The sequence below is a fragment of the Pinus tabuliformis genome, chromosome 5_2 (genome assembly GCF_031772625.1).
Source record: "Pinus tabuliformis cultivar Carrire ecotype Pingquan chromosome 5_2, CPIR1, whole genome shotgun sequence".
Lineage (NCBI taxonomy): Eukaryota > Viridiplantae > Streptophyta > Pinopsida > Pinales > Pinaceae > Pinus > Pinus tabuliformis.
The window spans coordinates 480526540-480670718 of record NC_142306.1 but is presented as its reverse complement, the minus strand read 5'-3'; positions in this window follow the sequence as shown (position 1 = coordinate 480670718).

The window sequence follows — 144179 nt, the reverse complement described above, 5'->3', positions numbered from 1 at the left end:
CAATTAACAAAATGAACATTAAATCCTACCTGAGTTAGTAACAAATGAATAAAGGACCAGTCCAGTCAGTCATAGGCTTTTTAAAGGTAAAGTTGTAATACCGCCCCCTTAAGGTTGTAAGACCGCCCCCTTAAGGCCTTGATACTATGAAGGCCCTCTCGAGCAATGCCAATGGCCTCATGTATTGTTCGAATTTCCAAGAAACCAAATTGCTCCTTAAAAATCAACTGAGATAGCTTCAAATGACCTGCCACAACCTTTGAAATCACTTTATATACACATTTTCATAATGATATTGGCCACAACTCCTCAAATGAAGAAGGTTGATCCACTTCGGAAATCAATTCTATGAATGTAGAGTTAAAACATGGTAAGATCAAACCATCCCGTCTCGCTTCATTGATCCCCTGTGCCATATCTGAGCCCATACAATCATAAAAAGCCAACAAAATTTCCACAGCCAACCCATCAAGGCCTGGGATTTTATCTCTATGGAAACTAGAGAGAATTGATTTTAATTCCTCTTTAATAACATTTTCCACCAAAGCCACATTCTCCTCCTCCTCTATAAAACGTGGAAAGAGCTAAGCCACCATGACAATCTCTGCAATATTTACCCTAGGAGCCTTTATAAAAATTCTCTGAAAATTTTGAACACCAAAAGTAGCCAAACCTTCAAAGGTCGTTACCGCCCTTCCCCCTCCCTTGCATCTCAAAAATAGTATTATGTTTCCTTATACCTTTTACATATGCATGGAAGAATTTTGTGTTTTCATCCCCACTGTCTAGCGAAATGGCCCTAATTTTGAGTCTCCATTGCTCCTCCTAAATACCAAGGATCTCTTTACGTCTAGATATGAGAGATTGAAAATGATCCTGTTGTTCCTGTGTGAGAAAACCTTTCTTCTTGAGATTGGAGAAAGACCCAATTTCGTTTTCAATCCCTAATAAATCCTTAGAGTAATTGAGTCATTTTATCCTGGCCCGTTTCTTACTGTATTTCTTTAAGAGTTTTAAATTTTGTGCAAAGTGACCTACAACAGAGATGCCCAAATTGCTCCCATAAGGCTGCGAATTTTTTCTCACCAAATTGTGAAAAGAAGAGTTGTATAACTAGTGAGCATTCATCTTGAAAGGACTAGTAGGTTTTATGCCCGCCCCTTTAATCTCCAGAAAGATCAAACAATGATCCAATAGGTCCCCCAGCCAATTCAATGATGGATGAGGGGGGGAACTTGAATGGAATGATCATGTATCAGGAAACGGTCCAAATATTTTGCCACATAGTCCAAACCCACTCTCCTATTGGACTTGCAAGGAGGCTTCAATATAACAGGGGCGAGATCCACCATATCCGATGAGGACAATTTGTAAGAGAAATAATTCGATAGGCCACCCTGCTATGCACGAGCACCCAAAGATTATGAATCGCCCAAAAAGAAGTTTGAATCACCTCCCAGCAGAAGATGTTTTATAGAAAGAAGAAAGCCTCCAATTAACGAGTCCCAAATAGGGACCCGATTCTCAATTGGCCCATATAAATTTACAAAGGTAATGGAATTGTTTGATTCTGCAGAAAAAAACCCTCCATACTGAAACCCGAATGTATACTCCACACATTTCGGGAACATATTTTCTGCCTATCCCAACCTAAAGAAAGGCCCCTAGAATGTCCACGAGCATCACAAGCAACAAATTGCCAACATGGAAATATTTCTTCTAAAGAGTGTACCACATCCAGTCCAAAGGCTAAGGCCTCCCATAGAAATATGACATACGGGTGTTCAATCGTAAACAAACATTTTAGTGACTATTTTTTGGGAAAACTAGCCAAACCCCGATAATTCAAGGATAAAATTTTCATTGTGTAACCACCGAGAGGGCTTTCAATTCTCTAAGTGCCCCATCCAAAGATAGTTGATGCCCCAACATAACTTCAAAACAAGCCTTCTCCTTAGCCCATGAAAAATAGGATTTCCTCCCTCGACCCTTCCCATAAGAAGCATGTATGGGCACAAAACGCAGATCCCTAAGAGACTATCCCACCCCCACAACCACTAACCTAGACCTTAAATTATGAATTATTTCACCCCCCCGACCCATTCAAACCCCCCAAGCAAGATGAAATACAAGGAGATGAATAACTCAGGGATCCCAATGGAATAAAGCAAGCACCTGAGGCTTAGAGGCAACAACAGGAAAAGGACCCGATGACAAACCCACACAAGAAAGAGAACCAAAAACCAAATGATTAATAAATATTTTTTGGATCAAATGATTAAAAGAAAGGGATTCTGGGTTACCACTTCCAGATGAGACCGAGAGTGATTGCGCCTCCGACACATCCACCATAGGAAGAGTGGAATCTAGAATAGGACCAATGCTAGACACTAACACAAAAAAAAATGGATAAAACATTTGTGACCACATCCTATGCCCAACCACTGTCCCCCTGAGATACATTCAGACCCACATCGGCACTCGCTGCTCCCATACGTAATTTGTTTGTTGTTCGGTCTTCAAGAGTAACGCCCCTGAATGAAAGGCTACACGAATCCACCAGGTGACCAATCCTATGACAACATTGACACCGAAATGGTAAAGCCTCATAGTCAAGGTCTTGAATATGACACTCCCCCTTCCCAATGTCCATAGTAGCATGAAGATGCTTCCGAAGGGCCAAACAGACCAAAATCCTAGAGACTGACTTATCTCGGGTCGTCAAGAAGGAGTAATTGGCATCCAAAAAGCGCCCCAAAGAATTCCCCAAATCTGTAAAACTCTTAGAATTCCATATGTTTGATGGAAGATTTGGAAAGCGAACCCACAAAGGAACCTTATTTGATCACTATTTTCAAGCATCGAACATGGGAGTCAAGATGTAACAACCCTGGTGAAAATTCCATGTAAAAATATATAAGGCTATGGTGATGGGACATGTATTCCAAGCTGAATGGTGGGGGAAACATCCTAATGGGTGTTGATTTAGTTTATTATGGCTAAGGGAACTGGCAAAGGCAATGGATAAGGTTTTTGAAAGGCATGATGAATTAATTTGCATTTTATTTATGAAAATAATGGAAATTAGGAGAAAAAGGAGGTGAAAGGTCACAGGTTTCATGTGAGGAGGAAAATGAAGGAAAAATATGGAAAATGAAGAAAATAGAGGCCTCATTAATAAAAAGGCTTTTGAGGATCAGTGCGGAAGACTTGGTCAGTTCATTGTCGTAGCTCTCTCATTATTTTCTCTCTCTCTCTCTCATACTCTTGGAGACTTAGAGTTTTCTTGGAGCACTCTTGGAGGGTGTGGCATATTTTTATTCTTGGAGCAAGAAGGCATCAAGATCAACAACTACATCATATTTTCTTGCATGGTCTGAGTTGCATGTATGTTTCCTTCACTAGTTTTGGCATGCATGGCACATGCATGTGGTTTCTTGGTTGTGATTTGTCATTGGCATGGAGGATTGCCTAGATCGACAGTGAATTGCCTAGCCTTTCCATTTACTAGATAGCCATGGTGATTGTGGGTTACTTTCATTGCTTTTTCTTTGGCTGGTTCTCATGTTTCCTTAACTTGGGTTGAGTTACTAGTCCTGGAAGCCCTGGTTGGATAAATGCTCTAGAAGCCCTGTAATAGCTTGGGTTGAGTTACTAGTCCTGGAAACCTTGGTTGGAAAAATTCTCTATAAGCCCTAGGTGGGTTGAGTTACTAGTCCTTGAAGCCCTGGTTGGACAAACACTCTAAAATCCCTGTGTAAGTTGTGGGTTGACTTACTAGTCCTGGAAGCCTTGGTTGGAAAAATGCTCTCGAAGCCTTGGAAGGCTTGGATGGAGACCAATCTGATGATGGTTTTGTGATGTTTGATCGTGAGGTGGAATCACTGTTTGATGGGTTGAGATGGATGACCTTTGGAAGCACTGTATGAGTTTTGATTGATGTGTTCTATGAGATCCCACATTCATGCTTGGAATATGGTACGAGGGTGAATGGCTAAAGAGGGATTTGGCTCAGCGATTCTATGGTCGGGTGGAACGTGGAAGTCACATCCCAGATTTGGATTTTGCATCAGTAATGAAAGGTTATTTCTCCTTGTATCTCTATGAGCATTATGATGGATTATATGTTGTTTATATGGCTGTGATTTCATTGGTATTTCTATCCCTACTATGCTGGTTATGTATGTATTTTATGACAACAGTTATGTATGGCTCTCATCATGTTATTACTTGTTATTGAATGATAAATGTATCTATGACCAACTAGATGAAATGGAAGCTAATGTGATCAGGAGACAATGCTTCATAGCGAATCCTAGATAAGTATGAGACCCCTATGCTCAAATCTATTATTTACACTTGTAGGTTGCATATTTACTAAGTGTTTGACAAAATGTATGTCATGGTTAGGCTTGGTTAGGTCAAGCCCTTAACCAATTTTTGTGTTATAGGATTTGCCTTAGTGTCATTTAATGAGTTGGAGAGTCTCATCAAGTTCTAGGCATTGGTTTGGAGACTAGCCCTAAAAAAGTGGCTTAAATCTCATAGTCTCTGGCATAGAACTAGCTGATAGAGACTGTAGTCTCTCCCTTACAGGCACTGTGGGAGTGACTATTGGTTTACAGTCACACTCATGCCTTGTCATGGGAGCCAATTTGGGTCTAATTCATTGAAATTCTAGGTTAACTCAAGGGCTGGGCACCTGGAGTGGTGGATTAGCTCATAGGGGTCCTGAAGCACCTGAGGGATGTTTGTATGGTGTGTTTTTGTCGATTCCAATTCCTTAAGGTTACTTAGGAGGTTGAATAATATCATAGTGGCCTCTCGTTGCATGTTTATCCCAGTTGGACGGTTGCTTGGGTAGATGTGGGAGGAGGGTGTTACAGAGTGGCTTCAGAGCTAGTTTTCGCTCTCCTTGGGCTGTGTGTTGGTCATGCATTCATGTTTGTTGCATATGAATTCCTTATGCATGTAGTCCATGTGCTTGTTTCATTTTCATGGTGTTGATCATGGTTGTAGTGATTTTGCCATGTGAAGGTTGAAGGTGTTGTCGTGGAGTATGTCTTCATGTGTGTATGGTTGAGCATGCAGTGCTAGGCACATCAATGTTCACCTGTTATCAAGTGCACGTGAAGTGGTTGTTGTTGCCACGCATGAGGTCATGGTTGTGTAGTTGATATGGTCATGCATTGATGAATGGACTCTAGCTAGAATGATGTTTATATGGTTTTGTACTCATGTGTTATATGTCTATATGCAGTTGTTATGCATGTATGGCCTTGGTTATTGTTATGGATGAAATGTAGGTCAAACATGCCTTGTGAAGTCATTATATGCAATTTAGGTCATGATGGTGCTATTGGTTGTTATGATGCTAATGTGTTGGCTGAGATAGAGAAGGAGATGCAGATCATAATGAGGTTGCAACATTAGACTTTGGGATAAGAGAAGATTGTCATATAGGTTTGCATATTGGGCATGCAGGTATGTAAGTTAAGGATTGTTATATGCATTAGGTTTATATACATTAGGTTTATGTACATGTTTTTGATGTTATGGTTACATACATGACAAATGATAGTTGATTAGTATAGTCAAATGCACATGTGTCAGATAGTCATGAATGATGGTAACCCTTGGTTGTATGCATTGCTATTTTTGTTTTACGTTAGATAACCTATGATCATTTATATGTTGTTGATTAGTATGATATAGGATAACTTGTTGTTGTTATATGATAGTTAGCTTGATAATTAGATCATATGTTGTTGATGAGCATGTTATATGTTAATTGATTGTTGTTATATGTTAGTTAACTTGACGATTAGGGTTATAACATTAATATCTTGATGTTATATGTATCATGCTAAATTGGATTGGACTATGCAAATGGTTATGGTTACGATATTAGGGTTTGGGCCGACATATTTGTGATGACTTTTCACACGTGGTTTTTATGCATGAATGATAAATGCTTATGAGTTTATGACGTGAACATGTTAGTTAGTTAGTGTTATGGATATCATGATCTTATTTATGTTTGAGTTGACATGTAAAGTTATATCGTGCTAACTAGATTGATTGTGCAGACAAGATTGCCTCCCCTGAGATACATTAAGGTATGAGTTCGCTTATGTCGTATATTTGGTGCTTGATTTTTTTATTATGTCATTTATTTGGTGTTCGAGTGTTTGGTGTTTATTACATCGTCTAGTTGACTTATGTAACATGGTATGTTTGCAAGTTGGTTGAATGTTTGGTGAATTGCATAATATGAGTATGTGTTCAAATGATCTTGTTTCAAGATGATTGTACCAACACATATGTGTTGAGACAATTGATATGTGCTTGAGTATAGTAGGTGACAGTTATAGCATTATGTCTAATGACTATGAATTATGACATGAATGTTAGTCTTGGTAAAGGTTGATTTCAAAATGATAGATATGATTGTCTTGATGTTTGGAACATGTGGTTGACATTTGTCAGCAGTTGCAGGGTAACATATTAGGTATTATCGTGACAAGGTAACACTTGATGTGTTTACATAACTAATAGTTGGGTGATGTGATAGTACGTAGTAAACCTTGATTGCAGCAAGGTAAAAAGGTAAAGGAAAGGAATTGGGAAATAATTCCTTTGGCTATGTTTAGAAACCCTAATTCCAAACGAATGAGTGCCTCATACACATGAAGTATTCTTAACCTTGATTTTGTCTGACATTATGTGGATATATGCTATAGTCATGAACATGTACTTGACAGGTATATTAGCCAGTCTCTAGTTGTAGGTGGATCTGTTAAGGGAATTGGAGTCCCTTGAGAGATGGCGTGGATGTGTTCAGTTGCAAGGAACGTGTTTGGCACAACAAGGTAAGGTAACTAGTATGTCGTTATGTTGATTTATGCACTCACAGTTATGTGTCTATGGAAATATGATGCAGGGGGTTGCATGGCAAGAGAGATTGCCATGAAATCTTAAAGAAGTCTCAAGTTGAGATTTCCTTGGGAACCATGGGATTGAGTCATAGTGTTTGTTGCTAGTCTTATGATTTTGGCATTTTATGATTTGTTGAGCTTGATCTGTTCTTTTGTTTATGTTTGGTGCAAGGCCTTGCCACTTTGGTTGTGGTGTTGTATTGTTGTCATTGGTTTCTTCTTGTTTGTTTCTTGACTTGCCTTTTGTGTTTTGAGCCTTGGGGATTGGTTGGGAAAGAGGAAAGTTGATGGAGCTCGGGGAGAGTTGTGTCATAACCAACAGGTAGTGTAAGATTCAGATGAAGCTATGTGCATGTGTAAGCGCAAAGAAAGGTAATACTATGACAGTTGGTTGGACTGGTTGGGTCCATTGTGGTAAATGGACAGTGGTAACGATCAAGAGGAATGTAACCAGAAAAGTTAAAAGTAAATGGATCTGAGATGTCAGATTCCTTGGCTATGTTGGGAACCATCGTTTTCAATGTCATGCATGAATAAAGGAAGTTCTCTTAACCTTGACCTTGATATCTAGTATTTATGTTGTGATCATGATTGCTTTATGTTAATGATTATATGCATATATGTATGTATGTACATTGTTATCTGACGGGGTCATCATGAATCATGATTGTTGTATGCTAATATTTATGTATATGTATGTATGTGTCTATGTATCTATGTCACTGTTTGACAGGGTCATCAGATATCATTGTGGAGGAATGATTGCTTACGCAGGAAAATGGCATGAAGAGGTTCCTAGTCTTACGAGGAATCAATTGGGAAGAGTAGTCATGACAAATATATGAGGCCAATATCATGTGGCTATGAGTTGATATTATGTGATTATATTATGTCTATGTTATGGACAGGTTATACAAAGGGATACATCAGCGAAATGAAAGTAGTGTTGTCTGCGACATGCTAAGACAAGCATGTATAAGATGCTGGAAACAAGGTTACTTGGTAGATGTAGTGTAGTTTTGGATGTGTGGTATTATTGTTGTGCATATGTCATACATGTTGTACTTGTTGCATATGTGATGATTGTGTGCATGCAGTATTGCATATTTAGTGTGTGTACATGTTGTTAGTACAGATAGTGTTGTATGAATGTTGCATATTCAGTGTTGGGTATATATGGTACTATGTACATTTTGGATATACGGTATTGTGTACATATTGTATTGTGTGCATGATGGATATGCAGTGTTGTATGCATATGGTGCTCTATGCATGTTGGATATGTGGTGTTGTGTACAGATGATGCTATGTACATGTTGGATATGCAGTGCTATGTATAATTGGTGTTGTGTGCATGTTGTACATGTGGTGCTATGTACATATGGTGTGGTGTGCATGATTGTACAAGTGGTGTTATGTACATGTTGTACAAGTGGCATTGTGTGCAGGTGGTGTTGTGTACATGTCTTACATGTGGTGTTGTGTACATATGGTGTCGCGTACATGTCGTGCGTATGGTACTGTGTAGATGTGGTATTGTGTACATGTTGTACAATGGTGCAATGTACATATGGCATTGTGTACATGTTGTGCAGGTGGTGCCTTGTACATGTGATATTGTGCACACGTTGTGCAAGTGGTGCTTGGTACATGTGGTACTGGTGTATGTGTGGGATTGAGTGCATGTCGTACATACTGTGTTGCGGGCATGCTGTATTATGTATGTGCACTATGTAGTCATGGTATTATGACATATGCATTCATTGTGTTGCACTCTAGAAACGTATTTGTGTTATGTTGTACATAAGGTGTAGGAGTATGTATTGTGTTATGCTTTGGATGTAGGCGTATGTATTGTATTGTATACAATGGGTGTAGGTGTATGTGTTGTATGACAGGTGTAGGTGCGTGTATTGCATGGAGTTGTATGTCATGTGTGGTTGTATGTGTGTGATGCACACTATGTATATGCGCACCTGGTTGAGGAGAAGGCAATGGGTGTTTGTTGGGTGTGGCAATCAATCTGGTGTGCGTATGAAATAAGAACAAAAGGAAAAAGTAAGATCGATTAAAGGATAAGTATCGGTATATTATTTCAGTTTTATTATGCATGTGATTTATGATTTTGGTATATGATGATTACATGTGAATTATGATTCTGGTTTATGATGGTTACATGTGATTTATGATTTTGATCTATGATGGTTATGTTTTGAGATAACCTGTGAAATATTTTTATACATGTTGATTTAGTCAAATATGCTAGTTTGACTTGTTGTGACAGGAAGCGAATATGATTGCAAATGTACCTTATTAATGAACTACCAATGAGGTATGATGTGAATTTATTTCAATTTATTTTAAATCTAATGGAAGTTATGTGATTGGTACAGGAATGCATGAAATGCCTGGTTGGGTGATTGAAATTGACTGTAAGAATTTGCAACAACAAAAGGAATTGGAACATGCAGTAGTATGCTGGTAGAACACTTTAGGAGCAGGGCCATTGTGGGACACTGGTACCCAATAGTGTCCATTGATTTCCATGAGCATGCTATGGTTGGTATGATGGTTTTAAGGCAGGGACATGCCTTAGTTTTTGTATCTTTCGATGCGAGGAAGCCTTACCAAGGGATGGACTTCCCGGAATGGGGTGCAAGCGAAACTTGGAAGGTGATTGACCGCACGAAAAGGCTGACCAAATTTCCCGAGGGACTGTGTAGTAGAGAAGGGAAGATCTGGGATGGATTTGTTTTGGTCATGAGCATTTCCAGATGGAATCAGATGCACATTGGGAGTGCGCCCTGGAATAATGAGTCGATAACTGTTCACTGAGAGGACAAGTGGCGCGGGATTATAACGATAGACATTGGATGTAGTTTGACTATGGTTGTGGATTATGGAATTCCTAGGAAAGAGGTGAATCCTGGTATTACTTGAGGGTGGAGGTGTGAGCCTTTGGATTCCCTTGTTGTAGATGCAAACATCATATCTTTTTATTTGCTAGTTTATAAAATGTGCATATGTGTATATGTGTGTATTATTGTAAACAATGTATCAAGATGGATTTATAAAGCTCCATATACATTATGGTTATTTTTTGGTTGAAGCAAACGTGTATGTGTATATGTGGTTATTGTAAATACCGTAATGAGCTATGTTATAAAGCTCCAGTAAATGATATGATTGTCATGTTTCAGCAGTGGTCATTGTAGCTATGTTATAAAGCTCCATGGGCAGTATGTTTTATTTTTAGTGGTCTTGTTGGTTATAGGTGTCATTGAACACTAAGGACGGTTTTCCCCCAAGGGGGAGGGTTCTATAACAACCCTAGTGAAAAATCCATGTAAAAATATATAAGGCCACGGTGATGGGACACATATTCCAAGCTGAATGGTGGGGGAAACATCCTAATGGGTGTTGGTTTGGTTTATTATGGTGAAGGGAATTGGGAAAGACAATGGCTAAGGTTTTGGAAAGGCATGAGGAATTAATTGGCATTTTATTTATGAAAATAATTGAAATTAGGAGAAAAAGGAGGTGAAAGGTCACAAGTTGCATGTGAGCAGGAAAATGTAGGAAAATAAGGGAAAATGAAGAAAATAGAGGCCTCGTTAATAAAAAGGCTTCCGAGGATCAGCGAGGAAGACTTGGTCAGTTCAGTGTTGGAGCTCTCTCAATATTCTCTCTCTCTCATACTCTTGGAGACTTAGAGTTTTCTTGGAGCACTCTTGGAGGGTGTGCATATTTGGATTCTTGGAGCAAGAAGGCAAAGGTAGAGTAGGGGAGCACAAGAAGGCATCGAGATTAGCAACTACGTCATAGTTTCTTGCAGGTACTGAGTTGCATGTATGTTTCCTTCACTAGTTTTTGCACGCATGGCACATGAATGTGGTTTCTTGGTTATGATTTGTCATTGGCATGGAGGATTGCCTAGATCGATAGTGGATTGCCTAGCCTTGCCATTTCCTAGATAGACATGGTGATTGTGGGTTACCTTCATTCCTTTTTCTTTGATTGGTTCTCATGTTTCCTTAGCTTTGGTTGAGTTACTAGTCACGAAAGCCTTGGTTGGACAAACACTCTGGAAGCCCTATAATAGCTTGGGTTGAGTTACAAGTCCTGGAAGCCTTGTTTGGACAAATGCTCTGGAAGCCCTAGGTGGGTTGAGTTACTAGTCTTGGAAGCCTGCTTGGACAAACACTCTATTAGCCTTGTATAAGTTGTGGGTTGAGTTACTAGTCCTAGAAGCCTTGGTTGGACAAACTCTCTGGAAGCCCTAGAAGGCTTGGATGGAGACCAATCTGATGATGGTTTTGTGATGTCCGACCGTGAGGTGGAATCACTGTTTGATGGGTTGAGGTGGATGGACTTTGGAAGCCCTAGACGAGTTTTGATTGATGTTTTCTATGAGATCCCACATTCATGTTTGGAATATGGCACGAGGGTGAATGGCTGAAGAGAGATTTGGCTCAGCCATTCTACGGTAGAGTGGAACGTGGAAGACCCATTCGGGTTTGGATTTTACATCAGTAATGAAAGGTTATTTATCCTTGTATCTCTATGAACATTATTATGGATTATATGTGGTTTTATATAGCTGTGATTTCATTGGTATTTTTGTCCCTACTACGTTGGTTATGTGTGTATTTTATGACAACAATTATGTATGCATCTCATCATGTTATTACTTTTTATTGAATTATCAATGTATCTATGACCTAATGGATGAAATGGCAACTAATGTGATAAGGATACAATGCTTCATAACAAATCCCAGATAAGTATGAGACCCCTATGCTCAAATATGTTATTTACACCTATAGGTTGCATATTTACTATGTGTTTGACAAAATTTCTGTCATGGTTAGGCTTGGTTAGGTTAAGCCCTTGATCGAGTTTTGTGTTATAGGATTTTCCTTGGTGTCATTTAATGTCTTGGAGAGTCTCATCAATTTTTAGGCATTGGTTTGGGGACTAGCCCTGAAAAAGTGCCTTAAATATCGCAGTCTCTAGCACAAAACTGGCTGATAGAGACCACAGTCTCTCCCTTGTAGGCACTGTGGGAGCTACTATAGGTTTACAATCACACTCGTGCCTTTTCATGGGAGCGAATCTAGGTCTAATTCATTGAAATGATAGGTTAACTCAGGGGTTGGGCACCTGGAGTGGTGGATTAGCTCCTGGGGGTCCTGAAGCACTTGAGGGATGTCTGTATGGTGTGTTTCCATCGATTCCATTTTCTTAAGGTTTCTTAGGAGGTCAATTCATATCATAGTGGCCTCTTGTCTCATGTTTACCCAGGCTGGCCGGTTGCTTGGGTAGATGTGGGAGGAGGGTGTTACATAGTGGTATCAGAGCTCACTGAGAAGTCTACCTCCCCCAGATATTCCATAGATTCCAAAATAGGTTTGACAACATCACGACAAACTGAGATAGGCCCGAATAACATATCGGACAGGGTAAACTTGCCAAGAAAATGCTGATACCAAACAGAAAAACCAACAAACAAGCTAAGAAAACTAGTCAAGAACCACATGTAAAAACCTCATCTCCCATCAAGGTAAAAATAGGAAAGGCTCCCCAAAACTAACATGTAGAAATAAACACCACCGCAACTCACAAATGAGGCAACAACCATCGTAAACCGAGAAATTCACAAAATCTAAACCATGTGGAAAAGCCTGAACCATATGAAACCCTGAAACACGTACTCCAACCCTAGAGCTCCATCTTCCTAATACCGTAAAAATTGTATGTTATATAGATAGTTAACATATTATATTTAGACTCATTTTCATATTATTTTTTAATATATTTTTTTTAAATTATTGTGTCAAAAGGTGCTCTCTAGCCCAATATAAAAGAGATGTTATCCTGTCCTATTCTATTATGTAACCATTTTAACTTGGTTAAATTACACAAAAATAAAAAATTAAATAAAATTAACATAATAATAATAATAATAATATAATTATTAACTAAAACATTTTTACTCACTCAAAATACATAATAAAATAAAATAAATAATTATAATTATAATTATAATTAATAATTAAACCAACCTAGATCCACATTAGCTCTGAATCTACTAGTGCCGAGAGGGATCAAATCTCTTGAAGTGCAAACATCTTTTAGAGTGACAAGAGATTTTATCCCTCTCTACACTTGGTTGATCCAGAGTTAAGATAAATCTACGTTGATTGTACAAGAGATGTTGTAGTGTCATGTCCTTTAGTGTTATATAAACATTTTGATTTGGTGAAATTACATAAAAATAAAAATAAAATAAAAAATAAACTTAATAATTATAATTATAAATTAAACATCTTAACATTGTCAAATTACATAAAAAATAAAATAAAATAAATAATTTTAATTATTAATTATTAATAATTAAACCAACCTAGATCCATCTTAATTCCATATCTATCAAGTATCGAGAGAGATCAAATTTGTTGAGGTGTAAACCTCTTTTAGAGTGAAAAGAGATTTGATCCCTCTAAACTTGGTAAATACATAGTCTAAACCTCTTTTAGAGTGAAAAGAGATTTGATCCCTCTAAACTTGGTAAATACATAGTCTAAACCTCTTTTAGAATGAAAAGAGATTTGATCCCTCTCAGCTTGGTAGATACATAGTCAAGATGGATCTAGTTTGGTAAATATTACTGTGTTGGTCACCTTCATAGATTTAGTCCCTCTTAACACTCAACAGATTGAAAACTAAAATAAATCTAAATTAGTTAAATAAAAATAATGTTAATAAACATTTTAATTTAATTTAATTTTTAAATAATAATAAAAAATATTAATTATTATTTTATAATTTTTATAATTATATATATATATATAGATATATCATTTTCACAATTATTTCAAAGAAAGGGAATTGCTTTAAAAAAAATCTAATAAAGAGAATAACATCTTTTTAATTATCATAATTACAAACAATATTAATTAAAAAATAAGTAATTTGAATTTATTTAAATTTGATCTAATCACCGTTTATTCAAAGTGCTATGGGTATTTAGACACAAATTATTCATAAAAATATATTTAGTAAACCTTTTGTCTATTTTATTTAAAAGAAACAAAACCAAATAACAAAACAAGACATCTTTTGTCTATTCATTTAAGAGTCTTTTCAAATGCTATATTAAAACTATGAAGGCTCAATATCATTTCCTAAGATTGAACTTTTTTCAAATGCTATATTAAAACTATGAAGGCTAAAAATCTTATTTCCTAAGATTGAACTTAGATCACAAAGATATGTTCAATTTTTCCATTTCGTCAAAATAAATCCAATTAACTAGATCAATTTAAGTTACATTTAAACTCTACATATTTTTATTATATTATATTTTATAAATGAATTATAATTATAATTCTTTTGTCTAATAATTATTAATTAAATAAAATTTAGCTTTTCACCTACTCTTACATGCTATTATAATTCTCAATTTTTATAATTACATGCTATTATAATTCCCATTTTTATAAATACAAATAATTAATTGAAAATTTTGAAATGAAATAAGTCGTAATCACATTTAATTTTTCGAAGTGGATAGCATGTTTATTTAAGAATAGAATTTTTGAAATTTTTGTTTTTTAAATAAAAAAATATTCTATCGATCGTTGAGATTTAACAAAGAGGTCGTTTTCACATATAAAAGAATCATATTAAACTTTAACTTTAATTTTGGTAGTTAATTAATTTTTTTATTATTATTTTATTTTAATTATTTCGACATAACACATATTTGCTTCAAACCATTGTTATAAAAAAAAAACCAAGATTAAAGAAAATAAAATAAAAAAGTAGAATTAAAAAAATATGATTAAAAAGTAAGATAAATGAGTGAGATTAAAGTGTAAAAACAACATTTTTTTTTATTACAGTGGAATCAGCAACAAGGGCAGCCTCGCGACTTGCGTTACACGGGGTTGATTCTGACCGCTACCTTTATAACCATTGGGAGTTGCGCCCGCCCTTCTATACAGCTCCAGGGTAAGTCCGGGGGATTTGAACTCGTGACCTTCAGTACGGAGTCCGCCTTTCTAACGAACTTCACCGCATTGTGATTACCAACTCGTCTACCCCGTGGAGCTAAGTTTAAAAACAACATTACTATAAAATACTAAAATTAAAAAAAATTCCTTGAATTTAAAAAAATATAATTAACTTAAGTAACACTAAATCTATCTACATAAATTAACCATTTTATTTATTTAAATATACTAGTTAAATATTATATTTTATAAACCAGTTTTAATTATTACTTAAAAAATTTAATCACTTTTTTTTCTTATCCCTTCTCTTTTTAGCTTACCCAATGATAAACTAAACCTCTCTTTACCAAGGTCCTTGTTGCATTCAAAATTGAATGATAGATATAGTGTTTTTGATGTGTTACATTTAAAATTGAATGATAAATATCGTGTTTTGGATACTTTAAATGACAGATATCATATTTTGGATGTGACTTATTATTTAGATAAGAGAATTTGGTATCCACAAATTTTATGATCCAATCTTAAACAAAACTATATATTTTTTAATAAAAAATAAAATTATGGTGATAGGAATATCAGAAGGCAAAATTTCTATGAAGGTTAGTCTTTCAAAATTAGTGCGAAAAAGGAGCGGTAGAAATGTGTCTCATTTGATAATGACAATGAGGGTTTTATAAAACTGACAACGATTTGAAAAGGCCAGGAAAATTATCACAAGTTGTGAGATTAATTTTAGGAAAGAAAAGTAGCGATGTGTATTGGATAAGTTAGTATTTTAAATATTATATAAATAATATTTTAAAAAGGTAAAAGTGAGAAAGAAGGTATATAACGATAATGATGGAATAACTTATCTTAAATATTTGTAGGATAGTGATGGCATAAATTATTTTAAATATATTTGTATTTTTTTTGAAGTATAATTTTTAAACATGTCATAGTTATGTATTATGGTATTAAGTGAATGAATATATAATAGAAAATAGAAATATATTATAATAGTTTGTATAATTATTATAATGTATAGTTTGAATGAGCTTGATAATTAAAAATACATATTTTTTGGTAAAAGGTTATAAGTTTAAATCTAGAGGCCAGTAGAGTATGTACACCTTTGTAGATTTCAATAATTAAATTATTATAGAGATGTGGGTCGCTTGTGCCACAAACAAGGGGGTCTCATACACCAATTTGGTGTCTAGATTGACTGTGACCTTAACATTAGAAAAAAAATAAAATGTAAAACAATTTATTTAATGCATAAAAATGTATTAGATTAAATATCTTTATTTTTATTTGTAAATCATCAATAAAACTTATTTTTATGAAATAAGTCACTAAAATATTAATATAAACAAAAATCATATATAATTTCACTATATATGTATAAATGTCGTGAGGAACCATTATTAACCAAATCTATAATAAGATCTCGAAGGTATAGGTATATATTGATCTATATCACACTGACCAACATTAGTTTTAGTTGAATAATAAGTTTAATACAAAGTTTTCTTTCATATTCTATGAATAATTTTTCCCAACATATCAAATATTGACAACATTTTAACTTGTCAATCACAAATTTAGGGTCTTAATTGTCCTCATACCTAGGAAAGCGGTCATTTTTGAAATAAACTTAGGAAATAGGTCCTAGTGAGGCTCATAGGCTAACATTAATTCATAATATTTTATAGTTTCATTTCTCATAAAACGAATATTTTGGGCATAAAACATCAATCAATCAATTGATTGATTTGTGACAATGATGTTGTATGGCTGCAATGACTTTTGGCATGTTGTCCATCTACTGTGTGGTTATTGTGGTTTTTGGCATGTTGGCCATTTGTTATAGTTCTCACGTTGTAGGTAATGTACATTGATGCATACCTGAAACTAATAATATATCCAAACACTATTAATTTCATAAATTACCTTCATGTCATAGAGCATATGTGAAAAACTTGATGAATCGAGAAGGGGGTTTATCTCCACATTCTTAACAAGTACTATGGCATCACTTCCTTCAATAACAACCGTTTAGGGAGCCAAATTCATTATAGAAGCTATTGCTACCAGAATGTCTAGTGCAAATTTAATCCATTATGAGTCCTAATTTTTTGACAAATTGTTGCACATATCAATGAAACTTTCAATACTAAAACAAGAATAATTAGTTTCCACATCATTGTAGTTTATTTAGTGCAAATTAAATCCATTAATTATCCCAATATTACTATGCGATTGATTGCTAACAAAAACACCCCAGTTTATATGATGGTGTAAGAGTATAACTCAGTGCAATTGTTATAAGGAAAAAAAAGACAATTAAATAAATAATGATAACGTAAGAATTAGAATATGATCATGTGTATGTAATATGTTAGATAAAGCATAAGTGAATGAACAAATTCAACAAAAGATCATTCAACTTTTCCATTGATTAAGCAAACAATCTTGATATTTTACTAAGGTTTTAGTCTCCAAATGACAAATAAAAACATCTACCTCTCCTTTTCCTTTTTTGCAGTGCAACTGCTTCAGATTCAATATCTTACTAACAAAAGGAAAGAAGAACAAATAATAAAATCTCGAATTGACAAAGTAGATATAAGTGAGTTAAAATATCCTCTTTAGCCACTACAAGCTTCCCTTTGACCAAAGTTATTCAAGTTTCAAGGAAAAAGGTAGTATGAAAGATATCATTGAAAATTATAAAAACTTTCCTTAACCAAGCTTTTTTTTTTTAAGGATCAAAAACCTACTTTGTTGGTATTTTAGAGTCTGTGCAAGTATTTCATCACAAAAATAATGACATGGAATCAATAATCTATTATATGATAAATTATCTAAAATTGAATTCATCAAAGTCATTCACTACAAGACAACGAAGGAAACATGGGACAAGTTGCAGAAGAACTACGAAAGAGATAGTAAGGTAAAGAAAAACTCCAAGTTTATATAATGTAGTTTGAAACATTAAAGATGAATGAAGATGAGGGTATATCCAAATTTATTTCTTTGTGTGAATGAAATAGTAAACACCATAAGAGGTCTTGATGAAACCATGGATGAATCCACAATAGTTCAAAAGGTTTTAAGATCCCTCCCTACCTTATTTAATACAAAATTTTTATCCATTGAGGAGATGTAGGATCTTGGAAAAATAACCATGGATCAATTGCATGGCTAACTGCCTATGAGATGAGAACATTTAAATATAGATATACATCAAAATGCACAACCTTCAAAGTAGATAAGAAGACCAAAGATGATCAATAATGCTCAAGCTATGTATCAGATGGTAAAAAAAGCTCAAGAAAAATGCATATTATTTTGTACATACAACCTCGTCAACTCCATACTACTTCCTTCATGATTATTAATTAGGTATCTAATCCTTTTACATTTAGGATATCTTGATCTTGCATGAAAAATCTAATTTTGTTTAATAATAAATATTTCCTAACAATTTAGTAATGTGTTACTTAATGAAAAGTATTCCATATGTGTTTCAGAAGGATGGGTGACTAAGTTAATTGGATTTTAGTTGTATAATTCTGGTAATTGGAGTAGGAACAACAATGTGCTAGAAGCAATCCAATATCCAAAACAAACTATTCCAATAATAAGCATCAATAAATTGAAGTAAACAACAATGAAAGAGAAATGGTCTTGAGCACTTAGACACCTAAAATAAGATTGTAACTACAAATCCAAAAATATGAAAAAAGAGATCTACATGAAGGTAATAGTCTAATGAGTCATAGGTTTGTATTGATAATAAATTGATTTTTTTTATTTAAAGAAACGGGTAGCATTTTCATTATAAATTTTGGAAAAGGGCCAGGTCCCGTACAAAATTATAGAACACATTCTCTGTAATTTCCAACATTTTAAATTGAAAGGGGACCTTCTTGCTACCAAATTTATTTACATATAATCTTTTTACATAGCTAATACTATAAAATCTCCAAAAAACTCCACAATATTCTATAATTTGACTTAGCATAATAATAACATTAAAATGAACATTTATCCGTTGTTACCAGGGACGACTTCTTCTCTCGAAAGTTCCTCCGTTGTCATTATTAGTTCTTGAGCACCATCCACTCCAATTTCCAGCTCCCTCTCCTCAACATCGTCCACATCACCGACAACGTTGGAGACCATACCTTCGCTGATTCCAAACACTTCCTTTAACACCTTGACGGTTCCATATTCCACTTTTACTTCAACGTTTTCCACTTTGTGTTGCACGCTCAATACATCACTGCACAAACCCTCCATTGTCCTCTTCAAAAGCTCCATATCCTTGCCAATTCCCGAGAGTTGGGCATAAAGAAACATCATGTTTTCATTTATCTCCTTCACTATTTCATTAATCACCTACTTACAAGAGCTATCAACCAGACTCTCAACATTCTCGGAGTGCCCTGAACCTATTCTGCCACCACTACCATTACTTGGAGAGGCCATTTTTGCTACAATTATGCTCTGGACAATCACAATTATTTGGCTAATCGTTCGAAGAAAACTGCTATATATAATGGCCTGATTAAACTCGACATGCTTCCCCATCTTTCCCATCATAAATATTAATTGATTCAGGATCATATCAAAGAGTCTACCCTCCATTTCCTCCACCACCAAAATTAACTAGGAATGATATGCAATGGTACCCTCCTCCCCAGCAAATGGAACTATATTGTAACTCCCGGTGAGTAACCAAGACTAGGATGCTCACCTATCTTCGCACATGAGCTTCAAACTAATGCAACCACACCTACACCATAATTCCTTACCTACCACCCCTACTCCTAATGCACAAGGGAGAATGAATGATTTAACCTTAATAATTGTTGACATGATAAGAAGAAGAACCACACCCCAATAGTACATCGTCGACCTGGAGCAGTTAATGATGATCAAAGAATGTGACATAACTTAATGACTTGGTTGGTACTTAATATGCCTTGCTCCAGGCCCACCCTAGCATTGGCTTGTCCATCAGCTAGCTGGTTGTTGGCCCTCAACACACGACACATTTCCATTTTCAAAATTTTTTAATAAATAAATTATTATGATTATGATTGAGGAGGTTTCATCTTCGAGGAGGATCTCGTTCTCATAAAAATTCATACATTTTTGAATAATCATCATGGAGTCACCAACTATGATTAGGTTTTTAATACCTTTAGTCACACTTATATTCAGAGCCTGCCAAAGTGAGAGGGCTTCAGTTTGATTATTTGTCTCTATGCCTAGACCCCATGCATACTTTATTTCTGTTTTTTCTTCGAGGTTGACTATTACCCCTTCCGCTCCATCCTCCTCAAATAATAAATTGAATTATTATAAGTGAGAGGAAATTCCTTTTAATATGAGTTTCATAACAATACTTTTTTAATTTACATATTAGTGAATTATTAATGGATGCAGTTAACAAATAGTATTTCATAATTTCTTTCCATTTTTTTAAATTTTAGAAATAATAATGAAATTCTAGTAATTTTGTCATCAGTCAATGGTCATCAAAGGTGACCTAGCATTTCTAATGTGATTCCTAGTGAGATTCTCAAAGCCATAGCCAAAAAGATGGATCGGAAGATCAGAAATTCCTTTCAATATGAGTTTCATAATAATACTTTTCCAATTTACATATTAGTGAATTATTAATGGATGTAGTTAAAAAATAGTATTTCATAATTTCTTTCCATTTTTTAAAATTTTAAAAATAATAATGAAGTTCTAGTAAGTTTATTGTCATCCAATGGTAAGCAAAGGTGACCTAGCATTTCTAATTGGATTCCTAGTGAGATTCTCAAATCCATAGCCAAAAAGATGGATCAGAAGAACCTATCACTAATTTAAATTGTAGATTTAGAGTGACTTAATGATTTCACACTCATAATTAAAAAGACTTTGTGTGTGTGTGTGTGAAATTTGATTAATGTTTATTAAAGAAAAAATGTTAATTAAAAATATCTAGAAATTTTTATTTAAATTCATAACTATAGATTTAAAATTTAGATGAAAAAAAATTCTTAATCCACCACTTACTATTGAGTGTTTTGAGTCTATCTTTTAAGTATTGATGGTTCTATATCACTTGTGGCATGGCTCTTACCAAGAATGATCAACAATATAGAGGCATAGTACATTGTTGTCTTAAGGTTTCAAGAATAATATACTCTGCCTTTGTGGTGGAAAATGCAACTATTTCTTGAAGCTTTGACATCCAATTGATGGATCCCCTTGCAAGACTAAAGACGTATATTGAAGTAGACCTTCTCTTGTCTGAATCACCTACAAAATTAGAATCAATATATCTGCAAGCATAATCATTACAACCATTAAAGGTGATACAATAATCATTGGTTCCTCTTAGATATCGAAGCACTCATTTCACTACAGCCCAATGTTCTTTCCCTGGATTTTCCATGTACCTACTAACAACATCCACTCTAGTGAAATATTAGGTCTGGTGTAAGCCATTGCATACACCATACTTCCTACTTCATTAGCATAAGGTACATGAGGCATATAATCCTTTTCCTTTTCACTAATAGGACATAAACCTAAATAAAGATTAAAATGGGAAGCGAAAGGGATAGTAACCAACTTCACATTATTCATTCTGATATTTACAAGTATTTTCTCAACATACTTCTGTTATGAAGACCCGAGGTTACCATTTTTTCTATCTCTATATTTCAATACCTAAGATTTGTTTTAATTCTCCCAGAGCCTTCATATCAATGGTCCTAGCCATATGAGCCTTGAATATATTGATCACATCCATGATTTTTCTTACAATAAGCATGTATTTAATATATAGTACTAAGATTATTAATGAATATGTCATTTAAACATTTGAAGTACACACAATGGTCATTCTCACTTATAGTATAATTTTGGCTTATCATGAAGGAGTTAAAATTCAAGTACTATTGCCTAGGTGACTGCCTTAGGACATACAATAATTTCTTGAGCTTGCAAATTAATCTTCTATTGTGTTGTTACATAAAATATTTTGGTTGTTCCATATAAATCCACTCATCCAAATCTCCATGCAAGAATGTTGTTTTAACATCTCAGTCCAAATCAAGCAAAGCAACAAGTGCCAACACAATACAAACGAAAACAAGTTTAACAATTGGAAAAAAGATTTCACTAAAGTCTCTACCTTCCATTTAGGAGTATCCATTTGCGACCACTCTAGATTTATACCTTTCAATATCAGCATCAACAACTTTTTTCAATTTGTAAACCTAATTACATCCAACAACCTTTATATCTTTCAGAAGTTCTACCAGATCCCAGGTTCAGTTTCTCTGCAAGGCATCCATTTCTTCTTTCATTGCTTCCTTCCATTTGAAATTATTGATAACATCTATTGCTTCCTAATAAAAATAAGGCTCCCCATTATCAATAACCAAATAAACAAATGAATGAAATCGATACACCGATTTACATCGATTATGTTTTTTTTTATCTCCTGTAGTTCTTCTCGATGTTTGTTTTGGAAATTCAACATTTTCCTAAATTCCTTCAACATCTATGACTTATTTGTCATCAACATATTCTTCTCACTTCCATGCGTTTATAGATGGTTCAATCTCAAACTAGATTTTATGATTTGTTGCATGTTCATGTACATGTTTCAAAACATCTTCTGCATGATCTGATCTAATAAGAGAGGATCCATCAAATATCACATCTACGTTGATGACAATTTTGTTGGTATAAAGTTCCCATAATATATATCCCTTAGCAACGTCATCATAACCAACAAATATATATTTAATCATTTTAGGGTCTAGTTATGAATGTTAATTCTTGGGAGTAAGTGCATAAGCTTCACAACCAACAACTTTTAAATATGAAAAATCACAGGGATGATCTGTCCATACCTCTTCAAGGTTTTTATGGTTTATTGCAACTAATGGTGATCAATTTACAAGATAAAAAGTAACACTTACTGATCTGGCCACAACTCTTGCTACAAAGTGGCATTGTTGAGCATGTTCTTTGATCTTTCTAGAAGAGTCTTCTTCATTCACCCTACTACATTTTGTTGGGGAGTATATATAGTGGTTTTGTGTTTTATGATCCTAACTTCTTTGCAGTATTTTCAAATTCTAAAGAAGTGAACTAACCCATGTTATGTGTTCTTAAACATTTGATTGCTCTTCTAGTTTTCTTTCTTAAAATTACTCTAGATTGTTTAAATGTATCGAACACATCAACTTTCCTTTTCAAAGCAAAAATTAACTTTAGAGAAATAATCTATAAATGTTACAAAATATGACGATCCTTCAAAAGAAACTGTAGGGGGTGGCCCCCAAGCATCAAAATGAATATAATAAAGAATTTCTTTACTAACATGACTATTGCTTTAAATTTTTGTCTACATTGTTTTTGAAGTATGCAATGTTTGTAGAAATTCAAATTCATGGATTTCAAATTTGGAAGTAACTTGCAATTTATCAATATTTTCAGTCCTTTCATGCTCATATGATCAATTATTGATACCACCGCTTCCTTAGATGCCACCATTGCTTCATCAATTTGAGTACTTCCTTCCATCTTGTAAAGGTCCTTATCTTAATAGCCTTAATGACCACTAAAGTTCCCCTTGAAACTTTTAATTCTCCACCTTGACCCATCCACATATAATCACCAGACTTTAAAGCTCCCCCATAAATTTTATTTTTCTTTATCTCAGGTACATGTCTAACATCTGTTAATGTTCTTACAATACCAACAAACATATTGATTATGAAAATCCCAACCCTAATGGTCTTACAAAAAATATTATTATCCTTAGGAACATTTCCACCATCAACATATCCATATTTTGAAAACCAATTTTTATGTGAACACATATGATGAGAAGCATCAAAATGTAACTACCAATCTTCATAGTATTTAGGAACATTAAACATATACAACATTTAATCAATCATACCTAAACTCGATTCAACTGGATTTTCCTCCTTGTTAAAATATTTCTTGGATTCCTATCTCTTCCAACAATATTTCTGTAGATGTCTTGATTTGTTGCAGAACCAACATCTCAGTTTGTTCTTCTTACCTTTCGATTTTTTTTGGAAGTCAAATTTCTATTCATTCAACAAAAAAGGAGGACATCAGTTTCAAAATGAAAGAAGTCTCACCCTGACCAAGTTTGTTGACTACTGCGATTAGCATATGAAAAAGAAACAAAACAACAACTAGAGACACAATCCGCAATGCAGGAGGCCAAAAGCATTAGAAAACATGTAAAACAAATAAAATACCTGTAACCATGATCAATCATCTGAAGTAATTGAGGCAAGATTGTCTGAAGCAGTCCCTGGAGGAGGAGGAGGGCGGAAGGAACATTGGACATGCTCCTCAAATTGTGCCATCCATGACTCCAACTTCTCCACCTTCTCTGATATCAAATTTTGGCCATGCTAGACCATCACAATCCATTCCCGAACATGACACTGGAAGTAATGCATCTTGTTTAAAGTGGTAATGAGTGCAACATGTTCTTCATGTCACACCCTCTCCGAAGTTTCCAAACATTCCAACAGAGATTGAATCAAATCCTGACAAGTATCCAGACAATAATGTTGTTCCACCATGCCTCCACACCCAGGTCGTCGCGTTGTCCCTCGGCTACCAATTCCCCTTTGTTGTGACCCCCCACCTCACTTCAGAGTCCATGGGTTTCTCCCTCCACGACCGGCCGAAGAACCACCATGACCACCGCGACTAGCCATTGAACCACCACGTCTCCCATGACCCGCAGAAGTTGCCCAATCCACTCTTCTAGTGATGCAACTGCCCCGACCACAGGATGGAGATGCATTTGTTGCCATTGCTACCTAAAAATAAGAGCCCCGCCCTCTCATCCTGGAAAAAAATTGTTTTTTCGGAGGGAGGGAGGGAGTGTTGCGTGGATCTGGATGCATCACAACAATATTGCCTTCTCCAGGAAAAGACGAAACAAACACATACAGACTATCCCACACCCAAATTATGACTTTAGGGCGGTCTTCCAACCCCACAATAACAAAAATACCGAGTCTGACAATGGTAACTACCAGACGCCAAGGCCCCAAACCGAAGAGGAGATTATTAGCTCCGACTATAGTAACTACCAGACATAAAGAACCCAGACCGAAAACGATATTATTAATTGGTGAATTGAAAACACCAACACCTCACAGAAGAAAATCTAACCAGACACTCTATGATCTGCCCCCTCCCCACCACAAAAGACTATATGGATACTCGAGGGATAAAACCAACAACCCTAAAGAGCCAAAAGAGAGCCAAAAGCTCAAATATTGGACCACCCATTGCTAAGCTTACCGGTGGCCTCAGTAGTAACGAGTCGAACCCTTAGCCTTCTCCAAGAAGCTAACAAACACCGACAAGGAAAGAACGCAGGCAATTCAATATCCCCAACACTAACGAAAAGGAATCGATGGCAGAATCGCCACATATCATTTTCAATATACCAAACATAGGAGTGCTCTCTGCAACTTGAGCTCTAGTATCGAACATCAACCTGCCACAATAGCCACAACATTTACCAAAGCATATGTTCGCCAACTTCCAAATACCCACATCGCTCATCCACTTCCTCTCCTATCAAGGTTGATGGATGGTTGCATGCCCAACATTAACATCCCCTGTATGAAGATCACCATGAGAGGTCAGGTTTTCTAGGCCCTGCATCATCGGCTAAGTGTCTAACATCATCTTCCAAGCATTGGGTTTATTACTATGTTTCTCACCCCCATCAAGGAACCTTTCGATTTTGACCTGGATGTATTTCTCGATTTATCTCCTTTCTCTTTGGAGCAATCTCTAACCACCATTACTTCTGGCATGGATTTTTAAATTCTTGGTTTTCTCCTCACTTGTTCAAATAACAAAGCTCCAACAACAACATCAAATTCAAGAGTCTTAGTTGTGCTTAAGCTAATGGAGGCTACAAAATGGTCCCACGATTCGAGCAACAAACACAACAATGTAATTACTTTATCTTCGCCATTGAGTTTGAAATCTATACTATTTGACTAGAAAACAAGAGTATTAAACACATTTAGGTACCTTATTTTATCTTTAAACTATACAATTTCTTCTTCAAGAATATCTGGTCCGTCAAGGATTATGTCATGTAAAGACCTTCCAATTAAGTCCACAATCTTGCTGATCTCACTTCATCAATGATGTTAAAACATAACATAATAAATATGACACAATCATATTGTATTGAGGGCTATGGAATCCAGGTCCTCCCAATCTTCACTGGTCATTGTTACGTGCTTCTTTATCCTACCATCTGACGCCTTATGCAACCCTTGTCGTACTAGTAAATCCCACATTTTTAATTTCCACAATTCAAAAAAAAATTCCCATTCAATTTTTAAACTTAAAATTTAGCATCTTCCATTATCCTCTACACAAACTCTTCATCCAAATTAGAATTTCTTTTGATATGTCAAATCAAAAAATGAATAATTCACAACTTTGTTTTTCACCTAAAAACTTTTCAGAAAAAGTCGTTTTACAAAACTTTGTTTCTTAAAAAAAATCATTGTTTTGTAAACCCCACTCCATTTTCAAAATTTCATTCTTCAAACCCTAGAAACCCTTCTTATATATATATATATATATATATATATATATATATATATATATATATATATATATATATATATATATATATATATATATATATCAACCTCAAAAAATATTTAACCAGGGTTTTTTTCACAAAAATTTAGGGTTTCTCTTTGTACAAGGATTTATTTTCTTCACAGCGTTTAAGTAAACATTTCATTAAAAAATGTGTGCATGTACTCGATTTTGGTTAGGGTTCCTTTGTGTGTTTCTTCTCAACTAGAAACAACTTCCATCACAACGTCAACCTTCACAAATAGTGGTTCGACTTAGCATATCAAACTCGACCTCCTTCATGGTAGACTCGATCCAACTTCTTTGTGCGATTTTTTTCACTAATCCGTGATTGTTATTTATGCAAGTGCCAATGCCTAGCCTCCACCATGCATGTGGTATGATTTCAAACTTAGTCTTGGCCTCCACCAATAGCCTAATTTCCCACAATTTTGCTCTCATTGGACACGTGGATTGACTCATCTCTGCAACTACAGGTTTCTCAAGCTTGATTCACTCTTATGTGCATCTTCTTTATAGAAAAAACTTGGTTGGAGTTTCTAGAGCTTAATTCATTCCTCTGTGCAGTTTTTTCACAACACAGACCTAACTAGTGGCTAGGGTTTAAACTCTTTAAAAATTGGGTTTTGCTTCCAACTATACACTGCCATATAGAATTATCTTTGTGCGTAGGCCTCCCAAAAAAGAAATGTTGCTCGGGTTTTCTATCTATGTTACAATCCAATAGAACTAGATCCTGGCTATCCATTTGCTTTGATATCACTTGTTGGTAGTTTAGAGTTTGTGCAAGCATTTAATCACAAGAATAATTATGTAAACTTCAATAGTACATAAGATTTTATGTGGTAAAACCCTAGAAATTTTTCAAGGAAACATCCATAGGCAAGGCAAGGGCTTTTATTATCAAAATAAAATTATAACAAGGCTTTCATGATTGTTCAATCTCTTGTTGAAAATTGCGGCAATAAATTCTCAATTTGATTTTGCCTTGATTAAATTGAGAAAATTCGATTTTCCACATAATCAGACAACTTGGATGATGTTAAATTGTGTGACATGGCTTGTGTCACCTAGTTTACTCAGTAAATTCTAGTTAGGGGAGCTAGAGTTTAGTTTTGCATGTGTGATTGCTAATTTCTAGCAATCAAGGTTAGTTATCTTGGGTTGTTTTCAGTTAAACTAGTTCCAAATTTTGGAGGAACTAGTGGAAGGTCAGTTAAGCAGTGGGACTTCAGTCAAATTCAATGATCATCCAGTTAACAGATCAATCAACCCAAAATAGCTAGTGCATGTAGAGAATTCCAATTACCTAGTTGAGTTGGAGATTCCATGGCAGTGTAACATCAGTTGTAGACTAGTCTTGAGTGTACACGTATTGCATGCAGTCAGATGATCAGTCTAAGGAATTTCACAATTCAATTAGAGGAATTTCCTAAATAATAAGGGCTAATTCCTCAAGGAATAATGTAAGGAAATAGTAGCTCAAGCCAAGGAAAAATTTGACTAAGACTGGGTGAGAGGCCTTAAGTGAGCAGAGACATAGGTTGTGCACTTGCAGGGTGAGCTTAGTTGAGCAAAGAAATTGTAATACATCTCTTTTGAATTGATTAATGCAAGCAGGCATTGGGGATTTTAGCTTATTTATTTCCCCAGATAAAAATACTTGTTGCATGTGTGTTATTTCTTCTTGCATGTTTTAGATTTTTGTTCTAAATTGTGAATCAATGTCCGCAACATAGTGGAGTAGGTTTGTGTCTTGTGATTTTGATTAAAAATTCACGAGAAATTGAAAACATACAACATAATTTCTACATGGTATCAAAGCTAGATTAACATTAGAGTAGGAAATTCAAAGTTGTTTCTCAGGGGTTCGAATTTGAAGATCATTGTATCAGGATTTCCTCAAAGCCAAGAAGATGGCCTTCATTGGACTAAGGCTAGAGCATGCCTTAGAAGGAATCTCTAATCTTGTTTCATGGAAGGACCACATGGAGGCAATATTGGATGATAATGGGTCACTAGAGTATATCAAGACAAATGTTACAAAACCTCAAGCATCTGATGCCCAAAACCTTGCTTAGTGGAAGAAATATGTAGCCAAGGTGAGGAGAATATTCTTGGAGGGAGTACAAGATCATATTGTCTCGAATCTCCATGGAAAAGAAACTCCATTCAAGTTGTGGAAAGGATTGATAGAATTGTTCGATAATAATACCGACCACAAGAAGTTGGTGCTCAAGGATAAATTTCGAATCATCAAGATGCAAAAGAATGAAACAATTCTGTAGTATCTGAGCAAGTTTACACAATGTTGTGATGAACTTGGCGGGTTTGGTGTTAATGTCCCTGAAGAAGACTTGGTAACCCTTTCCCTTCTACACCTTCCCAAGAGCTGGAATAACTATTAAGATACAATGAATGGGAGGGAGAAACTACCAAGTTGGGAGCGCTTATGGTCCGATTTGGTACAAGAGGAAATAAGGAAAAATACCAGAGATGGGACTTCATCCAAGGGTGAGGATGAAGAAAAATTTGCATTGGATGGAAAGGCAAAGAAAGGAAAAGGGAAGAAAGCCCAATCCAAATTAGAATCTAGTCAAGGGGGAAAGATGAAAGATTTGTCAAAAATTAAATGCTTCCATTATCATGAATTCGGGCACTATGCCACGAAGTGTCCACACAAGAAGACAAGAAAGAAGATCTCATGAGGAGAAATAGGTGAAACCTTGGCTTCACAATTCGAGCTTGACTTTACCCTCATTGCATGCATGTTCAACATAGTGATAGGGAGCGTGTGGTACTTGGACTCACGTGCATCATTCCACGTGATAGGCAATAAATATTTTTTCAATGACCTGGAGGAGAAATATTTCTAGATGCACATCAACGTGGGGGATGACAGAAGGTATGGCACAGCCAGGATTGGTACAATCACCTTTCAGAGGGAGTCAAGATCCCCCCTCAGTCTCCAGGATGTCATGTCTATTCCGAGCCTAAAGAAATATCTTGTCTCTGTTGCAGTTTGGAAGACCGTGGTTATGATGTGATATTCAGTAAAGAAAAGGCATTCTTAAGACACATAGCCACGGGACAGGTGAAGCAAATCAGGGTTCGTGTGAAGAACATGTACAAGCTATATGTGGAGGATTGTGTTGGATTGAGCAAAAAGGCTGAGAAGGTGCAAAGCTACGATGTCGGTGAACTTTGACATAGAAGACTTGGCCATTTACATCATGGCACTTTGAAGATCATGCAATAGATAACCACAAGCCTCCCCAAAGGATCACTTGAGCAACAAGATGTATGCAAAGGATGTACTTTGGGGAAGTACACAAAATCCACATTCCATGATGGGACAATAAAGCACACGAAGTCCTTGAAAGTATCCACTCTGATGTTTGTGGAACTTTCTCAATAGCCTCCACTGCCAGCCACAAATATTTTGTCTTTTTATTAATGACTTCTCATAGATGTGTTGGATATTCTTCATGCATAATAAGGATGAGACATTCTCTAAGTTCGTAGAATTCAAGGCACTAGTTGAGAAAGAAACGGGCAAGAATTTGAAGGCTCTCAGAAGCGATAATGGAGGTGAATATGTGTTGAATGAATTTAAAAAAAAATGTGAAAAAGAAGGCATTCAGCAAGAGTTGACAACAACCCACAACAGAATGGGGTGGCTGAGAGGAAGAACCGTAGCATTGTGGGAGCAACAAGGGAAATGTTGCATGATCAAGGCCTACCTCTACATTTGTGGGCCGAGGCATGCAACACATCAGTCTATGTGCAGAACTAGAGTCCTCATCGGATTCTTGACATGATTACACTAGAGGAGGCTTTGCCAGGGAGAAAGCTTGATGTCTTTACTGCTTTGTTGGAGCCTCTGTTTACTGCCATGTCTCTAAAGAATCAAGGAAGAATCTATAATCGACAATAGAATTGGGGGTATTTGTGTGTTACATAGAAACTCCCCACAACTACCATGTGTACTTGCCATCCCTCAGAATGATATGTGTGAAGGTATATAAAATTTGATGAAGATAAAGCCTTGTGATGCTCTCTTTAGAGGGAACTTCAGATCCCACCAGAAGAGGAGCTTTTAACTTCAAAGGAGGAACCTTAAGAAGTTGTGGAGAAACCACATGTTGAGGAGCAGAGAGTGGATACAACCACTCAAGCAGAACCATTCAGAGAAGGCAGGAAAAGGACAAGGGAGGCTGAGATACTTATGCAGGATGTAAGGGAGAATGTGGGTTCTCCTTCAAATCAGCCCTGGTAGAGAAGGTCACCAGATTGGTACACTGGCTACATGACTCTAATGACTGAGCTTGTAGAGATTGAATGATCCTCTTTCAAGGAAGAAATAGATAAACCTATGTGGATTGATGCAATGGTGTAGGAATATGAATCCATTGTAAAGAACAATGTTTGGGAAGTGGTCCCAAGACCAATAGATAAATCAATTATGGGTTTGAGATGGATCTTCAAGGTAAATCATGCAACAGACGGAAGCATAGAAAATTACAAGGCTAGATTTGTGGCTAAGGGGTACTCTCAAGTTGAGGGGATTGAATATGAGGAGGCCTTTTCTCCTATAGCAAGGTACTCATCCATTAGTTCAATTCTTGCTCTGGCTGCACAAATGGGGTGGAAGATCCACCAGATGGATGTAAAAAGAAAATTTCTTAATGGAGTTATTGAGGAGGAGGTGTATATCAAGCAACTATAAGGCTTAAAGACTTTTGATCGAGAGTCTCATTTGTGCAAACTCAAGGGAGCATTATACAGTCTCAAGCAAGCACCCCATGCTTGGTACACTAGGATCGAACTATCTCACCAATTTTTGCTTCACCAAAAGTGAAGCAGGTGAAAACCTCTATCATATCTTGGTAGAAGATAAATTGTTGATTATTGTCTTGTATGTTGATGACTTGATTTGAACTAGTGATCAGGAGTTGATCAGATCTTGCAAGGAAGACGTTGCAAGAGAGTTTGAAATGACGAACATGGGTCTCATGCACTACTTCCTTGGATTGGAAGAATGGCAAGGTAATGGGGAATTGTTTGTCTCTTAGGGCAAGTATGCCAACGAGATACTTCAGAGGTTGCACATGGACAACTGCAAACTCATGGAGACACCTCTAGCAATCAAATGGAGGAAGCAGGATGCCACTTCAGGTGAGGAAGTGGATGCTACTATTTACCAGTCGTTGGTGGGTTCACTAATGTATCTTGTGAACACATGACCATATATGTGCTATGCAGTCAACCATTTGAGCCAAGCTATAATTAGACCAACCAAACTATTTTGGAGGGAAGCCAACCATGTTATACGGTACCTAAAAGGAATTTCGCAATTTGGACTATGGTACAAACGGACAGAGGGAGTGAAGCCATGTGGCTTCATAGATGCAAATTGGGCGGGGAGTCCATCAGACCAAAAGAGTACACCAGGTGGAATTTTCAGTGTTGGGTCTGTTGTAACATACATGTTCTTGATAAGTTAGATATTTATAAAAGAGGGTATAAAAAAAATAGAAAACAAAAATAGAATAAAAGAATGAAAATATGAAAATATTCTGAAAAAATAATGAAAAGAACCCCATGAAAATAAAAACAAGCGTACATGTGAGAAAGCTCAAATGCCAATAGAAATAATTATTGTTTGAATCATATAGTATAATCATGATCAAACACGTTTAAATTTATGTTTTTAGATTAGGCAATTATTCAACCAAACTGTCTAATCTTGGTTGAAATGCGTAGATAGGATAGATTAGAGAAAAAGCAGCGAAACCATTTAAACTTGGTCAATTGTATTTTTATGCATTAGAATAGGGTTAGAAGTAACTTTAGGAAATAAAAAGAGGGTCTACTAGATCAAATGCGCCCTTAGGATTATTAATCATGCTTTGATAGATTAATTTTGGTTAAATAATGAACTAATCATGTCATTTAAACATGATTAGCAATTTGTAATAAGAATTAACCATTGGTTTTATTATAAGGTTGGGAGACGACAAGATGTTTTTTCAGCTTGTGATATTGCAAAGGCACTTTTTAATGGCCATGATTTTCCCCGCCCTGATCAACGGCGTGGAAACCACTTCTCGCCCTCTCATCCCATTTCTCGTTAATGCCAAAGGGGGGGGGGGGGTCCAAAAAGCAGTATTGCTTTTCGTAGGTCCCACACAACATGGCGCTTCCTTGCTACTTTGCACCCCCCTCATCCAAAACCATATACCATCACACACCCCCCCCGGAAATCCACCTATCACTCCTCCTCTCCCACCAGCGGTTACCGCGTCACCTCATGTACTTTACCTACCTCTAATTACACTGTGCCACTTGTCATTCCTCCATTTTATCGCCTCCTATTCCTGTTGTATCTTCTCGTTATATGTTATCCATTGCCTTTTCCCGTTTCCCATTAATTCACCTAAATCTTGTTATGTAACAGTTATAACCGCAACGGTAATTCACCCAAGTCTTATAAAATCCACCTTGTCTCATCTCACGTGACTCTCCTAGCTACTCTGTTACTATTTTTAATTGCAAGTACTATTTTCATCTTTCGAAACCCCTACTGTCTAACACCTGTCAATCCCAACAAATTCATAGACCATTATCGTTGATATATATTCATCACTTATCCAGGTACCTGTTCAAGCCGGTCTCAGTTATCTTTTCCTTTTCAAATTCCTCAGATATGGCACCAAAGGGAAAGGGCCAATCCTCTAGTAGCAAATCAAAGAGTGAGGATAACCCTAAAACCTTTGCTACCCTAGACCTTGACCATATGCCATTAGCAGACCAATATTTCAAGATTGCCGATACCGAGTGTGAATTCGACTTGTTCGAATTACACCACTGGTTGAAGCAAAACTACCTAGACCAGCAAGATGAAATTAACCTTTGGGAATCCTTGTTACCCATGTTCATTTTCCCACAGACACACTATTTCCCTGATCTGGTCATGTGGTGTCAAGCTAGATACAATCCACTACAAAGAACCATTGTGGCCCAGAATGGAGACATTCTGATCTCAATTGCACCTGAAACCATAAACCAGATGTTGCTAATTCCTCAAAATGACTCCCTCAGCCATTTTTCTACAATTGTCCTTATGGACTTGTATCATAAGCTTACCTTTCCTCAGAGAGCCCAGATTTTCGAGATTTTCCTTCCAGAATATTCTTAGCTTCCCAAGAAAATCCCCCTTATCTAGCTTCTATGTTCCCAGAGAAAGCCAAACAAATCATTGCTTTAGTTTCTTGCCTTTTAGGGTATCAATCAGACCAGTGGGTAGATGAGCCTATTCTAGGATTTCTATCTATTTTCTCTAATGAACACAAGCCAACGTTCATGTTTAATTTTAGTCAATTCCTGGCCGATAATATGCATGAATAAATGATGAATATTACTACAGAAAGCATGTTTAAATATGCATCTGTATTAGTCTATATGTTTCTTTTTCAGCAAGGAGATAAGTTTCCTATAACTCTACATAAACAAGATGATCAAGGCATCAACCAATCAGTGATACAATGGACTTCATTAGTAAGGAAAAACTCAACATAGTTTAAATTTGTAGACTTCATAGAAAATTTTGTTTATACAGTGGAAGGGCTTCTTAATAGTCAAAGTGAGCAAAGGATCAGTTCAGAGATTAAAAGGGTTTTGCACCTGAGTGAGCAGACAAAAAATGGAGATTGGTATCTATACTAGAATTATACAAAGATAAGAGTATATGGATGTGAGCTGGCTCCCTACAAGTTGCGTAAATATGTTCCAATGAGAATTTTATCTCTAGAATACATAAGGCAGATGATCAATATGGATGAAATTGATTTTGTCTCAAGTAAAATAAAATCACAATTCAAGATCAAGACTCAAGTGGGACCATTCATATGTAATACCAGAACAACAAGAGATGAGGCAGACTCAATCCTCAAGCAATTCAATTTTTAGCCCAGTTTCACCTGGTCATATGATCCATTCAATATAATTTCTAATTTAAGGGTGGAACTCAAAACCACACCTTATAATCATACCCCTAGACCAGAGATCGAGAAGTTTATGAATCAAGACCAGTGGGAGGAAAATACACTACAAGAAGTAGAAGAGAAAATTTTGTCTACAACCACCCTCCACACTCTAGTACCTCAGGATAAATAGGGAAAAAGGCAAAGGGAAGAAACTTCATCTCCAGCATGTACATAAATAAGTGCCCAAGAATTCATCATTCAACAGAAAAAGAAGAGGACACATCTCAAATATGTCACCATTCAGAATGAGGAAGAACATCAAACTATTGTTATGAGTGGTTTACAGTTTTCCACAGGGTTAGAGGAACTCTTCCCTGATACCCCATCCTCCTTAGCCTCACAGAATCCTTCAGAAAAATCACAGTCAATAGAATTGGGTGAACATGATGATCCCAATATCTTCAGTAAGTTTTTGCAAATTAAGCAGAAAAATGAAACACTCAAAGCCAACACCTATGCTCAGTTTTGGAAGAAGACTTCTACCTCCCAGCATAGGTTGTTAACAACATTTGATAGTGAGAAAGGAAGGATGCAAATGGAATTCTTACAGGCTCAAGTACCATCTCCAAAAACCCCTGTAGATTATAAGAAGACTATCTTCTCATTTGATGCAAAGCAAATACATCCCATTGATCAAATGGATATGCATAGACAATATGGAGAAATTATTTTCTCCACCATGAAAAATACTACTATAGAACTTTTAAAGTTAAGGACATCTCTCACAAATGTCCAAACACAATTAAAATTGGAGAAAATTTCTTCATTAGCAAAGGACACTAAAATAAAAACATTGGAAGATTTGGTGATCAAGCTGGGTTATGATCCCAGTGATGTCAAAGTAGTGGAGGAGATCCTCAAGAAAAATAATGCAGACATAGAAGCACTTAGGAAACAACTGAAGTTACCTTCTATAGAGGATCCACAAACAAGAGAGATAGAAGAAAGTGAGCAACATAAAGAAGACATGCTCAAATTGATCATTGAGCAAAATATACAGATAAAGGAGATGAAGGAACAAATATGGAAGCTTCTTACAGAAAAAGAAGAGGCAACAAAATTGACTACAACTCCAGTGACAACCATACCAATTACAGTTGCAGGGACAACAGGGGATTCGACATCAGTACCAAATGATTTGAACAAAGTTATGCAGGACCTGTCTCTTCAGAGATAAGAAAATGATAAGCTCCAACAAATACTAAATAATCTAGAAGGACAGAAGATAAAAACGATACCCTCTTAGTGGAGGAGATGCAGAAATCTCACCAACTTGCCAAGAAGATTGATCAATTAGAAAGTCATTCACTAGGGGCCCACACCTTGGCCCAAGCCAAGGAAAGGATTTGGGTGGATATAAATCATGCCATAACTGAGATTTGGCCATCCATTCAGATTATTTTTGAACAAGAAGAGTTAATTGACAAGTGCCAAACAACCATTGAACAAGTTAGAACAACACTGGGACAAAACTAGTTGAGGCTACATCCATGATTAAAGTGTTGAACTTAAAGACTAGGTCAGAGTTAGAGCATATTCAGATTGCAGATAGGACAAAGACCATCCTAGAAATCAAGAAGGTATTGCAGAAAAGGAATTTAATGACTCAGTTGGAGACTAAGTGTCAAGCTATGGAAAATGTTGTCCAGAGATTTCATACTAAATTTAATTTGCTGAATCAAAGAGGATTGTTAGGGTTAGTAGCACCCAATGATAGATTAATCAACTTGGAAGATTACTGTGAGAAACTTTACACTATTGCAACAGATACATCCAAGTTTGCAGGTATTAAAGGACATGTCACAGGTAAAGCTTTCATAGAAGCCTTGGAGTTTGATTTAACTATGAAACATGAAATCAAGCACATTTTCATCAACAAGCCAACTTTCAAGAAATATACTGAAGTAGATGAAGTTTATAGAAAGCTAATAAATATTTCTATACCAAATGATGAAAGGTGGGATCAATTATGTGATACTATCAAGTAAAAATTTTAATCTCCAACAGACAAACAACAAGACAACACATTTTGGGGGCAAGTCATCAACAATTTCCTTGAAGATAGTGCCAACAACCTCAACAGTTTAAGCATTCCTACATTTTTGTACTATTTTTGTAATCAATTAGATGTTTCTAGAATCCAAATATTTTGTATAAATAAGTAGCAATTCGATGTATTAAGGGTTGAACCCTTGGATGAGTTTTCTAAAGCAGAATTGTATCAAACTGAAATGGCTTCATATTAATGAAAGGATTCTGGATTTGCTTCAAACAGCTTGTCACTTTGTGAGTTTTTCTTATGTTTTCACTTCATTTTGTTGTTCTACATGTATTTAAGTTTTTATGAAGAAAACTAGGTAAGAGAAAACTGAATATCAATCTATCTTAAACCCTCTATGAAGTTATAATCTATTTTAGAGATTAGTTTATTGGATTGTTTGTCTTTATAAGCTCCTCTACATTTATAAATTTTCAACCGTCTTCATAAGATTAAATATATTTTGTTGGGATGTAAACATTGTTTATTTGCATACTTTCTTATGACTAACTAAAATTTCAGTTTTAATATTTAGGAAATCATAGCCTCTTACATTTCTTCCTTTCCACACACTTTTAAATCAAATTATTGTCTAGAGGTAAAGAATCAACCCTTTCTAAATATTTAGCATCAATAAGGTTTAAGCACATGCCTTAATCTGCTCATAACATTGGTCATCCAAAAACTTTTAAAACAACAAAACATTTTAGATGCTCTAGCATAATTAATTAACCTAGAATTATCTCAAAGGACAACAGGGTCCGCAACAGTTTCTTGGTACAACAAGAAGCAAAGATCTATGGCACTCAGCTCGACAAAGAAAAATACATGGCTGCCAGTCAAGGTACATGTGAGGCAATCTAGATGAGAAAGATACTTGTTGTATTGTTTGGTTAGATGATGGATCCAATTGTGATGTACTTTGATGATCAAAGTTGCATTAAGCTCTCTGAGAATCCTGTTTTTCATGATCGATCCAAGCATATAGATATCGATATCACCATTTACGAGAATGTGTGCAAAGGTGGATAATGTTGTTGTAGTACATTCCGACATAGGAACAAGATGCTGACATTTTGACAAAGGTCTTGTCAAGAGGGAATTTTGAGTTCCACAGGTGCAAGATAGGGGTGGTTGATAATCCATTTCTTGCTGAGAGGGAGTGTTGAAAATTGTAGCAAGAAATTCTCAATTTGATTTTGACTTGATTAAATTGAGAAAATTCAAATTTCCACATCAACAAATAACTTGGATGATGTTAACTTGGGTGACATGGCTTGTTTCACCTAGTTTACTCAATAAATTCGAGTTAGAGGAGTTAGAGTTTAGTTATTCATGTGTGATTTCTAATTTGTAGCAATCAAGGTCAATTATCTCAGGTTGTTTTCAGTTAAACTAGTTCCAACTTTTGGAGGAACTAGTGGAAGGTTAGTTAAGTAGTGGGACTTCAGTCAAACTTAGTGATCATCCAGTTAACTGATCAATCAGACCCAAAATAACTAGTTCATGAAAATAATTTGAGTTACCTAGTTGAGGTAGAGATTACAAGGTAGTGTAACATTAGTTGTAGACTAGTCTTGAGTGTATGAGTGTTGCATGCAACCATATGATCAGTCTAACGAATTTCATAGTTCAATTAGAGGAATTTCCTAAATAATAGGAGTTAATTCCTCAAGGAAAAACACAAGGAAATAAGAGTTCAAGCCGAGGAAAATTTTGACTAAGTTTGGGTTAGAGGCCTTCAATGAGCAGAGATATAGGTTGCACTTGCAGGGTGAGCTCAGTTGAGCAAATAAATTGTAATACATCTCTATTCAATTGATTAATGCAATCAAACATTAGGGTTTTTTACAGATTTCTTTCCCCAGATAAAAATAGTTGTTGCATGTGTGTTATTTCTTCTTGCATGTCTTATATTTTTGTTCTAAATTGTAAATTAATGTCCGCAGAGCAGTAGAGTAGGGTTGTGTCTTGTGATTATGATTAAAACTTCATGAGCAATTGCAAATATACAACCTAATTTCTACATCTCTTGATTGCTTTAAAGTGTAAATCAAAATCCATGCCTAGATTGTGTCTTATACAATATGTGAGTTAAATGAAAATCATTCGAGGTCAACTATACCTATAACCTCACTACAATCTTTATTTTCAATCTTTATTAGCTGTTTTACTATCTGAAAGTGTAGAAATTTTGAATAATAAACACATATTCAATAGAGATTATCCCGATTATACACTATTGCGGAATACATGCATAATACATAACCTCCTCTACGTTGATCATCAATTTATAGAAGCAGAAACAATAACATGCGCACATAGAAGCATCAATCACACATATCAACACAGTATTTTCCTGGGGAAAGCATCTCGCTAAAAACCCCAACTATCTATATATTATATTGATTGAGAACATGTAACAAACATAGTACAATACTCCTCACAAGTACTCAGTACTATCTCCACCTGTTACACACAAAACTAGCTCAGATCTGATCTCCAAATCTCCCCCGCTGCTTGCCTGCCTCCACTGCACAATCCTGCAAGAGAATGAATGAGAATGGCTGATCCAAACTCCTATTTACCTTGTGAAAATCACCCACACTGTAAATCACGTGAGCACAAGCTATATTTCACTTGGTATTGGCCCACACTACGCAGAGATCATTGGCATAACTCAATCCCATGCATGTGCACAATCTCATGCACAACTGATAGCAATCTCAACCTCTAACACCTGTCTCCACTGAACTGTACATGCACTGAGTTAACTGATGTATTCTTTAGTTGCATTATGAGTTAATAATTAGTGAATTAATTAATAACTAATTCACACAACTCATCACTTAGTCTATTGATCAGTTAGACTAAATACAACTAGTTCAACTAAGTCAAACTGAACACAACTCCATTAATTGCTCATCTAACTCCACAGAACTCACATGCATGAGTTCTAACTGATGTCCTGCATGCAATAGCTCAACTGACTCATAAAGAAAACGCATTTCCTTCTTTCAGCTGCATGTGCCACATCTGTAGCTCAAACTGAAGTGCTCCAAGAGGATAAGATAAAGTTTATAGTCTAAATATTATTATGAGACAATAATATTTGACTTTTCTATTTTTGACTAGCAGTCTAAAATAGACTCTGATCACTCCTGCTATGATCACTCCTACTGTGATCACTCCTGCTGTGATCGCTCCTGCTGTGATCACTTCTGCTGTGATCCAAAAATAGACTTTGCGCCATAAATTGCCTGCGGGCCCACTTAGTGAAGGCGACTCCTTTCCACTAAGCTCCATCATCTTGTTGCATTCTCAACCAGCATTTCTTGTTGCACACTTTTCAACAGAAAGGACACAAAGCATTTGGAGGTGTCAACTCTCCAAAAGACCTATAGATACAGACAAATTTACACTACATAGAAAATCCATTGTAAAGGAATAATTGTGAGGGAAGGAATATGATTCTCATTAGGACTCCTACATCCAAGTTTACACGTTTATTAGCGAGATCATCTGCAACAGAATTTTTCATTCTGAACAAATGAAAAATCTAATAGTAGAGAAGGCTAGTTTTTGATTCCTGATTCGATCAATAATCCCTCACAACTTGCAATCCTTAGGAAAAGATACATGAACAAGGTGATGGATAACCAACTATGAATCTCCCAACACCACCAAATCTTCGATTTTTAATTCTTTGTCTAGAAGGAACACTTGAAATAATCCATATGCCTCTGCCACATTGTTTGCGCAATTGCTTAACCCCTAATTGTACTCAATTAAAAATTTTCCATCGAGGTTGAGAATAACCCCTCCCACTCCTACTACCCCATTCAATCTCTCGAACTTCATAAATGAAGTAGGCACCATTACAATAGTTTTGGTAACTATAATTTGGTTTTGAAAACCAACACTATTGAGGTAACCGTAATAAAAGGTTAGGTGAGTCCGCTTTTACATTTTATTTAAATTAAATTGTTGTTAGATTTAACATGCCTATTGAATTCATCATAAAACAAAAAATTTAAATCAAATCCCAATATATCAAGGCAATACCTTCCCAAATATTATTATTGAAAATTTAAAACCAAGATCATTGTTGAAGATTTAAAACCAAAGTAGAAATAGTGTAAAATACAAAAGTCAGTTAACTTAGTATGGTTCTGAAAAACCTATTGAAAAAATTATCATATCTATAGAGAAGGAAATTAAACCATTGAAACTATGAATTTGTTATGTTCCTCTACAAATATCAGTTTTTAATGTATGTTTCCTCCCTGTGACATAAATGGTTCACTTTCTCTTTTGATGGTCAAGGAGGACAAGTTAAGGGTTATTAGCTAGATTTTGTTGAAAAATGTGCAACAAAAAATGCTAAATTTAGAATGTGCTAAAAATAGCACTTCTAAATATAGCAGTTTGGCCAAGTGAGCATTTTGGCCACCTTAGGTGAGAGGTGAAACTACTAAATATAGAAGTTTCTAAAAATATCATTTCTAGGTCCCTTCCTACTTTTAGCAGTCCCTAGTCTAACTATAGGAAGTAAAAATGAATTTGGTCTTTACAGCAGTTTAAAATATTAATTAATTAATCTCCATGAGTTAATTAGTTATGGAAAATTAAACTAGAAGTCTTTGTGAGATCATGCAATTATTTTCTCTCTTGATTTAGGAATTTATCCCTTGATTAAAGGAGATAAGGTTCAGTTCTATATTGAGAGGATCAGTTGACTTAGTTTAAACTAGTCAAGTCCAGTTAGACTAATTTAACAAGTTGTTAAATTAGTGAAAAATAGTTTGTTAATGCTTGCATGCATGTGACAACTATTATTTCAGTTAACTGAGTATTTTCTCATGGATAACTGATGCATGTCAGTTCAGACAGAGACCCAGTTGAGTTCAGATAGTGGGACAATGTACTATCAGTTGCTAGGATATTTTAGGTAAGTATTCCTTGCATGGAGAAGGATTTATTTCCAAGAAAAATACATGATATAGGAGCTTGGAGGACTTGTGGCCTATATATTGAGGCCTAGGGAGTCTATGAGCTTCATCTTCTGATTGCAGAAAGAGCAGGATAGCTCTTGAGCTGATTCTTTTTGTAACCTGAAGAGGATTTCCACTTGATTGATAATACAGATAGGGGTTTTATGTTGGTGCTTTCCCCAGTGATATATCTTGTGTTATGGTTGATTATTTCTCTTGATCAGTTATATGTGTTTATGCTTGATGTTGCTCATGAAATCGATTATGCTTCCGCTTAATGTTTTGTAGAGGGAAGCATAATGTTTTGTAGAGCTAGATCAAGTATTATGCTTTAGTACATTGCATATATCAGTTTGATCTACAGGTGAAATTTCTATAGATTTTAATATAAAAAAAAGAGTTAACGATAGAATTGATGATACATGAGAAGGTTTCTATTAAATGGCAACATGCTTACCTTATTGGTTTTCAATATTCTATGTATTTGCTACATGCACAAGATGTTATTGACAATCAATCAATTGGGGAAAATATTGTGAAAAAAACCACAAACATAGCTATTACATGCCATGTATCTGTCCACATAAAACCAATAATAAGTACACGTGACCCCATACTTTGCATAAACAACAAAGTATATCATTTGTCTCAGATCTGTAGTAGCAATGATTAAAACCCTCAACACACAATTATTGAAGAAGATTGTTATAGTGGATTTGGAAAGCTATAATGTGCATGATTAAACCCTGTGGTGTGCTCCCTGCCAAAAAAAGGCTCTTTGTAGTATGTGGTCACTTGATATATTGTCACACTAGAGCCTACATTGTATTGTGTTCCACAAAAGCTTTGACAAGTGGATACCTTAACTAGAACCTAGGACTTACATCTAACTTCTAATGAGAGACGATATTTGTGGAAATGGCTTGTATGGAGTTGGGATCTAAGGTTGATGGATTCCAACACAAAGGATAGGCATGGTATAATATTTTTTCCCCTAAGTTTTATAGAAAATATACCATTGTAAATCAAAATATTTTTGCTATCGTTACAAGCAATAGAGGATTTAATGTGTTGCTTTTCAAGTTAAATGGTGCATGTGGCATAGAATATGTAGCTCTTATTTGGTTTTGTGTTATACCATGACTAATATTGTCTTTTCTGATCATGGATTCATATATCGTGAGACCACCCAAGTGTCACCTTAGAATTAGTCATAAAATTATAATTGAAAAAAATATTGACAACATCTTTTAGAAAAATGAATTGGAAATCGATATCAACGTCCATGAAATATAATATGAAGGGCAGTGCCAAGGATTTAATTAGTATTTATAGATGGAACATATTCTCCTACTTTTTTTATAACATAACACATATGTTTTCATCCCGAGATTTATATTTGGTTGCTTTCAGGTGCAGTAAATAAGGATCTACTGAAAAATCAATAGAAAATAAGTTTGGTTGATAGATAGCTCCATTATATATGCTCAAATAATTCAATTTAAGCTAACAAGAAAATTTGGCAGCAATATGTTTTCTATTGTTTAGAAAAATCTTTGGCGAAATCACATAATTGATCATTTGTCGACGCGTTTCGAACCAACTAGTGTGGTTCATCGTCAGGACAAGTTGAAGATACAGATCCAGTATAGCGAGTTAAATAGTCCAAGCAGAGACTCCAACGGCTAAAAAGACTAACGGCTATTTTTCAACTTAAGGACCCAGTGAAACCCCTTTAACTAAATTAATATTAATATTCTTTATAATTATTATTATACTACTAGAGCTAAGTAAACTGGGTAAAAATTAACTAGATCAGAGATTATTAATCTATTTATATATTTAATATATAATTATATATAATATTTTTCAATATCTAATATAATACTATATTTAATATTTAGTTTTTAAATTATTAGAAAACTATAATTTTTACTAAAAATTGAATTAGATCAATGGTTAGTTATCAAACTAAATCATTTATTTATTTAAAATATTATATATATAAATTAATATATTACCATACCTAACATTCTAATAATATTATATTTAATGTTTAAATATATATATATATGTGTGCTTCTTTTTTCTTTCTTTCTTTTTTTTTGTTTTCTAGTTAGATCATGAATGACAAATGATTGATAAAGCTTTTATGCTATGGGAGGTAATCCACATTGGTGCATTAAAAAAGAGGGACCCACTTAGCCTTTTGTTAGCTATCTCTATGCCTCGAATTGAGTCACCTTATCTTGTAGGCTCCTAGCCTCTTCCTTAGCTAGTGAGGCCTTGTAACCCCACTGTACACACTTTACTAAGGAATAATAAGCATATTGGAATAGGGGTTATTTAGTAATATAATGCTAGTTGGTGCATCTATAGGACCCTATAGGATATGATAACTAGCTTAAGTTGTTATATTGATTCTCTACGAGCTCCTTTGTTGCATTATTGAAGATGATTCTCATTTTATGTATTTTACAATAGATTCTCCCATTTGGCTTAATAGTTTACTTGAAAGATACATTTAAAAAAGAGAAGCTGCGAAGCAGCAAGTCCATGCCAATGAATGGAATTGCCAAAGTAAAGTTTTTTCACTTACTTTTAGAAAAAGAATAGATAATTTAGAAATGTGTTAAAATTGCACTGTGTCAAAAATCTCTCATTTTAAGAAAAGCACACATTCTAATTCAAAATTTGAAAGAAAACAAGAACTAGAACTAGTAATATAAAATTTACAATTAAAAAAAAATATAATACCTATAATATTAATAACCTTGAAACTCCTGAAATTTAACAATACTATAGAATTTACCGTTAAGAAAAAAATATAATAACATATAATACTTATAGTAATAACAACCTTCGAGAAATGAACTCCTCGTGACTTGTTGCACAAAATTTCCATGGAAAAATGTAATCAAAATCAACCAAATTTTAACCAACATAACATAAAAGTAAATTGTGCAAAACCAACCAATTTTGGATAATGAAAGTTTAATTTAAGATTTCTCTAATTCATTAATATGATCTTGGCAAAAAGCAACATACATGCACATTCTAACTTTAAGGTATGAGGAAAAACTATCTAGAGTTGACCATCAATTTAAGGCAAGAGGAACAACAATCTAGAGTTGACCATCACGTACAGCACGAAGTTGCTCAAATTCACTTTCATGTATTTCTTTTTCATATTGTAACACAATGTGGCTTGAAGGAGTAGTATATTCACGTCGCAAATCTACGTATAGAAGTTCTTCCCTTGGTAAAACCTCCGCCATAGCTTTATGAAAAAAACATTTCATAAGCAAATACATTAGCACATGAAGGTATAGTAAGCCGAAGCCAAACATATGAAGGTGTAGAAGGCTCCTCTTTATATTTCATGGAATCCAAAAGGGTAGAACATAAGATAGCATAGCAATCATAAAGTACAAAACAAGTTTTCACTAAAGAGAACAGTCCACGTAAAACAGTCCAAGTAGTTCAATTATAAGCATTCACACCAACTGTCAATGAATAGAGTATAACTTAGAAACAAAACACATGGAACCATTTATCTTGGGGATTATGGCATGCATAAATTACAAAACAATAGTAATTATCGGTTACGATCAACATTGAGTGTATTGCATCCAAAGCTCCCATTTGATATCTACATCCTTAAACCATAATTTCTAGCGTAATAAATAAAAAGCAAGAGGATTAGTAATAGCTTAACAACAAAAGTATTTCAGATCTCAATGTCTTTATTTTAAAATTCAAGTAGATCTCAAACATCGATGGAAAGAATGAATGATCCCAAGCATCTAAGGCGGTTGGAAAACTCTTTAGACTTTGTATTGACCTATGAGGACAAGGAAGTAGAGTGGACAAGGAAGTAGAGTGGATGCTGACTAGTGATTTCCTAGGGAGGTGAGTTGTGATACCAAGTAATCCAAAGCTTCACTTTTTAGATACAATAATACATATATAGAATGTTGTGCCAAGTTGTTATCTTTGTTTGGTCATGAATACATAAGAGAGTTTGGTTTGATATTTAGGTAAATTGGCTAATGCGATTGCATAGAGATGTTCTAGGGAATTTCCTAAATTTCTTTCCACGAGTTTTTTCAAGAATATTGGAAAGTTGTGGATCCTTCTTGGTAGTTATTAGATGCTATCTAAAACATCGAGTCTATTGCATTCATTGAATTTACGTACTTCTATTTATGCACTTAATAATTTGGTACTTTTAGCGTGCAAGCGAGGGTCTCTTTCCACCTATCTCTAGTCCTGTCATTTATAAAATCATTCATTCATTTAGATAGACACTGAGACTCAATATTCATTCATTCGTTTAGACAGACAGGCACTAGTCCATTCATTTAGACATGCACTAGTCATTCATTCATTTATATGGTAGGCATTACATACCTTGTTGTGAGGAACCCACACACAAAATATCATGTAATAGAAACCAAAGACCCATATGCAATCCAAGAATGAAATAAAGAAAACTCACAAAATGCTAAAATAAATGTCATGCCAAATAAACACAACATATTGGCACGATATCCTAAGAATGGTTGGCATTATGCATGGGTTCAGAGTCACCAGCATGGCTTGTGACAGTTTATGTTCCAACTCCTCATCTGCACAACTTGAGCACCCACCAGATATTTCACAATGACTTATTACAACTCTGTAGTGTGTTTTTGTGGAGTTATGATTTGTCTCTACTATATAGCATAAATCTGCATTAAGTTCTCATGGCCCACCACAAATACAAATATGTAAAACATCCCTTGGAAATAATCAATATGTATCACAAGGTGTCTATAAGGAAAATATTTTCTTGAGTTCCTATAGCTAGCTCTTGAGCCGACATGTTAAACCATACAAAGCTTACATATAGCTAAGGTACATAACACCATACCACCAACACCTCAACATCTTCTTAATCCTTCTATAAAAGACACGTTTAATGCATGAAGAGATGTCTACAAATATTCTTAATCATCCATTGACAACTTAAATAAATATAAATACTTTTGGGCCCATGATTTTAACACTTGTCTATCTTGCGATAACCCAACATGCACGATGGATAAGACAAAAAGGATGTTTATTACTATGGCACGTCAAGTTACTCTGCACCAAGGATAGATTGAGAAGTTTGCGTTCAACGAGGAAGGCTCTAGTCATGTGATAGTAGGAATTTCCTCCCTTCTTTGAATCAATGAGCCTATTCGATGGAGGATAACTTGTTGCCGAATAACCCTAGAAGTGAAAGTCAAGTCAAAGATTTCCTGTTTCGAGAATAGGGGAAGGCATCCATATAGAATGAGAAAGAATACAACATGAATACCTTATTTAAGCAAGCAAGGGAAACAATTTTGAGGGGAGCTATGTGAATGGAGAATAAGAGGCCCACTACTTGGTGGGGTTGTTGAGGAAACATAACAATTTGAAGTTTAGTTCTGATTAGCCCTTCGTACAAAAGAGTCTTGTGCTGGGGGTACTGAAAGTGCCAACCTTCCAGAGTTTCTCTCCCCCTCTCAAAACCACTCTTCTCGTCTAGGCAGTAGCGGTTGCTTAAGTAAACTCCAGTCACTTTTTTTTGCTTCCCATCCAAATTAATGGGCCAACTCTGGAACTATGGTGGTGACCTGATATTAGAAACCTTAAAATGTTGCCAATTCTTGTAACCACTGAAATATATGTGCACCTATGAGGATTATGGAGGAATTACTAAAAGTGAAGGCCAAGAAGAATGTGCATAGAATGCCAAGTAATGGAGATGTGCCTTTCACACACGCCAATGTCACACTTGTAAGCATGGATTTGGGTTACAAGACCACTAGAGATCTCCAAACGAGGTCTGAAGAACTTTGTGAAACAATACTTGAGATATTACAGTGTACCTAGCAAGATCCCAAGAACCAAATAGAAGATAAGATAACTTCTTCCTATAATTTAGATATTTATATGACACAATGGCAATACCTATTAAAATTTCTTACTTTTAACGAGATTCATGTAAACTGTAGGATCTGAAATTCAATTTTTGGTGTTGATATTGTATTTTATGCTTGATGAAGGAAAATTCCATGTCAAGTATATGTCTCTCTTAATTACTTTTCCACTGGTATAATAAGGCTATTATGCCATAATTGTATGCATTGGCTACTGCCATGGTTGTGGTTGTAAATGAAAGGTTTTTTTCATATAAAGAAGGAAAAATATTTGTGTGCTTTCAACATATTCGTTCTGTCATGAAGAATATTTCAAAAGTAAAGAAGGAAAAACAATATAACGTTATTATTAGCATGCGAGAGCTCTAGGAGCTCTTGAACTTTCAAGTGGTTAGCAAAACCAAGTTGCAAACCTCTAGTGCCTATTATAGTCCTTGTCGCAAAAGCCAACATGATTCAATTATTAATCTTCTATTCATGTTTAGAACACAAAAGTTTTGAATTAAATGCTTCATTCAATATTTTTGAAGAGAAGATAAACTTACAGTGATGCAAACTCATTGGAGGTCCACTGTCCTCCTAGCCAGGAGGCTAGAGAACTGGCCATTCCTTTTCATTGAAGGTAATAGTAGGGTCACCAACCATTCTGAAAAAAGAAAGGAACTTGTGTGAGCCAAGGAACATTTGGACCACGAGAATAGACAAAGGTTGATAGGGAGAAAGATAGACAAAACGAAGATGAAGAGTTAAAGGATCAACAACTTGATTGGTGGTCAGAAACCTACACAGACCAAAGGAAGATGAACGTGGCAAAGATGTTCATGAACAAATTTGATAAATCATAGTTATGTAAAAATAGTGACATATGGTCAGAGTATATGCAAATAGTCATGTGATGTGGTGTACATAACCACTCACGCTGACAATATTTGAGTAAGATATATATAACACTAAAACAAATATTTAATGCTAATAAAATAATACTAACATTATTTTCAATTTGAAAAATATGAATAATGTAAATCCTTTCCATTTAAAAAGTTATACAAAATATATAGAGGATTATTTGAAAAAAAATAAAAAAATCATTATATTTATTTGATAGATTGAAGAATAATATTTTATGAAATATAAAATTAAAACTTTGAATTAATTGACTAAAAAACTAATCTCAAAGCAATAATTCAATTAGCAATAATAATCCCATGCCGCATGCGGAAGGGACTAAAAAGACCTGACTTGAAATTAATGCCAGTATTCAGGTAATTAACGATTTTTTTCGAACTAAAGCATTTGAACTCTGAACAATACTGAAATAATTTTATATATTTACTAAAGTATTTGAACTCTAGAGTTGATTAACAAATTTATAAATAGAGGAAACAATGTACTTGGCTTTATTTATACCTATAAGAAACAATGAAGGTTTTTCGATATGCAAAGCAAACATTCAATGGAAAAAACATGACATTAATCTTGGGGTCAAGTATATCAAACTCAAATTCACGTGGACATCATTACATTGACCCCATATCTTTAAAAATCAAGCCTATTGGAATAACCATTGTTGACTGGTATGATATCTGAGTTTGCTTCCAAATTTGCATTTTTATACTCGCAAAATGTTTTGACTTTTAAATAATTTGTAAGATTTTAAAAACTAATGGTCAAGTTTATCAAAGTTGCTGTAAAATCAAATATTAAATTTATTTTTTTGGAAATTTAAAATTATTTTTTGAACTTTTAAAATATAAATTTCCAATTTATGATGGGTTGTTGTAGTCAATTAGATTAATTTTACAAGTTTGAGTCAAAATTAAAAATTATTTTAAAAAATATCTAATAACTAGGTGTCTTCATAAATAATTTATCCAATAAAAAAAATAGTATTTTCATAAATCATTTATCCAATAAAAAATGTAAAAATATAGATTTGACCCATGCATAAACTGCTAAGATTTATTAGATACTTAATCTCATTTATTTGCAGTACCATAAATTTATGATCTAGGCTTGGTCTTGTATAAAGGAAATTATTTTAGGCTAGCAGAATTGCCTGTCTAAACTCGTTCCCTATTCCCTCTATTAACCCAAACAAGAGACCTACCATCAACTAAAGTTGCATTCTCAAGTATAAAGATTATATAAATAAAGACGAGATTTTTCTTTAGGCCCGGAACGAACATAACATCCTTGAGCTCGAGGGGGGAACCCGACTCCCTCTGAAAGGTGACTATACCAATCCCGGTCGCGATATACCTTTCGTCATCCCCCATCTTGATGTGCATTTGCAAATATTTTTCTTCCAGGTCACTGAAAAAATCTCTATTGCCCGTCATATGGAATGATGCACTTGAATCCAAGTACCACATGCTCCCCATCACGATGATGGCCATGCATGCAATGAGGGTGAAGTCAAGCTAGAACTGTGAAGCCAAAGCTTGACCTGCTGCTCCTCTTAAGGTCTTCTTGCTTGCCTTGTTGTGTCGACACTTCATGGCACAGTGCCCAAATTCAGGGAAATGGAAGCATTTAATTTTTGACAAATCTTTCTTCTTTTCCCCTTCACTGGATTCTGGTTTGGATTGGGATTTCTTCCCTTTTCCCTTCTTCTCCTTTCCATCCAATTCAAAGTTTTCTTCATCCTCACCCTTGGATGAAGTCCCATCTCTGGTTTTTGCCTTATTTCCTCCTGTACCAAATCAGACCATAAGCGCTCCTAACTCGGTAGTTTCTCCCTCCCATTCACCGAGTCTTGATAGCTATGCCATCTCTTTGGAAGGACCAAAAGGGCTAAGGTTACCAAGTCTTCTTCAGAGACATTAACACCAACCCTTCCAAGTTCATCACGACACTGTGTAAACTTGCTCAGAGACTGCAAAATTGTGTCATTCTTTTGCATCTTGATACTTCGAAGTTTATCGTTGAGCACTAGCTTCTTGTGGTCAATACTATTCTCGAACAATTATGTCAATGCTTTCCATATTGCGAATGTAGTTTCTTTTTCTCGGAGATTTGATACAATATGATCCCATACTCCCTCCAAGATGATTCTCTTTGCCTTGGCTACATATTTCTTCCACTGAGCAAGGTTCTGGGCATCAGATGATTGAGGTTTTTCAACATATGTCTTGATGTATTCTAGTAACCCATTTTCATCCATTACTGTCTCCATGTAGTCCTTCCATGCAACAAAATTAGGGGTGCCTTCCAAGGCATACTCTAGCCTTAGTCCATTGAAGGCCATCTGCTCAGCCATGAAGAAATCCCGCTACACTGATCTTGAAATTCGAACCTCTAAGATACAACTTCAAATTTCCTGCTCTAATGTGAATCCAAATTTGATACCATGTAGAAATTAAGTTGTAGATTTGAAACTACTCATGAATTTTTAATCAAAATCACAAGACAAAAACCTACACTACTTCTTTGCAAACATTAATTCACAATTTAGAACACAAATTTTAGACATGCAAGAAGGAATAACGCACATGCAACAATTATTTTTATCTGGGGAAAGAAATATCCTAAAAACCCCAATGCCTCTTGCATTAATCAAATGAAATTAAGATGTATTATAATTGCTTGGCTTAACTAAGCTCACCCTACAAGTGCACAACCTATCTCTTTTCTCACTAAAGGCTTCTGACCCAAACTTAGTCAAATTTTCCCTCGGCTTGAGCTCCTATTTCCTTGCACTATTACTTGAAGAATTAGCCCCTATTATTTAGGAAATTCACTCAATTGAATTGCGCAATTCCTTTAGGCTGATCATCTGAATGCATACAACACTTATACACTCAAGACTAGTCTACAACTGATGTTACACTGCCTTGGAATCTCCACCTCAACTAGGTAACTCAAATTCTCTGCATGCACTAGCTATTTTGGGCTAATTGATCAGTTAACTAGATGATCACTGATTTTGACTAAAGTCCCACTGCTTAACTGACCTTCCACTAGTTCCTCCAAAAGTTGGAACTAGTTTAACTGAAAACAACTTGAGATAACTGACCTTGATTTCTACAAATTAGCAATCACACATGTAAAACTGAACTCTAACTCCTCCAACTTGAATTTACTGAGTAAATTGGGTGACACAAACCATGTCACACAAGTTAACATCATCCGAGTTGTCTGTTGATGTGGAAATTCGATTTTTCTCAATTTAATCAAAGCAAAATCAAATTGAGAATTTCTTGCTGCATTTTTTAACAACCAGAAAGTAGTTGTGGTACATCATATGTTGAGGTATTGACATGGTACAATGGATTGAGATATGTTTTAGATAATAAAGTACAATTGTTGTGATATACAAATTCAGATTGGGAAGAGAGTGTTGAAGATAGGAAGAGCACATCAAAATGATGATTCAATTTGGATTGTGCTTGGGTAAGAACAAACATATGTCACACTTAGGATTGGAAAGGCTATTGCAATTAGTTTGGAAATTTGTAAAGTAGTGTGCCTTCAGAAGCTATTCACAAGATTTTTTGATCAAATACTGGAGAAGACCGTGATGATATGTCAAAACACATTGAGATCAAGTACTAGGATATGGTACAAACAAGAGTAATGAAGCTCCAATGTATTTCTACAAATGAGCAAGATTATTGACATTATCACAAATCCTTTGTCACAGGATGAATTTTGTATACTCCAGGGACAAGCTTGGAGTGGTTAAGAATACTCCCCTTGGTTAAAGGGAGTGTTGATGTTGTAGCATCAAGGGGTGGAGATTCTCCCTAGGTCAAGATATTGATAGGACATGGGTATTGATCAGGGGACATGTAATGTGGCCAAGGAGATTGGCCCATGTAGCATCAAGGCTTGAAGTGCTCCCTCGGTTAGGGTTCTAACCATATTGTCAATGGTTATTTGGATAGTGGGGTGAGTGAGTGCCTTATAGCATCGATCAAGTGATTTGGCATTCAATAACATGTGATGACATGTGGGAATGGTATATGGTTCCAGGGTTTCACCATGTGTTAGGTGGGTACCTAGCATTACTCAAAGTGACGACTTGGTAGATTGGTGACCCAAAGACTAGTCTTGTTGACCCCGGTCATGGTTATGACCATATTGTCATGGGTTTTTTCTAGTGGGTGACTAGATCCATTTGCAAAGGATATGTGACTAGTGGGTGACTAGATCCCTTTGCATGATCTTTATGCACGATGTTTTCCACATGGTTTTGATATAGAACATGAGGTGGATGGGTTCATCAACATATCTAGCTCATTTATCCTTTTCTTGGGATAAAGAAAATTTCCAACAAGAGATCATCTAAAGAAGTTATTATGAATACCTCCCCCTAGCTAAGAGAGAGTCACTTGGATTTTTTTGTAGCTATGGCCGATCTTCATAAATTGATTTAGCCCTCAAAATATGAAAGAAAAAATAAATATAAATGTACACTTCAAGTTGGCTTCAAAAAAAGGAAAATTAAACTTTTGAAATTCAAATTATTCTTGGCTCCAAGATCAATTCGACTAGTCCCAAAGGTTCAAGTCGGCTCGACTCTTTGCCACACCTATTCAGGCTCATTGATTTACTATGTAAATGGAAATTGTTTTCCTTAGTTGACACCAATTCAAATCACTCATCTCATATACATATTCTTCTGTTCATGCGAAGGAAGGAGATAGATAACATACCGAGTTTATGGGAAGAGTAAAGTTTATTCTAAGGCAAATCAAAGTTCTCTGAGGGGGAACAAAGTTTCAAGAAGCTGAAATTTCTCAGTTTGACCAAGTTTGACATGGGCTTGTTTGCTAGGTAGTTTCATTTTATTTGAATGGAAAAATAAGATTATATCTCTTGTTGAGTTGGACAATTTCTCTAATAAAAGGTTGATGGGTTTTTCCCTAGAAGAGGGTTTCACAAGGTAAAAATTTGTGTCTCTTGTGTTTGGTTGTCTCTTTATGATCTTACTACCATTATTATCTTTACTGTTGAGATATTATTTGTAATTTCTTAATGAAGAACATGGCTCAAGAAAAATTATATTAAGAAATCATTAAAAGTAATTATCATATTAGAAGGTATTGAAAAATCAATAGATTCCTCATATTAAGATCCTAAGAAACAACCTCGAATACCTCATTACCACTATTTTGAATATCTAAGGAAATAAGTTTCTTTATCGCCTTCAAACTACTCACCAATTCAATCTACAAAGTAGAAGATTTTCCCTACTTCTGTTTTTGAGACATATCCTCTTTGAGAGCGCATCACTTTGAATATGTCCATGTTTTTGAAAGACAACATGGAAAATGAGGTTTTCATAGTCCAATATCTAAGATCATTGAATCCACTTAGAAACAAAAATGAGCTCCTTCAACGATGCACCATTGATAGACATATGGATAAAAATCCACATAACCCCCTCATGAGATAAAGTCTCCTTGGGAAAAAGGAAAATGAGCCCACCTACTCCCTTATAGCTTGCAAAACCATAGCATTACAAAAGCGGAGTGGAAGCCTTATTGACATCACCTAGGCGATATTTTGTTCAATGTGAGAGTTGAAGTCTCATCAATTCTTAAGAGCCAAACTAGACTTGTCGTAGAACCAAGGGCCACTACCCAAAACAACTTCCTTATCTCTAACATTTTTTGAGATGAAAGTAATGAAACCATGCTAAAATAGACATATATGTAATTTCCATTCAAATGAAATCCTTGAATCCCTAAGCCACTGTCTTTTTTGTCCTCCATCACTTTCCTAATTCAATTATGTGTACCAAGTATGATTGACATATGTACAACATAACATTGTGATTTATTTTATTTTTTTTGGGAAAATCATCAATTTTTAAAAAAATATTTTAACCTATCTCAATGTTCATGAAACGGTGTTTATGCCTATAAAATGCACCAATTTATTTATTTATTTTTATTTTTATTTTTTGGTTTTTTTGTTTTGTTTTGTTTTGTTTTTTGTTTTTTTTTTTGTTTTTAAGAATGTTTTCTAAAAATAATTTAAACTATTGATTTTTATAGAATACTTTAACTTGATTTGGTGCACATGGTATGAGTACACACTGTAAGCGATTTAATAGAATAAGAGACCTACAAATGTTTCTTAAAAAATGGTGGAGATTTGTTAGAAAATATTTTTATGTACACCAGTGCTTGTAAAACTATTATGTACTAGTGTATGTAATATTAAACACAAACTACCAGCCTAGATCCATCTTAACTAAAAAATAATAACATAGAATTTTTATTTTAACATAGGGTTATTTTTATTTTATTTTGACGGAGTTAAACTATTTACATTAAATTACATTACATTAATATTTTTATTTTGACTTTGATTTTTATGTACTATTTTGACCGAGTCAAAATGTTTACAAGACAGGACAGGACAAGATCAAACATTAAAACATCTCTTGCATACTGGGTTGGAGAGCACCTCTCGACAAAATTATGTACTAATGTATGTAATATTAAACACATTGACACATCGATATGGTCTAAACACATCAACCAACACCAAAAAAGAAAAAAGAACAAACATCCATTAAAACCTTCAACCACCTACCTCCACTAGAAACTTCTCATTTAAAAGACATAAAAGAAATAGGTTCACAAAATTTTATGCCAATCAATATTTTCCATATAATACTTAACCTCACTTCTATTCCTTTCTACTTTCATATTTAGTTATAATTCTATAATTCCCCTATAAAGAATGGATCATGTTCTTCTCATATGAAAACCTTCAATTTTAAAGGTCACGAACTTATTCATAGAAAATTTGATTACCCTAGTTTCTTTTAGGCCAAAGGCTTAATAATATACAAATAATCCGCATTTTAGTTTTTAGAAAAACACAGACCTCAAACTTATCAAGACAAGGTAGTGGTTATGGGTTGAGAATCTTCACCTAGTACTCACCAGCAAGATTGTATGTAAATTATTTCCAATTATAATATAATAAAGTCCAATTCTTATTTTGTAAAAACATCTAACAACAAATAAAAACAAAAACTTCATTCTAGAGGGAAAATTGAAAAGTGCAAAAATTGTATGGTTTTTTTTTCATCGTAGAAAAGGTACCCACATCTTCATTATATAAATAAGGAAAATACATGTGAATTATAAAGCCTTTCGGATTAATCATCCTAATGAAGTGATTAATCCGAAATGCTTTTTATTCACAATATGGATCACAAAAGTCTAAGATCTAAGGAAAATACGTTCTGTATATGCACCAAAAGAGACGTGCATTCCATCGAGGCTTTAGGCCCATCATTCATTGTTCATATAAATACCAATAAAATCTCAGAAATAAACTAGCATACTAAGAAATGTATCCAGTTCCCATACTAACAAGTATTATCAATACCACATACAAAAAAAGAGGAATTGTATCTGCTGACAAAATGTAAATATAAAACCACATCTACTGACAAAAAGGTTATTAGAGTAACATATAGGATAATAATATATAGATAAATAAAAGGGAGTTAGGGAAAAGGCCCCCCCCATCATAATGCCACATCTGATAGTGAAATTGTTCCAACCCGATGAATTCCTTCACCAACCAAAGACACTGATCCATGAGGATGCTCTCTATAGAAACACGATCACGATCAAGTTTTTGTCCCTGTAAACATGTTCACAAGTGAAGGAGGAGAAGTGAGAAATGGTACAAAGAGTGTATGCAATAATATCATCAAGAAGAAAATTTCTATATATACTTTCCCTCTTTAACCAATTCACCACAAGCATAAAATCCCAATAAAACTGCAAATATGAAACCCCCTGATCAATAAAAAAGGAAACCAAAGCCTGAAAATCATTAATCTCAACCCAATTGTTTGAGCCCAAAACTAAACCCATATGAAAATAATAATAATAATAATGTGCATTTAAGAATAAAACAAAACCCCCACCACAATTGGGTCCTCTCCCTGTGATGCCCCATCAAAAAAACCCTAGGGGCTTGTATAATCAGGAGTAGCAACAATCACATTCTGAGAAGGTGTCACAACCACTTATTTTGCAAAATGGTTCAGAATAGCTAGCCCCCCAACAGTAACCTGTGCTGGAGGGATCAAAACCCCCTTGAAAATGGAATTGTTTTGGGCTATCCATATACCCCAACAGAGAATGGCAGGCAACGCCCTACAACCTTTTGGGTGTTGAGACTCCACCAAAATTTTCTAGGCCATTAAAAACATAGGTGCATCCAATGTATAAATTGCCCCAAAGAAAGTATGCATGCATTCCAAGCCCTTCGAGTAAAAGAACAATGTATAAAAAGGTGATTAGTTATTTCTCCCTCAAGCTTACACAAAGAGCGCCTCCTGGGCCCAAGAGTAAAATGTCTTTGTAGAACCTCTCATGTTGGTACTTTCCCTTCTATAATAGACCAAACCAACATCTTTGATTTAGCCAGACATCTAGTTTTCCATAGAATACCCACCACCATTCCAAGAATTGAGGCCTAGAAGCCGCACTTAGGCAAAGATATCCAAATATAGGGGTATAACAACCATGAGGAGAAAAATACCTTGCTAACTCATCCTCACACCCATAGAGCCTAACATGTGTCGCAGATAATTCCCCAATATATCAGTTCCATTCATCCTGAAGGAAGTGGGGGAAGAAAATATCTCGAGAGTCATTCCATCCTTGATACCAGATGTTGGTCCGCTTCGGAGCAGCAACTTGTGCCAAACAAGTTATACCCATTGCCTGAAGATATGTAATAAGAGGGAGAGATAGAACATGTTCCTGGATGTAACTTGACCAAGGATCATAACCAATATGAAAACACATCCCATCCCCAATGCGCCAAACCAGACCAAATGTCTCCAAATCGAAAGAGTGAAGAATTTCCCTCCAGATCACTGAAATATTTTGATGCGGCTTATCCGGAAGACGAATCCAATCCTCCATAGTAAGAGGTTCAATATATTTACAAATAACCACCCGAGTCCAGAGTTTCTGAGATGATATTAACCTCCAGGCACATTTTGCTGCTAGGGCCTTAGAAAAGAGAAAACAATTCTTTAGTTGTGAACCCCCAAGGAGCTTTGGGACCGCTAATTTGTGCCACCTGACCTAAGGTAGAAAATATTGATCATTTTTTCTATCCCATACAAAACAGAAGCGAAGATGTCACATCTTGTTTAATTTACCATGGAGAATCCAGGTCAGAGACATCCAGTAAACTGGAATAGCCTCCAACACCGACTTAATTAAAACTGGACATCCAACTCTAGAGGCATTGAAAACTCCAAACCTGTAACCTCTTTTCCATCTTGCCCAGAAGCCAATATCGGTCTGCTTTTAAATATCTATTCAGCTTTAAAAAAAGCCCTAAGTATTTGAGACTAGCTTCCAAAGGTGTAGCCTCATGGAAAAATCCTCTAGTGTGATCAATCTCGTCCTCCCTCAGATTATGAACAACCATAGTAGATTTTTGAACATTGACCACCATACCCATCGCAGTGCCAAACAACCCCAAAATCTCCTTCAATTTATCAATCTCCACCCGAACCATTGCAAAAAATTAGTATATCATCCATAAATAACAGATGAGTAATGACCAAAACTTGGGGGATCTCAATACCATGAAAATTTCTATGTCTAACAACATCTTTGATCAGTAAGATTATGTTCTTAGCAATAAGAATGAACAATTGTTAAATTGGAAACTAGGGCCAAAATTCATGTGGGTCATCTTATTCATGGCTGATAATGTGTTCATTAGATTCCTCTCGTCGAGAGGTGTAGGATTGATCTAAAGATCATCCGAATCCGATAAGTATTCATGGAGATATAAATTTATTTTGATTATGGAATTATTATCAACCCGACCTACAACTCATGTAGGCTCAGAAGCCCAACAGTCGCATCTATTCAAACATCAATAGTTGTGTATAAATATAAGAGGATTTTTCCTCATTTACACTCACTCATCTCATCACATCTCTCTCTCTCTACTGTGCAGAAAAGAGTCTCTTCTCTACTGCGTAGAAAAGGGTCTCTCCCTCACACATGTGAAGCCAGAAGCTGCTGAAACTGAAGCTGCAACTGAAGAAGTAAAGTTTGACCTGCGTGGACCAGAAGATCTCCTCATCTTAAATGCGCTGTAGGTCCATTTGAACCTCCTCTAGAAGCCGCAACTTTTGGTGGTGGAATCAAGTCAATCTGACGGACGGTTTGCAAGATATCGATTGCCCTAGTTTGAAGGAAGCTATTGAAGCTGAAGCTACAACTGCAGAATTAAAGTTTGACCAGCATGGACCAGAAGACCTCCTCATCTAAACTGCGCTATAGGTTCATCTGAACCTCCTCTGAAAGCCGCAACTTTTGGTGGTGGAATCAAGTCAATTCGACGGACGGTTTGCAAGATATCGACTGCCCTAGTTTGAAGGAAGCTGCTGAAACTGAAGCTGCAACTGCAGAAGTGAAGTTTGACCTGCGTGGACCAGAATATCTCCTCATCTGAACTACGCTATAGGTTCATCTGAACCTCCTCTGGAAGCCGCAACTTTTGGTGGTGGAATCAAGCCGATCCGACGGTCGGTTTGTGAGATATCATCTGCCCTAGTTTGATGATGAAGCTGCTAATGCTGATGCTACTGATCTAAGGTTTGCTACTGCTGATATAAATCAGATTTATTGTACTATTTCTCCCTGCTGAATTATTGAATATAAAAGAAGATTTGATCAAAGGGTTTCCCCACACATTGTGGGGTTTGTCCTTGGCTAGCTGCCACATTTTGTGTCTCTTGCCTTGACTTGTTTTCTGTCAATCGTTTAATGTTCTATCTACACTTTACTTTATGTACATGTGATTGCTAATCTGTGGAATATAATAAGAAAAAGAAGTAAACTGTTATAAGCATAGAACATACCATAATCTAACATGGTATCAGAGTTGAGGCGAAGACAAATCCCGAGCAAGAGCAAGAGCAATCACCGAAGAGAAGATTGGCAAGGCTATCCTAAAAGAACTATGGGGTCCTCAACACTCTTTCCTGCTGAAGACAAGCTCAGTGAGAAAGCTGACTATCACGGATGGAAGATGTATATCGATCTAACCCTAGAAGATCAAGGAGTGCTGGACCATGTAAGAGGCAATATTGTTGAGCCTCCATCAAATGCATCCGCTGCTGCCTGGAACAAATGGAAAAATGGAGAAGTCAAAACAAAGAAGATCATCCGAGACTCTATCAACAAGCACTTGGTGGCCTACATCTCTGAACTAGACACCTCCAAGGAAATCTACGATAGACTGGTGAGTTTATTTAAAGTTAATGATGCAAATCAAGTTTTGTTTCTTAGAAATAAGCCGAGGGAAATCAAGAATGGTAAAGATGAGAGTATGCAAGCATACTTCTTAAGAATCACCGAGATCAAGAACGATCTCCTATCTATTGGGGAGACTAATACTGAAAGAGAAATAGTACTCACGACTCTTGGAGGATTACCATCTGAATGGTACATGTTCAGGACTACTCATCTGAACAATAATGTAATTCCTGGTTTCAAGGAATTAATGGCTAGATGCATTCAAGAAGAAACAAGGGTAGAAGAGCAAGAAATGCCCTTGCCTAAAGGTCCTCCTATTGCTTTTTCTTCTCATGCTAAGAAAAGAAATAATTCCGGGTCTAAATCGAAAAGAAAGGCTGGACCTAAGGGTGGAAGAAAAGGACGATGTTACATTTGCAATAAAGCAGGTCACTATGCAAGGGAATGCCTTGATAGAAAGGACTCTCACCGTGACGATGATCAAAATCCCTCTCATGGTAATCGAAGGCATGGAAAATTAAATAGAAAAGGTAAAAGGAATGCTGGAAATCAAGGAAGAGGACAACCATTCATGAAGGCTAGAAAAAACAAGATGTATTAAATGCACCTGACCTCCGAAAGAACTTGGTGTCCATCTTGGCAATGGAAGACAAAGGCTACATGGTAACCTTCAACGATGGCAAGGTACGTATATAATGTTAAAGATGCTTTCACTCTTGGGTTTCGAGTTGACTCTTTATATCAGGTCGATGGAAGTCCACTAGGTGTCATGTCTTATGACACATCTCTTCAGTCTGAACTTTGGCATTAGAGGTTTGCCCACCTTCATTACAAAGCTCTACCCGATGTAAGACAGATGGTAATAGGGATGCCTAAATTCCAAGTAGAGAAAGAAGGTGTATGTCTGGGATGTGCCGAAGGAAAGCTCAAAAGGGGACCATTCCCCTCAAGTCAAAGCAAGACCTCTGATATATCACAGTTGGTTCACTCAGGCATACCTGAGGTTGGCATTAAGAGGGAGACTACTACACCATATACTCCTGAACATAATGGTGTGGCGGAAAGGAAGAACCGTACGATTGTGGAAGTTGTCTCTATGGGTAGATGATGTAACAATGCCTGATGTGGAGGAACCCATGGATCCTATTTATCCACCTGAGCCTTCATCTTCTAGGAAGAGGCCTTCATAGCTTAGGGGGATACTTGATGATGCTAAAGGACATGCTGCACCCGAGGAACCTATCGTGAAAGTAAGAAACCTAACAGGTATCAGGGATACCTGACCATCATGAGCACGATCATACAAAATGAGCCTTCATCATTCTCAGATGCCGTCAAGCATCAAGTATGGAAGGATGCTATGACCGAAGATTATGAGTCTATTATGAAGAATGATGTCTGGGAAGTAGTTCCCAGACCCTAGGACAAGACAGTTGTTACTTCCAAATGGCTTGACAAGATAAAGCATGCAACAGATGGAAGTACGGAAAAGTATAAGGCTCGTTTTGTTGCTCGTGGTTTCTCCCAAAAGGAAGGTATAGACTATGATGTGATATTTGCACCTGTTGCCAGATATACGACCATTCGCTCTATCATAGTCCTTGGCTTTGCAAGGATGGAATCTACATCAGATGGATGTCAAGACTGCGTTCTTGCATGGTTCGATCAAAGAAGAGGTCTACATGGAGCAACCTGAAGGATTTGAGATTTATGATCGAAAATCTCATGTATGCAGGTTGAAGAAAGCTCTCTATGGGCTGAAGTAAGCACCCCGAGCATGGTATGAGAGGATCGATAGCTACATGGTGAAGCTGGGATTCACTAGGAGTGAAGCCGATCCTAACCTTTACTTTAAGGTTGAAGATGACAAGCCTCTCATACTGGTGCTGTATGTGGATGACCTCTTTCTAACAGGTGCAAACCCTCTCATTCACAAATGTAAGAGGGAGTTGGCTTCTGAATTTGAAATGAGGAACCAAGGACTTGAAGTGTGGCAGAAGCCAAGGGAAATTTTCCTATCTCAAGGAAAATATGTGGTGAAGATTCTGAAAAGATTTGGTATGATGGACTGCAAGCCTGTGACTACCTCGAGGATCTTAACTTTCAGAAGTTATATGGTAGTGATGTCAGACCAGATTTGGGAAATGCCTCTGAGTTTCAAAAACTCATTCGTGTTGATGTTCTTGGTGAGCCTCCGTCTGAACATATGTTTTGTAGTTAGCATTGTGAGCTCATATTTGGTTGAGCCTCACTAGATTGGTGCCAAGAATCTTCTAAGATGTCTTCAGGACACAATCTCTCATGGATTGAGATACACTGCCGGAAATATGAAACTGCATGATTATTCGAATGCTAATTAGGCAGGTAGTGTGGAGGATCACTAGAGCACTTTTAGTGTTGTTTCTCTTTGGATTCTGCTTCGATATAATGGATAAGTAGGAAGCAGAAGTCGGTTGCCATAAGCACTGCCGAGACCAGATACATATCTACGAGTATGATCTCGTATGAAGCTGCCTGGTTGGGGAAGCTCTTCAGTGAGCTGTTTGAACACATACCACTGTGATTCTCTGTAACAACCAGAGGTGGGATTCGATTATTGAGGAATCCCGTATTTGTCAATTGCTCCAGCAGATAGACATCATCTGGGATATGGTAATTCGATGAGCAAGGAGGCTCCATCGCATTAAGATGTTGTACAGGTCGATACACCTTGTCAAAGCCTCGAGGAAAGATCTAACTTGTGATTTTCCCAAACGACTTGGAGTCGTCAAGAAACCCTTGTACAAGGGTCCTGCATGTTGCATACATTGAGCTCTGGGAGCTTTGAGGGCTTGCGGTTCTTACTGGAGCAACATACGACCACAGGGTGACTCACCCTCCCCTGGTGGTGCGCACTGGAACAAGATGATTCACTCTCTTGTGGGACAAGATGATTCGCTCTCTTGTGGAACATGATGATTCACTCTCTTGTGTAGCAGGATGATTAGTTCTCTTGTGAGGCCTGGATTGATGTGTTCTCCATGGCGATTGTAGCAGGATTGATGTGTTCTCCTGTGAGGCCTGGATTGATGTGTTCTCCATGGCGATTGTAGTAGGATTGATGTGTTCTCTTGTGAGGACGGGATTCATTAAGTTCTCTTGTCGAGACATCCTACCCATGCAGTCCAGGGCTCATGGGAAGTACCTCTCATCTGATCAATGAGCAGGGAAATGAAGTTAGGGACCATAGTAGTACCGATGGACACATCGTTGTATCTACCGTACTCCCTACGCTAGGATGACCTCCATTGATCTGGGATCAATGATACTGGTCTGGGACCAGTGGTAGGAGTGGTACATTCTATGACACTGACTTCGAGTCAGTTGTTACTGGTCTGGGACCAGTGGTATGCACTCTGAGACTGACTTTGAGTCAGTGGAGGATGTTACTGGTCTGGGACCAGTGGTAGGAGTTGTACTCACTATGACGCTGACTTTGGGTTGGTTGAGACTGGTCTGGGACCAGTGGTACATACTCTGAGACTGACTTTGAGTCAGTATGATACATCCTCGATCATTTATTCTTCTTCATAATTCGGACAAAAGCAGAGCAGAACATAACAAAGAAGAGCAGAGCATAACAGAGCAGAGCTGTACAGATTAGTACAGGGCAGAACAAGAAAAATTAGAACAGGCAGAATAGAGCAGAGCAGGGCAAGGGTTAGGCTGTATAGGGCAATGCATTTGATGGATGAATAGTAGCGACCGACAGACAGATTGCATATGAAGTTCTCCCTAGTTGAGAGGGAGTGTTAAATTGGAAACTAGGGTTAAATTTCATTTGGGTCATCTTATTCATGGCTGATAATGTGTTCATTAGATTCCTCTCGTCGAGAGGTGTAGGATTGATCTAAAGATCATCTGATTCCGATAAGTATTCATGGAGATATGAATTTATTTTGATTATGGAATTATTATCAACCCGACCTACAACTCAGGTAGGCTCAGAAGCCCAACAGTCGCATCTATTTAAACATCAACAGTTGTGTATAAATACAAGAGGACTTTTCCTCATTTTCACTTACTCATCTTATCACATCTCTCTCTCTCTACTGCACAAAAAAGAGTCTCTTCTCTACTGCGCAGAAAGGGGTCTCTCCTTCACACATGTGAAGCCGGAAGCTGCTGAAACTGAAGCTGCAACTGCAGAAGTAAAGTTTGACCTGCGTGGACCAGAATATCTCATCATCTGAACCGTGCTGTAGGTTCATCTGAACCTCCTCTGGAAGCCGCAACTTTTGGTGGTGGAATCAAGTCAATCCAACGGACAGTTTGCAAGATATCGACTGCCCTAGTTTGAAGGAAGCTGCTGAAACTGAAGATGCAACTGCAGAAGTAAATTTTGACCTGTATGGACCAGAATATCTCCTCATCTGAACTGCGCTGTAGGTTCATCTGAACCTCCTCTGAAAGCTGCAACTTTTGGTGGTGGAATCAAGTCAATCCGATGGACAGTTTGCAAGATATCGATTGCCCTAGTTTGAAGGAAGCTGCTGAAATTGAAGCTGCAACTGTAGAAGTGAATTTTGACCTACGTGGACCAGAAGATCTCCTCATATGAACTGCGTTGTAGGTTCATCTGAACCTCCTCTGGAAGCCGCAACTTTTGGTGGTGGAATCAAGCTAATCCAACGGTCAGTTTGTGAGATATCGTCTACCCTAGTTTGATGATGAAGCCGTTAATGCTGATGCTACTGATCTAGGGTTTACTACTACTGATATAAATCAGAATTATTGTACTATTTCTCTTTGTTGAATTATTTAAGATAAAAGAAGATTTGATCAAAGGGTTTCCCCACACATTGTGGGGTTTTTCCTTGGCTAGTCGCCACATCTTGTGTCTCTTGTCTTGGCTTGTTTTCTGTCGATCGTTTAATGTTCTATCTGCACTTTACTTTATGTACATGTGATTGCTAATCTGTGGAATATAATAAGAAAAAGAAGTAAACTATTATAAGCATAGAACATACCATAATCTAACAACAACAGAGGGGATAAGAGACAACCTTGATGCAATCTTCGCTAGACATAAAAAAAGGAGGAGGCTACACCACTTATCATAACAAAGAAAGAGACTGATGTGATACATCCCATGATCCAATTAATAAAATTAACTTTAAATCCTACCTAAGTTAGCAACAAACGAATAAAGGACCAATCCACTCAATCATAAGCTTTTGAAAGGTCAATTTTCAAGATCACCCCCTTAATATTCTTTAGTTTGATACTATGAAGGCCCTCTTGAGCAACACCAATAGCCTCATGTATTTGTTGACTTTCCAAGAAACAAAATTTCTCCTTCGAAATCAACCGAGATAATATGGGCTTCAAATGACCTGCCACAACCTTCAAAATCACTTTATATACACAGTTTCCTAATGATATCTGATGCAACTCCTTAAATGAAGAAGGCTAATCCACTTTGGGAATCAACATTATGAATGTAGAGTTAAAAGATGGTAAGATCAAACCATCTTGTCTCGCTTCATTGATCCCCTGTAGCATATATGGGCCCATAAAATCATGAAAAGACAGGAAAATTGCCACAACCCACCCAACAAGGCCTCGGCTTTTATCTCTATGGAAAATTAAGAGAATTGATTTTAATTCTACTTTAGTAACCTTTTCCATCAAAACCACACTCTCCTCCTCCTCTACAAAACGAGGAAAGAGCTGAGCCACCATGACAATCTCCACAATATTTACCCCAAGAGCCTTCATAAAATTCCTTTGAAAATGTTAAACACCCAAAGTAACCAAACCTTCAAAGGACCTTACCGCCCTTCCTCCCTCCCTTGCATCTCCAAAATAGTATTACGTTTCCTTCTACATTTTACATATGCATGGAAGAATTTTTTGTTTTCATCCCCACTATCCAGCCAAATGGCCCTACTTTTGAGTCTCCAATGCTCCTCCTGAATACCAAGGATCTCTTTACGTCTAGATATGAGAGATTGAAAATGATCCTGTTGTTCCTATGTGATAAAACCTTCCTTCTGAAGATTAGAGAAAGACCCAATTTCCTTCTCAGTCCCTAATGAATCCTTAGAGTCCTTGACTCCTTTGATCTTGGCCCATTTCTTAATGTGTTTCTTTAAGAGTTTTAAATTTTGTGCAAAGTGACTTGCAATAGAGATGCCCAAATTTCTCCCATAATGCTGCCAATTTTGTCTCACCAAATCATGAAAAGAAGAGTTGTATAACTAGTGAGCATTCATCTTGAAAGGACTAGCAGGTTTTATGCCTGCCCCTTTAATCTCCAGAAAGATCAGACAATGATCCAATAGGTTCCCTGAGCCAATCCATTAACAAATGAGGGGGGAAACTTGAATGGAATGATCATGTATAAGGAAACGGTCCAAATATTTTGCAACATAGTCCAAACCCACTCTCCTATTGGACATGCTAGAAGGATTCAATATAACAAGGACCAAATCCACCAAATCTGATGAGGACAATTTGTGAGAGAAATAATCCGATAGGCCATCCTACTACGCACGGGGATTCCAAGATTTTGAATCGCCCAAAGAGAAGTTTGAATCACCTCCCAACAGAAGATGTTTTCCAGAAAGAAGAGAGCCTCCAATTAACAAGTCCCAAATAGGGACCTGATTCTCAATTGGCCCATATACATTTACAAAGGTAAAGGAACTGTTTAATTCTGCAGAAAAAACCCTCCATACCCAAACACGAATGTATGCTCCACACATTTTGGGAACATGTTTTCCGCCTGTCCCAACCTAAAGCAAGACCCCTCGAATGTCCACAAGCATCACAAGCAAAAAATTTCCAAGAGGGAAACATTGCTTCTAAAGAGTGTACCACATCCAGTCCAAAGGCTAAGGTCTCATGGAGAAATATTACGTCCGGGTGTTCAATCATAAACAAACATTTTAATGCCTGTTTTTTGGGCAAACTAGCCAAACCCTAATAATTCAAGGATAAAAGTTTCATTGTGTAACCACTGAGAGGGCTTTCACTGCTCTAAGTGTGCCATCCAAAGATAGATGATGCCCCGACGCAACTTCAAAACAAACCTTCTCATTAGCCCATGAAAAATGGGATTTCCTTCCCCGACCCTTCCGATAAGAATAATGTATGGGCACAAAGCCCAGAACCCTTGAAGAGAGTCCCACCCTCACAACCACTATACTAGACCTTAAATTATGAATAATTTCACCCCCTCCTGACCCATTCAAACCCCCCAAGCAAGATGAAATGCAAGGAGATGAATAACTTAGGGATCCCAGTGGAATACAACAAGGCACACATTTGACTTGAGGCTCAGAGGGAACAATAGGAAGAGGACCCGATGACAAACCCACACAAGAAAGAGAACCATAAACCAAATGATCAATAAATATTTTTTGGATCAAATGATTAAAAGAAAGGGATTCTAGGCTACCTTTTCCAGATGAGACCGAGAGCGATTGTGCCTCCGATACATCCACTATAGGAAGAGTGGAATATAGAATAGGACCAATGCTAGACACCAACACATAAGACAAAATGGATAAAACATTTGAGACCACATAATGTGCCCAACCACTGTCCCCTTGAGACACATTCAGACCCACATCGGCCCTCGCCGCTCCCATATGTAATTTTTTTGTTTTTTGGTCTTCAAGAGTAATGCCCCTGATTGAAAGGCTGCATGAATCCACTAGGTGACCAATCGCATGACAATGTCGACACCAAAATGGTAAAACCTCATAGTCTAGGTCTTGAAGATGATGCTCCCCCTTCCCAATGTCCATAGTAGCATGAAGATTCTTCTGAAGGGCCAAATAGGTCAAAATACTAAAGACCGACTTATCTCGGGTCATTAAGAAGGAGTAATTAGCATAAAAAAAGTGCCCCAAATAATTCCCCAAATTTGTAAAAATATTAGAATTCCACATGTTTGATGGAAGATCTGGAAAGCGTACCCACATAAGAACCTCATTTGATCACTCTTTTCAAGCATCAAACATAGGAGTCCAGAACTTAAAAATCACCGGAGTAGAGTCAATGGACCAAACCTCTTTAGCCACCTTGGTTGCATCTTCCTTTGATTTTAAAGAAAGTTGAATCCATCCCATAGCCAACATGAAAACTTCTAGAACAATCGACACCACATGAGTAATAACCCTATTGTACCATTCATTTATAGTGGCCAGTGCAAATTTCCTACTATGAGCACACCCCACCAAAGAGAATTTAACCAATTTCGTAAGATCAACCATCTCCACCTCGTCATCCAAACACAGATTATAGGGCATTAGATGAATGTCCCCTTTCAAAAGCCAAACCTTCTTCTTGAAAGTATTTTGAGAACCCACACCCACATCCACCTAAGGGTGATCTCCACCATAGCCGAAGCATTAACATTCGACCCAGGGACAAAGGGAGGGGTCGACGTTGGTTTCGGTTGATTAATCGATGTTTGTGGCAAAAACCCACATGTAAGAGCACCAACTTGAGCAACAACCAGTACAGATGCTCCCTGCAAACCCCCTCCACCAGTTTATTGATGCAGAAAGAGAGAGGAGGATCCCCCACTAGATCCCGAAAGAGGAAAAAGACCTCTAGTGAGTCCCCCTGAGAAAGGTTGCAAATCCAAAAAACCCTCGCTGGAAAAAGCCTGAGAAAATACTCCTGAGACCTCGACATGATGTAATAATCCCAGATTAGTGTAGCTGACACATGTCAATGGAGGACCACATGAAGGGAACGAGGAAACCACATGTGCCCCACCCAATATCGACGAAGATGATCAACAAGTTAACCTGAGGTCTGTGCTTGGGCCTGAATCCAAAACCCCTAATAAAGGTGGAGGAAAACCAACAGAAACCCTAATGTCATTTATGACAAAATGGACCCCTGCATGGGGCTCATCGAGAAGTCTACCTCCCCCAAATATTCCATAGATTGAGGAAAAAAACCAACATAAACCCCAACGTCGTTTACAACAAAAATGGACCCCCGCATGGGGCTCACTGAGAAGTCTACCTCCCCCAGATATTCCATAGATTCCAAAATAGGCCTGAAAACATCATGACAAACTAGGACATGTCCGAATAACACACCAGATAGGGTAAACTTGCCAAGAAAACACTGATACCAAACAGAAAACCAAAAAACAAGCTAAGAAAACCAGTCAAGAACCACATGTAAAAACCCCATCTCCCATCAAGGTAAAAAAAGGAAAGGCTCCCCAAAACCGACATGTAGAAATAAACACCACTGCAACTCATAAAGGAGCCAACAACCACTGTAAGTTTTGATCCCTCTCGACACTTGGTAGATCCAGAGTTAAGATAAATCTAGGTTGGTTGTATTGGCGCTCTCTAGTTCAATATGAAAGAGATGTTGTATGACATGTCCTTTACTGTTATATAAAAAAAATTAATAATTAATAATTGTAATTATAAATTAAAACATCTTAACTTGGTTAAATTACATAAAAAAATAAAAAATAAAATAAAATAACTAATTATAATAATTAATTATTACTAATTAAACCAACCTAGATCCATCTTAATTCTAGATCTATCAAGTATCGAGAGGGATCAAATTTGTTGAGGTGTAAACCTCTTTTAGAGTGAAAAGAGATTTGATCCCTCTCAACTTAGTATATACATGGTCTATACCTCTTTAAAAGAGATTTGATCCTTCTCGGCTTGGTAGATACATTGTTGTAACAACCTCAGAATTCAAACATGCAATTAATTAGATCAATTATGTGATTTTCAATCAACACACCTCTATTCAACTAATTAGCATAGAATTTTTGAGAAATAGGAGCAAAGTCAACTTACCTGTAGCGATGATATTCCTTACTTGTAATTCCGGAGTTGAATGCTATTTGAATCTCGCTAACTGCAACAAAGTTTTGGGGACAACTCTTGATCCAACCGTAGGCTCAGTTGCACAAAATCTTGCTACAACTGGCCACCCCGAACCCTCAATCAATGTACTACTGCCAGGGAATCCTTTGTCTCACAACACTTTTCTCCCAAGAGAATGGATGATGGAATCATGGAATGATATCTCATCTTCCTCATCGTCTATTAAATAGAGCAAACATTGGAAGGGGAACCGCATGCACACATTCCATGTGTCAACATGCAACTTTTATTTTTTTATTTTAAGATTTACTTAAGTTAAATTTTCTCTTAATTTATTTCTTTCTTATTTTATTCATTTTTACTTTTTGATAACTTTACTTATTTTTACTATTTTTATAGTTCTTTTAGTTAACTCTTTCTTATTTTATTTTACTTTTTGTTAACTTTACTTTTTATTACTATTTTATAGTTTTACTTTTATATCTACTTATTTAGAACTCTAGTATTGTTATTTACTATTTTATTTATTTGTTATTATTATATTTCTTTATTATTTATTATCTATTTACTATTATTATCTTTTCTTTATTGTTTATTATTTATTTTCTTATAAATAATATTATATTATATTATTTATTATTATTATTATTAGGGACATTACATACTCCCCCTCTTTAAGGAACTTCGTCCCAAAGTTAAATTGAATCATTTAACATTTTATTTATTTGGTTATTTATTACTTCATATTTGCCTTACACCCTCTGTTGAACTAGTATAACCAACAGGCATCAAAAGTTTTCATAACACCTGGGAAATCTCAAGGAATCTCTATCCTTTTTCCCACATTCGGAACCAGGCATATGCCTCATTAGTCTGTATCCTAGTCCAAGGTTGGCCCCAAGGCTCATGCCTGACTCAGACCTCATCTGCCCCAAGGCAGGCATTCGGTACGGTACTCAATGACTCTGGGCATTTTGCAAGGCTGGCCCACTCCCTCCACAACTACTAAGGCGCACAACCCTAGGCATCGAAGTCCTTACACCCCCACCAGACTTCGGCATCCCAATCCAATACTAGGCACCTAGCCTACAATACCAGACACTTGGCCTCCTCAAGATGGTCCCATAGCTTCTCAAGAGCTATACAAGACAAAAGGAACCACTGGCATATGTAGTGTTGATTGAGTTTGTCCCCAACCCATATGGTGTTACATATTCTCCCTCGCAGGTATGGGATCCTACAAGATCATCAAATAAGCCGTCCCTCTCGACCCATTTGTGGATTTTTTGTCAATCACCACATCTCAACATACATCCAATGCATTAGCTATAACACCATAGTATCATAGAAAATAATCCACATGCCAAGTCTTGCATGCCATCATGAGAACATAAACATCATTGTTATCACAAAATTTTGCATGTCATAAATCTCCATACAATTACCACATGCTTCACATCATAATATCCTCCTAAGTTACAACATCAACATATGAAAATCAAAGACATATCATCACATAATAATGAACCACATGTCAATATACCACAATATAACATCATAATCCCTATGCATATCATATTCATCATGAGCATTTAACGTCATTATCATGATATATAAATAAATAAGAACCACATATAAATCATTACCCTCTCATCTGAACTATATTTGTTTACCACATACCATCTCATTATGAAACATCATTAATATGAGAATCATCTCAATACTTATCAAATATAGAACAATACACTTTAAGCATTATTATCATGAATTGATTTCATTTAATTATATAAACAATGAATACTAACTATGAATTAAGATTATTCAACATCCCTCTAGGATCTATGTTATCTCATATGTACTATTAGTGTCATGTCATAATCATTTCTTGTTCTTTTTATTAGGAAGTTTACCATTTACACCATAGGTATACGCATATAAGTACATCGTTAAATTTCAAATGAGCCTCATCATCTTGAGCCTTAATCTCTCGTAAGATATTCTTCCTTCCCCAAGGAAATGTTAGTGAAATTCATTGTTAAGATATTACCGTTTATACAATCATTTAAATCATCAATATCAAATTAAAATTCCATGATCACTTTACATATTTTGCTTATCCATTCTATTAACATTCTACTTAATGACACACATACACTAGGTCACATTTGTTTAAGTTTGTTATCTTGCTTAATCAACTAGCATAAGGATTTGTTGATCCCTAGTAATTTATCCATCATTGTGTAATTATCATTATATATCCTCAAAAGACATACTTATCTCTGTTGGAAATAATATTGAGATTGGGGGGGGGGGGGTGTGAATCAGTATTAGCAAGTCAATGATTTTTCATTTCCATAATCAGATTCATATACGCTACTTCAGTTAATGAAACCCGCATGTATACGCAATTGTGTTTAAGGCAACTAGCGTATATCATGCAGACTTATGATTCAGTTACTTCATCATATGCTGAAATTTAATCAGTGCATCGAAATCATATAAAGAGTAACCAGGTGTAGTAAAAATAGAATAGACAATCACACAGAAGAACACAAGATATAAGGTGAAAACCCAATGTGGGTGAAAACCACCTGCTGCAATCGTCTCTATCTTCTTTTTAAATTAGAAACTTCTTTTTACAATTTTTGTATTGGTGCAGTCTTATACCAGTATGCAGGCTTCTACCTGCAGAAGGCTACAACCTTCTCTCGTTCTCCAGATTCTCCTGGAAGGGAGCTACAAGCCCCTAGCTCTTGTACTAGTTGATATGTTTAATAGTACGTAGGTGCTAGCCTACAGAAGGCTACAAAATTCTCTTCTTCCAGGGACCACGTTTCATTAATTTTCAGACTGGATCCATCAATAGCATCATTCAATCATCAAATATATCTACATCAAACAATCTCCTTTTGCACCAACCACAACTGAATCAACCAATCAACTTGACAACCCTTCAATCAGATCTTTCAGAATGTTGTAACCAGAATACAGTAACCAGAACCTAGAGCACTGCAACAGCAAACATAAGCAGCTAAAACATATTTTGTGAGATATACGCAACTTCCTTTTGTTGAACCTACATGTATACGCTCTTTTCTCAAGGCGAACCTACGTATACCTTGTTTTGATATGCAGAACCAGTGTGTATACGCGCCTTTTCTAAAGTGAACCTGCGTACAGATCTGTAAATGATGATTTAAACTTTACAACAATTCAGACTTCAGTTATACCCAGATCATCATATTTACAGATTACAACATGCGCCAGTTATACAGATAAATGATCAAAACCACATAGAGATACTTCACTTCAAGCCTTAAGATCTTGACCCATCATTAGATCTTATCCTTCATCAAGCGCTAAGGTTCATTGTTGGTTCAGATCTAGCTATGCACCACAACCCAATAATCTGTATATTAGATCTTGCTCTTCATCAGATGTTCAATCCTTGAGTACCTTTGCCTAATGATCTTCTCCTCCTTTTATAGTCTTAGGCCTTGCTCAATACCATGGACCAAAACCACTTATGACCAATACCTTGGACCAAATGCCTGGGGTCAACACTTTGTACCAAATACCTTGGACCAATACCATGGATCAAAATACCATGGACCAAATACCATGGACCAAATACCACGGACCAAGACTTAGTTTTCCAACATGTACGTGCCTTTCCTTCTGTGAAAGTGCGTGTGTACGTTATACGCGCCTTTTGGTCTGCTAACCCGCGTGTACACGTGGCTTGGTCAATAGGGAACCTGCGTATACCTCTCTTTCTTCATTCTGTAAGTCTGAACTGTGATCTGTCATCTGAGTGAGTTTCCATCAAGGACAACACCTGTGTCATAGTGCCAAATATGTGTCATAATGCCAACAATCTCCCCCTTTGGACTTGATGGCAACCCCAAGTCACTCTCCCCCTTTTTCATCAAGGGAAAAGGGTTATGCTCCCCCTGAGTTCATGCTGAATTCTCTGATATGTTGAAGTGTGCTGAATGAGCTCCATGCTCCCCCTGAATATAAGCAAGGTCTGCAAAAAGATGTTCTAAAAGAAGAACATGACTCTATACATACATCATAAATGACCTTCCTATCACCAATGACTCATACATACATCCATCGCCCAATCAAGTGGGGATATACCAAGTTTGACTCATCCACCCAACCAAGTGGGGATATACCAATTGTTTATACATGTCAAAACAAGAACATTACATTATCCATCCCATGCATAGTGGGGTAACAAAATAGGTCGTTTCATGACCTTTACATTAAAAGATATATCTATATATATATATATATATATATATATATATATATATATATATATATATATATATATATATATATATATATATATATATATATATATATATATATATAACAGAGACCAAATATCTGAAACAAGACCATGATAGTCATCAGCAACTAGCAGCATCTGTCAATCAGCATCCAGACCAGCAACCATGTTCTCCCCCTGAACCTATTCCACCTGAATAAAAAACAACTGTGTGAATTCATACCAAGATCTTCTAAGATAATGCCAACAATGCATTATTAGAAGTATATGCTCCCCCTGAACCTGTGCCAGATGATCACTATCAGACCCATATCAGACTCCTTTCATCCTGGGTCTGGCCCACTTCTTTTCTTCAAATCAACATATACGCGACTGTAACCATAGAAACCAGTGTATGTACGTGACTACGCTTCAGGAAACTCGCGTATAACCACTTTTCTCTGAAACAGAGAAGTTTTAACAGCAGGATGATGCATCAACTACTCCTAGCTTCTGTCTGAGATATTCAAATGTCTCTCTGGGCAGTGGTTTGGTGAATATATCAGCAACCTGTTCTTTGGAGGGAACATACTCCAATTTGACCTTCTGTTCAAGCACTTGTTCACGTAGAAAATGATATTTGATGGGTATGTGATTGGTCTTGGAATGCATGACTAGATTTTTTGAAATATTGATGGCACTTGTATTATCACATAGAATGGAAATGGGTGGAGTACATGTGATCTGAATGTCTTGCAATGTTTGCATCATCCAAAGGAGTTGTGTGCAGCAAGATGCAGCAGCCACATATTCTACTTCAGCTGTAGATAATGCAATTGAACGTTGTTTCTTGCTTAACAAGACACCAATCTGGAGCCCATGTAGAATGCACCACCACTGGTGCTTTTTTTGTCATCAACGCTTCCTGCCCAATCTGCATCTGTATATGCATGAAGTGTAAGATCTGTATCTCTAGGATACCATAAACCAAAATTCTGTGTACCTTGAAGATATTTGAAAATCCTTTTGACTGCCTGAAGGTGTGATTCCTTTGGATTTGCTTGGAATCTTCCAACTATTCCTACTGCATGCATGATGTCCGGTCGGGTACTTGTTAGATAAAGTAGACTACCAATCATGGATCTGTAAGTTGGTTGATGTACTGCTGTTGATTCATCATTTGAGTTGAGACTGCATCCTGTTACCATTGGGGTACATACTGGTTTAGAATCTTCCATGCCATACTTTTTCAAGATCTGTTTGAGATATTTGGTTTGTGACAGAAAAATACCATCTTTATGTTGTTGAACTTGTAGACCAAGAAAATATGTAAGCTCACCAAGCAGGGACATTTCAAATTCTTGCTGCATTACCGAAGAAAAATTCCGACTCATGGCTTCTTCATTGCTACCAAAAATGATATCATCAACATACACAACAAGTATTAGCAATTTATTATTGTCAATCTTTGTATATAGATTGCTATCAGCTGACCCTTTTGAAAAACCTTGTTGATGGAGATATTTGTCAAGACAGTAATACCAGGCCCTTGGAGCTTGTTTTAGACCATAGAGAGCTTTTCTGAGTCTGCATACAAGTTTTGCATCATTTCCAAGAATGAACCCGTCTGGTTGCTCAATATAGACTTCTTCTTCTAAGTCTCCATTAAGAAAGGCAGATTTTACATCCATTTGGTATACTTTGAATTTCTGAAAGCTAGAAAGAGCAAGGAACATTCTTATAGCTTCAAGTCTAGCAACAGGTGCAAAAGTTTCTTCAAAATCTATACCTTCTTGTTGAGCATATCCTTTACAAACAAGTCTGGCCTTGTTTCTAATAACTTCTCCATTTTCATTCAGCTTGTTTTTGAATATCCATTTAGTTCCTATGATATTCTTATCATGAGGTCTAGGAACTAATTCCCAAGTATTATTCTTTTCAATTTGCTCAATTTCTTCATTCATGGCTTTGACCCAACATTCATCTTTACATGCTTCACTTACATTTTGAGGTTCGTGGAGGATAGCAATGCTAGATAGCTTGAAGCTTCTGAAATAGTTCTTCTTGTCTGCACACCTGCCTCTTTCTGTCCCAAAATTTGAGTCTCTGGATGATTTTTCTGAACATACCTGGACGGAGTCTTTTCTTCTACCGTTATCTCTTCTTCTGGTGCTTCATTGGTTTCTTCTTCAGAATTAGTCTGATTTGATGTGGAAGGATAATCCTCATCTTCTTCATGATCTTCGGTTTTTATTTGCTTTGGATTTTTGCATGTTTCATCAACCACAACATCAATACTTTCAATAATTTTCCCAAGTCTTTTATTATAACATTTATATCCTTTACTTCGGGAAGAGTAACCAAGGAGAATACCTTCATCTGCTCTGGGTTCAAACTTACCAAGTTTTTCATCAGTCCTTTTGATGTAACATTTGCTTCCAAAAACTTTGAAGTATTTTACAGTAGGAGTCTTACCATACCAAAGTTCATGAGGAGTTTGAGTGCTATTTACCCGAACATTTGTTTTGTTGAGAATAGTGACGACAACGAATGCAACTTCACCCCAGAAGGTTGCAGGAGTTCCAGACTCATCTAGCATAGCACGAGCCATTTGTTGAATAGTTTTGTTCATCCTTTCTACCACTCCATTTTGCTGAGGAGTCCTTGCAGTGGAGAATTCCCTTTTTATTCCATGTTCTTCACAAAAGTCAAAGAATTCATCCGAGGTAAATTCCCCTCCTTGATCAGATCTAAGGCATTTGATTTTACGATCTGATTCATTCTCAACCAAAGCTTTGAAGGCTTTGAATTTTTCAAATGCTTCATATTTATGCTTTAGAAGTCCTATCCAACACATTCTGGAAAAATCATCAATGAACAATATAAAGTATTCTTCTCCATGAGGTGACTTTTTCCTTGATGGTCCACATAAATCAGTATGAACAAGTTCAAGAGGCTTACTAGCTGATCCTTCCTTTTCAGGGAAGTGCGACCTGGTTTGCTTACCAAATTGACATGATTTGCATATTGTATTTTCTGGAATGCTGATATCAGGAAGATCACAAACAACCTGGAATTTGCATGCTTTCCTTATTTGAGAGAAGCTTAGATGCCCCAATCTTCTGTGCCATAGCCAGTGTTCATCATTTTTGCTTAGATAGCACTGTTGTTGTCCTCCCTTGAGTATGTATAAGTTATTTGGAGTTCTTATACCTTTGATCACGGTTTCACCTGTATCAAGCTCATGAACAACACATCCATTTGATCGAAATACTACTTCATTTCCTTGATCACACATTTGACTGACACTCAACAGGTTATGCTTTAGACCATCAACATACATAACATTTCCAGCTTTAACTTTTTCTTTTAAGAGAACAGAGCCTTTACCTTTTATGACAGCAAGAGTGTCATTTCCAAATGAGACCTTCTTTTCTTTTTCTAAGGCATTATATGACTGAAGTTTTTCTTTGTCACCTATCATGTGTTTTGAGCATCCACTGTCGATGTACCACTGATTTTCTTGTCCTTCTGCATACAAGGCTATACCACATCTTTCTGGTTGCGGTTCTTTCTTTTTCCATATTTTGGGACTTAATGAAGTTTTCTCCTTCTGAGATGTTTGCCGAAATTTACTCCTGCATTCATATTCTTCATGACCAAAGTTGTTGCAGATAGAGCATTCTATTTCATTTTCAAGAAGAGAAAAGTTATTGTAGGTCCGTTTCATGATCCTTGTCACATTCCTTTGATTTCGTGCTTCTCTAGTCATGATGGTATTGTAAGCAACACATTGAGCAGCTTTGTGTCCAAAGTTATGACATGAAAAACATTGGCCATTAAAGAAGTTCCTGCGATTATCGAATCTACTGACCTGGTGATTGTAGTTTCTATTGATATTCATTCTTGAAACAGATTGAGTATGATTTACCTGAGGTTTGTTGTAGCTTCTGTTCATCCTTGAAGTAAATTGAGCCTGATTTACCTGGTGATCTGCTTTATGCCTTTGCTGACGATTGTCAAACTGTTCACTGCTCTTTGCTGCATCAAGATAGCTTTTAGTGGAGGTTGACGGCTTCTGTGCTTGAGATGCTTCTTTAGTATATCAAAGACTTGTCTTTATCAGAGGAGAGTGCTGCACTTTGATAATTTCATTTAATGTTTCTGATCCTTTAGCAAATCTAAGATTGAGAGCTTTTGTTTTCTCAATATCCTTTCTTAGACCCACAATTTCACATTCCAACTTTTCATTGTGTTTTTCTCTTTCAGCAAGTTGGAATGTCAAAGTATCTATAATCATATTCTTTTCTTCTAAACAAATTTTGAGTTTAGAGATTTCTTCATAAAGATCATCTTCATCTAAAGCATCCAAGAAATTGTCATCTTCAAAGACCCATCAGAAGTGTATAGTCATTACTATTTTCATCTTCATCACTATTTGATAAACCATCGCTATCTTCATGCGTATAGTAGCTTTTCTTACTTACACTTTGTTTTCTATTCCATTTTGCTGGTTCTTTACCTTTATCAAGCTTATATTTATGAGGACATTTGGCAGCATAATGACCGAATCTTCCACAAGCAAACATTTGAAAGGTAGTTTACCTCTAAATCTTCCGAAACCTCGTTGAAGGTTTTTGACAAAGTTTGCTTCGTCTTCTTCTTCTGAAATATGTCCCGATTCATTGAGTTATTCTCTTCCTGAAGCTTTAAATGCAACTTCTCTCATATCTGATGGACCTCCTTTTCTCATTTCAAAAGCAGTTAAGATTCCATGCAGCTGTGTCATAGTAATAGTCTGAAGATCCTGCTTTTCTTCTATGGCAGATACTTTTGATTCAAACTTAGTAGACAAGGATCTTAAAACCTTTTCAACTAAAGTAACTTCTTTTATCTCTTCACCCAAATTCTTCATGCAATTAACAATCTCATCTATACGTAAGAAGTAACTAGCTATACTTTCATCATTGTGCATTTTGAGAGTTTCATATTGAATTCTGAGAGTTTGCAGTTTTGCACGTTTTACCTGAGTGTCTCCTTCATAGCTTAGAACGATCTTGTCATTGGTTTCGTATTTGCTTTTTCCCTATCGCATCTGTCAGAATTGCTGATGGAAATGTATATCCTCCTTCCACAATTTCCCAGACATCTGTTTCAAGAGATTGAAGATAGGTTGTGGTTCTTACATTCTAATAAACGAAGTTTCTCCCATCAAAGATTGGAGATCTGATGGATCCCTCTTTTTCGTGGTTACTCATGATGATGGATCTTCCTTCACGCAATCAAGCTTCTTTTGAAGGACCTGCTCTGATACCAATTGTTGGAAATAATACTGATAGGGGGGGTGAATCAGTATTAGCAAGTCAATGATTTTTCATTTCCATAATCAGATTCATATACGCTACTTCAGTTAATGGAACCTGCGTGTATACGCAACTATGTTTAAGGCAACTAGCGTATATCATGCAGACTTATGATTCAGTTAATTCATCATATGTTGAGCTTTAATCAGTGCATCAAAATCATATAAAGAGTAACCAGGTGCAGTAAAAATAGAACAGACAATCACACACAAGAACACAAGATATAAGGTGGAAACCAAATGTGGGTGAAAACCACCTGCTGCAATCGTCTCTGTCTTCTTTTTAAATTAGAAACTTCTTTTCACAATTTTTGCACTGGTGCAGTCTTATACCAGTACGCAGGCTTCTACTTGAAGAAGGCTACAACCTTCTCTTGTTCTCCAGCTTCTCCTAGAAGGGAGCTACAACCCCCTAGCTCTTGTACTAGCTGATATGTTTACTAGTACGTAGGTGCCAACCTACAGAAGGCTACAACCTTCTCTTCTTCCAAGGACCACATTTTATTAATTTTCAAACTGGATCCATCAATAGCATCAGTCAATCATCAAATATATCTGCATCAAACAATCTCCTTTTGCACCAACCACAACTGAATCAACCAATCGACTGGACAACCCTTCAATCAGATCTTTCAGAATGCTGTAACCAGAACCCAGAGCACCGCAACAGCAAACAGAAGCAGCTAAAACATATTTTGTGAGATATACGCAACTTCCTTTTGTCGAACCTGTGTGTATACGCTCTTTTCTCAGGGTGAACATGCATATATGTTGTTTTGATATGCAAAACTAGTTTGTATACATGCCTTTTCTAAAAGTGAACCTGCGTACAGGTCTGTAAATGATGATTTAAACTTTACAACAATTCAGACTTCAGTTATACCCAGATAATCATATTTATAGATTACAACATGCGCCAATTTTACAGATAAATAATCAAAACCACATAAAGATACTTCACTTCAAGCCTTAAGATCTTGACCCATCATTAGATCTTATCCTTCATCAAGTGCTAAGGTTCATCCTTGGTTCAGATATAGCTATGCACCACAACCCAATAACCTGTATATTAGATATTGCTCTTCATCAGATGTTCAATCCTTGAGTACCTTTGCCTAATGATCTTCTCCTCCTTTTATAGTCTTAGGCCTTGCTCAATACCATGGACCAAAACCACTTAGGACCAATACCTTGGACCAAATACCTGGGGTCAACACTTCAGACTAGATACCTTGGACCAATACCATGGATCAAAGTACCATGGACCAAATACCACGGACCAAGACTTAGTTTTCCAACATGTACGCGCCTTTCCTTCTGTGAAAGTGCGTGTGTACGTTATACGCGCCTTTTGGTTTGCTAACTCGCGTGTACACGTGGATTGGTCAATAGGGAACTTGTGTATACCTTTCTTTCTTCATTTTGTAAGTCTGAACTATGATCTATCATCTGAGTGAGTTGCCATCAAGGACAACATCTGTGTCATAGTGCCAAATCTGTGTCATAATGCCAACAATCTCATCAATTTCTCATCTCAATACCGCACCTCACTTCTTTGTCAATTTGTGCATATTCATCTTAAAGTATCATTATAGAATTTCCAAAAACATATGTTTTTATGTTTCATGCTCAATGTTTTCTCATTAATCCACATAGTTTACTTCCTTTTCCATAAGTTAAACAATCGTTATCCTTGAAACATTTTCCTAGTTTATTGCTTGTCATTTCTCACCAATTACAAGTATTCACAAATTCCAATCTTGACACTCTAAAATTTTGTAGGTCATCACTCTCACCCTTACCAATCATGTTGTTCAATCCATTCGTCAATATCAGAGAACTTTCCACTTGAGATAGACCCCATAATTTATCCCTAGACATTATTACATTTTCACAGTTCCCTTCACACTTTAATGGTATGCACCTTAGAATTGTATGAATTTTAATTAGCTACTCCAATATTAAAATTTCATATTGTTGTTATTCACCTTAGCACCATGCTCAACTATCACTAATGTTGGACTTACCATGAAAACAATACCTTAATGCTAAGACACTTCCCAGTTTCTGCTCGCAAAATCTTCCCAATTTCTATTTTTAGCTTCTTTATTCTCGTCCTGTATACATTCATGGATTATGTAATCATAGGTTACCGTAATTCCTACAACTCTAATGAACTTCGTAATTATCATTATCATTAAACTTCATTAGTTGTTATCAATTCCTATTGCAACATCTTCCATCATATTCTAGGACATTTTATTACTTCTTATTGATTTGTTACGCTTGTGTGTGAAACTTCCACTCATTCCCTCAAGTATCTATCCAATAATATTCTCTATTTATCTCATTATTCCAAGTTGGTCATAGTCACCATGACTACCATTCATTATTAATAATAATAAATTTTTAAGTTTCTCCCTTGTCATTCATTCTTAGATAACTCCGTTAAACATAACCCCTTAAGATTAAAGATCAATCTTAGAACCTTTTTTTTTAATAATTTTTAATACCCTTATCTCTTTGTAACCTTATCAATTAATACCGTTTGATAACAAAACATGATAATTGATAAACATATAATAAAGAAAACTATTTATAATAACAAGTTATTTTTTACCCTAAATAATATTTAAAAAGAAAAAAAAAAAAAAAAAAAATTATTTTTTATTATAATAACAAAATGATACACTTCCAAATTTTAAATTCACATTCTATTTATTTTTAAAATCTCAAAACCCATTTTTTTAAGCAAGTGACACTTTTAACCATAAATTTTAATATTCATATTTTTACACTATTTTCACTTACTAATTAAACTAAAAACACAAAACCTCTCTTACTAATTAAATTAAAAACATAAAACATTTTAATACCTGCGGTATCAAATATTTTGGTAACAACTGTGGGCTCATAGCTCGTCCGATTTGAACCAACACTTACAATAAATACTCCTTCTTTAACATGGATTATAAAATTCAATTAGATCACATCAACTATAAACTATATGGTGATCATAGTATTCAAATTAGTTCTTACGGTATTAAGTATTAATTTTATTTTATTTTATTGGTGGTTGTATATTGAATTTTCGAAGGAGAACGTTGATTTTTTTTTGAAATGGGAGAATTTTTTTTGGAAAAAAGTATCTCTTGTTATCATATTTCTATTTATTGTTATTCTCACACGTGCATATTTGAGGAGAATTCGTTTTTAACTAATTTTAATGGTTCAACTCATGCACCAGTCCTCTAGACAACTATAGTTTTTGTGTGTTGGAGTTGTAATATAAATTTTATATTTAAATCTCGAAATTTGAGAATGTCAGTGAAAACATCCCAGATATTCCATAGATTCTAAAATAGGCCCGAAAACATCACGACAAACTAAGACATGTCCGAATAACACTCCAGACAGGGTAAACTTGCCAAGAAAACACTGATACCAAACAGAAAAACCAAAAAATAAGCTAAGAAAACCAGTCAAGAACCACACGTAAAAACCCCATCTCCAATCAAGGTAAAAAAAGGAAAGGCTCCCCAAAACCAACATGTAGAAATAAACACCACCGTAACTCACAAAGGAGCCAACAACCACCGTAATTTTTGATCCCTATAGATATTTGGTAGATCCAGAGTTAAGATAAATCTAGGTTGGTTGTATTGGCGCTCTCTAGTTCAATATGAAAGAGATGTTGTAGTGACATGTCCTTCACTGTTATATAAACATTTTGATTCAGTGAAAGTACATAAAAATAAATAAAAATTAATAATTGTAATTATAAATTAAAACATCTTAACTTGGTTAAATTACATAAAAAAATAAAACAAAATTAATAATTATAATAATTAAACCAACCTAGATCCATCTTAATTCCAGATCTATCAAGTATCGAGAGTGATCAAATTTTTTGAGGTGTAAACCTCTTTTAGAGTGAAAAGAGATTTGATCCCTCTTAACACTCTATAAATTCAAATTTAAATAAATCTAAATTAATTAGATAAAAATAATGTTTTTAATTTAATTTGATTTTTAAATAATAAAAAATATTATTAATTATTATTTTATATATATTTTTAAATTAATTATATATATATATATATAAACATCTAATAAAAAAAATGCATCTCTCATTTTCACAATTATTTTAAAGAAAGGGAATTGCTTAAAAAAATCTAATCTAATAAAGAGAATAACATCTTTCTCATTGCCTTAATTACTTTAAGGGAATAACATCTTTTTAGTTATCATAATTAATTTAAAACAATATTAATTAAAAAGTTAGTAATTTGAATTTATTTAAATATTTATCTAATCACTGTTTATTCAAAGCCTTATGGGTAATTAGACAAATAAATTATTCATAAGAATATCTTTAGAAAATCTTTTGTCTATTTTATTTAAGAGAAACCAGACCAATAACAAAACAACACATCTTTTCTTTATTCATTAAAGAATATTTTCAAATATCATATTAAAATTATAAAGAGTCAATATCATTTCTTAAAATTGAATGTAAATGGCAAAGATAATGATCAATTTTTCCATCTACTCAAAATAAATCTAATTAACTAGATCATTTTAAGCTATATTTAAAATCTATATATTATCTATTATATTATATTTTAAAAATCAATTATAATTATAATTATAATTATTTTGTTTGAGAATTACTAATGAAATAAAATTTCACTTTTCACCTATTCTTACATGCTATTATAATTCCCAATTTTTATAAATACAAATAATTAATTGAAAATTTTGAAATGAAATAATTCTTACTCACATTTTTTTAAGTGGATAAACATAATTGAAAATTTTGAAATGAAATAATTCTTACTCACATTTTTTTAAGTGGATAAGTATGTTTATTTAAGAATAAGATTTTTGAACTTTTTGTTTTTTAAATAAAAAAATATTATATAAATAAGTGAGATTTAACAAAGAAGCCGTCTTCACATATAAAGAAATCATATTAAATTCTAACTTTAATCTTGGTAGTTAATCAAATTTTCCTTTATTATTTTATTTTAATTATTTCAACATAACACATATTTACTTCAAACCATTACTACAGGGCAAAAAAAATAAAAATCAAAGAAAATAAAATAAAATAAAAAATTAAAAAAAGTATTATTACAAAGTAAGATAAATAAATAGAATTAAAGTGTGAAAAAATCATTACTATAAAATACTAAAATTAAAAAAATCCTTTAATTTAAAAAAATATATATAATTAACTTAAATAACACTAATTCTATTTACATTAATCAACCATTTAATTTATTTAAATATATAACGTAAATATTATATTTTATAAATCAATTTTAATTATTGCTAAAATCTTTAATCACTTTTTTTTCTTATCCCTTCTCTTTTTAGCTTACCCAATGATAAACTAAACCTCTCTTTACTAGGTCCATGTTGCATTCAAAATTGAATGATAGATATGGTGTTTTTGATGTGTTACATTTAAAATTGATTGATAGATATCGTGTTTCGGATACTTTAAATAATAGATATCATATTTTGGATGTGACCTATTATTTAGATAAGAAAATTTGGCTTTGTGATCCAATTATTGTGGATGTGACCTATTATTGTGATCCAATTTTGAACAAAATTATACATATATGTTTTTCAGTAAAAAAAAATATCGCATTTATTTCTCCATTCATTTACTCACATTTTGGCTCTATTGTTTGTGTGTGGTGTGCTTAGTAGATCAGTGTGTGGTGTGCTTAGTAGATCAGTGTGTGGTGATCTTGCTAATTTTATATATTGGTGTCTATGACGGTTAGTCTTTCAAAATTAGTGCGAAAAAGGAGTGGTAGAAATGTATCAATGTCAACTAAAAAACGAACCGTCTCATTTGATAATGACAATGAGGGTTTTATAAAACCGATAACAATTTGAAAAAGCCATGAAAATTATCACAAGTCGTGAGATTAATTTTATGAAAGAAAAGTAGTGATGTGTATTGAAATTTTAATATGGATAGGTTAGTATTTTAAATAATATTTTAAAAAGGCAAGAGTGAGAAAAAAGGTATTTCATTAAATAATTAAAAATGATAATGATGGAATAAATTATTTTAAATATTTGTACGATAATGATGGCATAAATTATCTTAAATATTTGTATTTGCATTTAGAAAATAGGAAATAGAAATATATTAGAATAGTTTTTATAATTATTATAATGTATAGTTTGAAGGAGTTTAATAGTTAAGAATATATATTTTCTGATAAAAAGTTACAAGTTTATATTTAGAGGGGAGTAGAGTATATATATATATTGTAGATTTCAATAATTAAATTATTATAGAGAGACGGTTTTGTGTGTCCTAAATAAGAGGTTTTATACACTAATTTGCTGTTTGGATATTAAATTAAATATCTTTATTTTTATTTGAAAATTATGATTAAAACTTATTTTTATGAACTAAGTCATTTAAATATTAATATAAACAAAAATCATATATATATATATATGTTGGGATGAACCATTATTAACCAAATTTGTAATAAGATCTCAAAGGCATAAGTATATGTTGATCTATATCACACTTACCAACATTAATTTCAGTTAAATAATAAGTTTAATACAAAGTTTTCATTCATAATCTATGAATCATTTTTCCCATCATATTAAATATTGACAACATCTTTAACTTGCCAATCACAAATGTGGGGTCTTGGAATGCAACTGCGTCAGATTCAATATCTTACTAACAAAAGGAAAGAAGAACAAAGCTTCAAATCTCTAATTGAAAAAGTAGATATAAGTGAGTTAAAATATCCTCTTCAACCACTTGGAACTTCCCTTTGACCAAAGTTATTCAAGGAAAAAAGTACTATGAAAGATATCATTGAAATTCTAAAAACTTTCCTCAACCAAATTTTTTTTGAAGGATAAAAAACCTACTTTGTTTGTATTTCAAAGTCTGTGCAAGTATTTAATTACAAGAATAATGAGAGAAGATTCAATAATCCATTAACTGATAAAATTGTCTAAAATTGAATTCATCAAAGTCATGGGACAAGTTACAAAACAACTACAAAAGAGATAATAAGGTAAAGAAAAACTCCAAGTTTATAGAATGTAGTTTGAATCATTAAAGATGAATGAAGATGAGGATATAGCGAAATTTATTTCTTTGTGTGGATGAAATAGTAAACACCATAAGAGGTCATGATGAAACTATGGATGAATCCACAACAATTCAAAAGGTTTTAAGATCCATTCCTACTAGATTTAATGCATTTAAAGTTTCGGCCATTGAGGAGATGCATGATCTTGGAAAACTAACCATGGATCAGTTTCATGGAACTCTAACTGCCTGTGAAATGAGAACATTTAAATATTGATCTAAATCCAAAGACACAACCTTCAAAGCAGATGAGAAGACCAAATATGATCAATAATGCTCAAGCTATGGATCTAATGGTAAAAGATGCTCAATATAAGTGCATATTATCTTGTACATTCAACCTCATCAACTCTGTATTACTTCCTTCATGGCTATTGATTAGGTATCTAATCCTTTTATATTTAGGATATCTTGCTCTTGCATGAAAAATCTAATTTTGTTTAATAAAAAATATTTCCTAACAATTTAGTAATGTGTTAATGAAAAATATTCCATATGTGCTTCAAAAGGATGGTTGACTAAGTTAATTGGATTTTAGTTGTCTAATTTTGGTAATTGGAGTAGGAAAGACAATGTGCTAGAAGAAATCCAATATCCAAAACAAACTACTCTAATAATAAGCATCAATAAATTGAAGTAAACAACAATGAAAGAGAAATAGTCCTTGGCACTTAAACACCTAAAATAAGATTGTAACTGCAAATCCAAAAATATGAAAAAATAGATCTCCATGAAGGTAATAGTCTAATGAATCATAGTTTTGTACTGATCATAAATTGAATTATTACAAGTGAGGAAATTCCTTTTAGTATGAGTTTCATAATAATACTTTTCCAATTTACACATTAGTAAATTATCACTGAATGTAGTTAACAAATAATACTTCATAATTTCTTTCCATTTTTTGAAATTTTAGAAATAATAATGAAGTTCTAGTAAGTTTGTCATCAGTGAGTGGTCATCAAAGGTGACTTAGCATTTCTAATGTGATTCCTAGTGAGATTCTCAAAGCCATAGCCAAAAAGATGGATCAGAAGAACCTATCACTAATTTAAATGGTGGATTTAGATTGACTTGTTGATTTCACACTCATAATTTAAAAGACTTAGTGTGTGTGAGAGAAAGAAATTTGATTAATGTTTATTAAAGAAAAATGTTAATTAAAAATATCTAGAAATTTTTATTTAAATTCATAATTATAGATTTAAAATTTAGATGAAAAAAATAAATCTTAATCCTCCACTTACTATTGAGTGTTTTGAGTCTATCTTTTAAGTATTGATGGTTTTATATCACTAGTGGCATGACTCTTTCCAAGAATGATCAACAATGTAGAGGCAGAGTACATTGTTGTCTCAAGGTTTCAAGAATAAAATACTCTACCTTTGTGGTGGAAAATGCAACTATTTATTGAAGCTTTGACATCCATTTGATGGACCCCCTTGCAAGACTAAAGACATATCTTGAAGTAGACCTTCTCTTGTCTGAATCACCTAGAAAATTAGAATCAACATATCTACAAACATAATCATTACAACCATTAAAGGTGATACAATAATCATTGGCTCCTCTAAGATACCAAAGCACTTATTTCACTGTAGCCAAATGTTCTTTTGCTAGATTTTCCATGTACCTACTATCAACATCCACTACATGTGAATTATTAGGTTTGGTACAAACCATTGCATACATCATACTTCCTACTGCATCAGCATAAGGTACATGAGACATATAATCCTTTTCTTTTTCACTGATAGGACATAAACCTAAAGAAAGATTAAAATGGGAAGCGAAAGGGATATTAACTAGCTCAACATTATTCATTTTGATACTTACAAGTATCTTCTCAACATACTTCTATTATGAAGACCTTAGCTTACCATTTTTTCTATCTCTATATTTCAATACCTAAGATTTGTTTTGCTGCTCCTAGAGCCTTCATATCAATGATCCTAGCCATTTGAGCCTTGAACATGTTGACCGCATCCATGATTTTGCTTACAATAAGCATGTATTTAACAAACATTACTAATATTATTATTGAATATGTCATTTAAAAGTTTGAAGTAAACACAATGGTCATTCTCACTTATAGTATAATTTTGGCTTATCATTAAGAAATTAAAATTCTGGTACCATTGCTTGGGTGACTGCCTCAGGCCATCCAATGATTTCTTGAGCTTGCAAATTAATCTTCTATTGTGTTGTTGCATAAAATATTTTGATTGTTCCATATAAATATACTCATCCAAATATCCATGCAAGAATGTTATTTTAACATTTAACTCCAAATCATGTAAAGCAACAAGTGCCAACACAATATAAATGAAAACAAGTTTAACAATTGGCAAAAAGATTTCATGAAAGTATATACCTTCCATATAGGAGTATACATTTGCAACCAATCTACATTTATACCTTTCGATATCAACATCAACACCTCTCTTCAATTTGTAAACCTAATTACATCCAACAACCTTTATATCTTTCAGAAGTTCTACCAGATCCCAGGTTCAGTTTCTCTGTAAGTTATCCATTTCTTCTTTCATTACTTCCTTCCATTTGACATTATTGATAGCATCTATTTCTTCTTGATAAAAAGAAGGTTCCCCATTATCAATAACCAAAGCAACAAATGAAGTCAAATTGTTACACCCATTATGAATTTTTCTCTCATGTAGTTCTTCTTAGTGTTTGTTTTGGAATTTCAACATTTTCCTCAATGCCTTCTATATCTATGACTTCTTTATCATCAAAAGCTTCTTCTCACTTCTATGTGTTTGTAGATGGCTCAATCTGAAATTGAATTTGTTGATTTGTTGCATGTTCATGTACATATTTCAAAACATCTTCTGCACGATCTGATCTAATAAGAGAGGATTCATCAAATATCACATCTATGTTGATGACAATTTTGTGGGTAGAAAGTTCCCACAATATATATCCCTTAGAAACATCATCATAACCATCAAATATATATTTCATCAATTTAGGGTCTAATTTAGAATCTTAATTCTTAGGAGTAAGTGCATAAGCTTCACAACCAACGGTTTTTAAATTTGAAAAATCACAAGGATGATATGTCCATACCTCTTTAAGGATTTTATGGTTTATTGCAACTAATGGTGATCGATTTACAAGATAAAAAGTAATGCTAACTACTTCTGGAAACAACACTTGCTACAAAGTGGCATTATTGAGCATGCTCTTTGATATTTTTAGCAGAGTCTTGTTCATGCACCCTGCTACACCATTTTGTTGGGGAGTATATATAGTGGTTTTGTGTTTTATGATCCTAACTTCTTTTCAATATTTTCAAATTATAAAGAAGTGAACTACCCCATGTTATCTGTTCTTAAACACTTGATTGTTTTTCTAGTTTTCCTTTTTAAAATTACTCTAAATTGTTTAAATGTATCAAACACATCAACTTTCCTTTTCAAAACAAAAACCCACTCTAGAGAAATAATATATAAATGTCACAAAATATGATGATCATTCAAAAGAAACTGTAGGGGATGGCTCCCAAGCATCAGAATGAATATAATAAAGAATTGCTTTACTAACATGATTGCTACTTTAAATTTTTGTCTACATTTTTTTCCAGGTATACAATGTTTGTAGAAATTCAAATTTAGGGATTTCAAATTTGGAAGTAACTTGTAGTTTATCAATATTTTCAGTCCTTTCACGCCCATATGATCAATTGTTGATACCACCGCCTCCTTAGATGCCACCATTGCTTCATCGATTTGAGTACTTCATTCTATCTTGTAAAGGTTCCTTATCTTAGTAGCCTTAATGATCACTAAAGTGCCTTCTGACACTTTTAATGCTCCACCTTGACCCATCCATATCTAACCACCGAAATCTAAAGCTCTCCCAGAAATTATATTTTTCTTTAACTCAGGCACATGTCTCACATCTGTTAATGTTCTTACAATACAATAAGACATCTTGATTTTGAAAATCCCAACCCTAATGGTCTTACAAAAAACATTATTATCCTTAAGAACATTTCCACCATCAACGGATTCATATGTTGAAAACCAATTTTTATGTGAACACGTATGATGAGAAGCACCAAAATATAACTACCAATCTTCATAGTATTTAGGAACATTGAAAATATACAACATTTCATCAATCATACCTAAACTCGATTCAATTTGATTTTCCTCCTTTTTAAAATATTTCTTGGATTCCTATCTCTTCCAACAATATTTCTCTAGATGCCTTGATTTGTTGGAAAACCAACATCTCAGTTTATTCTTCTTACCTTTCTATTTTGATTTGGATGTATTTGTCGATTTATCTCCTCTCTTTGGAGCAACCTCTAACCACCATTAATTATGACATGGATTTTTAAATTCTTTATTTTCTCCTCACCTCTTCAGAGAACAAAGCTCCAACAACAACATCAAATTCAAGAGTCTTAGTTGTGATTAAGCTAATGGAGGCTACAAAATGGTCCTACGATTTAAGCAACAAACGCAACAGTGTATATAAACTTTATCTTCGCCATTGAGTTTGAAATATATACTATTTAACTGTAAAATAAGAGTATTAAACACATTTAGGTACCTTATTTTATCTTTAAACTATACAATTTCCTCTTCAATAAGATCTGGTTCGTCAAGGATTATGTCATGTAAAGACCTTCCAATTTAGTCCACAATCATGTTGATGTCACTCATCATTGATGTTAAAACATAACATCATCAATAAGACAAAATCATACTGTATTAAGGGATCTGGCATCCATGTCCTCCTAATCTTCATCGGTCATCATTATAGGCTTCTTGCTTCTATCATCTAACACCTTATTCAACCCTTGTTGTACTAGTAAATCCCATATTTTTAATTTCCACAACTCAATTTTTTTTCCCATTCAATTTTTAAACTTAAAATTTAATGTCTTCCATTATCCTCTACACAAACTCTTCATCCAAATTAGAATTTTTTTTAATATGTCAAATCAAAAAATGGATAATTTACAACCTTATTTTTCACCTAAAAACTGTTCAGAAAACGTCGTTTTACAAAACTTTGTTTCTTAAAAAAATCACTATTTCGTAAACCCCACTCTATTTTTCAAAACTTCATTATTTAAATCCTAGAAACCCTTCTCATATATATATATATATATATATATATATATATATATATATATATATATATATATATATATATATATATATATATATATATATATGAACCTTGAAAAAAGTATTTAAATAGGGTTTTCTTCACAAAAAACAGGGTTTCTCTTTGTATGAGGATTTATTTTCTTCATAGATTTTAAGTAAACATTTCACAAAAAATGTGTGCATGTACTCGATTTTGGTTAGGGTTCCTTTGTATGTTTCTTCTCAACTAGAAACAACTTCCATCATGACGTCAACCTTCACAAATAATGGTTCGACTTAGCATATCAAACTCCTCGACCTCCTTCATGGAAGACTCGATCCAACTTCTCTATGTGGCCTTTTTCACTAATATGTGATTGTTCTTTATGCAAGTGCCAATGCTTTTCCTCCACCATGCATGTGGTATGTTTTAAAACATAGTCTTGGCCTCCACCAATTCCCTGATTGCCCTGAATTTTCTTCGCACTAGACATGTGGATTGACTCATCTTTGCAACTACGGGTTTCTCAATCTTGATTCACTCTTATGTTTAACTTCTTCATAGCACAAGATCGGTTGGAATTTCTAGAGCTCAATTCATTCCTTTGTATAGATTTTTCACAACACATACTGAATTGGAGGATATGGTTTAAACTCTTTAAAAATTGGGTTTTTCTTCCAGGTATACACTGCCATATAGAATTGTCTTTGTGCGTAAGCCTCCCAAAAAAGAAATGTTGCTTGGGCTTTCTGTATAAGCTACAGTCCAATAGAATTGGCTCCTCACTATCCCTTTGCTTTGATATCACTTGTTGGTATTTTAATGTTTGTGCAAGGATTTAATCATAAGAATAATTATGTAAACTTCAATAGTACATAAGATTTTATGTGGTAAAACTCTAAAAATTTGTCAAGGAAACATGCATAGGCAAGGAAAGGGTTTTTATTATCAAAATAAAATTATAATAAGGCTTTCACGATTGTTCAATATCTTGATTTTTTTTTTAAATGTAGATCAAAATACATGCCTAGATTGTGACTTATACAATAGGTGAGTACAATGAAAATAATTCGAGGCCAGCTATACGTATAACCTCATGATGACCTTTATTTTTAATATTTATTAGTTGTTTTACTATCTGAAAGGACACAGGGCATTTGGAGGTGTCAACTCTCCAAAAGACCTATAGATACAGATAAAATTTACACTACATAGCAAACCCATTGTTAAGGAATAATTGTGAGGGAAGGAATATGATTCTCATTAGGACTCCTGCATCCAATCTTACACATTTATTGGTGAGATCATCTGCAACAAATTTTTTCATTCTGAACACGAAAAAATCTAATAGTAGAGAAGGCTATTTTTTGATTCCTAATTCAAATAGTAATCCCTCACAACTTGCAATCCTTAGTAAAAGACCCATAAACAAGGTGATGGATAACCAACTGCGAATTTCCCAACACCACCAAATCTTTGGTTTTTACTTCTTTTTCTAGAAGGAACCCTTGCAATAATCCATATGGCTCTGCCACTTGTTTACGCAATTACTTAACCCCTAACTGTACTCAATTTCAATTTTTCGATCGAGGTTCAGAATAACCCTTCCCACTCCTACTAGCCCATTCAATCTCTCGAACTTCATAAATGAAGTATGCACCATTACAATAGTTTTGGTAACTATCACTTGGTTTTGAAAACCAACACTATTAAGGTAACCGTAAAAGAAGGTTAGGTGAGTCCTGTTTTACATTTTCTTTAAATTAAATTGTTGTTAGATTTAACATGCCTATTGAATTCATCATAAAAAAAATAATTCAAACCAAATCCCTATATATCAAGGCAATACCTTCCTAAAGATTATTATTGAAAATTTAAAACCAAAATCATTTTTGAAGATTTAATACCAAAGTAGAAATAGTCTAGAATACAAAAGTCAATTAATGTAGAATAGTTCTAAAAAACCTATTGAGAAAATTACCATATCTATAGAGAAGGAACTTAAACCATTGAAACTATGAATTTGTTATTTTCCTCTATAAATTTTTTTTAATGTATGTTTCCTCCCTATGACATAAATGGGTTCACTTTTGCTTTTGATGGTCGAGGAGGACAAGCTAAGGGTTATTAGTTGAATTTTAATAAAAGAGAGTTAACGATAGAATGGATGATACATGAGAAGGTTTCTATTAAATGGAAACATGCTTACCTTATTAGTTTTCAATATTCTACATATTTGCTACATGCACAATATGCTATTGACAATCAATCAACTGGGGAAAATATTGTGAAAAAAAACCCATAAACATAGCTATTACACGGCATGTATATGTCCAAATAAAACCAATAATAAGTACAAGTGACCCCATACTTTGCGTAAACAACAAAGTATATCATTTGTCTCAGACCTGTAGTAGTGATGATTAAAACCCTTAACACACAATTATTGAAGAAGACTGCTACAATGGATTTGGAAGGCTATAATGTGCATGTTTAAACCCTATGGTGTGCTCCTTGTCAGAAAAAGGCTCTTTGTAGTATGTGGTCACTTGAGATATTGTCGCACTAGAGCCTACATTGTATTATGTTCCACAAAAGCTTTGATAAGTGGATACCTTAACTAGAACTCATGACTTACATCTAACTTCTAATGAGAGACAATATTTGTGGAAATGACTTGTATGGAGATGTGATCCAAGGTTGATGGCTTCCAATGCAAAGGATAGGCATGGTATACTAAATTTTGCCCTAAGTTTTATAGAAAATATACCATTGTAAATAAAAAGATTTTTGCTAGTGTTACAAACAATGGAGGATTTAATGTGTTATTTTTCAAGTTAAATGGTGCATGTGGCATAGAACATGTAGCTCTTATTTGGTTTTGTGTTATACCATGACCAATATTGTGTTTTGTGATCATGGATCCATATATCGTGAGGCCACCCAATTGTCACCTTAGGGGTAATCATAAAATTATTATTAAAAAATATTAACAACATCTTTTAGAAAAATGAATTGGAAATCAATATCAACATCCATGAAATATAATATGAAGAGTAGTGACAAGGATTTAATTAGTATTTATAGATGGAACATATTCTCCTACTTTTTTGTATAACATAACAGATATGTGTTCATCCCGAGATATATCTTGGTTGCATTCAGGTGCATAAATAAGGATCTATTGAAAAAAACAATAGAACATAAGTTTGGTTGATAGATAGCTCCATTATAAACACTAAAAGAATTCATTTTAAAGATAACAAGAAAATTTGGCAACAATATGTTTTCTAATTAGACCATGAATGACAAATGCTTGAAAAAACTTTATTTCTATAGGAGGTAATCCACATTGATGCATTAGAAAAGAGTGACCCACTTAGGCTTTTGTTAGCTATCTCTATGTCTCAATCTAAGTCACCTTATCTTGTAGACTCCTAGCCTCTTGCTTAGCTAGTGATTCCTTGCAACCCAACTATACACACTTTACTAAAGAATAATAAACGTATTAGAATAGGGGTTATTTAGTAATCTAATACTAGTTGGTACATCTATAGGTCCCTATAGGATATGATAACCTAATTGTCACTATTAAAACTAGCTTGAGTTGCTATATTGATTCTCTACGAGCTCCTTTGTTGCATTATTGAAGATGGTTCTCATTGTAGTTTCTTTTAAGTATTTTGCAATAAATTCTTCCATTTAGCTCAATCATTTACTTGAAAGATACATTAAAAAAAGAGAAGCTACGAAGCAACAAGTCCATGCCAATGGGTGGAATCTCTTCAAAAAAGTACACACTCTCATTCAAAGTTTGAAAAAAAAACAAAGACCAAAGTTTGAAAGAAAACAAAGACTAAGACTAGTAATATAGAATTTACTAAGAAAAAAATATAATACCTATGAATTAATAACCTTCTAGCTCCTAGAATTTAACAATACTATAGAATTTACCGTTAAGAGAAAGATATAATAACATATAATACTTGTAGTAATAACAACCTTTGAGAAATCAGCTCCTCATGACTTGTTGCACAAAATTTCCATGGAAAAATGTAACCAACAGAACATAAAAGTAAATTGTTCAAAATCAACCAAATTTTGGATCAATGAAAGCTTAATTTAAGATTTCTCTAATTCATTGATATGCTCTTGGCTATGAAAATGTTTGATTGACAAAAATAAACATACATGCACAACCTAACATTAAGGTCTAAGGAAAAACAATTTAGAGTTTACCATGATGTATAAGACGAAGTTGCCCAAATATACACTTTCCTATATTTCTTTTTCAGATTGTAACACAATGTGGCCTGAAGGAATAGTATATTCATGATGAATATCTATTTATAGGAGTTCTTCCCTTAGTAAAGCCTCCACCATAGCTTATGAAAAAAACATTCCATAGCCAAGAGCTCCTCTTTACATTTCATGGAATCCAAAAGGGTAGAACATAAGATAGCATAAAAATCATAATGCATTCCTACATATAATTATTGGCATAATGGCTAATAATTTTTGTAAAGTCCAAAAAAATCTTTCACTAAAGAGAACAATCCATGTAGAACAGTCCAAGTAGTTCAATTATAATCATTTACACGAACTAACAATGAATAGAGTATAACTTAAAAACATAACACATGGAACCATTTATTTTTGGGTTATGGCATGAATAAATTACAAAACAATAGTAATTATCGGTTACGATCAACATTGAGTCTAGTGTATCCAAAGCTCCCATTTGATATTTGCATCCTTAAACCAGAATCTTTAGCTTAATAAAGAAAAAACAAAAGGATCAGTAATAGCTTAACAACAAAAGTATTTCAGATCTCAATATCTTTATTTTAAAATTCAGGACCAATTGGATCTCAAACATCGATGGAAAGAATGCATGTTGATGCCAATGACCCCAAGCATCTAAGGAAGTTGGAAAACTCTTCAAACTTTGTATTGACCTATGAGGACAAGGAAGTAGAGTGGATGCTGACTAGTGATTTCCCAGGGAGGTGAGTTGTGATATCCAAGCAATCCAAAGCTTCACTTTTTAGATACAATAATACATATATAGAATGTTGTGCCAAGCTGTCATCTTTGTTTGGGAATGAATACATAAGAGAGTTTGGTTTGATATTTAGGTAACTTGGCTAATGCGTTTGCATAAAGATGTTCTAGGGAATTTCCTAAATTTCTTTCCAAGGGTTTTTTCAAGAATGTTGGAAAGTTGTGGATTCTTTTTGGTAGTTATCGGATGTTATCTAAAACATTGATTCTATGGAATTCATTGACTTTATGTACTTCTCTTTATGCACTTAATAATTTGGTACTTTTAGCATGCAAGCAAGGGTCTCTTTCCACCTATCTCCAGTGCTGTCATTTATAAAATCATTCATTCATTTAGATAGACACTGAGACTCAATATTCATTCATTCCTTTAGACAAACATGCACTAGTCCATTCATTTAGACATGCACTAGTCATTCATTCGTTTATGGTAGGCATTACATACCTCGTCGTGAGGAACCCACACACAAAATATCATTAGAAACCAAAAACCAATATGGAATCCAAGGATGAAATAAAGAAAACTCCCAAAATGCTAAAATAAATGTCATGCCAAATAAACACAACATATTGACATGTTATCCTAAGAATGGTTGGCATTATGCATGGGTTCAGAGTCACCATGGCTTGTGACAGTTTATGTTCCAACTCCTCATCTGCACAACTTGAGCAACCACCACATATTTCACCATGGCTTATTACAACTTTGTAGTGTATTTTTGTGGAGTTATGACTTCTATCCACTATATAGCATAAATATGCATTAAGTTCTCATGGCCCACCACAAATACAAATATGTAAAACATCCTTTGGAAATAATCAATATGTAGCACAAGTTGCCTATAAGGAAAAGCTTTTCTTGAGTTCCTATAGCTAGCTCTCGAATCAACGTGTTAAACCATACAAAGCTTACATATAGCTAAGGTACATAACACCATGCCACCAACATCTCAACATCCTCTTAAGCCTTTTGTAAAAGATACGTTTAATGCATGAAGAGATGTCTACAAATATTCTTAATCATCCATTGACAACTTAAATAAATATAAATACCTGTGGGCCCATGATTTTAGCACTTGTCTATCTTGCGATAACCCAACATGCACGATGGATAACACAAAAAGGATGTTTATTTGTTATGCTCTTGACCTGCGAGAAATTCCAAAATACCAAATATGCGAAGAAATACAACCCAGAACACAAAATAAAATGAGAAAAAACAACAAGTATTTTATTATTCAGAGATAGATGCAATGTTCACTTGCCTCTTCGAGGGGGCAACCTCTAGTAGAGCAGAGCTTGATTACAAATAAGACTCGATGATATTTCCCTTCTAACTACGACTATTTATAGCTAAATGACCTCCAAAAGCCTAATGACTAGTGGTCCTTTGCATAACATGGGTTAACCACTTTATTTATTAATTATGGCCCGTTTGCAACTAACTGTGGTCTTTTTCTTAAATGTGGGTCAACCACTTACAAATTATTAATACATTCTTTATTGACTCTTTAACTAACTATGACTATGACTCAGCCCTATTGGGCTTATTACATAAATAAAGGGGTTAGGGTTGGACCCTAACATGCCCTCCCCCATCAAAAGCAGGCTTGTCCTCAAAGCTGAAGCTGTGGAAACTGCTGAAGAATAGTGGCTCGTTCCCAGGTCGCATCTTCTAGAGAGGTGTCTTTCCACTTGACAAGGAATTCCTTGATCATGCGATCACACAGATGTCTTTCACGAGTATCAAGGACCTGTTCTGGTTGGAGCCAGAGTGAACCTTCCTCATCCAATTCGGGTAGACTAGTTTGAATTCTACAATTGTTCCCCACCACTTTCTTGAGGCATGATACATGGAAGACTGGATGGATTTTTGAAGTTGGTGGCAAGGCCAGCTTGTAGGCTATTGCTCCAATGCACTGAAGTATTTGATAAGGTCCGTAGAATGTTGGAGCTAGTTTCTGGAAGCCCTTTTTTTTAGCATTGTTTTCTTATATGGTTGCAGCAGCTGTAGGAAGACCTGATCCCCTTCTTGAAATGTGCGCTCTGAACGATGCTGGTCTGCTTGTTGCTTCATTTGATTCTGAGCTTGATGGAGATTATCTTTGAGACAAGCTAGCATGGTGGCATGGTTCTATAGGAGTTGATCAACTGCTTGCACCTTAGAGCATCCAAGGATATAAGAAATAGGTGAAGGTGGGAGTTGGCCATACACTGCTTCATATGGAGTCATCTTGGTGGCTTCATGATAGTTAGTATTATACCACCATTCAGCTAAAGGTAGCCATTGTACCCATTGATATTTCTTTTCTGAAGTGAAGCACCTTAGATATGTCTCCAAACATTTGTTGATTGCTTTAGTTTGACCATCGGATTGGGGATGACAGGTAGTACTTAGTTGGAGTTGGGTGCCTTGTAGCTTGAAAATTTCTTGCCAAAATTTTCTAGTGAGAGTCGAGTCACGATCATACACAATGGAAGTTGCCATGCCATGCAGTTTGAAGATCTAGTTCATGAAAGCTTGAGCCACCAAAGTGGGGCTAAATGGGTGGGGTAGAGTGCAAAAATGATCATATTTAGAAAGTTTGTCCACAACCACCATGATGACGGATTTGTTTCCTGACTTTGGGAGACCAGTAATGAAATCCATGGAAACATTTGTCTAGATGGAGGTAGGGAGTGGCAATCGCTGTAAGGTTCCTAGTAACCTAAATGTTTCTCCTTCGTGGCATTGACACACATCACATTCAACTACAAAATTAAGAATGCTATTTTTCATGCCCGCCCAAAAGAAAGAACGATGAGTGCGAGCATAAGTCTTCTGAAAGCTTGCATGCCCTGCAGTGGGAGATGAGTTCAACTCTTCCAAAATGAGGGTTTTGAGGGTGGATGTCGGTGTTATAACTACTCGATCCTTGTAGTGAAGAATCTCATCCTTCCAAGAGTAGCCAACTGAGGAATTAGGATTTGAGCTCAAGTAATTAATAAGTTGGGAGAGAGAGGGGTGTGAAAACCATTCCTTCTGGGCTTCTTCAATCCAATCTGTTATGGGAAGAGAGATTGATAGCAGGGTGCTTTCATCCTCAAATTGGTGTGATAAAGCATCCGTTACTACATTGTCACACCCTTTATTGTAAATTATATCATAATCATATCCCAACATTTTGGCCAGCGATTTATTTTGTTGTGGCAAGGATAGATGTTGCTCCAAAAAATATTTGAGGCTTTGATGGTCTATGCGGATTTGGAAATGCCACCCCAATAAGTATGGTTGTCAGGTATCTACTTCATGTAAGATGGCTATCATCTCTTTCTCATAGGTAGATTGATCCAGATGTTTCCCACTCAATTTTTGGCTGGTGAAAGCCAAGGGCCGACCTTCCTACATTAAGGCAACACCAATACCAGTACTGAAAGCATCACATTCAATCACAAAAGATTTGGTGAAGTCCGATAGTCCTAATATTGGAGTGGAACACATGGCCTATTTGAGAGACGCAAACGCCTGTTGTGTTGTATCAGTCCAGAGGAATGATTTTTTCTTGAGAAGGTTAGCGAGGTGTCTAGCAATGCGACCATAATTGCAAACAAATTTCCGATAGTAGCCAGTGAGACCCAAGAATCCCCTCAAACTCTTCAAGTTTTTTGGTTGGGGCCAATCTTGCATTGCCTGTATCTTTTTAGGATCAACCCTGACACCTTCACGACCCACAATGTGTCCTAAATACTCGACTTCTTCCACGCCAAAATAGAACTTGGACAATTTGACAAATAATTTTTGATTCTAGAGCAGTTGCAAGATCAAGGCTACATGCTGAAGATGTTTTTCCCAGGTTAGGTTTTAGATTAGAATGTGATCAAAGAAAACGAGGACAAATTTTTAGAGATATGGTTTCAGTAGGTGATTCATGAGGCTTTGAAAAGTAGATGGAGCATTACAGAGGCCAAATGACATGACTAAGAATTCATAATGGCCTTCATGAGTTCGGAAAGCAGTCTTGGGAATGTCTACTTCTTTCATGCATATTTGGTGATAGCCAGAGTGAAGATCTAGCTTGGTAAAGAATTGAGCACCATGTAGTTCATCAAGCAGATCATCAACAACCGGAAAAGGAATTTGTCTTTGAGAGTGAGCTTGTTGAGGGCCCGAAAATCCGGACACATGTGCCATTCTCCATCTTTCTTTAGCACCATGACCACTGGTGATGAATAAGGACTGATGCTAGGATGAATAACACCTGCTTCAAGGAGTTCCTTGATGATTTTTTCAATTTCATTCTTTTGGGCGAAAGGATATCGATATGGGCACACATTAGGCGGTTGGGTCCCTGGGACCAAAGGGATGCTATGATCATGTTCACCTCTAGAGGGTGGAAGCTCTTTAGGTTTTTCAAATACCTGCTGGTGGCGGTCTAAGACTTGTTGCATCTCAGGATGAATATGAAGAGTAGTGGATTCAATGGTCTGAATTGCACTAAACTGGGCGATGACTCTATGATGGCCCTTTTTCAACAACTTTTCCATTCAATGCGAGCCGATGATAGCAGGAGCACCTGCCTGGAGTCCACGTAGTGTATGAATGTGGTAATTCTGATTAAAGCTCATATATAACTCTTGGAAATCCATTGTGATTGGGCCTAGTGTGCGAAGCCATTCAACACCCAAGACAATGTCACAACCACCCATATTAATCGCAAACATGTGGGTCTTTAGGTGGTAGTCTCCCATCTGAAGTTTAATATTTTTGCAACGGCCTTCACATTTCATTGTCCCCCCCATCAAAAATAAGGACATGGAAATTAGAGATTGCTCATACAAAACAATGAACAACTTTATGACTCGCTTATGGATAAAATTATGAGTGCTGCCACTATCAATCAATACCACTACGGGGTGATGTTTAAGAAAGCCTATGATTTTGAGAGTTTGGGGCATAGAAATGCCCGCCAAAGCATGTAGTGAGATAATTGGTTCATCTGGCGTAGCTGTGAGATCATTGTCATGTTGGGTTTCCTCAAATTCACTCTTTAGCCCCCCAAGGGGTGGGGCTTCCACAGATGAGATGTGATCAATAACATCAATTTGAAAGAATTTTGGTTCCTTGCATTTATGCCTCGGGGAGTATTTGTCATCACAATAGTAGCACAATCCTTGTTTTCTTCGTTCAACCATTTCTGCTGGAGACACCTTTTGAACCTTAAGTGTTTGGGTAGGGCCCTGAGCCTAGGTGGGACGCCCCTTGGCTACGAAATTTGGACGAGTAGATTGGGAAACTAAGGCAAGTTCCACCTCGACAACATTTTTGTAAGCATCTATCCATGTAGGTGGGTGGTGCATCCGGACATGTGCTTGGATGGCTTCTTTGAGACCACTGATGAAACACTCCAAGTAGAATTCATATCCTAGACCTTCCATTTTGATGTCCAATGTCTCAAAGGCTGCAATGTAGTCTTCTACTGTGTCTATCTATCGGAGCTTAGTGAGACGACCCAAAAAATTAGATTCTATGTCAAAGCGGTCACGAAGGGCTTTTGAGAACATGTGCAAAGTTATGTTCCCGGGATAAAATTTTAGATGCCACTAACACCATTTCCATCCCTCTTGGTCCAAGTAAAGGGCTCCCACACGTAGTTTAGTTTGATCATCGCATATATCATTCAGGGTGAAATATTGTTCCATTTGTGCTACCCATACTGCCGGATTAGAGCTATCAAATTTATACATGTCCATCTTGGGTGGTTGAGGGTGGGAATGTTGGTGATTTCCATGGAAATGAAGATGATGGCTAGATTCTCCTTCGAGGTGTTCATCAATACTATGCGGCTCCTGATGATACCCCATCATGCTCTTGGTGAATTATTCAATAAATTTTGCAATGGTGTCCAGTTGGTCCTTGAACGCATCCAACCTTGTTTCAAGTAGCTCAATCTTCTCATTGGCCGTGACTTGAGCTTTGGTTTCTACCATACACAGATCTCGGTCACTTGAAAATTCTGCCAAAAAATTGAGGCTAACCAATGAATGGTACCACTGTGATCAGCTCGTCATCCTGAATCTTATTTTTTTTTTATTATATATATATATATATATATATATAGATAGATACTCTGAACAGAGTTTTACTCCCCGCCAATCAATACTGCAGTGGCAGGATTCCAGAAAACTTGACCCTGCCCAATGTCCTGCAAAAATCAGGCTCGGACTATAGCAACAACAAGCCTCACCGTGTAGAGAGTCAGATCTGCTTGCCAAACCTCAACTGTTGAATGTGAGTTGTACTGCGGCGATAGAACCCCAACTGTTGGATCTGATTGGTGCGGCAGCGACAAAACCCCAACTGCTAGATCTGACTTATATTGTGGCTGTAGATCCCCAACTACTGGATCTGATCTAGAAGATAAGATAATGGGCGATCTTCAGAGAGTAGAGGGAACTATGGTCACAAAGGAGTGTCAGGTGCTACAGATCGCAATATACATAAGGGTCCAACAATAGTACTCGGCCCAATATTTTAGGGCGCTAACTAAGGAGGATCAACCGTACCCTTAGCCGTACTACCCGACTACCCTATTGTACATGTGAGTAATCTCCCTGAGTGTTGTTCTCAGTGTACTGTAGCAGCAAGATGGTCGATGACTTATCTAAGGCGAGGTTTCAGGTGATCCTAGGGGCTTCCGATATACCCAAAGGGTACGTGGAAGTGCAGTTCGTGCGCAGTTCTGTCTAATGTGCTACTACTCGAACAGGTACCCACAGGGGTTACAAGGGAGTCCAACAAACGTGACCACCTCTTGTATTTCCTGCGTGCATGCCTCCCTAAATTCATAGGTTTATGTGCTCAACGACAGATATCGTGGTTTAAAGACGCCAGAACACGTCTCTAGCCTAATTTTTTTGCAAAAAATGGAGGTACAACCGGCCTTGGAAAGTGCTCGGATACCACTTGTTATGCTCTTGACCTACAAGAAATTCCAGAATACCAAATATGCGAAGAAATACAACCTAGAACAGAGAATAAAATGAGAAAACACAACAAGTATTTTATTATTCATAGATAAATGCAATGTTCACTTGCCTCTTCGAGGGGGCAACCTCCAACAGAGCAGAGCTCGATTACAAATAAGACTCGATGATCTTTCCCTTCTAACTACGACTATTTATAGCTAAATTACCTCCAACAACCTAACGACTAGTGGTCCTTTGCATAACATGGGTTAACCACTTTATTTATTAATTATGGCCCGTTTGCAACTAACTGTGGTCCCTTTCTTAAATGCGGGTCAACCACTTACAATTATTAATATGGGCTTTATTGACTCTTTAACTAACTGTGACTATGACTTTGCCCTATTGAGTTTATTACATAAATAAAGGGGTTAGGGTTGGACCCTAACATTATTACTATGGCACGTCTCGTTACTCTGCACCATGGATAGATTGAGAAGTTGGCGTTCAACGAGGAAGGCTCTAGTCAAGAGATAGTAGGAAGTTCCTCCTCTTCTTTGAATCAATGAGCCTATTTGATGGAGGATAATTTGTTGCCGAATAACCCCAGAAGTGAGAGTCGAGTGGTTGCTTGAGTAAACTCTAGTCACTTTTTTTTCTTCCCCTCCAAATGAATGGGCCAACTCTGGAACTGTGGTGATGACCTGCTATTAGAAACCTTAAAATGTTGTCAATTCTTGTAACCACTAAAACATATGTGCACCTGTGAGGATTCTGGAGGAATTATTGAAAGTGAACTTTCAAGTGGTTAGCAAAACCATGTCGCAAACCTCTAGTGTCTTAGTCCCTGTCGCGAAAGCCAGCATGATTCAGTTATTAATCTTCTATTCATGTTTAGAACAATTTTTTTTAAATTAAATGCTTCATTCAATATTGTGAAGAGAAGAGAAACTTATTGTGATGCAAACTCATTGGAGGTCCACTGTCCTCCCAGCCAGGAGGCAGGGGAACTAGCCATTCCTTTTCATCGAAGGTAATAATAGGGGCACCAACCATTTTGAAAAAAGAAGGGAACTTCTCTGAGCCAAGGAACATTTGGACCACGAGAATAGACAAAGGTTGATAGGGGGAAAGATAGGCAAAATGAAGAAGAGTTAAAGGATCAACAACTTGATTGGTGGTCAGAAACATACACAAACCGAAGGACGATGAACATGACAAAAATGTTCATGAACAAATTTGATAAATCATTTTTATGTAAAAGTAGTGACATGTAGTCAGAGTATATGCAAATAGTTATGTGATGTGCGTGACCACTCAAGCTGACAATATTTGAGTAAAATATATATAATGCTAAAACAAATATTTAATACTAATAAAATAATACTAACATTACTTTCCATTTGAAAACTATGAATGATGTAAATCTTTTCGATTTAAAAAATTATATAAAATATATAGAAGACTATATGAAAAAAAAATCAGTATATTTATTTGATAGATTGAAGAAGATTATTTTATGAAATATAAAATTAAAACTTTAAATTAATTGACTAAAGAACTAATCTCAAAGCAATAATTCAATTAGCAATAATAATCCCACGGAAGGGACTAAAAAGACCTGACTTGAAATTAATGCAAGGATTCAGGTAATTAACGATTTTTTTCGAACTAAAGCATTTGAACTCTAAACAATACTTAAATAATTTTATTACTAAAGCATTTGAACTCTAAAGTTGATTAATAAATTTATAATTAGATGAAACAATGTACTTGGCTTTATATGCTTTTTTTTTTCAGAAGAAAAATCTATATATGTTATATTGAGATCATATAAACTGTTTTGATAAATACATGGCAAATATGGATCGGAAAGATCCATCGATCACATATCGCATCCGATCAGTGTCATTCTGTGTCGAAAAACAAAAAAGGAGAAGTATGTTCAAAAATCATAGATACAAGTATTCACTGATATATTGTATGTATTGAGACATATTGCCAATGAGAATAGATGCTAGCAGATGAGGAACCGCCTGTGGAATGGCCGCCTGTAGAAAGGAGCCGACATCAGATGAGAACTAGTCCGGTGGCAAGGAGCCAGTAATCAAGGAGATGATGTTCTCGGGAGGTGGATGGGAGTCCCGAAAAACACAGCAGCACCGCCACTTCCAGACATGCCAGAGCGTGAGGAGGAAGATGGCGTGCCAGTAGGGACGCTGAGAGGACCACCAGGAGAAAGCAACCTTAACCGAGGGGAAAATGTGGACAGGAAAACCATAGCATGTTGACAGCTCGATCCAAATGGCAGAGGTGACAGTGCATTGGAAGAACATGTGGATGTTCGTTTCCAAATGAGAACGACAAAAGCAGCACTGACTTGGACCCTGCCACCCCTTTGATTGAAGAACATCCCATACAAGATTCCTGTCATGAAAAAGAAGCCAGCCAAACAGAGTGGATTTGAGTGGGCAGTTGGCTTTCCAAAGTTTGTGTGGGAAGGGGGAGGGAAGAGGCGGGGTGAGTGTGGTGAGGGCGGAGTAAAGACGTTTAACAGTGATGGGGTGGGTGGTGGAGTCTGTGGAGCAGATGAGGGAGTCATGTGAGCCCATTTGAAGGATGTTCAGGCGAGAGAAATGAAGGGTGGCGGAGGACCAAAGGGGACGAAGGGGGGGGGGGAATATGAAGCTGATAGTCCGATTTCCAGATGGGCGACAGTGAAGACCATGAGTCAATGAGCATGGACCAGGTGAAGATGCCCCTGGTGTGAAAAAAGGTGAGAAGCGCCGGGGGAATTTGGGATTCCAGGTTGTGAAGGGTGGGGTCAAGTGCAATGAAGACGGAAGAACCAGAAGAGAAAGTCCATTTGAGAATACTGAAGAGAAAACGTTGATTCTTGCGAAAGCAGCACCAGATGGGAGATCCATGGCAGATCCCAAGAGTGGATCTTCTGAGCCAGAAATCTAAGTTGCGACCCTTTAAATATTTCTGTTTGATTAGAGCAGACCATGGGCTGTTCCCGAAGAAGGCCCTGTGCATGGATTTGACGATGAGCGCATTGCCAAAACGCCGCATATTAATAAGACCCCAACCTCCATTCTTTTTGGGAATGGTGATGAGATCCATTCTTGCAAGGTGTAATTTCGATTGATAGGAATGGCCTCCCCAAAGGAAATTAGCGGCAGTAGACTGAATGATTTTGTGAACTTTGGCAGGGAGTACAAAGAGATGACCCCAATATACTGCTAATTGGGATAGAACCGCTTGTACAAGGACGAAACGGCCAGCAAGAGATAAAAGTCTGTGTTCCCATTTGGAGATTTTGCTGTAGAATCTGTCAATGAGCCATAACCAATCAGCAAATTTGTTGTTTTTGACTTTGAGTCGGAAACCAAGATATGGGAGGCCGTCCGAGAGGAGTGCGAGGTTGATGCCGAAACGAGCCGCTACCCAAAGGGCAGTGGCAAGGTTGGAGTTGTTATGAAATAACTTTGTTTTGTCATTGTTGATGAAAAGGCCGGTTGCCGCATGGAACTTCTGAAAGATGATGTATAAGCATGCCCAAGAAGATTTACATAGCATGGCGAAAATAAGAATGTCATCAACAAAAAAGTTATGAGAGAGAGAGATGTCCTTACAAATCATAACCGGCTTACACCTCCCTTGTGAGACTGCAAGATTGATATGCGAACTAAGAGAGTTCATAACCAAAATAAAGAGGAGAGGGGATAGTGGACATCCCTGACGGAGCCCTCGTTCCGCCTGGAAGAAGGTTGATGGAATTCCGTTGATAATGACAGAGTAGTGAACGGATTCAACACAAGCCATAATCCAGCTGCATGCTCGCGGCGAGAGTCCAATTTTTGCAAGTAGAACTCGGATGAAGCTCCAACTGACACAGTCAAATGCCTTTGAAAGATCAATCTTGAGGGCGGCCGCGTCGATGTTCTTGGAGGAGATGGCGAAAAGACCTTCTTGTGCAAGGGCGACAGCATCAAGTATGAGCCGATCCTTCAAAAAAGCATGTTGCTGAGGAGATATAAAGGAACTGAGAGTTTTTTTCATGCGTTCAGCAATGATCTTAGAAACGATTTTATATAGAGCATTGCACAGGGCAATGGGCCTGTAATCCCCGAAGGATGTTGGTTTCTCTTTCTTTGGAATTAAGGCAATGAAGGTGGCCGATAGTGCGCTGTTAATGTTCCCAGCTTGGCAAGTTGCATTTACCATGTTGAGAAGATCATCTTTAAGAAGATCATAAAAGTGAGAGTAAAATTCAATTGGAATACCGTCAGGCCCGGGGCTTTTGTCCTTCTTGAAGCCTTTTATGATGCTTGAGAGTTCCCCTTCCGAAATAGGCCTGAGGAAGAGATCATTAGCGGCGGCGTCAAACATGGTCGGGAGGTGGTTAACCGCCCACATCATGTCATAGATGTCATTGTGTTGACGTTTGTATTGGCCTCTGAAGAATGAAGTAGCCGCAGCAGAGATGTCATGCTGAGTGTTGAGGGTGTTGCCCATCGAGTCATTCATACTCCAAATTGAATTCCTTGTTCTGCGCGCGCTGGCGAAGTTGTGGAAAAACTTAGTGTTCCTATCGCCCTGTTTGAGCCAGAGAGCTCGACTTTTCAATCTCCATGCGGCCTCCTCTTTTAGGAGCAGTTCTTGTTTCCTTTTCTCAAGGGACCATAGGAGAACCTTCTTGTCGAAGGAGAGACCCTGCAAATGGATGGAGGACGAGATGTAATTTATTTCTCGCGAGATATTGCTTAGATCCCGAGAGTCGGATGCTTTTTTCTTGATTTGCCATGACTTGACATCCCCCCTGAGTTTGTCCATCTTTTCGCGGAAGGTGAGGAAGGGAGCATCCTCAGAGAGAGTGATATGGCCCCAGGCGGACTTGACAAAGGCCTCAAAGGATTGATCCTGTAGATGAACTGTATTAAACTTGAATGAGTATCCCTTCCTTCGAAGATCATTAACCCATGCTAATGATATGGGCTTGTGATCGGAGGTGGCGGCAGTTCCAGTTTTGGCAATGGGCATCCCCCAGTCTTCAATGATAGAAGATGACAGGATGAAACGATCAATTCGCTTAGCAATGTAAGCATTACCCACTCTTCCATTGTCCCACGTGGGGGCCATAGGAACCGGAGGGATGTCGACCAGGTCCCTATTGAGGAGCTCTCCACGCATTTTAACTGCTAAACTGTCCATAGACGAGCAATGACCCCAACATTCTTGTGAGCAGAGCGTGAAGTTCAGATCTCCTGCAATGATCAAAGATTGTATGTCAAGGATGCCTGTGAGGAGAAAAGAGTCCCAGAAGGGGGTTCTGTTCTTGTAAGGCGCGTAAACATTGAGCAGATTGATTGGTCGGGGTCTTCCCCGAATGCTCGCAGAGAGGAGAATACCAGCTTGACATTTGTATGCATTGGCTTTGACCATAAGAGGGTTCCAAAGGGATACAAGACCTCCCGACAGGCCCTCAGCACTGATTGCCGACATGTGCCAGGAGGGAAACATTCTTCTGAAGAAAGCAATTGCAGACGAACTGGTGTGCATGGTCTCCTGTACAAAAATGATGCATGGATTTTCCGATAGGAATGTAGCTTTCAAGGCCAAGAATTTTGGGGCCATTCCTAAACCCCGGATGTTATAAGAGACGAGGAAGGTCATTTAGAAGAGCTTCCAGCCAAACTTGCTCTAAGAGGCTGTGGGGGAGGAGACTCAAGGATAGGGACGTCGATGAGAGGGAGGTTAATGACACCCAAATCTGTGGCGATCGAGCGTCCCCTAAAATGCCTGCTGCCACCTCTGGTTTTTTTGCGGACGGTAATGTTCTTGGCGGAGGCGGGACTGATGGATGGGAAGGCGGGCTTGTGGATGGTGAGCGGTTCAAGGATGGTAGGGTGACGGTTCAGAAGTTGGTCGATGTCGTTGTCCGGTTCGTTGAGAGGGGAGGAGACAGGGGAGTTGAAAGGGGTCGAAGAAGGGTGAAAATCTTTGGTTGATGGAGATGGAGGGGACGAGGATATTTGGATTGGATGGGAACCGACAACGAAATCAGCGACATTCAAGGGGGGCGGGGAGGGAACCGAGTTCTCTTCTGGCTGTTCCGGGATGGGGGGGCATGAGAAGTCGGCCATATTCATGAGAGGGGGAGATAGCGGGGGGCTTTTAAAGTCGGCGAGGTTAGGCGATTCTCCCTTATTAGCATGATCAGAGGACATAAAGGAGAAATGTCGCCCTGAGAGGCTGTCACTATCAGATGGATCCTTGGTTTTTATAGAGCGAAGGGGCCTCGTTCTCCTGTATTTACAATCATTGTGTAGATGGCCTGTGCGATGGCATGTGGAGCATCTGAAGGGGATGCCCCAGAAATCAATTCTCTGATATATACGGGATCCTTCCCATATGATTTCCAGCTGCTCGGGGTAGCCGCCTTTGTAAGGCCTCTCAATGAGGATCCAAGCAATGCGCTTGTCCTTTTCCCCTCGAATCCATGGGTCAACATAGATAAATTTACCAATCGCATTGCCAATTGATTCGAGAGATTCCTGCGTCCATAGCTCGAGTGGGAGATTGGGAAGCTTTAACCATATCAAACAGTGGGAAGGTGTATTCTTGAGAGGGTCAAAGCCCATGTACCACCTTGAGAGCGATAGGAAACTCCGTCCAGATACCCACGGTTTATCCAGAACCCTTTCTAAGTCCTCCTGCTTTTGGAAGTGGAAAGAATACCATTCTTTCATCATACGGGAGATAATGGGAGTGTAGCCGATGATAGGCATCCATGTTTTTGTAATCCATGCTCTCATGTCCGCTTCGGCCAGTTCAGGGAAGTACCATTTCCCAACAAGAGCAAACTTCTGAAGACTGTCTATGCGTTCAGTCAAAAAAGACCCTGAGATCGTGACCGCCTTTGGGGGGGGGACCGTCTTAGCTGGTGCTCTGTTTTTTTTCCGGCGGGACAACTGTTGCTGAGATGCGAAGAGGGGAGGGTCCCTTAGCCGTGAAGGGAGGGAGCCTGACAGAGTGTCATGCCAGCTGGGATTCCCACTGGCAGCATAGATGGCCTCTTCGGTTTCAATGGCCGCCGCCAGTAGAGCCTTTGTACCCGGGGAGTCGCTGTCTGCGGCCATCCCAAGGCCGGAGAGAGATCCCAAAAAGACCGAGGGAAGATCCAAGGGAGGGGCCCCGTACAATCGAAGGCTTGATTTAGAACCGTCGAAAAAGATACCGACGGAGAGAGATGCCCGGATGGAAAGTCGGAGGTGGAAGATAGGAGCTGGATGAGGTACGGAGTCCTGACAAATTCCAAGTCCCAACAAGGTAGAAGGCCCAAAAGCTGACAAAGAATGATCTAGGAGAGGAGAATGGTGGCGCGGGTGACGTTGTGAACCGCCATAACCGCAGTTCCCATGCAAGGTGGTGAGCAGAAGGGGCAGAGGTTGCAGAGAGGAAGGTGAGGAGTTATGACTGAGAGCCGGGAAAACGTGAATTTTGAAAAAGAGCCGGAAAGACAATCGGAAAAATCGTGAGCTCCCGGAGAGAGCGCTATGCTTCCGGGCGGTTGTTACAGTCTATGCAACAGCAACAGCACTGTAAAACTATCCACCATTTCCCAATTCGGATTCTGAAGTCTTGACAGGGCCGGTAAATGTAAAATGATGCTCTGATTTTCTTGACTAGGGCACAGAGCATGTTGCTGACAGCCTGTTGATGAAAGGCAGGGAGAGGTGGAAAAAAAAATCCTCTGTGGAGGAGCCAGATTGGCGGAAAAACTAAAGGCGTGGGAATTACCAGGACCCAGATAGAAAAAACTTATGAGATAAACAATATAAAAACAGCTATACTGTGAACGATAGCTGATACTGACTGAAACGTTATATAATTCCCGGACCCAGATAGAAAAACTATATAACAGTAGCTAAACGAGCATCTACACAGTAAAAAAACCAGAACTAGACTAAAGACATGGAGAACAAGAACAGAGGAGCCATACCTGGAGTCGCGCAGAGGACACCGGATGCAGAAGGCTGAGCCATGAACGCCAGGAGAGAAAGAGAGGAGGCGTGAGCCTCCGGTCCACAAGGACCAGAGGAGAGTGGAAACGTCGTGAATGAGCCGAGGCGGGGTTAAAAGGATGGCGGAATGTGAAGTGGTGGAGACACGTCGTCGGGGGATCAGGCGGAGGATGTAGCCGAGTGTCTAGCCATGCAAGAGCAGCCAATGCATGAGCCTGTAGTTGTCGCGTGTAGGATTGTGGGTCTGGCCAGCAAAATGCAGATTATTGGCTGGGGGCGATTGGCGTATCCAATGCCTGGCTGGGCAGATGTCGAAGGTGGAAACCGCAGATTATTGGCTGGAGGTAGTTGTCGTGGGAGGCTGAACGCGGGTTATTGGCATCTGGTAAGAAGTCGTTGGCCAGAGGACGCCATGGCTGTAGCGAGCTTCCCACCCGGCGCGCGCGGACTCCACCTCTGTCTTCCAAATTTTTTCAGCTTTATATGCTTTATACCTATAAGAAACAATGAAGGTTTTTCGATATGCAAAGCAAACATTCAATGGAAAAAATATGGCATTAATCTCGGGGTCAAGTATATCAAACTCAAATTCACGTGGACATCATTACATTGACCCCATATATTTGAAAATCAAGCCTATTGGAATAACCATTGTCGACTAGTATGACATGTGAGTTTGCTTTTTTATACGCAAAATGTTTTGACTTTTAAATAATTTGTAAAATTTTAAAAACTAATGGTAAAGTTTATCAAAGTTTCTATAAAATCAAATATTAAATTTATTTTTTTGGAAATTTAAAATTATTTTTTGAATTTTTAAAATTAAAATTTATAATTTATGAATTATTTTTTGAATTTTCAAAATTAAAATTTATAGTTTATGATTTCTTGATACAGTTAATTAGATTAATTTTATAAAGTATAATTAATTTGTCAAAATTAAAAATTATTTAAATTTTTTTTATCTAATAACTAAATGTCATCATAAATTATTTATCCAATACAAAAAATAATATCTTCATAAATCATATATCCAATAAAAAAATAAAAATTTGACCTATGTATAAACTGCTAGAATCTATCAAAGGTTTAATCTCACAATACTATAAAATTATGATCTAGTCTTGGTCTTGTACAAAGGAAATTATTCTAAGCTAGCAGAATTGCCTATCTAAACTCTTTCCCTGTTCAATCTATCAAATGCTTAATCTCACAATACCATAAATCTATGATCTAAGCTTGGTCTTGTACAAAGGAAATTATTCTAGGCTAATAGAATTTCCTGTCTAAACTCTTTCCTCATTCCCTCTATTCGCCCAGACAAGAGACTTGCCATCAACTAAAGTTGCGTTCTCAAGTATAAAGATTATTAAATGAATTAACTAAACTTTTAAAATTTTGATTATTGGAAGTGGTTTCAAATGAACTTAATATTTTCTTTTTGTTTCTGGTAATTAGCTTTTTTCGATCATTAAAACTATTTTTTTTATTAATATATAAAAAAAATCTGTATCAATTATTTCACTAAATTTTTTCTATTTACTTTTTAATTTATTAGTAACCAATATAGATTCATCTTAAATACGGATCTAACATGAGTTAAGAGGGATCCAATTTCTTCACGTGCAATTTTTTTTATGAATCAACATTATTTAAATATTTTGTATAGTTGTTTTTATTTTATTTTTAATTTATATTTGGGTCGACATGAGAAAAATTTCAACTTTGATGACTAACGGACAGAGTTACACATCACATTGGGTTGTAGAATAAGAGTTACACATCACATTGAGTATAGAATGAGCCTCTCAGCTCAATTAATTAATAGGTATTTACTTTCAATTTATTATTAATTAATTAATGGGTATACAAAAGAGATGAAACTATTAATGTAAAACTTTCAAAATTAATTAACCAACCTAGATCCATCTTAACTCTGGATCTATCAAGCGCTAAGAGGGATCAAATCTCTCGAGGTGCAAACCTTTCCTCAAGTTTTGCACTCAAAAAAGAGGTTTGCACTTCAAGATATTTGATCCTCTCGGCGCTTGATTGATCCAGAGTTAAGATGGATCTAGGCTAGTTTATTTACTATACATATTTTTTGAGTGTTCGTAAACCTTTTTATATTTTAAATTTATATTACGTTTATACATAATAATAATTAGATTGATTTTTAAATAGGGATGACATTAGATTAAAAATGTTAAATGTTAAATATTAAACATTAAGTTTACATTTACATTTACATGTTTACGTTTTAGTGAGATCTACCCCATATTGGGTTATAGAGTGCCACTCAGTGCAATAATTATTCTACTAAACATATTTAATAGCCTTTAGAAATATTCTTCGAATAAGACATTACATTGGAAAAAATTACAATCAGATTTATTCTCCGAAATTGGTGCAGTGTTCATATTCATAATTTCAAAATTAATTAATAATTATTCTACTAAACATATTCAATAGCATTTTGGTGTGGTGTTCATATTTATAATTTCAAAATTAATTAATAATTATTCTACTAAACATATTTAATAGCCTTTGGAAAAATTCTTCGAATATGTCATTACATTGGTAATAAAATTGAAGTAAAGCTATTTAGTACCAAACACACAAATTTTTGGCACTTAATTTCTAATAATTGAATTAATTCAAACCACTTTATTTCTAATAGCTAAATTAATTCAAACCATTTTGTTTGTGCCGTGTCGAAAAGCTTTGCACACTTCCACATGTAAAATTCGATGCTAACATTTTTCAGAAGGAAAAAACCGACATAGATTATATTAAGGAAATATAATAATCTAGATACATTGATCTGGATTGGTTCAGCTGGAAAACCATGCAACCGGAACAGTAACCGAATGCACCTAAAACAGTAGTAGATAAAGTTCTAATGCGGCGCCATGAAAAACCAAAATGTGGCTATGTGAACTAGCTGGTGGATCCATCGACCCGAAAGAGAGGCGCTTCACAGCAGAGCAGACCTGTCCAATAAGAAGAGCGCAATACAAGAGAAAAACATATGAAACCACATATAAAGAGCGCTTCGTGGGAGAAGCGATACCGCCGTGGAGAGAGCAAAAAAAACATATAGACAGAAATGAGGGCCATATCCTGTAGAAGCATTCCCAAGAAAGAGAAGCATGACCGGAGAAAGAGCATACCAAGGAGAAAATTCGATGCTAACATTACTTACAATAGTAATACAATTCACTATAGTCATTTTAATCGTATCAAGTGAAGAACCTAAAAGCTTCAATAATTGCATATATATATATTTTTGAAATAGTTGCCAACCAAATATTTGTTGTTATAATATTTTATGTTGTGCACTTATCATTAGTGTCATATTAGCAATAATATATTGCTAAACAAACATCCATCTATCCTTTATGAAATATTTTTTAGAACTTTAATACAAATAATAATTTATATAATTTTAATAAAAATAAAAATAAATTGTTGTGATAGATTGAATTTTTTAAATCTATATATATATATGTGTGTGTGTATGTATGTATATATATATATATATATATATATATATATATATATATATATATATATATATATATAAAATCTTTAAATTATATAAATTTAATAATTCAAAATTGTAAAATTTTAATTCAATTTTAATAAAATTAAAAAATATAAAGAAATAATTTATTTTAGATAAAATTTATATAAATTATTAAGTTGGTTTGCATAAGAGGAAAGTATTAAATAACAATGTTACATATTACATTTGTTTAAATTTTTAATGCAATTTTTTCATGAAAGAAATTTATTTTCAATAAAGCCTACATTTTTTATTATATATTTCTATATTCACATAAAATGTCACTATCAACTATTTCAATTTTCATTTCACAATTTTTTTTTTTTAATTTTTTTTTTTTTTTTTATATAGTATAACTAACAATTATTATATTCAACAATGGAGTGGTGTTAAAATATAACATAATATAGTTTATAGTGTATTTATGAAATGTTTTGAAATTTTTTCTTATTTAATTTTTGGTTTAATTTGTTTAAAATTTTATAGAAATTTGTTACAATTACAAATTGGAATTGTAAATTTTTAAAATTTAAATGCATACTAAATCTCTACCAAATTTAAAAAAATATATGTTTTTAATCCAAATTCCCATTAAAATCTCTAAAATGTCTAATAATTATTAAACAAGCCCCTAACCTAACAATGCATTCATTTTACAATTAGGTAAACAAAAGTCAAATGAGGAGACATAACGACAAAGCATACATTAAGTTGTTGTGGGTATGCACATGGCATTGGGCGGGGATCCTCATTGCAATAAAGGTCGGCCTTTATATGAGTTGAGAGAATAATTAAGTCCCATCCACCATTGCCTAGTGTAGAAAATAAGTGTTTTTTTCCTAATTTTATAATCACTATGTAGGGAGACCGACTTATAAATTCAACAAATTATAATTATATATATAAATAATTTTGGTAAAAAATTAATTTACTATTAATGTTTATAAATAATTAAAGTTGGAAAGAAGATCAATAAAAGGGAATACCAATAAATGAGCTCTATGTTGGGTATATGTTAGATATTTTATGTGAAAATGCTTTTCATATTTAGCCTCTTTAGTCTCATAAATGTGACACTTTTTATCCCATGGTATTTTGTGAATTTACAATGCCTAGTTTCACTATAGAGCTCATGAAAATTTGTTTTTATTTTAGCAATGTGTATTTTTTTTCTTTATACTAGTCAAAATAGAGATACACCTTTAATATTTTAAATTAAGGTTGAACACATCCTTATTATATCTTGATTTTTGTTTCCCCTCTAACCCTTTATCACGCCACAATTTCTCCCTAAATTTTGATGTAAAAATACTTCTAATATGATCCTTGTTTTGTAATATGATCTCTTTCTTTACCCCCCAATGGCTTAGCGAGGATTGGGCATCCTTTTGTCACCCCCCACCGCACTTAATTTAAGGTTGTTTTGGCTAGAGTTTGAAGTTATTTTAGGAAACTTCTTGTCATCCATGTTGTTTAACTTGTTCTTATACATTAGGTATTGGTTCATCATATGTTCTCAATAGAGAAAGACTCATTTCTATGTGGAGGATTGGATAAGATGTATTTCTTTTAATTTTGAGATTATAGATTATAAAGTTCTTTTGAATATGCTCTATCTTTCTCCACAACTCTCTAGAGACACCTCACCCCCAAACTTTACACCCAAATAAAATAACAAGAGTATTGAGAGCCTCATAGAGATTTTTTTTTCTTATCTCATATCGAATATCCATTGACTTATGATTTTGTTCAAGCCCATACTGAGCATTCTACCCTCCATTTATCTTTTTCTAAATGTGATAAATCCGATTGAGCTTGTGATGAACATTGATTCCAAGATATTTTTATGAAGGCAATTACTCCAATTTGTTATTATCATAGACTAATGTATCGCAGGTGATCTTATTGGATTTAATTGTCATAAATTTAATTATGTTAGTATTAATAGTCATTACCCATATTGATGTAGAAATCTTAGAGGATTTTTAATTTCTTTCCAAGATCATAGGGATTCCTTGCCATAAGAAAAATATTGCCTGCATAAAGAAAAAGAATGATGACTATACCCACAAGAGTTGGGCTGACACAACCTGCTTCTTCCAAACAATCGTTTAACTTATCAATGTATAGGAAAATGGGTAGGGGACAAGGGACAACATTTCTTGACTTTAATGTTGTAGCTAATATCTTCTGACCACTATTCATTATTCCTAAATTTGGTGATAACGTTCTCATATGACCTTCTCGCAACATCCCTCAACTTGAAAAGGACATTTATTTCTTCCGACCTATTCCAAAGGTCTTGTCTTGGGAACTATTTCAAAGGATTTTCTAAAATCAATGAAGTAACACAAAATATTGGTTTTATTATTGTGGCACACTCCTTTGTAGTGATCCTAAGTCTAACAAGGTGGTTCATAGTTGAATGATATCTCCTAAATGTGGCTTGGTCTTTAGTTCCATACAAATTGGCCAAAATTGGGCTAATAATAATGGTCCTATAATTAGAGGGAATATTTTTATCCCCACTTTTAAAATTAGGTACAATGAGGATTTGAGTTTAGAGTTAAAGGAAGCCTTTCTTGATTGCTAAATTCAAGAGCTTGTGTATATGTAGGAAGAGAATAGGCCCTCTAATTTTAAACAATTAAGCTTGATAGCCTTCAATGTCCACAAATTTCCCATTTACGGGCTACTTAACTACAAACTCTATGTCCTCCATAGAAAAATATCATCATCTATGGGAATCTTTGGAATGGTGCCCGTGACATTAGGGAGTTTGCAATTTTTTTTAAGGTAGAATTCCAATCCTTCAAGGAAATCATGTTATTATATTTTGATTTACAAATTAGAATCTACCTCTAAAACTTCTTAGGATCCCGTGCAACATAAGTATTTATTATTCAACATTCAATAGCGTGATAAAGTATTCATCATTCAACTTCTTAAAAAGAGTTTATAATTTACTAAGTTATTAGACAATTTGACATTTTCTAATTGAGTTTTCAACAGTTAATGTCTATTTCAATGTATTCTGCTTATCATTCATGTTTATGCATATTGTAATTTTTATTTTTTTTAATAATTTTGTTTTTAGGGAGTGTCCTAACAGTGCACCCAATCACCATTAATCCAGAACCCCACAAACAAATTAAAAAATATAATTATAATTATAAATAATATTATTATATGGTTTAAAAAATAAAATAAAAAGTTTCAATATAGTAAATAAATCATTTTGTTCATCCAGATCCTGAATTTGATGTTATATGTGTCACGAAAAGAATATCACCAACTTCACTCTTTTTATGGGTACCTTGATTAAGCCTATCAAAATACCCAACCCCAATTTTGTATACTGAGGAATGGATCGACTACCTTTGCACAACAATTTGGTTTCATTTTTGAACCTAGTGAATATATATACTTTACTTATACACGATAAGGGTTAAGAAGAGTAACCCATTTCTACATACTTAGGCTTCCAAGCTAACTCAATGTCACATGAATTGATTAAGGGGAAGTACTTTTTTTTTTTTTGGGATATAGAGTGTTGAAACCAATGTCTTAAACATTCTTCTATTGGGTTTTCTTGCCAAGTATTCTTCATCCCTATCAAAGTGTCAATTTCACTGCACACTTCTTTAGAATAAAGAACAACCCAATTATACAATTATAAACTTGATCAATCAAGATAATTTTCTCACTTAATGATTTTATAAGTTTGAAATGATTTACCATAAACTTGAAGAATTGATATACTTTCTTTCCTTTTTCCCTTATTTCTTGAGATTTCTTTCCATTCAATAAATGAGTTAGTAATGAAGGTTTTAAAGATTCCAAATACCTTGTTCAATTTTAGTTAGATAAAGAAAATGTTTCATTTTTTAAGACTAGATTGTTCAATTCATGATACTTTATCCTCTTATAATGGATTTTAATTATGAACATTGCACAGAAGGATAATGTAATGACCTCAAGGGAAGCACATGGTTACATGGTACTTTTGGAACACCATGTTTCTTGAGTTTACAACATTGACGTGTTTCACAACCAACTAATACTAATGTGGTAATACTTTATCAGGACTACGCCTCGCGACATAATACTTATTCAAAAGTTGTTCTAACTTAATGTTAATTAGCGAAATTGTTGTAAAAGCATTATCGAACTAAGTTATTGCATTGTCACATTCATCACTTCTTCAAATAATTAAACTTCTAGTTAAATCAATAAGCCACAAAACTCAATAAAAACAAAATCTAATAAATGTGCACAACTTTTATAAAACTCAGCTCTCCAACCTTAAATTTCCATTACATAGGTGAAATCACCAAAATCTAGGTAGTCCCAACCCTCTAGCATGACTCCCTATTATTATAAGGAAAAGACACCAAATTCTGGTTATGATGGAAAAAACACCAAATTTGGGTTTGCTACGTCAAGAAATCAACTACCTCTATGACTAGAAACCACCAAAATTTGTTTTAACCAAAACACCAAAATAAACTTGTGCAGTTTTCTCTCACTATAGAATTGCTCGAGCCACCAACCACAATTTGCTTCTCTGCCCAAACTTAAGTACTCGTGTTGTATTGTGCTTCCACTGCTTGCTCCATCCAACAAAACTTGTCGCAACTAATATATATATGTGTGGGGGTTGCGAAGTGAACCAACACATTAGTTCATTCTTATTCCCCTTTGGTTACCCACATATCAATTCGTTCCAACTAACAAATAATATAACCACCCACTCATAACTCGTCACTTGGAAGACTGCACCTGATTCGTTCCATGCATGTGTTGACCTACACCTCCACTCGACCAACCTTTTCTTTGGCTCGTTTCTTATTGTGTGTGCCTGTTTTGCATGCTTGCTCCATAGGTTGAATCCCCCGAACTTGTGCACAACCCATTTCATGTGCCCAATCAAACACTCTAATTCGTGTTGTTCATGCCCAAAACCAACATGATCCATCCAAGAAAACCCTCATTTCGACTAGACGAGGTGTTTCCTAGCTTTATTTTTTCTACCCATTAAAAAATGGTACTCCACTTATGTCCAGTCGTGTGGTCCCTTACCTTCATGGACCCATTCCATTGCCCAACTTTCCTAGCTGATCCCACCTTGATGCACATATGAGTCATTTCTTCCTGAGTCTTGGGACATGCCTCCTTACTTAATTTGAAATGGCTAGCCAAAGGTATACTAACTGGTTTTGCATTCTGCATATTAAGCCTTTTCAACACCTTTTCTATGTACTCACTTTGAGACAATGTTAATTTGCGATTCTTCCTGTCTCTAGTTATTCTCATGCCAAGGATTTGTTTTGCAACACCCAAATCCTTCATTGCAAATGAGTTTGCCAATTTCCTTTTGAGCACATTTATTTCCTGCATGTTAGAACCTGCAACAAGCATGTCATTTATGTACAATAACAATATAATATAGCTGCCATCATTTTGCCTTTTGAGATAAACACAATGATCAGAGTGACATCTAGTATAACCTTGTTCAGACATAAACCTATCAAATTTTAGATACTGCTACCTTGGAGCCTGTTTTAAGCCATACAATCTCTTCTTCAACCTGCACACTAGTTTCTCCTTCCCTTTTACCTCATATCCTTGTGGCTGCTGCATATATATCTCTTCCTCCAAATCCCCATGGAGAAAGGTTGTCTTTACATCTAACTGCTTAAGATGCAAATCTTCAGTTGCTACTAGACTTAAAATAGTTCTGATTGAAGTCATTTTAACAACAGGAGAAAATATTTCATCAAAATCAATACCTTTCTTCTGTGTGAACCCCTTCACTACAAGTATAGCTTTGTACCTATGTTTTCCTCCATCTTCTTCCTTCACCTTGTAAACCCATTTATTCTGCAAAGCTATTTTACCTGCAGGCAACCTGACTAAGTCCCAAGTCTGGTTATGTGCTAAGGAGTCCATCTCTTCTTTCATGGCTTGCTCCCACTTCTTCCTGGTTTCTACCTGCACTGCTTCTTCATAACATTTTGGTTCACCAGAATCAGTCAACAATACATAATATAATGAAGGAGAGTATCGTTCAGGGGGTCTACTTATCCTAGTAGATCTTCTAACACCAATTTCAGGTGTTTGAAGTTCTTGTTGTTGTTGTGGTTGTTGTTCTAGCTGTTGATCATTATGATTTTCAAGCACCATCACTTTTCCTGTGATATCGTCAAGCACTATGTATTCTCTATTTTCTTTTTCTTGTTTCTTTTCCTGCAACTGATTCTTATACAAGACCTTTTCATTGAATATTACATCTCTGCTCCTAATGATTTTGTGATTTTCATAATCATATAAGCGATAACCAAAATCATTAACACCATATCCAATAAAGGTACATTTCTTTGATTTTGCCTCAAGCTTTGTTCTATTTTCTTTGTTAATGTGGACACAGGCTTCACAACCAAAAGTCTTTAAAAATGAGTAGTTTACCTTTTTACCTGTCCATGCCTCCTCTGGAATACCACCATCTAAGGAACTTGAAGGCCCTCTGTTTATTAGATAAACAATAGTATCTACGGCATATACCCAAAATGGTAAAGGCAATCCTGCATGCAATCTCATGCACCTTGCACGCTCCATGATTGTCCTGTTCATCATTTTTGACACACCATTTTCTTGTGGTGTTCCTGGAACTGTCTTCTCTCTACGAATTCCATTCTCTGAACAGTACCTATCAAACTCTTTGCTGCAATATTCACCTCCATTATCTAATCTGAGACACTTCAACCTTTTCCCTGTCTCATTTTCAACCAAAGCTTTCCATTTCTTGAAAGTATCAAATACATCAGATTTATTTCAAATATAATAAATCCAGGTTTTTCTGGTTGCATCATCAATAAAAGTAACATAATAATGAGAGCCACCAAGAGATGATACCTGAGCAGGTCCCCATACATCTGTATGCACAAGCTCTAATTTTTCGCTCTTCTTTTCTTTCCCAACTCTAAGGAATCTGACTCTCTTCTATTTTCCATAAACACAATTCTCACAGAATTTTAAATCAACATGCTTCAAACTTAGTAACAAATTTCTTGAGTGAAGAATCTGCATCCCCTTCTCACTCATGTGCCCGAGCCTATGATGTCACAATGCTGTATCTTCTCCTGTAGAGGTTAAAGCATTAACAGAATTAGAAATACCATTGCATAAATACAATGTACCAACCTTTTCTCCTTTCACTATTACCAGGGATCCTTTAGTGACCTTCCAGGTTTTATCTGTGAAAGTAGTTACGCAACCTTCACCTCCCAACTGCCCTGTTGAAATCAGATTTTTCTTCAGATCTGGAACATGCCTTACCTTCTTCAATAGCCACTGATTTCCATTTTGCTGTTTTATGAAAACTGTACCCATTCCAACGATTTTACAGGGTTTATCATCACCCAATCGAACTTGTCCAAAATCTCCTTGAACATAATCATGAAAATGTTTCTTATCAGGTGTGGCATGGAATGAGGCCCCTGAATCTATCACCCAGGAATCAATAATATTTTCTAATGAAAGAATCAAAGCATATTGCAACACATCACCTGTTACATTTGCTTCATGATTAGTTTCTTGCTGCGCATCTCCTTCTTTTCCCTTCCAAGACTTGCAGTCTTTCTTCAGGTGTCCTTTCTTCCCGCATTTCCAGCACACTATCCTCGATCTGGACTTGGATCTTCCTTTTCTTGACTTACTGCGATATCCTGGGCTCTTTCCTCTTTCCATTTTTCTTCCCCTAGTCTCTGCAGTCAAAGCATTACATGATGTCTCACCGGAGCTTTTCCGTCGCATTTCCTCACTAAGGATTGCACCAACAACATCATCAAACTTTAAAGTACTAGATCCAGATACAGAGTTACTAACGGACATAACTAAACCATTCCAACTTTTTGGCAATGAGCACAGAAATAACAGAGCCCTAACTTCATCATCAAAATTTACCCCAACAGAACTTAACTGACTTGTAACTTTATTAAAATCATTTAAATGATCTGCAACAGATCCACCTTTTGACATCTTCATATTAAATAAATGCTTCATAAGAAATACCTTATTTGAGGCTGAGGGTTTTTCATACAGTTTGGCCAATGCCAACATTAAACCCTGTGTTGTTGTTTTCTTTGAAATATTAAATGCTACCGACACCGCTAGGCCCACCTGTATTGTTCCAAGTGCCTTTCTGTCCAAAATATCCCATTCTGTGTCTGCCATACTCGTCAACTTCTTTTTCTTTCCACTCAATAGTAGGTATAGTTCTCTCTGATACAGATAATCTTCCATCTACATCTTCCACAGCTGGTAGTTTTGGCCGTTGAATTTTTTAACCCTAAACCTACCATCTTCCGCCATTGCTCCCACTCGAACCAGGAACCCTTCTCTCCTATGAGTTTATCAGCCAAATAGACCTTCGACTCTGATACCAGTTGTTAGAAAATTATATATTATGGAGCAATGGAACACATAAAATATTGCAGAAATATAAACACAGAAAACGCATGAAACAAGAGAGACACAGATATACGTGGTTCATCCCGTTTGGGCTACGTCCACGGAGAAACAACCAGTCCTTCCTTTTATATTATCAAGCAAACTGAAGAGATACAAGCTACAGTAGATCTGTTGTAACACCCTCTTTGCTCTCAATCTCCTCTCTCTTCCTCACTCATAATATAGATGTATATAGACGCAATACAATTCCCTCATATATAGTGAGGGGTTGCCTTCTAGGGAAAAAAAACCCTAAATTAAACATAACTTCTACCATCAGATCATTTGCCTAATGAATGACCTAGATTGAGTAGAAATTACTAGACTTTTACAAGGCAATTTTCATCTACTTTTAGCTTCAGGGGCGCTGCCCCCGAGCCCTCGTCGGGGGACCGCTGGACCCCGGACCCCCCAGCCGGGGGGGATTAGCCCCCCGGGACCGTCGCGAGGGGGACAAGTCCCCCTCGCAGCCCCCCGCGTGGAGGGGTGTATAGTCTTCCTGGGGTATACATCTGGCTGAAACCTTTGAATATAGAAGATAATCAGGCTCCACACCCAACAGTTCTGCTCCCTCCTACAGTCAAATAAATGCGAACAGAAGCAAGGAAATTGATCTGCATCACTTCAAGAAACCAACGGAGGTGATAACTGAGGATACTAACACAGGAAATATCAAACCTCATGAACAAAGAGAAAATCATGAGGAAGATAGCAGGGAGAAGAGGAAAGAGGGCAGCAGTCAGAAAGTTGTACCTTGAAGGGTGACAGGGGTTTGCAAACCCAAGTTGATCATTACTCCTCGGGTTGTTTTAAGTGACCCAACGCTACAGGTGCACAGAGATCACATGGCAGAACACACGATCATATGCAAATTTATGGGGATTTGGCTGATGGAGAAGGCCTTACATGCATGGATAAGGAACCACTAGAAACCTAAGGGGGAAATAAACCTTCACCTTGGATCCAAGGGCTTCTTTATGGTGGTGTTCACGAGCTTAGAAGATAAAGGCAGAGTGTTCGAGGGAGGACCCTATTTTTACGCTGCTGCAAGCCTTTACATGCAACCATGGGTGATGAATTTTGCCCCAGAACGAGAAACATTCACTTTAGTACCAGTTTGGATAAGACTATACTCCCTTCCTTTAGATTATTGGCTGCCGGAGTCTCTAAAGGCTATTGGCAACAAGCTAGGGCATTTTATAAAGACATCAAAGGCGACATTAAGAGGAAAATACATGTCCTTCGCTCGGATTTGTGTGGAAATGGACCTATCCAGGGCACTCCCGGACAAGATCATTTTAGAAGTTTATGATGAAGAATGGGTGCAGGCGGTGGACTATGAGCATGTCCCATTTAGGTGCCATAAGTGCCATGAACACGGGCACCTATACAAAGACTGTCAATTAAACAAACTGGAAAGCAACAAAAAAACCACCACAAGCAAAGATCCCGAGGGTTTCACTAAGGTGGGGGGTAAGGGGAAAGGAGGAAAGTGGTACCAAAAGAAAATCAATGAAGATGGGCAACTGAGCCACAATAGTTTCAAAATCTTAGAAGAAGAAGGTGGAAACAATGGGGCAAACCAGAACTTAGAAACTAAAATCAATGAGAAGGATAGGGATACTAGCATAGAGGACATACCAGAGAACAACCAGCCACAGGATGATCCACCAAGCATTGTGGAGCTCAGTAGGGACCATGAGATGACCCCAAGTGAGGTGGGAATGGAGGACCATGATCTACAATAGATTCTTGAGAGGGAGAACTTGGATCTAGAAAAGTTTCTAGAGCAAGGTATTACCAAAGGAGTTGACTCCCTGCCAAAAGAGGAGTTTGAAAGGGTTCAATAGCTCTTCCTATGGAGATCCCAAGCTAAGGGTTGAAGACAATGGAGGATACACCGAGGCACTCTTCCAAGAACCCGGGTAGGAAAAGAGGAAGGAAGAGACAGAATGAGTTGCTGATAGAATGTGGAAAACTCATGATCAACTCAGGTAAGATGAAACATCTTACTAGTTACTCTTTTATAAACCTTTCTTAATGAAGCTTACAACCTGAAATATTAAGGGCCTAGGAAGTAAAAGGAAACAAAGAAATCTCAGCAGTAGAATAAAAGAAGAAAAACCAGATTTGTTTTTCATTCAAGAAACAAAGTTCTCGATAGATAAAATCAGAGAAATACATAGCAAATGGTTAAGTAGGTATGAGTATCTAGAGGTAAAGGCAGACAACTTGGCAGGAGGGATTCTTATGCTTTGGGATCCCCAAAAATTTGGAATCCTGGACGCGGAAGTGTCTAGGAACTATCTTTTGCTGGTAATACAACCTGTGGGTGATAAGGAGATTTACATGATTACAAATGTCTATGGTCCTATAAAATTAGAAGACAAAATCAAGCTTCTCACTTCCCTTGAGGAGCTAAGAGAGAGATATCCTGATATGCCCTAGATTCTGGCAGGGGATTTCAATATGATCAAATCTATCACAGAGAAAAAACGGGGTACCAGAACACTAGGCAGAGACTCCATTGCCTTCTAGAACTTCATAAATAACATGAGATTAGTGGATGCTGAAACAATATAAATGGTACTTTCACCTGGAGCAACAAGAGAGGAGGGGCTTCTCAAGTTGCCTCTAAACTAAATAGATTCATGATCTTAGCGGACCTATTTCTCACAGGCCTTGACATGTCATCTTTAATCCTTCCTTTTGGAGGCTCAGACCATTGGCCTGTCCATCTTGAAGCCACTTTTATGGGTACACTGAGGAACATACCTTTTAGGTTTGAAAATTTCTGGCTTTCTCACCCTGACTTCACCAGCAACATTGAGAAATGGTGGATGAAAGATTTTCCCTTTCAAGGCACTAAAATGTACATGCTACAACAAAGACTTAAACACGTCAAGGCTATACTCAAAGACTGGAACAAAAATCAGTTTGGTAACATTTTCAAAGCCAAAAAAGAAGTTGAACAGAAACTTCAGGGTATTATCAGCTCATAACACAGATGGTTTTACCCAGGAAAGGAAAAATCAAGCTGATTCTCTTCAGAAGGAATGAGATGATAGGTGCAGGCAAGAGGAGATTTTCTGGAGATAGAAATTGAGAGTTCAGTGGATTAGAGAAGGGGAAAGAAACAAAAAGTTTTTTCATAAATCAACTTTGAGTCACAGGTCACATAACAGAATTTCAAAACTCAGAGATATTCAAGGGAATGAGCTCATCACCCACAAAGAAATGGAATCTGTCCTAGTACAATACTTCCTTAGCATTGCAAAGGAGCCTCTCTTAGATAGGTCATAGTTCATTAACAAATTCACAAGGCACATTCCCAAGCTTGTAACAAGGGAAGACAATCAGAATCTTAATAGGCCAGTGTCTGAAGATGAGGTCAATGAAGTTATCAACGAGATGCAAAATGGGAAAGCTCCTGGCCCGGTTGGTTTCAATGTGGACTTCTTCAAAGCATGCTGGAAAACAATCAAACAAGACATCCTTGATGCAGTGGAAGACTCAAGAAGATCCAAATCAGTCCTGAAGTCTCTCAAAGCCTCTTTCATAACTTTGATTCCAAAGTAGGAAAAAGCTATGACACCGGACATATTCAGACCCATAGCTTTATGTAATGTGGTGTACAAAATTATTTCCAAAGTGATCACCAACAGACTCAAGCCCCTTCTTCCAGCTCTTGTCTCAAAGGAGCAAACTGGTTATGTGGAAGGAAGACAGATTCTCAACAACATCATACAAGCTCATGAGATGGTACACTCTCTTAAGAGTAACAAGCAAGCTGGTATGATCATACAGCTTGACCTAGCGAAAGCTTATGACAAGTTAAGCTGGTCTTACATCAGTGCAGTGTTGAAAGCTTATGGTTTTTATCACAATTGGATCAGATGGGTTATGGCCCTTGTGTCCACGGCCAGTTTTTCAATCCTGCTTAATGGTTCACCCTCCAGAACCTTCATGCCTTCTAGGGGTCTAAGACAAGGAGATCCACTCTCCCCCTTCCTCTTTGTGCTCATGATGGAAGGGCTAAGAAGAGTGATAAAAATGGAAAGTGATAAGGGAAGAATCCAGGGTTTGAAACTCACCATAGATGGGGCTGCTTCAACTCACCAACAATTTGTGGATGACACTATGCTACAGGGCATTCCCACAGTCAAGGAAGCCAAAGCTTTTAAAGAAATCTTGAATGACTTTGCTATGGCTGCTGGTACAGAGGTAAGCCTTGAAAAATCAAAAGTTTTCCTTTTTAACACTAACATTGCTATTCAAAGAAGGCTTACCAGAATTTGAGGGTTCCAAAGGGAACAGTTACCATCTAAGTACCTTGGAATGCCCCTTACAAACAAACCTCGAAGCAGGGGAGTGTGGGAGCCGATCCTTAACAAACTGCAGGATAGGGTAAAGAAATGGACATGCAGATATTTGAATTTAGCAGGGCGCCTTGTGCTCACAAAAGTTGTCATGCAGGCCATACCCATTTTCATGATGTCAGCTCTTCCTTCTCCTAAAGGAGTTTTGCATTAGATCAGGAACATTCAAATGGGATTTGGTAGCTTGGGATAAGCTCTGCAAACCTAAGGCCCATGGAGGTTTGGGGCTTCATGATCCTGAAACCCTCAGCAAAGTTTCGGGTGCAAAGCTTTGGTGGAGGTGGCTTAAGGAATCGGCAACCCCATGGGCTAAGCTTTGGAAACAGAAATGTGAAAATAATTGGCAGGAGAGGGATCATGTTCAAATGTTTGGGCTTATCAAGGGCTCCCACATTTGGAATCTTGCTCAGGAAAATAAAGACATTGTCTAGCAACACAGCTTCTAGGAGATTAGAGTTGGGAACTTGGAAAAATTCTGGGAGGACAACTGGCAGCAAGAACCAAACCTGTTTAGGGAAGAACTAACCAATCTCAAGAATGATACCAACAACAAAGGTTTATGCATGGTAAGTGACTTCTGGGATCAGGTAAGGAACAATGGAAAATGGAGAATATGGAAGGATCTAGGCTATAGGGAAGAGAGCCCTTTGAAAGCTCAGGCAGACTCTCTTGCTATGGACTTGGAACAGAGGAATATTTTGGTATCATCCTCATCTGACCAACTTAGATGGGGAAGAAACACAGAAGGTAACTTTAACCTCAAAGAAGCCAAATGAATAGCCATAGGGTTTGATTATCAAAACCCTGATAAGGTATGGAAGGACCTTTGACAAAACCCGCATTGGATGAAAATAAAGCTGTTTATGTGGTTGGTTCAACAAAAGAAAATTTTAACTTGGGAAAATCTTTTGAAGAGAGTTTTTGTTGGCCCATCCAAATGTTATCTATGTGGTTCACAAGAGGAGACGATGGAACACTTACTTAACCTTTCCCCATTCACCTCTACCTTGTGGGATTGGGTGGCCTCAGTCTTCAAACAAACTGACAGGGATGGCCTCAGTATTACCAACACTTTGAAGAATTGGAGAAAAGACTTCTTAGGTAATGAGACCATCAACAAAGCTTGGAATCTGGTTCCAAGCTTCTTAATCTGGGATGTCTGGAAAGAACGTAATGGCAGGACTTTCAAGAAAAAAACTGGCCCAACCCAGAACACTGTTGCACAAATAATAAGACAACTCAAAGACACTGTTGGTGCCATGTTGGGGAGACCTCCTGAGAACCTGACTCTGCCCCAGGACGCTAGTATACTGCTGTAGTTGGGCCTCCATGTGCTAGTTCCCCAGAGCATACACAAAGATGTTTGCCAGATAAACGTTGGTAAAGACTTTTGGCAACCTCCTCCTCATGGTTTCTTAAAAATTAACATGGATGGAGTCTCTAAAGATAACCCAGGGATGGCTGGTTTTGGCGGGGTCATCAGAGATGAGCAAGGGTGCATAAAAGACATCTTTCATAGTCATTTGGGGATTTCCACTAATAACATGACAGAGCTCATGGCCTTAGAACAATGCCTGGAAATACTAATTGAGTCAAACTCTCATAATGTCATCATTGAAGCAGACTCTGAACTGGTTATTAATGCGGCTAAGAAGATCTGTAATGGAAAAGCACCTGGAAAAGTTTCAAAACATTGGCAGCTCTTGCAGGTCTTTCAGCGAATTCACTTCCACCTACAAACCCTGAGAATGATCAGCTTCGTTCATGTGCAAAGAAAAGCCAATATGCTAGTTGATCGTCTGGCGAATGAAGGAGTGTCTTGCAAGGAAAGTTATAGCAGGTATGCTTGGGGTTCGACAACCTCGGGGAAATTGCGTGAGGATTGCCAAAGACAGGCGGCCAAAGACATGGAAAACTTCCGAAAACTTCCAAACTATTAGGAATGAAAAAGAAGGAAGACTAGTGGTAGTAGGAGAAAACGGAAGCATAAGTCATTCTTAACTGTTGATCCCTAAAGAAAAAAAGAAAAAGAGAAGGAAAATGCTCAAAATAGAGCTTTATACAGGGGAGAGGCACTTGGTAAACAACAGGAATCTTAGAAGGTCGTCGGCCACAGATCTTGACAGCCTTCATCATCGAATGGCCATCGGGTGGAAAAGTAATCAAAGGTTAACTATTCAAGCGAACTCGAAGTTTTTCGGATTCGTGGTTTATAATCTTCATTGGGTCTGAAAAGAATGTAAATATTGTGTAGGTTTCCGTTTTGATATCTCGAAGGACCGTCAGATCAACAGGGGCTTAATCGTGTGGTTTTCGGGTTCTCAAAGTGATCGGAGCTTAAGTTTCACATCGGACCCGAACATTTATAAAATAATGGGTCACAATCCTTATCGGGTCTGTGAACCAGGTGAAAGGGGTGCAAGTTTCCGAGATGACAGTGTTCGTGACCGTCGAATCTCACGGGATCTAGATCGAAAGGACATCGGGCCTCAACATAGGAGGAGGCTAGGTCCAAAAATAGACCCAAAGTTTTACACTTTGACTATTTATTTACCTTTCCGAATCCGTAAAGCTGATAAAGACCAAGCTCACCTTTGAAGCGAATTCTGTAATAACAGTCGGATCACTGGGGGTCTCATTGAATGGCCATCAGGTTGGATCATGGATGGTGACTTATTTTGTAAGCCTTAGGTTGAGGGTGTCGGGTTTATTTCGGGTTATGTAATTGGTTACTCTTCATAGAGTTAGCCTTTGATGGTCCTTACATTTGTAAAGACATGTATCTTATGTAATCTTTCTTGCGGTTAATAGAAGGCTCCACTTTTATTTGACCAAAAAAGAATGTAAATGATAATGGATTCGATTAAATAGTTAATTGAATTCATATATGAACAAAATTCACATATAATATCAAATTACTATGCTTACAAATGACAGATACGACAAGACAATGTGAATTATTGAATTTTTCAATTATAAACATAAATAAACTTGAACGATTCAAATCGAAAGCTTAAGTAAAACAAAATCAATAATAGTACTAATTCTACTCTGCTTTGTTGAGAATATAGTTACTGATCAAATGAGAACTGTGACCTCAAAATGAGAACTCTAGCTAAAAAGCCCCAAAAAACACATGAAAAGAAACCCAAAAATGAAAATTGTTGATGTTGGAATAACATTTTTTTTTTTCGGGGTAAATTTTCAACTTTCATAAAAAATGGCAGTAAAAACCAATTTTTTTTGCGCAAAAAACATATGCAACTGGATGCTGCATGAAAACTTTTTTTTAGTTAAAATTTCATGTTTTTTTTTAAGCAAAAACATTAAAAACTAAAATCTTTGCACATTAAGCATGAAAAAAAATGTCGATGTTGGCTAAAATTCTAACATTTTTTAGCAATGACATTAAAAGTAAAATATAAAGACTCCAAAAATTATTAAAATTCCAATAGTTTTGAACAATACGTTGAAGATAGAATAGCATGACTCCTAAAAATTCCAAAATAAATCGAACATGGTGTCAAAGATAAATGTCATGATTGAAAAAACGTCAAAATTTTGAAATTTTCAACCATGGCATTAAAGATAAAATATCATGACTCCAAAAAACCTTAAAATTTAAACATTTTTTAGCCATGGAATTAAAAACAAATATCATGACTATAACAAACCTTAGATTTTCAACATATTTCAAGATCAAATATAATGACTAAATTAAACCTTAAAAATAAATATTTGAACAAAAATTCATTATACCAAATGTAAAAATATAGTTCTTTTAAAATATTAACCTAAGACAACTTGGCACATTGCGACGAAAACCTAAAAATCAACAACCAAATTGACACACAATGGGAGCATGCATGACTCACTACAATGAAAACTTAAAAAGCAACCATCAAATTAACACATAGTGGAAGCAAACTTGATTCAATGTAACAGAAACTGAAAAATCAACTATCAAATTGACACATATTGGGGTTGGATTGTTAGTCGAACATTGAGACAACCCTTACACCAATAAAATAATAAATAAAATTAAAACATTGAAAAACGTAATTTTAAAATTAAAGTTAACAAAAATAAATCAAATACAAAAAATTGTTAAAAAAAACATAATAAAAAAAAATCACACATAACTAATGAAAATTCAAACATAAAAAACAAAAAAAAAAAACCAAAAAAAGAAAAGGAAAAAGAAAAAGAAAAAAAAAAAAAAAAAATATATATATATATATATATATATATATATATATATATATATATATATATATAATATAATAGAAATTAAAAAACAATAAATAAAATAATATATATATATATATATATATATATATATATTAAAAAACATAATTAAAAAAAAATTTGAAAAAAAATGCATAAAATTTGTTCCTAGCCTTGGCCCATGACCCTTGGGCTATTGTGGGGGTGGTAGGTTGATTCCCAGAAATTGGCCCACCACCCCCACAATTTCCTAGAGGCCGTAGGCCAGGGCCCGAGCAACTTGCGACCAAGGACTACCTAAGGGTCGCGAACAAGAGCCATGAGTAGCTAGGCAGAGCTACGTAGGCCCTAACCCGCAACCCCTGGGAAACCGTGCGGGTGGAGGGTCTATTCCAGGAATTGACCCACCACCTCCATGACCACAAAGGATCACGGGCTAAGGCTAGAATCACTGTAATTTTTTATTTTTATTTTAAATGGTTATGTGTTTTTTTAATTATTTAATTTTATGTTTTTTTAAATATATATTTTTTAATCTATTCGTTCTTAACTCCTTTTAGTATTTTTGTTATTTGTTTAATGGACCTCAGCCCCATATTTTATTGTTGATCATGTTTTATTTATTGATTACTTTTATTTGAATATATATATATATATATTTCTTTTGACTTGTGTATATTTTTGTTTTATTTTATTTATTTTCCATTAATTGTTTTTATTTATTAAATGATCTTGTCTCGATTAGGGTCTTGACTCCTTAAAAAAAAAAAAACTATTGACTTCCCTCCTTGTTTGGAGTTTGACTTTGATTTTTTTTATTCTTGTTAGTTAGTTAGTTAATTAATTTTTTTTTAAATAATATTTTATTTTAATAAATTAATTTAAATATTATTTTTCAAAAACTAGTCGTTTGATATAGTCGTTACTTATTAATATTCGTTTTTAATAAATTAATAAACTAATATCATAATTTAAATATTGTTTTTCAAAAACTAGTCGTTTAATATAGTCATTACTTAATAATATTTGTTTTTAATATATTAACAAATTAATATCATAATTTAAATATTATAGTTCAAATATAACCGTTACTTGAAATTTTGGCGTTTAATATAGTCGTTACTTATTAATATTCGTTTTTAATAAATTAATAAACTAATATCATAATTTAAATATTTTTTTCCAAAAACTAGCCGTTTAATAAAGTCATTACTTAATAATATTTGTTTTTAATATATTAATAAATTAATATCATAATTTAAATATTATTGTTTAAATATAACCGTTACTTGAAATTTTGGTCTCTACTTTGCTCTCTATTTAAGCCTTTGTCATGGTCTGCCTCTTCATCTGGTCTTGATGATGAACCACACTTGTTGGTTCAAAAAACATCGGCCAAAAATTTCTCTTATGTGATTTCTACTGAAAGACTTTGCTTTTTATATATATATATATATATTCAATTTTTTAATTTTCTTATTCTAATTTTTTTTAATAAATTTTGATTTTATTGATTTATAATGTTTTAATATTTTCCCCATATTTTTTTTAGTTTTGTTTATTATCAAGTATTTGTTTTTTTTGTTTTTGTTTTTGTTTTGTTTTGTTTTTTTTTTTTAAACGATTTAGTTTTAATTTGATGCTTTAATTTATTTTTTAAAGTTGTTGTTTATTTATTTATTTTGTTCTTAATTTGACTTTGATAAAAAATTTCTACGGCTTATCCATAATTTAACATTGGGATTTCAATTTTTGTTATTTTTTATTATTATTTAAATTTATTTATTTGTAAATTCCATTTTTCTATTAGTTACTAATTTTTTAGTTTTTAATTTTATTTATTTATTATTTTTTTTCCCTTTTTTATTATTTCCATTTTCATGAATTATAGATTTTTCTCCATATTTTCAATTTAAGAGGACAATTAAAGATGAAAAAATAATTAAAAAATTATTCCAATATATATATATATATTTTTTTTTTTTTAATTTTTAATTTTATTACTTTTTAATTTGAATTATACTTATTTTTGGTCTTTTTCTATGTTTTTTTATTCTATATTTTCAATTCCAATTCCATTAATCATAGTTTTGTTTTTTAATTTTAATTTGACTTTATTTTTTTCCCTTCACAACAACTATTTGTCTTTCATATTTTCATTCCACTAGAAACACTACCATGCATCCTCCCCCTATTTGAAGCAATGTCTGCTATTGTTTCCTTTTCCCTTTTCCATTTTCCATTTTCTCTGATGCTTCGTTGTTGTTTTCAATATGAAGAAAACACAATCCAAAAATATATGCATAATGCACAATCGAGAGGGATCGACAACTTGAAGAAGATGACTAAATACTATGAATTCATATGCATGCCATCGCATAGTCCATTGCAGATTTTTGTAATACACAATGGACGCATTAATCAATGGAACTTCTGTTGGATTCACCACTTTCTTGCCCAAAATTGGCAGCCAATGTAATAATAAATCCAAGGGACCCTGCAATTTCTCATTCTTGAAAGCTAACGAACACTAGACAAGAAGAAAAAGAAAGAAATTTTCTATAAGGAGGCATGATTTAGATGTGGTTTCTGCAACTGTAGCTCTGCCCACCATTCTTGGCTCTTTTTCCGCTGAAGAAATTGACAAAGGGTGTGAAGCAGAGGAGGACAGTGGAAAATTTATATGGGAAGATCATTCGTTTCTAGTTTCTTTAATTGAAGACCCGGACCCTAAGATTCCCATAACTTTCCAGCGCTTGGGTCTTGATATTGTTCTTTGGCAGGATGTTGAGGGAAATTGGAAAGCCTTCGAGGACAAGTGCCCCCATAGACTTGCTCATCTCTCGGTAAATTGCTATTATTTATGTTATACACGAAGATTAGTTGTTATGGGCTTGGAGTAATTTAAATGATAATTATTATTGTTGATTGTAGGAAGGGAGATTGGATGAGAACGAATGGCTTCAATGCTCCTATCATGGTTGGTCTTTCAAGGCAGATGGCTCTTGTGCTCGAATCCCACAGGTCGCATCTGAAGGACCTGAAGCTCGAGCTATGAGGTCACCTCAAGCTTGTGCAGTGAGCTTCCTAACAACTGTCTCTCAGGGTTTGTTGTTCATGTGGCCCGACGAGAATGGTTGGGAATGGCCCCCACTGTAAAAATTATTTCTATCACCCATAGTCTTATTTTAGAAGTATTTTTGAAGAGGAATCATTTAAATTGTGTATACGCTTTTGTTTATATTAATGTCTAGGTTTCTTTTTAAATATCATTATTTATTTATGTAGTTGAGCATATTGGTATTTGATTTTCTAATCCATTTCACTCAATAAAAGTTGTTCGCAGTTGATCATATTGATATATGATTTTCTAACCCATTAAAATTTATTTGTTGTATATAATGTTTCTCATTTAATATTATAGTATAGGATAAGTACGCGTTGTATAAATTATGATTTTCTTTATAGTTAAAGTTAGTATATTAGAATTGAATAATGGAAATTATAATTTGAGAGATAATAATAAAAGTTTTGTTCCATATCCCTTGTCTTCACTGCCTAAACATAGTTACTTTAATCTCTATATTAATCATGTACAATGCGCATGAACATTGTAGGAGACAAATGTTCATGCAAAACATGTTTCCTAGAATTCACATCTCATTCGATTGAAACTAAGTTTCTCCATATTAATTTGAATGAAACACTACCAAAGAAATAAAGTTATAGAGCTTCATTACAACTAATGAGGTAGGGTGCTCACCAAAAAGCACCATTTTAACACAACATTTTCACTTTCATATCTATTTTTTCATCAAGGATTTAATTGATCAGTAACATGTTAGTAGTCAAAACTCCAATTTAACTATATGTAAAGTAAGCGACAGGTACTAGCTACTATGTACCTCTTGTTTTTACTTAAAATTCTATGTGAATCATTATTTTTGAAAAAAAAAAAAAAACAAATGTTACGATCTCTAGACATAAAATTCATTAAAATTGGTACTTTTAAAACTTTTTGCGATGCATTTTTTTCCATAAAAATCATTTATTTGACATGTCATTTTCAGCAAAAAAGTTGTGGAATGTATATTTTTTTGTCAAATGTTTAAAATTATTATATTTTTAGTGACAATTGTTTTATGTACATTGAAGTATTAATTAATGATACATGCTAAATAAATAATAAATAATATATATATTTTTTTCCAAATTTTCCAAAAAAAAAAATTCATTACAAAACAACATTGTGAGGAAAAATAAAAACTACAAACTGGAAACAACCTTAAAAAACAAGCATCTTAGGAAAGAAGAAGAAGAAGAAGAACCCAACTTGAAAAATGGTTAAATAACCAACATTAAAATAAAAAAACCAACATTTAAAAAAATGTGGTTACTTAAGACATAAAAAAATTCAAGTGTCAAAAATATGTCCCCGAAAAAAAAAGGGTTTATGGTGCATAAATGCTTTTCAAAATCTGCATAAAAATCACCAACATTTAAAAAAAATATCCATACTTAATATATCAAAAAATTTAAAGTGTCGAAAATAAGCCCCCAAAAAAAGGGTTGATACTGCATTAACGCTTTTCAAAATCAACTTGAAAAGCACTAACATTTAAAAAAAATGTTCATTAGGAAAATTTAAAATCTAAAAAGTATTCTCCATAAAAAAGGTGTATTCTGAATAAACACTTTTCAAAATCGGATGATTTTTGACTACTTCTAAAAAGTGAGAACTCGGTCAAGTTTTCGTTTGATTGGTAACTATGTTTGAGACATGGAATCAAAAAGTGGTTCATTTTATATTTAGAAAAAAAACTAGCACAAAAGTGCAATTAGACCTTTTATTCAAAATTTTCAGAACCTATTGCCCTGGGCTCAAGGGTTGTTTAAATAGTTTATAAACGAGACAAGAGAGTAGATTTATCTCCAATATTCTCTTAACAAAATAGAAACAAACTTAAGTCAAAATAGAAACATTGTTACAACTTTTCAAATTAAAAAAATAAATTCTTAACTCGAAGGAATAGTTGTTGATGAAGAGCGAGTGGATGCTTGCCATTATTGATAAACTTTTGGAAGATGAGCCAACTCAAGAGGTGAGTGAGGTTTAATGCCACTTGAAATCTATACACTGGAGTTTGCAAGACTGGAAGTAGCTAAGTACTTTGCCCATTAATGACCTTAGTCACTTGAAGGTAACCATTAGGATTTATGAGAAATTCCCAGGTTAATTTGAAATTCACATTTGACAACTCCTTAATCATATTACGAGACTTTGTTTTATCACTTTGCATTTTTTTTTCAAAATATGTGCTTCTAAGAGATCCCCCTTTGTATCAACTGATAATATTTTTGCCTATTTTAAAGACTATAATAAATTGAACCAAGCATATGCATGTTTTCTAGACATGAAGAACTTTCTATTTGTTCATTTCATTAATTCTTGACAAGTTTGGAAAGTACTTCTTGGTATCTTTCTGCCATCACAAATGCTCATTAAGCTTGTGTTTTGTTTCATCATACCAACTTTCCCTGCCAACCAAATCATCCAAGTAAGAATTGACCAATTTATACTAAGCCTTCATAGTGCCTAACCTGCAATAGAATAATTGGTGCTCATGTTGTAGCTGGTTATTCAGGTCATGGGATTCATGTTGAAACTTGGAAAGATCTAAAATAGTTGCCTCATCTTGTTTCATCCCTCTTGTAATTCATTAATATGAATAATTTTCCGTTTAATCTCACATTCATACTGGTTTTTGAATGAAGAAACCTAAGCTTACATTTGAGCTTTATCGTGTGAAGAATCCTTTTCTAGTTGATGTATTCTTTTAACTTTTTGTTTTATAAATTGCTTGACTTTGGCAGTAGTATTAACATTTTCATTTACATAGGCCATTGCATATTGAGCTAATTCTTCAAACACCTCATCTAGAGCCTTTGATGATCCTTCCCAAATTTCCTCGAAAGGTGTTGTTGATGAATCTGTTATTGTTGTTGAAACCCGACTCTCAATAGTATTTATCTTCTTTTTACCCCTTTTCAATAATAACATGTTGTGTTATACTGTAAAAGACCTCAACTGGTGGTGTTTACAATATTTCAAAATCATGATCATGATTTGAATCATAAACTTGTTTAGAGCTAGGGAACACACTGATAGGTGTTCTAACTAGCACTTCAGGATTAAAGAGAGTTGTTTCTGGAGTATTTGTTGGTGATGTTGTCAGTTGTTGTTGATCATTATTTTTACTAGGAAACCTGGTTTTAGTTGATTCTTTCCTTGTTTTCTTAGTAGGTTGTGAAGTTATTTGTTGAAATAATTTTCAATCCTTGATCATTTCACTACTCAATACCTTTTCTGAAATTGGTTCCTTAGGAGGATTAGTAGAAGTCCCTTTACCTGCTGATACAACTAGTTTCTTTGGCACATGAGTTTTTTTGTTTTGCAGGTGAAGCTCCCTATGTTGAAGTCTTTTGAGTAGAAACATGTGTAGATGAAGAGATAGAATCTGGGGCCACAACAAATTCTTCTTTTTTCTAGTTGTAAACTCAGTGGAAATGGAGCTCTCCTAGTATCTATGTATAGCATGAAAGTTTGGTCATGCTAAGGATATAACTCTTTAGCTCTCCTACATACCTTTTGATACGAATGGGATTATTTGAATACATTATCATATACAAAAGTCTCATGGACATTTTTTGATATCAATGCCAATAGTTATATTCTCAATGATCTTATGTAGATCATACATATTCAGAGGAATAGTACATAACTTCAAAGTAGTAAAAGGAATTAACTCTTTGTCAGCATGTTTGAAGTTTTGAAGGGTATAAATACCAATTGAAACCGGGAACTCAGGCCATACTCCATTAGATGCCTTTTTTTTAATTCTAGGGTAATTTCGATACCCATTATCCGATATGCCACTTCTCTGTAAAGAAGCCTGTTTGGTATATATAGGGGGAAAACATGAGTAGGGCAAAGACAACCAATTGCTCTTTCTAGACAATCTAGAGCAGGTTAGGACATTCTTGGGGTTTTGTGTTGAATAAAGTTTGATGAAATGGAATCATAAAAAAATGGAAAATTTGATAAAAGTGGTCACGATAGTTGGATTCCCATAGTTTATTGTGGTAGACCTGGGTAGGTAAGAATTGAACAAGTGTCTAATTCCAACCCATTACTGGAAAGTAGGTTGGAAGAAAAATTACATTCATAATGTATCTGAACATATGAGAATGATATGAAATTGGATTATGTGATTTCTTCCTCTTCTCCAAAAATTAATTAAAACAAAAATTAGGACCGCATCGACAATATATGCATCAAATATGAATAATAAAGTCACCAAAAACTAAAATAAAACTCACATTTAGCCATAAAATCAAACCCTCACTCCAAAATATGATTTCTGCATAATATAATCAATAGCATAAAACACAAAGGCTATGTGCCAAATGAACCAGCAACACCTACAAAACAAATGTGAGAGTCACAAACATGGAGCTATACCAAGTTCTCCATCTCTACCAATACACTCTGCTACAACTCATTGCATCTCTGATATGCTATCTGAAGTTTTGAATCAATACACTTATTTGACTAATAGATCTTCTCATTATGCTACCATTAACACTCATGCACAAGTTATCATTGCTCCCCACTACGTCTGAAGCATTCCTCTATTTCTATGCAACCTTCTCACTCACATACTAACTTCATCAAACTCGCCCAGCTGAAAAATTAAGAATATAAAACATTTAGGGAGAAAATCACTTTTGGATTGGGATCAAGAGTGCACAAAGTTGATGAAATCCAACCATAATCATCACTACTTGTGCACTAAATGCATTCACACCCATTGGAAGACTTTTCAAACCAATTCCGACCTTTTTCAATTAATCTAGAAGCCTCTGATATTTCCAAGTCGAATTAATCTAGATGTGCATGATGAATTCAAAGAAATTCCAGCTAAAGACACAATTGCATGCACAAAACTGGTTGATCTAGGTTGCAACCGCATGCACATGCTTGTCTCATGCGGTTGGAGCCTTTCAATCGCATGCACAAGCCTGCATGAGTGCGGCTGGGGCAATGCATAATGAAAAACATGAGAATCTCAACCCAGAACGTATGCCACATGTTTGGTCACCTTCATCAACATCTAAACTCACCACCAAACCTCTTCCAAGTCATGTAACACCTTTGCAAATAGGCTAAACATGTCTCCCAAGTGTAACAGTCAAGTTGATCTAAGGGCCAACAAACAATATTTGACATAACTACCAACAAGTCCTCCACTCTCCACAAACACTTGTACAAGCTACAACACATGTGTACACCACTATAACATCTCAATACCATCATTATCATGAGGCCAAACCATCACTGCAACATGTCATCTCCATGAGCATAGATGAAGACCTAGTATGCCAACTTAATTCATGTGCCATCTCAACAACATGAATGACACTTGATCCATCATCTCCATCACAAGTAGATCTACATCATCCACCAATTCCATCATCTAACCATCATGAGTGTGACATCATACGATTGACATCAATGCCAACACAACAAGCTCAATGCCAACTCAACTAGTTGCAACCATGTTACAAGGAAGGCATCCAAACATCATCTAGACTACATAGGGTTGACATCAATGCCAGCATGAGCTAGTTGCACTCATGAACCAATGCCAAAATTAGCTAGTTGGAACCATGAACACCATAATGCAAATAATCTCTCCCTTTTGCATTGATGGCAACCATACACAAACTCCAAACCAACATCCTCTATCACTCCCCCTTTAGCATCAATGGAAAGGGTTAACTCCATCAGATAAAGGATCAAGAATACAAGTACAAAAACTAAAGCATCTGACCTCCAAATGGTTGAAAAATAATGTACATCAACAATGATCCATGCCTCTCATATCAATAAAAAGCATGACATATAACCAATCAAAATTTAGAGCAATATGTCCAACCAACAACCTCTAACAATAACATCAATATGCCAACATGAGGAAACCATACAAACATCTGAGAAATAATAAATAAACAACAATATGCAGCAATATCCACATGAAGCACCAACCAATACTTCTTCATAGCAACAACACATATCAACAACATTAATGGCTATCATCAACCTCTCTACTCATGTAATGAGGTCAAGAACCCCAATAGTCAAAGCATAGCATGAGGCACAACATGAACACCTCCAAGCGGACCATGATGCCAATAATGGATGGCTGAAGTAAACAAGAGCAAATAGATGCTCCCCCTGAACACATGCCATCTCCAACATCAATCCATGTTGTAATAAACTGCTTCTGCTGCAAACTTTGCTTCCTTTCCAAGAAAGAAGCACAAGGTGGACCAAGAATCCACATGACCATGACCAATGAAATATTACATTATACATACATGGTTGTAGTAGCGATACAAAAACCTCATACATGACTATTATATGACCTCATGACTCACTTTTACATGAATTCTCAACTCTAACACCAAACCACTAGAAGACCCAATGATACAACAATATAAGTAAATGGATTCATGAGCATTTTACATGGATATATCAATAAGTACATGGCTGCTATGATAATATCGTATGGACCAACGACTAAAATACATGACATATCATAATTGTAACAACATCATTATCCCATACATGTGGTTGCATAATAAACTCATGATACTCCTCCAAAACATGTCTATCATCAAAATGACTCAAACCACTAATGAATGGACTCTCAACCAATACATAATGATGAAACAATAAAAGGTACGTGGCTATAATAACGACCATATAACAACCCATACATGGCTGGTCCATGTCTCATGCCATATCTATGCATCTTGTGCTAATGAAATCCTATGCATGGTTGTACCATCTTTTCAACCAACTTGTTAGTGAAAACAAAAACATATATATGGCTAAAAAATGCTCTACTTTCACTAAGAATACATATGTAAGGAAACTACAAATAACTGAGTGAGAAACTATGAGGGAAATGTCAAATAAATCATGTAAATATCATACCATGCATAGCTCTCCCTGAGCTCAATATAGCTCCAATAAACAGGATGATCTTGTGGACCTGAATGTGCATGATGCTCTAAAGAACTGATGATATGTTGTTGCAACAAATTTTACTCAGCAAACTTCCTTCTTCTACCATATGCTCCCCTTGAGTTTATGCACCTCCCATGAACTCTGCAATCCTCTATAAATACGCAAGAAATAATCATGGATTACAGGATGGGTTTCTCGTCACTACTTAAAGAGTTGTTGCTCCTTCTTTCTCCTCACGGTCTTTGGATGCTTATTTTCTTCCTTCACTGGTTTTCTAGTAGCTCCTCTTTGTTTTTTGCTTCTCTTGTTGGTTTTGCATTGAGTAATGGGGAAATATGAAGTGTCTTGCCATATGATCAAAATTATGACATGTGTAACACTCCACATGGCCAAGATATGAAGCAAGAGGATCAAATCTTCTACTTCTCATGCCAGATCTATACCTTGCATGCAATGTGCTTCTCCTCCATTGGTTAGATCTGCAATCATATGCCTTATAGGAAAACATGTTACATGAATAGAAATAACCATAAAAATCACAATTATACCTATTGGCCAATCTCCTTGGCTGCTGAAACTGCTGCAAGCTTTGCTGATTAGATCTATACATTTTTCTCTTGCAATTAGCTGCAACATGCCCAAATTTGTGACAATTGTAACATTCTACCTTATGTAGGAAAGGAAAAAATAACTTTGTTTCCTTTGAAATTTTACAGCTATGTCACGATCCTCTCTTGGAGCAAAATATTTTCTAAAAGTAGGAGCTCCTTGAGGTTTTCTTCTTTGTTGTTTTTGGTTTTTATTCTTGTTTCCTTTGTTCCCACTATTGTTGTTGGTATTGTTTGCTACAAGCTTCTTGGGTTCTTCTTTGTTGTTTTTTCCTCCATGCGAACTAGACTCACCATTTTGAAATCCGAGACTAGATCTATCTAATGGTGATCTCTAGATCTCAAGCAAATTGTCCAAGGCTACAATGCTCTTATCCATCTTCTGCTGCTTTCTCAAGAGCACCACTTCAGCTTCTAATATCTCACACTCGTTTTCCTTTTCTTGGTACCGCTTCCTCTTACCTTCCTCAACTTTTTCTGATTCTTCCAATTTAATCTTTAAGTTGACAATCTCTTCCTTGAGATTGGCCTCCTCATCATCACAAATCTGCAATAATTTTTCTTGATCCTTGCATGCAACTATTAATCTATAAATCTAACCTCTAATAACCTCGATATCATTCTCATCTTCACTAGGCACTTCAACATAATAAAAATATAAATCCTCAAAATGGTAACTCAAATAAAAACAATAGCGTCTATACCTTTGGATTCATTTTGTTGGAATACCTTTGGTTCTTGATCATCTGAATTTTGGAAGTTATTGGTTGAACCACTTGCATTAGGAAGATGAGACTCTTGTGGCCGAGCTTCATGATTTTGAAGGCCCTTCTTCTTATTCTTCTTCTTTTTGTTGCTCTTTTTCTTATTCTCCATATTGTTGCTAGTACCATATCCAAATATGGATTCTAACTTGTCCCACATTTCTTTGGCATATTTCAAATCTACTAGCTTCTTCAACTCATCATCATGAAGATTCTT